This window comes from Cricetulus griseus, chromosome 2 (assembly GCF_003668045.3).
Source record: "Cricetulus griseus strain 17A/GY chromosome 2, alternate assembly CriGri-PICRH-1.0, whole genome shotgun sequence".
In the NCBI taxonomy this organism is placed as follows: Eukaryota; Metazoa; Chordata; class Mammalia; order Rodentia; family Cricetidae; genus Cricetulus; species Cricetulus griseus.
Window position 1 is genome coordinate 23,234,475 of NC_048595.1, and position 142,979 is coordinate 23,377,453.

The 142,979-nt window shown below is 43.9% G+C and overlaps 3 protein-coding genes, 1 long non-coding RNA gene and 1 other non-coding gene across 9 annotated transcripts in view; 3 read left to right on the forward strand and 2 right to left on the reverse strand.

Annotated features, from left to right (window-relative positions):
- Window positions 1–46,510: 46,510 nt before the first annotated feature.
- Window positions 46,511–73,883, forward strand: Khdrbs1 (KH RNA binding domain containing, signal transduction associated 1). Its single transcript, XM_027399403.2, has 9 exons — window positions 46,511–47,042; window positions 59,743–59,867; window positions 61,758–61,874; window positions 63,636–63,782; window positions 66,222–66,355; window positions 67,523–67,724; window positions 68,311–68,378; window positions 69,860–69,918; window positions 72,557–73,883. Exons 1-9 carry the CDS (start codon window positions 46,661–46,663, stop codon window positions 72,652–72,654), a joined length of 1,332 nt encoding a protein of 443 aa, XP_027255204.1. The 5' UTR covers window positions 46,511–46,660; the 3' UTR covers window positions 72,655–73,883.
- Window positions 73,884–75,544: 1,661 nt separating this feature from the next.
- On the reverse strand, window positions 75,545–90,943 carry LOC118238290. Of its 3 annotated transcripts, XR_004768155.1 has the most exons (4): window positions 90,811–90,943; window positions 85,290–85,453; window positions 84,452–84,528; window positions 75,545–75,806 (listed from the first exon to the last, which is right to left on the reverse strand). It is a non-coding gene; the product is annotated as an uncharacterized LOC118238290 (long non-coding RNA). The 3 variants fall into 3 exon arrangements; XR_004768154.1 differs by lacking the exon at window positions 84,452–84,528; XR_004768153.1 differs by having other exon boundaries at window positions 84,452–85,453.
- Window positions 81,849–81,955, reverse strand: LOC113833900. The gene has a single exon (XR_003482090.1). It is a non-coding gene; the product is annotated as a U6 spliceosomal RNA (small nuclear RNA).
- Window positions 90,880–112,374, forward strand: Tmem39b (transmembrane protein 39B). 2 transcript variants are annotated; one of them, XM_027399401.2, is made up of 9 exons: window positions 90,880–91,010; window positions 93,389–93,515; window positions 94,014–94,233; window positions 94,818–94,901; window positions 95,216–95,370; window positions 104,944–105,280; window positions 106,886–107,073; window positions 110,204–110,324; window positions 111,927–112,374. In XM_027399401.2, the coding sequence occupies exons 1-9, from the start codon at window positions 91,007–91,009 to the stop codon at window positions 112,167–112,169; spliced, it is 1,479 nt and encodes a 492-aa protein (XP_027255202.1). In that variant the 5' UTR covers window positions 90,880–91,006; the 3' UTR covers window positions 112,170–112,374. The 2 variants fall into 2 exon arrangements, with proteins under 2 accessions (XP_027255202.1, XP_027255203.1); XM_027399402.2 differs by lacking the exons at window positions 90,880–91,010; window positions 93,389–93,515 and adding an exon at window positions 94,617–94,699 and having other exon boundaries at window positions 94,092–94,233.
- A 3,562-nt stretch (window positions 112,375–115,936) lies between these two features.
- Window positions 115,937–142,979, forward strand: part of Kpna6 (karyopherin subunit alpha 6) — a 36,285-nt gene continuing 9,242 nt past the window's right edge. The window contains exons 1-10 of one of the 2 annotated variants that reach the window (XM_027399400.2): window positions 115,937–116,091; window positions 134,167–134,300; window positions 136,277–136,369; window positions 136,714–136,813; window positions 138,199–138,293; window positions 139,719–139,850; window positions 140,541–140,629; window positions 140,939–141,038; window positions 141,318–141,481; window positions 141,926–142,004. In XM_027399400.2, coding sequence (XP_027255201.1) covers window positions 116,088–116,091; window positions 134,167–134,300; window positions 136,277–136,369; window positions 136,714–136,813; window positions 138,199–138,293; window positions 139,719–139,850; window positions 140,541–140,629; window positions 140,939–141,038; window positions 141,318–141,481; window positions 141,926–142,004 — 990 coding nt within the window. In that variant the 5' untranslated portion in view covers window positions 115,937–116,087. Of the gene's footprint in view, window positions 116,198–134,166; window positions 134,301–136,276; window positions 136,370–136,713; window positions 136,814–138,198; window positions 138,294–139,718; window positions 139,851–140,540; window positions 140,630–140,938; window positions 141,039–141,317; window positions 141,482–141,925; window positions 142,005–142,979 lie in introns of both variants that reach the window. The other variant, XM_027399399.1, reaches the window with a different exon arrangement.

Below are 142,979 nucleotides of genomic sequence, written 5' to 3' on the forward strand. Positions count from 1 at the left end.
ATACCAAACAACCTCCTCCTGCTCATTTACATTCCAGCCCACACAGTCTCATGGACCACCTGCCTGGCAAAGCATTGGTCTTCTCTGCCTGTGAGGTTACTTGAGTAGAACAAAAAAAACAAAGAAGCATTTATGTAAGCACCTGGCCTGAGGCTTCCAATGCTAAAGATATTGACAAGGATAGATACCCACAGCATTCTCCAAGTGAAAAACCAGGTTTCAAAAATATTACCAAATCCATGAGTGTTGCATGTCTTAGGTCACAAACAGCACATCAGGAGATCTTTCTATTATTCTATGTATTTTCATAGGTCATAGAAGTTTCTATAATATGCATGAAAAACAACACTAAGCTATTTTCATGGAGGCAATACACCTTGAGTTTACTCTCTCCTGTATTGTCCTCAGATCACATTCAACTAGATTTCCTCCAACATATCATCACCCCTCTGGAATAGGAGGGTTTCTCAGGTTGCCTAGTCTTCTGTGAGGTTGCTTCAGGCAGGAGCCTGTTTTCAGGGAAGAGGCGCTTTCTTGAGCCTGGTGGAAACGCTAGATGGCTCACTCGTGCCCTCTAGTGGACATAACAGATCAATGTCTGTTCTAGCTAAATAACTCAATGTCTCACAATAGCCAAGGTCAGAGGCTGATTTGTTACTGTTATCATTGCAGTTTGTGTGTTTGATGCTGGGAGTTCAAAACCTGGCTCCCACACAGGTCATGATCTTGGCTGATCTAGGCCGCAAGCTGATGTGAACAATACTATCTGCTACAAGTCAGAAGCTCCTCAATTGTTGGGGCCCAAAATGGGCGGCTTTCCTGAACTGTAAAGAGGACTGGTGGCCAAGGATGGGGTGGGAACAGTAGAAGGCAGGTTGCAAGGAGAAGACACACTCATCCTAATCATAAAAGCTTTATCTTTGTGGGGGCTGGAGAGTTGCCTCAGCTATTTTTCCAGAGGATCTGGGTTCAATCCTCAATACCCACAGTTAGCTCAGGATCATCCATAATTTCAGCTCCAGCGGATCTGATGCCGTCTACTGGCCTTTACAGCCACTAGGTATGCACATAGTACACCAAAGCACTTATATTCAAAAAACTTAATTTTTTGTTGTTCGTTTTTTGAGACAGGGTCTTTCTATTACATGGCTCTGGCTTTCCTGGAGCCAGAGCTGTCCTGTCTAAACTCACAGAGACCCATCTGCCTCTGCCTCCTGCGTACTGGGATTAAAGTCCCAACAATAAAATTGTGGTGTTTCAATAAGAATGTCTTTCATAGGCTCATTTAGTCACCAGGGAGTGTCTGTACTTGAGAGAATTAGAAGGATTAGGAGATGTGGGCCTTGTTGGAAGAAGTATGTCACTGGGGATGGTCTTTGAGGTCTCAAAAGCCCGTGTCAAGCCCAGTTTCTCTATTTGCCTATGGATCAGGATGTAGAACTCTTAGTATTGTTTGTCAAAGCTGGGCATGGTGGCACACACCTTTAATCCATGCCCGGATGTGACATACAATACTTTGTAAAATATAATTTTTCCTTCCCCAAGATCTCAGATTAATAAACATCACAAATATAAAACATATTATGAACTTAAAAAATCCTATAGTCCTTACCAATTTAAACAGTTTAAAAGTTCAGATTCTATAAAAATCCAAAGTCTCTTATAAAGCCCAAAATTTCTCTCAACTGTAGCCTCCTATAAAATAAAGAATAAGTTAAATAATTTCTTACTTCAAGAGGGAAGAACCATGCCAGGCAATGGTAGCACAAGTCTTTAATCCCAGCCAGTTGAGAGGCAGAGGCAGGCAGATGCCTGTGAGTTCAAGGCCAGAACAGTCTACAAACAAGTTCGAGGACAGCCAGGGCTGTTACAGAGAGAAACTCTGTCTGGAGAAACAAACAAAAATCAAAACAAGAAAAAAAAAAAAAAAAGAGGGAAGAACTAGGGCATAGTCACAGACTGAATAAAGCAAAACCACATTGCAACCATGTAAATAATTCAATGTCCAATATCTAGGATTCACGATGGGCTCCTCCAAGGGCTTGGGTCACTTCTCCAGCTCTGCCCACTGTAGCACACACAACTTGTCTTCTAGGCTCTGGCTGGCTCCACTCCGCTGCTGTTGCTATTCTTGATGGTCATCCCATGGAACTGGCGTCTCCAAACTGCTGGTGTCTTCTGCTCCAACTGGGCTGCACTTTCACCATTAGCCTCTCCTGGGCTCTCTTCATGGTGCAAAACCTCAACTTTCCTCCATGACCTTTTGAGTCCTAGGGCTTCCGTGGCTACTGTGGCTGCACTTCCACCAATGGCCTCTTGTGCCCTCTCACAGGGCCAAGCCTCAGCTACTTCTTCATGACCCCTTCATGCCTTCAAAACCAGTACCACCGACAGGCAGTGGTGGCTCACACCTTTAATCCCAGCACTCAGGAGGCAGAGGCTGGAGGATCTCTGTGAGTTCGAGACCAGCCTGGTCTACAAGAGCTAGTTCCAGGACAGCCTCCATAGCCACAGAGAAACCTTGTCTCCAAAAACCAAAAACCAAAAACCAAAAACAAAAAAAAAAAAAAAAAAAAAAAAAGATTTCAGACCTGTACCACTGGGAGAAAAAGCAAATCAAGAGAGCCTAGAGTCAAAGGATGGACAGTCTGTGGCCTACAAGCTTGTTTCTAAACTTGTTGAGGCTTGCCTCAACTCTTGTATAGTCTCATCTAAAGTTTATGCCTCAAGTTTCAGGTACAGGAAGTATATATATAGTGGTGTGGTGTGTGTGTGTGTGTGTGAGAGAGAGAGAGAAAGAGAGAGAGAGAGCGCGTGCACATATACATATATATTTCTCTCTCTCCCTCTCCTTTTCTTCCTCCCTAACAACCAAAGGAATCCTTATTTGGCAAATGTATCTATCAGTCAGGGTCCCAACTGAAAACAGATGGAGCACTCAAATTACAACAATTTCAAGAGGGTTTATTCACAACAGTATGGACCGGTGTGGGGGACTCACAAAGGATGGTGTGGGGACCTGAAGCTAGTAACAGCTGAGGGCTTGTCACTACCCTAAGGCCTTAGGGGGACTGGAGATTGTTATCCAATCCCAGAAAGAGAGAGGCCTGCTTGTGAAGACCAGTGACTGTTAGTCAAGGCTCATGCCAACCTGAGATGGAGGAACAACAAACATCTCCATCTCCTTGACTGAGCACAGCAAGGAGCCAGAAGGCAAAGGGCCCATTGATGATGTGTCCAGACCAAATCAGACTAGAACCAGGCCAAGAAGAGCCAAGTGTGGATCTGGAGGAGTACACAGCAGATGGCTAGCTTTTTCTTTATACAGAAAAGGGACAGCTACCCTGGATTGCTCTCACAGCCCTACATGCTGGTCATTTGGAACCTCACAACAAATGTTTGGTTTTAATTTTTTTTTTTTTTTTTTTTTTTGGTTTTTCAAGACAGGGTTTCTCTGTGTAACTTTGGAGCCTATCCTGGCACTGGCTCTGGAGACCAGGCTGGCCTCTAACTCACAGAGATCCGCCTGCCTCTGCCTCCCGAGTGCTGGGATTAAAGTCGTATGCCACCAGCACCCGGCTGGTTTTAATTTTTTGTAGTGCTGGGGATTGAGACCCATGGCATGTTAGGCTCTCTACCACGTTTTAGGGGGCTGACTGTTTTGGTTTTGTTTTCCTGGTTGGCTTGGAATTCAGTATGCTGGCCAGACTGGACCTGATCTTGACTGCTCTTGTCTCTGTGTCCCCTCATGCTGGGATGACAGGCGTGAGCCACCACAACTCACTTCAGACTTGAGTTCTGGAAGTGACATAGCTTCCTGTGGTCTTTAGAGATGACCCCATTGGAGGGCACATTCTAGATTCTGAGTATCTAGGGAGAGGCCTCTTAACCAGCCTTGCTGGCTTTGCAGGGACAAGGAGGTCACCAGCCCAGTTTCCCCCTTGTCCAGAGAGCCCCGTGCTACCTTCAGGCTGTTGTTCTGCCAGCCCCAATGCACCCTCAGAAATCTGTCCTCAGGCCAGGGTGGCCCCAATTGCCAGAACCCCGAGATAGCAGCTTCATGACTTCTCTTTCTCTTCATAGGAGATGTCTGCTTCCTTTTGCAGCTAGCCAGAGAAGCTTCTGGGGTTCCCCAATTCTGGCAGGGGCCCAGCGCTGCTCTGAGGATAGGGTTGAACTGGGTCCAACAGTCCCATTTGGTCACACAGACCCTTGTCCTTTCATCTCTCTCCAAATGCTCATCCTACTTACTGCCAAAGTGAATTCTGACATCTCTAAGAGAATGACCCTCATCCCCTTCAAGGTCAACAGCATTCCTTCCTTTTCAGTGCTAAGGTTCGAACTCAGAGACTTACAAGCAAGTGCTTCTTTGAGCTACGTCTCACAACTCCTCCTCACCTTTCAGATCCAGCTTAGTTGGACCTTGGCATCTTCCCCGGAAGGCCTTCCTCATTATCTGACAGAAGTACCTCTGCATGCAAAACACCTAATAATAGCAGCTGGTGTTTACTGAGTGCTCTATAGCTGCCCAGCTGAGCTAGCTTCCATAAGGGAGCCATCTCCCTCCTCGAAGGAGCTTCGTGAAGTAGGCACAATCAATGGACAGGGTGTGCTGTGATTGGCACCCCAACACACAAATACACTGTGCCATGAGGTAACTCTGGGAGCCACTCCTTTATCCATCTCTAAGAGCAAGAAAACTAGTTTCAAAAGAATGGAGAGATGGCTCAATGGTTAAGAGCACTGGCTGTACTTCCAGAGGACCCGGGTTCAATTCCCAGCACCCACATGGCAGCTCACAATTGTCTGTAACTCCAGTTCCAGGGGATCTTATACCTTCACATAGGCACATAAGGTTAAATAATTAAAAAAAAAAAAATGAGCCAGGCGTTGGTGACGAACACCTTTAATCCCAGCACTAAGGAAGCAGAGGCAGGTGGATCTCAGAGGCAGGCAGATCTCTGTGAGTTGGAGACCAGCCTGGTCTATAAGAGCTAGTTCCAGGACAGCCTCCAAAGCCACAGAGAAACCCTGTCAAAAAAAAAAAAAAAAAAAAAAAAAAAAAAAAAAGAATGCCTTACTTAAGTCCACATAAGCAATCAAAAGGCAGTGATGGGACCCGAACTCTGACAAAGCCCCAGTCCATGTTCTTGGGCCTATACTGTTTCACTGTGACCAGGGCGTTTGCCACCCCACAGTAATACAGTAGTTGGAGGAGTTCCTGAATGGACTCTATAATACAGTTACACACGCACACACGCTGGCATCACAGTGAGGCTAATTCCCCACATAAAGTACCTTGTGTGTGGTCAACAATGCTCTCAGTCAGGTTTTTCACAGCAAACATCAACATCATCCTTTTGTAGCTAAAACTCATTTGGTGGCCATTGTGGCTCTGGAGCCCCAGAGAGATGCCAAACACTTGAAAAGGAATCCCATTAATGATATCAGTGTGAGATTAAGAATACATGACCAACAAAATGCAGAAACCAAAATAACTCACTGCAAGTTTCTGGTTAGATGCAGACTATTAAAGGCTGCAGTCCCCACTTCAAGCAAAGCTGTCTTTAGTCACCCGGAGACCTGGCCAAATCCTCACTTCCTTTGTTAAATGTTCCATGTGACATACACCCTAACCCTAGTGTCAACAAATCTTTTTGTTTGTTCGTTTGTTTTTGTTTTTTCGAGGCAGGGTTTCTCATGGAGCTAGCTCTTGTAGACCAGGCTGGTCTTGAACTCACAGAGATCCGCCTGCCTCTGCCTCCCAAGTGCTGGGATTAAAGGTGTGTGCCACCAACGCCCATTTTTTTTTGTTTGTTTGTTTTTTTGTTTTTTTTTTGGTAAATCTTTTTACATTAACTAGTGCACTTAGTTCTCACAGCAGTGGGTAGTATTATCATTTCCATTTAAGTGAGGAAACTGAGACAAAAAATTAAGTCATTTGTTCTATGTCATATAGCTGGTAGGTAGTGGTGCTATGGTTTGTACCTGTGTATCAGCTTTCAATACATGTACTTTTTAAAAAATATATTATTATTATTATGTATATATACAGTGTTCTGCCTGAATGCCAGAAGAGGGCATCAGATCTCATTATAGATGATTATGAGCCACCATGTGGTTGCTGGGAATTGAACTCAGAACCTCTGGAAGAGCAACCAATGCTCTTAACCTCTGAGCCATCTCTCCAGCCCAAGACATGTGCTTTTAACAACTGCTACACTGTAGTTTAACAGCAAAGTCAAGTGAAGCTAATTAGGGATTGAAGGTAGCATTAGACATGTAAACGGGCTGCAGAGAGCCACCATGCCCAGTTCTGTCTATTTATTATAGCATCTGTGTGCTCTGTCATGTGGAAGACCAATCCGTGCCCCCTCCCCCAAAGTATGTGGGAATTAGGATTATGCCTCGGCACTAGAGCCTGTGCCTAGCATGACTGAGGTCCTGAATTCAATCTCTAAACCCCCCTCCTCACCAAAAGAACATAGACTCACTCTGAGTCCCTCTCCAGTCCTAAATAGCCTGTCAGTAACTCCATGGGGGACAGGGGATGATTTTTTGCCATTTGTTCCAGCAAAATTCTAAGACTGGCTCTGATCAATCACCTGGGTCCAATGCTTAACACTGACCCTGTAATGAGGGTAAAGATGGGTGTGCTGGCCAGCCAGGACTTCGTCATACACACACTGCTGCAACTCCGAGGAGTGAGAAGGGATGGTGGTTCCCTAGAAACCCGAACTGACAAGAAGACAGGGAGTGAATGCTGAGTAGGCAAAATGACAGATGTCCGGTCCAGAGACTCAGGCAATGACACTGGTAATTACAACCCACGGTGATGAATGGAATGACGGGAAGAAAGTGGCACCGGGAGAGAGTGTACAAAACATCTAACCCCTAGGAAGTGACTGATAAGCTAAGACCCCTGGAGGAGACATCTAGGGTAAAGAGAGAATGATGTAGGGAAGAAAAATAGGGCAGGCAAATTTCTTTAAGTGTGTGGGATTATGGGCTGAACCCTGACAAGGGGCAGTGAGAATGAAGATGAAGGAAAACATGCCCAGCACCTTGAATTGTGCCTGAACAAAAATGGGGGTGGGGGGTGCAGGGAAGATGGATTTGGAGCTGAAAAGAGTTGGAAGATTTCAGCTTGGAATGCTTATTTTTGAAAGGTAGAGGGATTCTCTTTTTGGAACTACCAAAGGGCGGGTTATGAGTGTGGAGTTTAGGATTACAGTCTCCGGACAGAGATCTCAGAGTGATGAGCACAGAGATGACCAATAGTGAACCCTAAGTGGTCCTTGAGTGGAGAAGCGGTAGTCCTGGGTGAAAGGGGCGTGTACAAGCACTTCAAACAGCATGTCCAGAACTGGGCATGGTGGCTCACATCTGTAATCCCAGAACTCCCAGAGTCTTTAGCTGGAATTTAAAGGCTTGAAATCAAAAGACAAAAGGACTGAAATTAAAAGGCAAACAAAGCCATAAATTAGTACATCCACCTTGGAAGACCTGCAATATCACTAATGTTAAAACTGAGTACCCCTGATGATTGAGCAATTCCACTCAAATATACAGCCGAGAGAAACAAGTGCTCAGTGTACCAAAAGTGTTCCTAAGATCAGAACTCACAATAGCCGATAGCTGCAAACAAACCAAATATCCACTGTCCTTGGTCCTCAGAAATGAGCCCATAAAGTATACTGTTTGGACTTTAAACTGAGCCCCTTGGGAACAGCACAAGCAGGGAGAGGCTTTCTGTAATGTCTTCTACCTACCTTCCAGGCTGGGATCTCAGAAGCCCCTGGGTTATGGTGAACCCTGCCACACTCTACACATCTCAGGGGGCTGACCTAACTGGGGTGACAGGAAGGAAGGAAGTATAGGAACACAGATATCGAGAGAGAGAGAGAGAGAGAGAGAGAGAGAGAGAGAGAGAGAGAGAGAGAGAGAGAGAAGCTGGGATCCAGTGGGCTCTGCCATTCCCATGGGTCTGAGGCATGGGGGGTGGTCCTTGCTATGGCTGTGCTCATATCAACGACACACAATCACAGAACTCTTTTCCTAGATTTCTCACTAATGCAGGAAGATTGAAACTGACCATAGGAAGACCAGAGTTGGTTCCGTACTCAGAGCCTAGCCAGTCTGTCTCCACTTGCTCTCCGTACTCAGGGCCTAGCCAGTCTCTGTCTCCACCTGCTCTCTGTTCTTGAGCTGCATCCATCTCCCCTGGAAAACAATTCACTCTTCTTTTCAAATTACCTGTAGCCTCATTCCCCTCCCCTTGTGAAGTGGTTCCAGGCTTCTAAATCACACTAACTTATTGAGTTCTTCCTTCTTTGTGATATACTCATGCACAGGAGAAACTTTATGCTTGGTCTGTTAATCAGTTTATTTCAGCAGATTTAATTAGTGAGCCTTCAGATGGCAGAAGGAAGCTTCTTTTGCCCATACATGTGTTCAAAAGAATAGCAACCCCCCTACACACACACCCACACACCACCTTCCAGAGAATTAGTACTTAACATGAATGAATCTTTATTGAATAAAAGAAGCCTGATCAAATTATACATATCATAAGATCTGCTGGAAACTGCCTGTAACCCTAGCACCCAGAAGGCAGAGGTAGGAGGACCAGAAGTTCAAAGTCACCCTTAGCCACATAGCAAGGCTGAGGCCACTTTACACTACATAAGACCGTGTCTCAAAAGGCAGAGGACCAGCAAATTGACTCAGGTGGGTAAGGGCACTTGTCTCCAAGCCTGATGACCTGAGCTTGATCTCAGAGACCCACGTGGCTGAGGGAGAGGATCAAGTCCCAAAGCTTGTCCCCTGACCTCCATTCACATACTGTAGCACTAGCAAGCACACACACACTACACAAAATAAGAAACAAAATGTAATTCTAAAAATAAAAATAAGACAGGCAGTGGTGGCACACACCATTAATCCCAGCACTTGGGAAGCAGAGGCAGGCAGATTGTGCGATCCAGGCCAAACTGGTAATCCAGGGCTACACACAGGAACCCTGTCTGGAAACAAAACAAAACAAAACAAAACAAAAATTTCAAAATGGGGACCGGGCGGTGGTGGTGCACACCTTTAATGCCAGAATTTGGGAGGCAGAGGCAGGCAGATCTCTGTGAGTTCGAGACCAACCTGGTATACAAGAGCTAGTTCCAGGACAGCCTCCAAAGTCACAGAGAAACCCTGTCTCGAAAAACAAAACAAAACAATTCAAAATGGGTATTACTAACTAGCAGCAATGGAGGTCAGCATGATACTTTCTACAGTAGGAAGAGTTACATCTAGAAGGGACCTTCTGGAGTGCTATAAATATTCCTCGTCTTGACCTGGGCAGTAGTTATTGAGGTGTAAATGTGTAAAAGTCTACCTAGTTGTTTGTTTGTTTGGTTGGTTGGTTGGATTTGGTTTTTAAGACATGATTTATCTGTATAGCCCTGGCTGTCCTGGGACTCACTCTGTAGACCAGGCTGGCCTTGAACTCAGAGATCTGCTTGTCTCTGCCTCCCAAGTGCTGGGTTTAAAGGCCTGTGCCACCACCTCCTGGCCTAGTTGTTCATTTAAGATTTGTACTGGGGGCTGGAGAGATGGCTCAGTACTCACACAAATCCACACACAAGCACACAATTAAAAAGAAAATGAATTTTTTAAGAAATGTTTACCAGCCGGGCATTGGTGGCACATGCCTTTAATCCCAGCACTCGGGAGGCAGAGGCAGGTGGATCTCTGTGAGTTTGAGGCCAACCTGGTCTCCAGAGCCAAGCCACACAGAGAAACCCTGTCTCGAAAAACCAAAAAAAAAAAAAAAAAAAAAAAGAAAGAAAGAAATGTTTACCATGGGGCTTGAGAGATAGCTCAGCAGTAAAGAACTGCAGAATACTGGCTGCTCTTCCAGAGGACCCAGCTTCAATTCCTGGCACCCACATGGCAGCTCACACCTGTCTGTAACTCCAGTTCCAGGGGATCTGACATCTTCACACCAATGCACAAAAAATGAAGTTGAATAAATTATTCAAAAAATGTATAGCAGCTGGGTGTATACTTGTAGCCCCAGCACTTAGCAGGCTGAGGCAGGAGGATTGGTTATAAGACCAGGGAGCCAGGTGGTGGTTGCACATGCCTTTAATCCCAGGACTAAGGAGGCAGAGGCAGGTGGATCTCTGTGAGTTCCAGGCCAGTCTGATCTACAGAGTAAGTTCTAGGACAGGCTCCAAAGCTACAGAGAGACCCTGTCTCAAAACAAAACAAAACAAAACAAATAATAAGACCTGGGGCTGGTGAAATGGCTCAGTGGTTAAAGAGCACTGGCTGATCTTTCAGATGACCTGGGTTCGGTTCCCAGTACCAACACGGTTACCACAACAGTCTGTAACTACAGTTCCAGGGGATCTGACACCTTCATATAGACACGCATGCAAGCAAAACACCAAAGCACATAAAATAAGAATAAACAAATCATTAAAAATGTTTAAAAATAAGATAAGACCAACCTTCATTGTATTTCAGAAAGATCTTGTTTCAAAAAAACAAAGGTTTTTCCCTACTTTGGACTAGAGAGATGATGGCTCAGCGGTTAAAGAGCACTGACTGCTCTCCCAGAGGACTGGGGTTCAATTCCCAGCACCCACATGGCAGCTCACAACTGTCTGTAACTCCAGTTCAGGGGACCTGACGCCCATGGCAAAACACTAGTTTATATAAAACTAAATAAGTTTAAAAAATAAAAAACAAAAATTTTTGCATCTAGCTGGGAGTATACCTGTGGTTCAGGGCTTGCCTAGCATGCATAAGGCCTTGAGTTTTATCATTAGCACCACCACAAAAATATATTTGAGCCCTCAATCTGCATGTAAAGGCACTTGACGTACAAGCCCATGTACATGTGAGTGCACAAATCTTAAATGAACAACTAGATAGACTTTTACACACGTTTACATCTCAATAACCTCAATGACCCACATAAAGGTGGAAGAAAAGACCCAACTTCACAGTGTTGTCCTCTGACCTCCACATGTGGGCAACGGCACACATCCATACATGTCACACGCACCATAGAATAAAATTTTTCCTAGTACATGTTAATGTATCTATTTTGTCCTTTGAGGGCTTATTTTCTCTCCCTCAAGGACAGTGCAGAGCTAGGGACTGTGGGTGTTTTATAGTTTATATCTTGAAATAACAGATTCCTGAATGGAATCTAGCTTGATGATGAAGAACCCAAGGCCAGAGGCTCTCTTTAATTTCCCTTCTGCTGTGTGAAGTATTCACTTAGTGGCTCAGATCAGAGCAGGCCCACAGCACCTGTGAGCCAACTAGAAGAGGCCATGTCAACACACTCTCAGCGTGTATGCTCTATGCCAGGCCTTGTGCTGAGAGACCTGGGACACAAAAATAAGACATCATCCCTGTACTTTTTTTTCAAGACTTAAAAAAAAATGTATATGTTATGTGTGAGAGTATGGCACACGCATGTGGGTACCCTCAGAGGCCAGAAGAGGGTGTTAGATCCTAGATTCCCCTGGAGCTGGAGTTATAGGTGGCAGTAAGCTACCCAGTGTGGGTTGGGAGAATCAAACTCCAGTCCTCTGGAAGAGCAGCAAGTGCTCTTAACCACTGAGCTGTCTCTCCAACCTCTCATCTTTTGTTTTGCTGCTTTTTGTTTTTTGAGACAAGGTTTCTCTGGCTGTCCTGGAACTTGCTCTGTAGACCAGGCTGGCCTCAAACTCAGAGATCTACCTGCCTCTGCCTCCTGGGTGCTGGGATTAAAGGGGTGAGCCACCACATGTGGCTATCCCTCATCATTTTGAAAACAGCCAAGAAAGAGGCAGGAGCTAGGGTTTGGGGGGGGGTCAATAGTAGAGTATGTAGCCTATGTGAGGCCCAAGGTTTGATCCCCTGAACCACGATGTAAAAGCAGGCTTTTGTTTGTTTGAAATGCTAGGGGTTGAACTCAGAGTCTTTGACACTGCTTCACAAGCCTGCAACCCTGGCACTAGGGGTCATGGAAAGGTGGATCCTGAGAGCTCACTGGCCCGTCAGCCCAGCACTCTACCCCTGAGTCACACCCTCAGCCCTTGGTTGTTTGAAACAAGTTTTCACTAGGTAACTCAGTTCAAATTCTCTACCATCCTGCCACCTCCGTCCTGGGGTTACAGTCTTGAGTGCCATCGTGAAAGATGGGCAGCCTGAAAGAAGAATGGATTCCTCAAGAGGGAGGCAGGCTCTTTGCAGCAGCCAATGCTACCAGAAACCCACGGAAAATAATCATGGAGACAAACAGCCCCTTTATGAACTGCCAGGTGCTTTATGCATGCAACAGATTTTTTTTTTAATTGCTATTTAAAACCACAACTGCCTGCAGCTACTTTTGTCTGTTCTGGGAGTGGCATAATTTTTCTCCGGGTAGATGGCTCTTTGTTTAGGAAAACACTTAATAAGTTGCTTTGGCATAAAGAATGAAGCTCCCCAGGGCTAGAGCAAGACAAAGAGGACTGCAAAGCCCTGAAAATTAGAGTGGGAAAAATTGGCAATGGGAAAGGCAGAGGGGGCTAAAACTGGAGGGGGGGTTGCACAGTTAGCAGGGTCCCTGTTGCTGCTGCTTTCCCAGGCCCCTTTCTTTAGAGAACCACCCTTTGGCCTGACTAATCTCCCTCATCCTTCAGGTTTCACTTCCATCTATCTTCCTTCCTTCAACAAGGAGGAAACGCTCCCAGTTGCTGTGTAAAAGACACTGGCTATATTGTGAAGTCAGGGGCAGGGAGCAACTGAAGACTAGGTGCATTATATATCCCTTAAAAAAGGTTCTCTTGGCTGAAGACAGTCCTCTAGTTACCGCCCAGTCTGCTGCCCTCCCCTTTCAGTGCATTCCATAAACTACTCTTCTTTTAAAAATATCTATCTATTGGGACTGGGAAGATGGCTCAGTTGGACAAGAGTGTTTGCCCTGCAAGTGTGAAGGCCGGAGTGTGAATCGATAGCACACACATAGAAAAACCAGACTTGATTTCCCAGCACTGAGGGACAGAGACAGGCAGATCCTAAGAGCTCATTCCTGCCACTTAGCTAATAGGCGAGCTTCCAGTTCTCAATGAGAAATCTGCTTCAAGGCAACAAGGCAGACGGCAGTGAGCAATAGAAGACACCTGCTTTGGCTTCTGAATGCTGTGGATGCATTCATGTGTGCGCAGTGCTCGCACTCAGGTGTGTCCGCACACACTCACACACCCACTCACACTCACAACCACTCACACCCACACACTCACACTTACACACTCACAGTCACACACAAAGAAGAGTACTACTGTTTTTGAGACAGGGTCATGTGTAGCCCAGGCTGTCTTTGAATTCCTGATCCTCATGTCTCCACCTTCCCATTTCTTGGATTACAAGTATGTGCCATTTGTTACTTATTTATCATTAATTATTAGTATTGTGTGTGTGTGTGTGTGTGTGTGTGTGTGTGGTGCATGGTGTGTAGAGAACATCACTGTGGATCTGGTCCTCTCCTTCTACCTTTATGTGGTATCCAGGGATAGAACTCAGGCCATCAGGCATGCATGGCAAGTGCTTTACCTTTTGAGCCATCTTGTCGACCTCACGGCTTATTTATTTATTTATTTATTTATTTAAAACTATTTTATTTATTTTATGTGCATTGTTGTTTTTGCCTGTATGTCTGTGTGAGGGTGTCAGATCTTGGAGTTAGACAGTTGTGAGCTGCTATGTGGGTCCTGGGAATTGAACCCAGGTCCTTTGGAAGAGCAGCCAGTGTTCTTAACCACTGAGCCATCTCTCCAGCCCTGGCTTATTTATTTTTAAGACAAAGTCTCAATCTTGACACTCTAGAACTCTCAGAAATCTTCTTTACTCTTGAGTGATGGGATTACATGTTTTTACCACCATGCTATAATCGCATGGTTATAATCACAATTTTTTGGATTTGTTTTATATTATGTGTATGAATATTTTGCCTGCATGTATGGATGTGCTAGGTACCAACAGACATCAGAAGAGGACATTGGATCCACTGAAACTGGAATTACAGGGGGTTATAAATCACCTTGTGGGTGCTGGGAATTGAATCTGAGTCCTCTGCAAGAGCAACAAATGCTCTTAACCACTGAGCAGTTTCTCTGGCTCCTATAATCCCATTTTTAAAAGGGGGGGGGTCGGCTGGAGAAATGGCTCAGCAGTTAATAGCACTGGCTATTCTTCCAGAAGTCCTGAGTTCAAGTCACAGAAACCACATGGTCACTCACAATCATTTGTAATGAGATCTGGTGCCCTCTTCTGGCATGCAGGCATACGTGCAGGCAGAACATTATACATAATAAATAAATCTTTAAAAAAAGGGGGGGGGGTAGGGCCTGGAGAGCTGGCTGGGCTCAGCAATTAAGAGCACTAGCTGCTTTTCCAGAGGACTCCGGTTCAATTCCCTAAAATTACAGGGTGGCTCACAACTAACCGTAACTAATCCTAGAGGATCTAATGCCCTTTTGACCTCTGGGTATTGCACACACATAAAAACAAATGTTTAACTTTAAAAACATAAATAAAAAGGAGACTATACAGCTGAGCATGATGACACATGTCTTTAATCCCAGCACTCATGAAGGAGAGTCAGAAAACTCTGTGATTTCAAGGCCAAGCTGGTCTACATAGTGAGTTCTTGGCCAGCCAGGGCTACAAAACCAAAACAAACAAAACCACCACCAACAAAATACTACATAGATATAAATGTACACCAGGATGCATTATGGTAAATTCCTAGAAAAGTACCTAAAACTACACCAGCAGCTATTCCAACTCCAGAGGCTGGGAGCATTAGGAGTATCTGTTTTCCGTTCAGCCTACTGATTTTCTTTTTCTTTTTTGGTTTTTCGAGACATGGTTTCTTTTCTCTGTGTAGCTTTGGAGCCTATCCTGGCACTTGCTCTGGAGACCAGGCTGGCCTTGAACTCACAGAGATACACCTGCCTCTGGAGTGCTGGGATTAAAGGTGTGCGCCACCAACGCCCAGCTCCAGCCTACTGATTTTCAAGCATTTACTGTGAGATTTTCATCCTCCTTTTGAAGTGTTTCCCTCCCTCTGGCCTGTCCTTACTTCTGTGGTAGACCGGGATTTCCTTGGCATCCTGCCCTTCTCCTTTGAGACTCCCCACACTCCTGTAAATGGCCGTTGTACCGCCATTCTCTTCCCCTCAACTCTGCACCCACCCTGCTGCTCCCTTCTGTTCCTGGACCACAAGGACCAGGACCTCCTGACAAAGCATGCCACATTAACTGACTGAATGAGTGAATTCCTTCACCTTCCAGAGTGTTCTCCTGCCTAGAGAACATCTGTGCACCACCTGTGTGTGCTGCCCAGGCCCAGCTCACAGCATTCCTGCTAATTCCCCCGCTGGGGGCTGGGTGAGCTGCCTTTTCTTGTTCTGGCGACAAGTGGAAAAACAGCTGCCCTTACCCTCCACTGCCTCAGCCCTGAGGGACACCAAGAACCTGAGAGGAGGTGTGAGCAGGTGGCAAACCGATTGAACCAATTACTGCAGCCGCCCAAGCACCCCGGCTGACCTTGGCAGGCCAAGGCTGTTTGCTTTCCATCTTTTCTTCTAGCGGCCTGGGAAGTAGGGGAATGAAAGCCTAATTGCTTTCACCTTGAGAAAAATCTGCTGCTGACCGCGTGCACAGAAAATGGCTCAGTTATCCAGCAGGGGTTTGAAATTATATCAGATTGGGATGGCTGACATTTTCCCTGAGGCTCTCCGACTAACAACCCAGGAGAAGAGAGGCATTTGGCCTGACGCCCCTCCTCGCTCTGCCCTACCAATCACGCAGTGTCTGCAAGCTCACTCTCTTATTTCTGTCCAGAACCCCACAGGGAACTCTGCCAGTCTCCTCCCTACCCAGGCTGCTGTCGCTAAGATCATGCCTTTACTAGGTCTTGCCCAAGCCAAAGCTAAGGCTGCTGGGAGAGAACTGGAGCTGTCACACAGGCCCCCGACTGTCAGGTGGACGCTTCTGCTGACTGAGTCAGCCTCTCCCTGCCGAGTTCAGACGAGAAAAGTGATACCAGCCATGGGAACTACCAGGGAGAGACACTGGCCAGCCACATGTCCCTGATTCTGCCTGGACACTCTGACAATTAAGGCAGTGGATGAACTCTCACCATCCCCGATGAAAAGGAAGCTTAAAAGGCCCACAGTCTCTTCTAACCCCTGGGGCGAAGCCAGGACTGTGCTAAAGAGGAAGCTATGTAATTCAATAGAGCAGACTTGAATGGTACTGATGCTAGCGGAGCCTACCACCAGAAGCTCAGCATCCTAGCCACTGGGAACCACCCACGCAGGGCACCTGTAACACTGGTCTAAAGATTGATGACTTAGAAAACTTCCGGGCACTCGCTAGTTATCTCCTGGGTCTCACATACAAAATGTCCTTTAAGAAATCTTGGGGCAGCAGTCAGGTACTTGGGAAACTGAGGCAAGAAGATGATGAATTAAAACGTTCAAGGGTATCAGGCATACTATGGCATGATTTTAATCCCAGAATTCAGGAGGCAGAGGCAGAGGCAGAGGCAGAGGCAGAGGCAGAGGCAGAGGCAGGTGGATCTCTGTGAGTTTGAGGCCAGCCTGGTCTACATGGTGATTTTTCAGGACAGGTAGGACTACATAGAGAGACCCTGTCTTTAAAAAAAAGGGGGGGAATAAAAAAATAAAAAATAAAAAAGGGGGAGGGGACTGGAGAGATGGCTCAAAGGTTAAGAGCACTGACTGCTCTTCCAGAGGTCCTGAGTTCAATTCCCAGTAACCACATGGTGGCTCACAACCACCTTGAATGAGATCTGGTGCCCTCTGCTGGCATGCAGGCGGAAGAATGTATACATAATAAATAAATAAAAATCTTTAAAAAAAAAAAAGTGTTTAAGGGCAATTTGGGACACATTGTGTCAAAAAGATTCTGTGTCAAAAAACAGAAACAGGAACCAGGGAATGGTGGCTCATGCTTTTAATTCCAGCATTCAGGAGGCAGAGGCAGGCAGATGTGAGTTTGAGGCCACCCTGGTCTACAGAGTGAGTTCCAAGACAGCCAGAGCTACATAGAGAAACCCGGTCTCAAACAAAAACAAAAACAGGGATTTGGTGTTGGAGAGTTCAATCAGTGGTTAAGAGCACTTGTTGCTCTTACAGAGAACCCAGGTTTGGTTCCCAGCACCCACGTGTCAGCTCACAACTATCTGTAACTCCAGTTTGGGGGTATCCAACACCCTCTTCTGATTTCCCTAGGCACTAGGCATATATGTGGGTGCACATACATACATGCAGACAAACACACACCACCACCCAGCAGATTTTCAGATTTTATTAAAGATGTTTTCATATAGGCTTTAAGTATGAGGATTGGGAGAAAAGAGGCACTCACAAAGAAAGTAAGGCATATCCAAGAACGGATACGGGGTCTTCAAGGGAGAGTTGAAATTAATTATCTTAATATTAATGGGAGAAACCATTTCCGTGGCTTTCAAGTTACATCTCCAAAGTGTGTTAAGAGAGAGGAAACGGGCTCAGGAAGACCCACCCACCCCTGACCAAGAAGCCCATGGCAATTCATGGCTGTTGGTGATGCAAGAGTCTTATTATCTTCAGAGATGTGACCTGAGAAGGTACACACACTGTAGATCAGTGGCTCTCAACCTGTGCGTCACAACCCCTTTAGAAGTCGAGGGACCTTTTCACAGGGGTTGCCTAAGACCATTAGAAAACACAGATGTTACATTACAACTCATAACAGTACCAAAATTACAGTTATGAAGTAGCAACTAAAATAATTTTATGTGGGGTCTCACCACAACACGAAGAACTGTATTAAAGGGTTGCAGAGTTGGGAAGACTGAGAACCACTGCTGTAGATGGCCCTGCAGCCATGCATAGACAGGCAAGTATTCAGTGGCCTCTGTGGGTAAAAACTAAGCACATGAATTTGGGAGGGAAAAGTGGGGAGACAGGGGAGAAGCTGGAAGGGAGGGTGTGGGAGGTGATTTGATAAAGACACGTTATGTGCATGTATGATGGTCTCAAATGTAAAAGAATTAATGTAGAAAAAGAACAGGGTAAAGGTTGCCAAGAATTTTTTTCTCCTTTTCTCTCTCTTTTCATAAGTGAAATTACAGGGCAGTTCCAGCAATGTCTTAGATGGAATTATGATCTAATAAGGTGAAACTGTGAGTCACTTGGGCTGCACATTGGGGTTTACTGCATGTTTTTTTTTTTCCTGCAAATGTGGTTCCTGATGAGATTCCTTGAAAATTGCAGGTTTGTAGCTATGAAGGGAGAATGGCCTTGAGAAGTAGTTGTGTTGACAATTTTGCTTCTCTGCCTGTTTTAGCTGGATTTCTGTATGAGAAACATCCCTCCTTAAAAAGAAAAGACAAATTCAACACCCCTTCATGATAAAGGTCTTAGAGAGAATAGGGATACAAGGAACATACCTAAACATAATAAAGGCAATATATAGTAACCCAACATCAAACTAAATGGAGAGAAACTCAAGCGATCCCACTGAAATCAGAAACAAGACAAGGCTGTCCACTCTCTCTACAGCTATTCAATATAGCACTCTAAGTTCTAGCTTGAGCAGTAAGACAATAAAAGGAGATCAAGGGGATACAAATTGGAAAAGAAGAAGTTAAACTCTTGCTATTTGCTGATGATACAATAGTTTACATAAGTGACCCCAAAAATTCTACCAAGGAACTCTTACATTACCTTCAGTAATGTAGCAGGATACAAGATTAACTCAAAAAAAAAATCAATAGCCCTCCTATATACAGATGATGAACTGGCTGAGAAAGAAATCAGAGAAACATCACCCTTTGCAATAGCCATAAATAACATAAAGTATCTTGGGCTAACTCTAATCAAGCCAGTGAAAGACCTGTATGACAAGAACTTTAATTTCTTTAAGAAATTAAAGAGGATATCAGAAAATGGAAAGATCTTCCATGCTCTTGGATAATTAGGATCAACATAGTAAAAATGGCAATCCTACCAAAAGTAATCTATAGTTTCAATGCAATCCCCTTCAAAATCCTAGCACAATTCTTCACAGACCTGGAAAGAATAATACTCAACTTCATATGGAAAAACAAAAAACCCAGGATAGCCAAAACCACCCTGTACAATAAAGGATCATCCCTGTCTTCAAGCTCTACTATAGAGGTATAGTAATGAAAACAGCTTGGTATTGGCATAAAAACAGGCAGGTGGACCAAAGGGATTGAATCAAAGACCCTGATATCAACCCACACACCTATGAATACCCAATGGTTGACAAAGAGGCTAAAAATATAAAATGGAAAAAAGAAAGCATATTCAGTGAATGATGCTGGTATAAAACTAGTTGTTGTCATGTAGAACAATGCAAATAGATGCTTATCTATCACCATGCACAAAACTCAAGTCCAAATGGACCAAAGACCTCAATATAGATTCATCCACACTGAACCTCATAGAAGAGAAAGTGGAAAGTACATTTGAATGCATAGGCACAGGAGACCACTTCCTACACAACCAACCCCATATCTGACAGAGAGCTGATCTTCAAAATATACAAAGAACTCAAGAAACTAGACATCAAACTACCAAATAATCCAGCTGAAGCCAGCCTAAGCTACAAAGTGAGTTCCAGGCCAGCCAGGGTTATAGAGTGAGACTCTGTCTATAAATAAATAAATTAATAAATAAGTAACCAAATAATCCAATTAAAAATGGGATACAGATCCAAACAGAGAATTCTCAACAGAACAATCTAATGATGGAAAGACACTTAAGGAAACGCTCAACATCCCTAGTCATCAGGGAAATGCAAATCAACAACTCTGAGATCTTACACCGATCAGAATGGCTAAGATAAAAAATACGAATGACAGCTTATGCTGGAGAGGATGTGGAATAAGGGGAACACTCCTCCATTGCTGGTTCGAGTGCCAACTTGTACAGCCACTGTGGATATCAGCATGGAGATTTCTCAGAAAATTAGGAATCAACCTACCTCAAGACCCTGAAATACCATTTTTTGGCATATACCCAAAGGAGGCACACTCACACCACAAGGTCATTTGCTCAACTGTGTTCATAGAAACATTATTCATAATAGCCAGAACTTGGAAACAACCTAGATGCCCCTCAACCAAAGAACGGATAAAGAAAATGTGGTACGTTTACACAGTGGAGTACTACTCAGTGGTAAGAAACAATGACATCCTAAATTTTTGTTTTGTTTTGTTTTTTCGAGACAGGGTTTCTCTGTGTAGCTTTGGAGCCTATCCTGGCACTCGCTCTGGAGACCAGGCTGGCCTCGAACTCACAGAGATCCACCTGCCTCTGCCTCCCAAGTGCTGGGATTAAAGGCGTGTGCCACCAACGCCCGGCGACATCCTAAAATTTGCAGGCAAATGGACAGAAATAGATAAAAACATCCTGAGTGAGATAACCCAGACCCAGAAAGACAAATATAGTTTGTACTCATTCATAAGTGGATACAAGACATAAAGCAAAAGATATACAGCCTAGGGGCTGGAGAGATAGATGGCTCAGAGGTTAAGAACACTGCTCTTCCAGAGGTCCTGAGTTCAATTCCCAGCAACCACATGGTGGCTCACAACCATCCGTTATGAGATCTGGTGCCCTCTTCTGGTGTGCAGATATACATGGAAGCAGAATGTTGTATACATAATAAATAAATAAAATCTTAAAAAAAAAAAAAAAAAAGACCACGATGGGGAAACCCACAGAATCAGCTGACCCGAGTCACTGATAGTGAGAGATCACTGACTCCAGTATGACAATTGGGGAACCTGAGTAAACTCCCTTAATATAGATGTCAGTGGTGCCGCTGGGACAATATATGAGGCCACTGGCAGTGGGTCCAAGATCTAACTCTAATGCACAACTGACTTAGTGAAGCCCATCTGTATGGAGAGATACCTTGGCCAGCCTAGACGGGGAGGGAGGGCGCAGAAGGTGTACCTTGGTCCTGTCTTAATGAGATGAAGGGACAGACTTAGGCTTCCTAGGGGAAGTCTTACCCTTTCCAAGGAGCAGATGGGAGGAGGGGGAGTGGGATGGAATGTAAAAAGTAAATAAAATATTTATTTATAAAAATATAAAATAAAATATAAATTATATAAAATTATTTATTTTATTATAAATAAAAATATTTTTAAAGATATATTGCCAGTTGATGGTAGTACACACTTTAATTTCCAGCACTCAGGAGGCAGAGGCAGGAGGATCTCTATGAGTTCAAGGATAGCCAGGGCTACACAGAGAAACCATGCCTCGAAAAGCCAAAAAGAAAAAAGTTTATATTTTTTAAATAATATTTTTATTTATTCTTATTTTATGTATATTGGTGTTTTGCCTGCATTTATGTCTATGTGAGGATTAGGATCTTAGAGTCACAGACAGTTGTGAACTGCCATGTGGGTGCTGGGACTTGAAGCCGGGTCTTCTGGAAGAGCAGCCAGTGCTCTTAAACTCAGCCATCTCTAGCCCCCAAGACTTATATTTTTAAAATTTACATGGAGTGTAAGTATGGGAGCCTGTATTGAGTATATATAGCACCACATGCATGCAGAAGCCCATGAAGGCCAGGTTGGGTGGGGGGGGTTAGATCTCCTGGAACTGGAGTTCCAGGAGGCTGTGAGCTGCCATGTGGGTGCTGGGACCCAAACTCAATTACTTTTCAAGAGCAATCAGCGCTTTTAACCACTGAACCATCTATTCAGCCTTCCCTCTCTCTTTTGCGCCAGTAATTTTCTAGGTCTTTCAATCCTACGTCAAGTTAACCTCTCTGAACTTCAATTTTTCTCTCTGTAAAATGGATTAATAAAAATAATAATGGGACCAATAAAGGATGGTCATAAGAATGACCTCAATATAGGGGCTGAGAATATGGCTCAGTAAGTAGAGTGCTTGTGAAAATAGCATGAATAATTGAGTTTGATCCCTAGTACCCATGTGAGAATATGAACCTGATCTCTTTTCTTTCCTCTCTTTCTGAATCTATCAGTGGACAAACATCTTTGGTTTGCTCTTCAAAACAGTCCCTATTTTCATTTACTTTGTGTAGATGCAAATACATGTTCACCTGTATACCTGTTTGTCTGTAGGGTTATTCATGTGTGCATGTATGTGTGCTCATGTGTGCATATGTGTAACACACAAGTGTGTGGGGTATGTGCATAGTGCTTGTGTGTGCATATGTGGTGTGTGTGTGTGTGTGTGTGTGTGTGTGTGTGTGTGTGTGCATGTTTGTGTTTGTGTGTGCACAGGTGTGTGCTTGTGTGTGTGCACTTATATGTGTGTGTGCTTATGTGTATACATGTGTATGTTTGTGCATGGTGCCTGTATGTGTGCTTTTGTGCGTGCCTGTGTGTGCTTGTGCATGTGTGTATGCTTGTGTGTGCGTGTGTGTGTGCGTGTGTGTGTGTGTGTGTGTGTGTGTGTGCGTGCATGCGTGCGTGTGTGAGTGGGCCAGAGATTGACAACAGGTGCCTTCCTTCACACTCAATCACTCTCCATCTTTTTTTTTTTTTATGTTTATAATGTTCTGCCTGGATATATGCCTGCAAGCCAGAGGAGGGTGCCAGATCTCATTAGGAAAGGTTGTGAGCCACCATGTGGTTGCTGGGAACTGAACTCAGGACCTCTGGAAGAGCAGTCAGTGCTCTTAACCTTTGAGCCATCTCTCCAGCCCCTCACTCTCCATCTTATTGAAAAATTTTAAATTATATTTACGTATTTATTTGGAGAGGTGTTAGTGTACAGATCACTATGAAGACCACACTAATTGCCCAGGACATTTTCCTTCATCTACCCTCTCATCTCCACGCAAATACTGTTAAACTTCTTTCCTTCTTACAGTAGACTCAACATTGAAGACCTTCTCTCGCTTTGATTTTTTTTTTTTTCTATCAGGTTCCATCCATGGTCTCCAATCCTATCTACATTCAATTTCTGTTCTTTTCCATGTCTGCTTGAAGTACTTACTAGCTACCTCTTGCCCATTTCCTCACCCATTCAAAGCCATCCTTCAAAGCCTGGCTTAGGCCATCCTTCCTCGAGCCTTCTCTGACCACTCCAGGTGACAGCACCCACTTTCTCTGAGTTCACTCTGCGGGTGCAGAGATAAACAGTACTTGGCCCTATGAAGTCAATGTCTGTTTGGCACATGTGCGGTGGCCTTCCACTTATACCTGGTGGCAGAGACAGTATCGTCCACTTCCTCCTGGCTGACAGAGCATGGTGATCTAAAGACAAACGCTTGGTTCCTAGCTGTCACTCTTACTGGTTGTGAGGCCTTGCCCACTTCTCCAAGTCTCATTTTTCCTGACGTGGAAAACGGGTACTAAAGGTCTCAGAGAGCTTCGGAGATCAAATGATGACACGTGCAAGCTGCATCACACCACGCCACGCCTGGCACATTGTCTGTGTTCAATAAAAGGCAGAGATTATCATAGGCCCCACCACTCTTTCTGCAGCCGCACTCGTCTGCACAGCCAAGCAGTAATTTACATAGACTGTTATAGCTCACTCTATCTGCTTCCAAAACAGCTCTCGTCTCCAACTTTCCATTTTTATAAATGATATCACTGTTCCAAGGCTCCCAGGCAAAAAACTTGGCAAAATACTCCATTTTTTTATTTTATTTTTTTCTCCTGTTCTCTCACTGGCCAAACCCATTGGCACTTACCCATGGGCTGTCTCCAACTGTCCTGGGGATGTCTTAACTCCCCACTGGGACTGTAAACACCCGATGCTGCCTTGGAGTCTATTACTTTAGTGCAGAACAGTGTCTGTTTTCTGAGAAGATTTCATCAACAGATTTACAGGGACAAGTGTGAAGAGGTGGGACAAGGTGAAGAAAGGACGTGATACACTGTTCTTGTCCCTTTCTCTCCTGTGTGACCCTCCTGCTCACCCTGAAGTCAGGGTAGCATTACTTCCTGCCTTCATTTGAACTACCCATGTGTTTGCAGAGGGATTCACCATAGCTCCTCCACTGAACGCTGAAAAGAAATGTAAATAATGTAGAAATGCCTAACACAATGAGTTTTTCCTTATATTCCCACTTCTCAGAGGTAACAGCTTCACACAGGTTTGTAGGCTTCTCTACAGACCTTTTTCTGTTGTTCGGGGAATTGCCTTACGTGAAGAATGAATATGAAAATAATCTTTTTTAAAAGAGAGAATAATCCTTTTAAAATAATTGTTTCTCAAAGATTTTATGTGCCCCTAAATGGCCATCGGGTGGAGGGTTGACTACAATAAATCCAAACTGTGAAATGACTAAAACGTTGATAACTCTGAGTACTTAGCACCCTGTGTGGTTTCTCTACACATCTCTCAGAGCTAGCTTGTACTCCAGGCAAAAGCTGACATTAATTTGTATATTCCCAAACCGAACTTGCACATGAGTAAATAATCAACAAACGTTGAGTACAACTTAACTTTCATCCCATATGGTTTATGAAATTCCTTTTGAAAATTTTACAACCCACCTTGTTTTGGGATTTGTTTGTTTGAAACAGAGTATCTCTATGTAGCCCTGGCTGGCCTAGAATTCACTGTGTAGACCAGACTGTCCTCAAACTCATGAAGACTTGCCAAACTCTGCTTGCCAAGTGCTGGGATGAAAGGCTTGTATCATCTCACTAGGCTGGTTGGGAGACTTTTTTTTTTTAAGATAGGGCTTTACTTTGCAGTCCAGGATGTCTTTAAACTCATGGTAGTCCTTCTGCCCCAAGTCTGAAGTCCTAGGATTATATATGTGAGACACCACTTCTGGCAAAAATCACCTTTATATTTTTCATTTTATTTATTTTTTATTTTAAAAATGTATTTATTTGGTACTAGAAAATGGCTCAGTTGTTAACAACACTTTATTGCTTAAAGGGGATCGGGATTCAGTTCCCAGCATCCACAGAGTGGTTTACAACCATCTGTAACTCCAGTTCTAGGGGATCTGATGCCCTCTTCTAGCCTCTGCAGGCACCAGGCACACATGTTGTATAAACATATATGCAGTCAAAACAGTCATATACATATAATAAAGAAATCTAGCTGGGTGGTGGTGGCACACACTTCTAATCCCAGAACTTGGGAGGCAGAAGTAGGCAGATTTCTGTGAGTTCAAGGCCAGTCTGGTCTGCAGAGCGAGTTCCAGGACAGGCTCCAAAGCCACAGAGAAACCCTGTCTGGAAAAACAAAACAAAAAAATGTGCAACTTGAAAAAGGAAAAGAAGGAGCTGACGATGGCTCAGCAGTGAAGAGCCATATGATGACCAACAAACAGAATTTCAGAGAATTCTGACTCCCTCCAGCACTGTATGCATGTGGTACCCACACCCGTGAAATAAAAGTAAATATTATAAAAAAAAAGAAGGAAAAGATGTGTGAGTTGTTGGCTCTAGTATTCAAAAAGAAACACACAGCTCCATGTGAAAGGAAGTGAGGTAGGTACCTAAAGCTGTGTGCAATGACAACCGACCTTTAAATAACTGACCAGGATGTCAACAGGACATGGGGTGAACCTCAGAGAAACTTTAATGTCGGGACTGTTCAAGAGGCATAGGCAGAATAAAAAGAGCCAAAATGTGTTACTGGATTTCCCGCCCCGTTCCACAGCCACCTTGCCCCAAACGAACACATAGACACTATATTAGTTATAAAACTGTTGGCTGGTAGCTAGGGCTTCTTATTGGCTAGCTCTGTCTTAATTATTAACCCATTTCTATCAATCTATGTATTGCCATGAGGCTGTGGCTTACCCAGTAATGCCCTGACATGTTGTTCCTCCTTTGGCAGCATTGAGACCGCGTAGGGGGCTCTGTCTGCCTTCCTCTCTCAGCGTTCTCCTCCTAGTCCTGCCTATCTCCTGCCTTATTGGCCAACAGTGTTGTATTCATCAACTAATAAGAGAAACATATACATCAGGGCATCCCCCTTCAAAAATGAGACGTTGCAGGGGGTGGAAGCCGGCAATATCAGGAAGCCATTGCCAGGCCTGCTTGAGAAGGCAAGGTGTGTAGGGGTGAGGCCAAGGGAGTGGAGGTGCAGTGTCCTGAACAACCAATAGGTGATGTCTTGGGAAGAAATAGCCACTACAAGGAAAGTTAAAGAAAGCTCAGAACAAGGTAAACCATAACCTCTCACTTTTCTTGCATGCCAGTATACTGGCACCTCTCATTGGCCAAATCCAGGAATTAAAGCCCTTGAAGGCTATGTTCCTGGGGCAGGAGACTTACAAGGTCAGGAAATGGTGGGGGGTTGCAGGTTGGGGGAGATGGTAACAAAGGGAGGACACAAAGTGCTGGGCTACCAACTATCAACTACATCAAAGCCACGAGCTTTTGGGATACTTACTCTTCTGCTTGGAATAGTGGAAAAATTAGCCATAACCAGTGTTCTTCATCTTGGACGGCAGGGAAACTGTGGGGAAAGAAAAACAAAAAAGAAGGAAGTTAATATGTTGTCCATAGAACTGCCAAATCTTGTGATCCCAGTATACAGGAAGCTGAGGCAGGAGGATTAAGAGTCCAAAGACAACCTGGGCAACGTACTAAAACCCATCTCTAAATAAATACTTACATACATACCAGAAATGAAAAGCCAAACAATTAAAAGATATCTACAGAACTGTCCCCCTGCCTCAGCGAGTGGTAATGATGTTGAAATGATTCTTATTTTTGTCTTCTTCAAATATCCAGCCCATGTTCCCTTTACCACTGCCAACACATTGCTATAGGTGATCTTAGCTTGGTTAAGGTGACCTGACCTTCATTTCCACATTATTCAAGCTCTTAGTAGTCCCTTCTTTATTGCTTCTCTACAGTTTTGCACCAACAGTTATTAGAAACAGGAACACTAAGAGGCTCCCTGGTGGAGCCACTGGAAACAGACAGTTCTCTTTGTCTCTTTTAATAGTGGCAATCTAACTTCCGCATAATGATGAGGACCAATCACTCTAGCCAATGCTACAAACTACTTTTCTTCCAACCACTCAGTAGTATGAGGAGCCCAAGTTAATAGGGGAAGTCTGAGCTTGTAAAACAGACAGAACCAATTTAGCAGGCTCTCCGAACCCACTGAATAGAAAGTTGCAAGGACAGAAACCAAAATTAGGGAGTTATTAAGTACAAATGTGAAAAAGATCATTACACTTTCCACCCTGGAACCTTGCATTCTGACATGCTCAAGAGAGCACCCTATATCAGTACCTTTCTTTTTGCGGGGGGGGGGGGAGGGAGAGGGGGGGCGGCGCAAATAGTGAGACAGGATCTTACTATGTAGCCCTGGCTGTACTGGAACTCACTCTATAGACCAGGCTGGCCTTGAACTCAGAGATTTGCCTGCCTCTGCCTCCCGAGTGCTGGGGTTAAAGGTGTGTGCCACCATGCCCAGCTCCAAATAATTTTTAACTTAATTACTTTATTATTTATGTGTGTATTTGTTAGTGTGTGTATGTGCTCTGGAAGAATGGTAAGTGCCCTTATTGGCTGAGCTCTCTCCAGCCCCTTTTAAGCATATTTAAAGTCTCTGTGAAAATTGCCAAAATAGGTAAGGTAGACACATTGTACACTGTATTGGGCAAAGCAAAGAGGAGAAATATGAATGATAGTGGCACCCCCAAATAACTTGGAGAAACCCAAATACTCTGTCCAAGACCAGGGCTTGCCTATATAACCTAAAGAAAATTACACATGGCGTTCTTGATTTGGGTAATGAAAATGCAAGATAGGGGTTAGAAAGATGGTTCAGGGGGCTGGAGAGATGGCTCAGAGGTTAAGAGCACTGCTGCTCTTTCAGAGGTCCTGAGTTCAATTCCCAGCAACCATATGATGGCTCACAACCATCTGTAGTGAGACCTGGTGCCCTCTTCTGGCCTGCAGGAAGAATACTGTATATTGTCTACATCATAGAGATAGATAGATAGATAGATAGATAGATAGATAGATAGATAGATAGATAGACAGACAGACAGACAGATAATCTTTCAGCCTGGCCCAGCACTTGGGAGGTAGAGGTAAGTGAAGTTCAAGCCCAGTCTGGTCTACAAAGCAAGTTCCAGGACAGCTAGGAGTGTAAGAGAAACCATGTCTTGCAAGAAACAAAAACAAAACAAAACAAAAGATTTCAGAAACTCATAAAAGGGAAATCTAACTACAGGAAAAAGACTGCAAATTGTTTTTTGGTGTCTGTTTGCCTATGGGGGTGGTCCAGGCTGGCCTGGAACTCACTATTGCTGACCTTGAATTCCTGTTTCCTCTGTGTCCACCCTTTTAGTGCTAGCTGGGCTACAGACCTTTGCCACCACACTTGGCTTTTACATTTTCTTTAGTTTGTTTTGTTTTGTTGGGAAGAGGGCTTTTTTTGTGTTTTTTGTTTGTTTGGTTTGGTTTGGTTTTGAGAGTCAGGGTTTCTCTGTATTGATTTGGTGCCTGTCCTGGAACTCTGTAGACCAGGCTGGCCTGAAACTCACAAAGATCTGCCTACCTCTGCCTCCTGAGTGCTGGGATTAAAGGTGTGTGCCACCATGATCAGCCAAGAAAGGAGTCTTAATTGCTTGATTTAAGCTTTAGCATAGTAATTCAATAGTTTCATAATTAACCAGTTCATTAAGGCTGACTAAAGCTTTTATGAATTGTAGGTATAGTTTGTAGGCTATTGAAAGTGTTATATAAAGAAATCATGGTATAAAAAAGAAAAGCATACCAAATTTTACAGTAGGAGCCAGAATGTACCAATTCATATAATTGTAGGGGGGCCTTGCTAAATATTGGATTTTAAATCCCTAAACTGGTCACATAGGGGTTAAAATATTGTCCTCAAGTCAGAAAGTAGATAAAGGATAAGACAGAAAAAAAATGATTTTCAGAGCCACCACATTACAATATTCAAATATCCATTTTTAAAACTCCACAAAAACCATCCAGCTGTGGTGGTGTATTTCTTTAATCCCAACACAGGAGCCACAGAGGCAGGTAGGTATCTATGAGTTCTGGCCTGGTCTGGTCTACATAGCTAGTTACACAGTGAGACCCTGCTCAAAGTCAACTACCCAGTATCTCAGAAACGAGCACCAGACTGGGGGACCCCAGCTGAGATTGCTGCAAACCCGCGTGACTCCACAGAGCCCCTCAGGGAAATCCTGCCCACGATGAGTGTGGACTCGAGTACAGATGAGAACTCTGCTGCCTCAGTAATCACTCTGGACCACACCCAAAGGCTGTGGGGGCTGCTGGTACTCTCGGCATGTTTGAAGCCACAATTCCCAGCTTCCTCGGCTTCACATGGTGCTGGAAGAGGGCATGAGGGAGCTGGACTGGATCTTTTTTTGGGGGGGGGTGTTAGAGAGACAGGGTTTCTCTGTGTAGCTTTGGAGCCTGTCCTGGCACTCACTCACAATTAAAAGATATCTACAGAACTGTCCCCCTGCCTCAGCGAGTGGTAATGATGTTGAAATGATTCTTATTTTTGTCTTCTTCAAATATCCAGCCCATGTTCCCTTTACCACTGCCAAATGATATGAGCCAGGGATGTTGGGGGTGGGGGTGGGGTCTGTGATCTTGGGGAGGCTTCAGCTCATCATCCCTCCCTTCCGTGGCCCGTAGATCTAGTTTTCCAGTCAGATAATAAAACAGGATCAACAGTTTGTGGGGGGTGGAAGGAACATGTACCTCAGAATCACAAGTATACTGATGAGCTTGTGTTGGTAAAATGTCTGCTTGCAAAGGCAGTGGACCACTATCCCAAGAAACACAAATCATACTGATAAGCTAACCTGAGTGAGTGCATGTGAGTCCCTGGAGGTGAATGCAAGGAGTCAGCTTATTGGGATAGAATTGGCCAACTGGTCCCATCATTTGACAAACCGGAGTTTTTGAAAGTCCATTTAAAATTCTCCAGAGCTGGCAAGATGGGCAGGCGCCCTTGTTGGAATCTAAATGCTGGGAGGAACAATCACCTCTTACAAGGCAGCCTCCGGCCTCCACATACAGACACATGTGACACAGTGTGTGTGTGTGTGTGTGTGTGTGTGTGTGTGTGTGTGTGTGCAGAAAAAATGCCATAGTATGTGTGTGTGCAGAAAAAAAGCCATAGTGTGTGTGTGTGTGTGTTGTGTGTGTGTGTGTGTAGAAAAAAAGCCAGTGTGTGTGTGTGTGTGTGTGTGTGTGTGTGCAGAAAAAAAGCCATAGTGTGTGCGTGTGTGTGTGTGTGTGTGTGTGTGTGTGTACAGAAAAAAATGTTTTTTTTTTCTTTTTCTTTTTTGATAAAGCTTTCCCACACCATCTCCTGGCACTGTGGCTCTGAATCTTCAGCAGCTCCAGGCAGGCCATTTCCAACATTGAGAGCAGTAATGTCTTCATTTCCCGTCCTGCATTCGACTTCATCATATTAGGGAGAATGGAAGTGTTCAACCAGCGTGTTTTGCTTTTTTTACACACTGAGTCTGGTATTAGGCTAGAGGCTCTGGCAGGAGGGGCAGTTATTACGACTGACTTGAGGAGATTAGGGAGAAGCAACCGAGAGCTGGGCAGGCCCTGAACCATCATTCCGCTGCCGAGAAACCTTTGAATGCCTTTCCTGTGCACTCAAGAGGCTTATAAAAAGAAAATAAAATCAACTTAAACGGATTTGCTTTTAAATAGAAGGGATATTTCTCAGATCCAGACATGCTAAACTGCTCACGAGTCCCTCTCACTTGCCCACTTGCTGGGTTCTGTCTTCCCTTCAAGCCCTGTCCTTTTTCGTTTCTTCCTCCCCGCCCCCCTCAGTACTGGGAATGAAACCCACAGCCTCACACACGCTACCACTACCACTGAGTACATTCTCAGGCCATTTTATTCCAGTTTGTGCTTGTCTGCCTGTGTTTCTACATGCATGTTCGTGTCCATACATACGTACTGTGTCCATGTGCCAGTGTGTGAATGTGTGGGAGTGGGTGTGCACACGGCTGTGGAGACTAGAGGTCAACACTGAGTATCTTCCTCTTTAGACAGGTTCTGCGAGTGAACCTGAGGCTCACAGATCTGCACAGACCAGTTGGCCAGCAAGCCCCTGCTGGCCCCAAAAGATCCCCCTACCCTGCTTCCCCCGTGCTGTGGTTGCTGGGGCTTGAACTCAGGTCCTCATGCTTACAGAGAAAACACTACTGACTGAGCCATCTCCAGCACCTCTCACTTTTTTGTTTTGTTTTGTTTTGTTTTTCGAGACAGGGTTTCTCTGTGGCTTTGGAGGCTGTCTTAGAACTAGCTCTTGTAGACCAGGCTGGTCTCGAACTCACAGAGATCCACCTGCCTCTGCCTCCCGAGTGCTGCCACCAACGCCCGGCTCGAACCTCTGACTTTTAAAAACATTTCAATTACATTTTATTTAGTGTGTATTTGTGTGGGCTCGTGAGCGTTATCACAGGCATGTGGAGGCCAGAAGATGACTTGTGGGAGTCAGTTCTATCCCTCTACCAAGTGGGTCCTGAGGATTAAAATCAGGGTGTCCAGCTGGAGGGCCAGAGCTTTCTTTGGTGGAGCCATCTTACCAGCTCCTACTGTTTGTTTTCAACACAAGTTGCTTGGGCTGGTACCCAACTCCATATGTAGTACAGGCGAGCCTTGAACTCAGTACCCTTATGCCTCTGCATCCCAAGTACTGTGCTTCCAAGCTTTCTCCTGAGTCCCCTCACGCTCCTCTTGACTGACATGTTCTCCAGGAAGCATTTCTGGATGCTGAAGACCAAGTTGGGCAATTCTCCTCTATATTGCTGAAATACCCGTACTTTAGCAACAACCCCACCTTTTTTTTTCCCCCTTGAGACATATGTAGCCCTGGCTCCCTGGAATTCTTTCTGAAGACCAAGCTGGCCTCAAACTCACAGAGATATGCCTGTATCTTCCTACCAAGTGTTAGACTTAAAGGCATGTGTCACCACCACCTGGCACAGGCTCCACTTTTTTTTTTAAATAATGTCTAGCCTGGGGTGTTTTTTTTTAATTTATTTTATTGTTATATTTTATTGTTTATAAAATTTAATTTATTTAATTTATTTTATTTATTTTATTGCATTGGTGTGAAGGTGTCCAATCCCCTGAAACTAGAGTTATAGACAGTTATGAGCTGCCATGTGGATGCTGGGAATTGAACCCGGGTCCTCTGGAAGAGCAGCCAGTGCTCTTAACCGCTGAGCCATCTCTCCAGCCCCCAGGCCCCACTTTTTAAAGACTTTTTTTTTTTTTTTTTTTTTTTTTTAATGAGGGTTCGAGTGTATGTAGGAGCACTGCATGTATACAGTACCTGTGGCAGCCAGAAGAGGGGGCAGCTGATCCGGGGAACTAGAGTTTCAGATGGTTGGAAGCAATCATTTGGAAGCTAGGAACTCAACTTGGGTCCTCTGCAAGAACATTAAGTGTTCCTAAGAGTTGAGCCTTTGTCCAGAGCCCTGCCTTACTCTTAACCACATTTACCACACTAATGGATTCACAGTTTTCTTATCTGCGGCCCCATTGCCATCAGTAAGCTGAGAACAACATCACACATAGTATTTAACATCACCATTGTATTTGTAGCGTCGAACACACTTCCTGGCACATATTATATGCTCAATAATAGCCTACTAGTTGATCTTCATGATTCAGTTTCTTCTCCACAGCCAAGGGTAACTCTTCCACACAGCCTACCAGGCCACACAGATTTTGACTCTTAGTATCTGTCTCATCTGTTTTGTTTTGGTTTGGTTTGGTTTTTTGTTTTGTTTTGTTTTGTTTTTCGAGACAGGGTTTCTCTGTATTGCTTTGGAGGCTGTCCTGGAACTCGCTCTGTAGACCAGGCTGGCTTTGAACTCACAGAGATCTGCCTGCCTCTGCCTCCCGAATGTTGGGATTAAAGGCATGCACCACTAATGCCCAGCTATCTGTCTCATCTACCCCTTTGCTGTCACTACCCTTGTGCTCACTGAATTCTCAACTACATGTTTTCTCAACTTCTTTTTCTTTCTCTTTCTATGTATGTTTTACTTGCATCTATATACTATGGTCATGCCTGGTACCTACAGAGGCCAGAAGAGGCATCAAATGAACTGGATTACTTTACCAACTATAACTGGAGTTTCAGATGATTGAGACCCACTGGGAATTGAACCTAGGTCCTCTGAAGGAGCAGCCAGTGTTCTTAGCCACCTCTCCAGTCCTTATATTTTTCCTATTTCTGATCCACTCAACCAGTCCTGCTTCAGAGCTCTTGCATACACGATTCCCTTTCTTTAGTATGTCCTTCCTGTACCCGTGATGACTGGAAGCTTCTCCATCAGGACCCCTCGGAGACTTTCCTGGACCATCCTACCTAGTCCAATCCCATCTCATCTCAGTCACTCTATCATGGTTCCCGGCTTTATTGTCTTCCTAAAATTTCTTTTTTCTTTTTTTTTTTTTTTTTTGGCGGGTGGGAGGGGTCGAGGGTGGGTTTTCGAGACAGGGTTTCTCTGTGGCTTTGGAGGCTGGCCTGGAACTAGCTCTGTAGACCAGGCTGGTCTCGAATCCACAGAGATCCACCTGCCTCTGTCTCCCGAGTGCTGGGACTAAAGGTGTGTGCCACCACTGCCCTGCTTCTTCCTAAAGTTTCTACCCCATTTGTTTACTTGGTGTTTGTTTTCCCTGCAGAGAAGACAGCACAGTTCTCCGAAATATTCAGGACAGTGTCCGGCACCTGTTTGGGAAACTGTGCAAGGAACATGTATTGAAGAGATGTGTGTGCAGGTGGGCAAGGGGGAAACAAGTGCTGTCTTGAAGCAGTCCCGGTGGGCAGGTGCGTCCAGCTTTGTCCTGACAGTGTCATCATTGCTCTAAAGTACTTTGGAATCTCATCCTTTAGAATGGACTTCCGGGCTGGAGAGATGGCTCAGCCGTTAAAGGCTAGGCTCACAACCAAAAATAGAATGGACTTCCATGCCACATTTGCAACCCCAGCACTTTGGTGGCTGAGATTGGAGAATCCAGAGTACACAATGAGTTTGAGGCTATTCTGTCAGCTCTATGAAGTAGACCTTGTCCATCAGTCTTCTTCATGTCTGTATCCCCAGTTCTCAGCAGTGTCTGCCACATAGTGTTTAAAATAATATTTCCCCACTGAAGACATGGCTCAGAGTACTGACAACTTTTCTGGAGGACCCAGGTTCAATTCCCAGCACCTACATGTCTGTAACTGCAGGATTCAACACCCTCACACAGACATACAGGAAAAACATCAATGCACATAAAAAAACAATTTTTCCAGGTAGTGGTGATGCACACCTCTAATCTCAACACTCAAGAGGCAGAGGCAGGAGGGATCTCTGTGAGCTCAAGGCCAGCCTGGTCTACAGAGCGAGTTCCAAGACTGCTAGGGCTACAGAGAAACCCTGTGTGGAAAAACCAATCAATAATATTTCCTGCTTTAAGTACTACATATATATTTTTTTCCTCCCTTACTTTGCCTAAATTATGTAAATGACCTCCTTGCTCCAACCTCTGTGTGAATGTTCATACTTGTAATCCCAGAATTTAAGGCTCAGCCTGGTCTACCAAGCAAGTTCCAGATCAGCCAGGGATACACAGAGAGACCCTCTCTCAAACAAAAATATATGCCCAGACTGTTCATTTCATGTGTAGAAAAGACAACAGTCTCATCTTTATCCCTCTTTCCATAATGGAAAGTTCAGAAGTGGGCCCAGACCAGAAGGTATTTCCTTTTTGAAATTCCAGTTGGTTCTTGGATCAATCAGCAGTGGCTGATTTCCTATTTTGTTTTTCTTCTCATGGAGCCCAAATAAAAGCTCTGATGGCAGAAGATGGATCCTATCTCCTGAAGACTAAACTATTCCTCTCCCTGACCCTAAGGCTGGCTAACTGAGCCCAGGCTGAATAAACCTGAAGTAGTGTTTCTTGGGTCTAGGTGTCTTCAACTTGAATATCAACTCCTTTTTTTCTTCCTAGGTGCTTCTGACTGCCATTGCCTTCAGCTTGCACCCTACTTCAGTCTCTTTTCTAATCCCACAGCTAGAATGAGCCCTCTAGAACAGGGTCACTAGTTCATGTGATCATGTGATTACCTGGGGAACTGAAGGCAGTGGTCATTTACAGGCCAAAGGTTTGAGGTGTATGGTAGGCCCCAGTGTTTCTTAATCTTCAACAAAAACTACTAGGGGGCAGAGAGATGGCTCAGCGGTTAAGAGCACTGGTGGCTCTTCTAGAGGCCCTGAGTTCAGTTCCCAGCAATCACATGGTGGCTCACAACCATCTGTAATAAGATCTGGCACCCTCTTCTGGCCTGCAGGCACACGTGCAGACAGAAGACTGAATAAATAAATAAATAAATAAATAAATAAATAAATAAATAAATCTTTAAAAGAAGAAGAAAGAGAAAAACTACTAGACTTCGTTAAGAAGAGGGGGTTCAGTGGGAGTGGATAAGAGAGGATAAGAGGGGTACATATAATCAAAATGCATTATAAACATGAAGTTGTCAAAGAATTTAAAATGAGAATGTAGGTCTTTGGTGGAGAGCTTGCTTAGCACATGGCAGAGCTATGCGCACATATAGCAGTGTGAGCTGAGCTGACCTGCCCTTGGATGTGTGAAAACTCCTCCTGGAGAAGAGGCATGTGGATATGTCCAAGAGATAGAAAACAGGTACCAGAAAAAAAAAAAAAAAAAAAAGAAAGAAAGAAAGAAAGAAAAGAGGTACCAGGGCAAAGTTGATCTGGGTGGGGGAAGGGAGCAGTGGCTGAGTTTTAGGCTAAGTACAACATGTGTACAGTCTGAGGCAGGCAGGAGTCTGGTTTGATTAAGGAACTGAAAAAAAAGCCAGGGTTGCTGCCCACAGGATTTGAGACCCTAACTAGCAGGAAGTAAGCAAGCTAGGGAGGGCAGCCATGCTGGCACAACCACATCGAACATGTTATAAGTGTTCTGCTCTTTATGCCCTGAAAAGGTTAAATTACGTGTGTGTGTGTGTGTGTGTGTGTGTGTGTGTGTGTGTGTGTGTGTGTGTGTGTGTGTCTTTGAGACAGGGTTTCTCTGTGTAGCTCTGGCTGTCCTGGAACTCAGTATATAGACCAGGGTGGCCTTGAACTCACAGAGATCTGCCTGTTTCTGCCTCCTCAATGCTGGGATTAATTTGTTTTAAACCAAGGTTCTACTCTGGAATTTAAATTTAAGTTAACCCTCCTGTCACAGCTTCCCCACCCCCCCCCACCCCCGTGTTAGGATTACATGTATGAGCTAACAGGCCTGACTCCCAGACTTGCATTTTGAAAACTGTGTGCTAAATTCTGGGTTGAGAATAATGAACAAAGTGTAAGGGTGGGATATTGTTAGAGATTTAAAGGCCTCAATGATGACTCCTCAGATAGGGTCAGAGGCAGTGAAGGCAGAGAAATTTCAGTGGGATTTGTGATACCATGGGGTAAACAATAAGATTTAAGACTATGGGGGAGAGGGGGCTGGAGAGATGGCTCAGAGGTTAAGAGCACTGGTTGCTCTTCCAGAGGTCCTGAGTTCAATTCCCAGCAACCACAATGCCAGTACACTGTATATATAATAAATACACCTCAGAGAGGGAACTGGGATTGACATGTAAAACAATCTTGTTTCTAATTTAAATAAAAAAACAGAAAATAAATAAATCTCTTGCTGGGCAGTGGTGGTGCACACCTTAAAAAATCCCAGCACTTGGGAGGCAGAGGCAGGTGGATCTCTGTGAGTTCGAGACCAGCCTGGTCTATAAGAACTAGTTCCAGGACAGCCTCCAAAGTCACAGAGAATCCCTGTCTCAAAAGACCAAAAAAAAAAAAAGAGAGATGGGGGGGGGGAATAGGGCTGAGCAAGGTGGCTTCTGTCTCTGATTCTGCACTTTTTTCAAGACGGTTTCTCTGTGTAGCTGTCCTGGATCTTGCTCTGTATACCAGCCTTATGTGCCCGGGAACAGCACTGCTAGTCACTGTAGTTGTGTAGCTAGAGTCCTCCTGGGGATGCTGAGTGTCCTGGGGAACTGGAGTCCTCCTGGGGACGAAGAAGGCCTTCTAAAATGCCCGATGATAGGGATGCAATCAGCTCTCTGAGTTTGGAATTCAGAAGTTTGAGCTAGAGATTTAAATTCCAGAGCTGAGAATTCCAGAAGGGAATACTGGCACAGGACCAAGCTCTGCTGGAGGCAAAACACGGAACTGTCCTGCCCCCATCCTATCTGACAACTTCCCAAACACCCCACTTCCCCAACTCCTAGAGGGTGGGTCCCTTCTCCCTGCGCACTCCCCCAGCTCTTCATGCACTCTGTCAGTCGGGCCCCCTACCTCTACTCTGCAGCAGTGCTCAGAAGGAACTCAGGTCTTGAACATAGTAGGCAAACCTTCTGTCCCTCACCTATCTCCCCAACCCTTTTTGTAATTTGTTTGAGACATTTTTGCTATATAGCACAGGCTAGCCAGCAACACACTGTGTAAACTTAACTGTCCTCAAACCTTCAAAGCCCCTGCCTCAGCCTCCCGAGTGCTGGGATTAAAGGTGTGGTCCACCGGCCAGGCATTAGTGGCACAGTCTGGTCTTCAAAGAGAGTTCTAGGACAGTCTCCAAACCTACAGAGAAACCCGGTCTCAAAACAAACAAACAAAACAAAAAAAGGTGTGGTCCACCATCATCACCACCACCACCCAGCAGAACCTGGCTGGCTGTCTCTGTCGTGTGTGTGTGTGTGTGTGTGTGTGTGTGTGTGTGTGTGTGTGTGTGTGTGTGTGTCTGTCCTAAAATTAGCTCTGTAGATCAGGCTGGCCTTGAACTAACTGAGATCTGCCTGCCTCTGCTTCCGGAATGCAGAACTAAAGGTGTGCGCCACCACCACCCAGCGGAACAGGGCTTCTCTTAACAGACTTTCTATGTCTGCTGCCTTCCTTCTCTTACCACAGATGTCGCACCACAGTTCATTCAAGGTTGAACAGAGGAACTACTTGTTTGGGGGAGAAACTCTCCTACCAGAGCCTTTTCAGCCTCAGGAACTTGCTGAAATGAAGGGGAAGCAGCAGGGTACACAGATGCCACCACCACACACACACACACACACACACACACACACACACACACACACACACACTCACACACACACACACTCACACACACACACACACACACACACACACACACACACACACACCAGGAAGATCACAGAGGTCCATCAGTCACAGGCAAAGAGCAAAGCTTCAACCTCACATTAGGATCCAAGAGAAAGGGAAGTCTGCAAGAAGGCACTAACTAGATAAATGTTTGTAGTAGTACTAAGCATGGCTACTATCCCCTGTGAAACACCTGCTGATGCCCTGCCCCCACCCCCAGCCCATGTTAAGTTCTTTACTGTCACTATCTCTTTGAACACGGGTATCCCTGAGATGGGTATCATTAGTCCCTCTGATAAAGAGGAGGGGACTGAAGAAAGTTAATGTGCAAATTCACACAGCAGGTAAATAGCAGGCCTTAATCCATCTGAAACCCTGTGCTTTCTATTTTCTATCTCATCCTACCTCTGAGAAGCTTCATCAAGGGCAGAAATAGAGTAGGAAAAAACAAACAACAAAAACTGGCTCTTTGGAACTTCCCCGACATGCAAAACAAAGTCTAGCTAAAAGCCAGTGAAAAGGATAGAGACCAGAGAGCAGGCCTTTCAGAGCCACAGCACCACGAGCTCTCCCCACCCCCACCCTGTCCAAATCTTCATTAGGCACTAAGAGTGTGGCCATAGCATTGGTTGTTTTTCTATGGCTGTGATAAAACACCATGACCAAGGCAACTTATAGGAAGAAGAGTTTATTTAGGCTCAGGGTTCCAGTGGGCTTCATGGTGAGGAAGCATTTGAGGCAGGCACGATGACAGGAATGGCTGAGAGCTCACGTCCTAAATGACAGGCACAAGGCAAAGAGAGAACTAGAAAAGAAATGAGCCTTTAAACTCTCAAAGCACCCCTCCAGTGACGTGCTTCCTCCAACAAGGCTCGCCTCTTAATCCTCTCCAAACAGCTCCACCAACTGGGGACCATGCATTCAAAGATCTGAGCCTACAGGGAGGGTTTATTCAAACCACCACAGCTGGGTTTGCATTTGTTTGTCTTGCTCCACAGTCAGTCTTTCATGAGTCTGTTTCCCTCTGCTGAAGCTGGGGAAATCCAGACCTCTAGGCTTCAGGGGATGAGATTTTCTTCCCTCACCCCAGGGACACCCTCCATTTTAGCTCCCACCTCACATATCTAAGTGGCTGGTATAAGAGAAGCCCCCCTCAACCAGGGTTCTCCTAGATTAAAGTTAGTGTTCTCACTAGGAAAATGACCTCTGTGGCCCCCTCAATTCTACTCTCAAAGCATATAAAGAAGTAAAGACAAGGCACAAAGCTGGGTTGCTTCTCAGTTTTTCTTTTAACTGTATATATATTAAAATGTATTACTAGTGATGCCAGTCTTGAAAAACCCACATCCAGCACCACCCAGCTCCTTCCCGGCCATGTCTTTATCAAAGTTTTATCAGCCTCAGCTCAAGGTTCCTATCTGGGCATCTCATTACAGAGCAAGGACACGCCAACCATCTGTAACAACACTACCCAGGATTTTCATGGGCGGAAGCACACAGGAATTGCAAGGGACCCATAAATCCTCCTCTCCCGCTCCCCTCCTCTTGGATTTGCTCTCTCCACCTATTTACCTATTCTGCTCTGAAATTGGATTGCTTCCACTCCCTGACAGCAGCTCTCACATTTCATTTCTGCTCATTTATTCACACTTCCTCTCTCCTGGAACTTATTCTCCCGATTAAAATCTACCTCTGCTTTGAACTTCAGTAGCACTTAATTTTCACCTATGTTTTAGCACCTGTCCCATTACATTCTTTGTACAATCATCAGATCTATTCTTTTATAAGGGAACACTCACTCTATTTTATGGAATAAGGTGTTGTCTCACTCTAGGACCACAAATAAAAGCCAATTAAGAGACTTACATTTTCCAAAGGCAACTCATATATGCGCATAATTAAATTTAAAAGATAGATCTTAGGGGCTGGAGAGATGGCTCAGCCATTAACAGCACATACTGTTCTTGCAGAAGACCCAAGTTCAAGTCCTGGAATCCATATAGGGTACCTTACAATTCCTGTAACTCTAGCTCTAGGGGCTCCACACCCTCTTCTGGCTCTTCTGGCCTCTGTGGGCACTGAACTATGTGCACAAAACTATATATGCACACACAATTAAAAACAAAAATAAGATATTTAAGCTGCATGTAGTAGCACACACCTTTAGTTCCAGCACCCAAGACAGGCTGATCTCTGTGAGTTCTAGACCAATCTGGTCTACATTGCAAGTTCCAGGCCAGGTAGGGCTACAGAGTAAGGCCCTGTCTAAAAAAAGCAGCAGTCAAGACAGAAACATGAACATTACAGGGTCTCACAGAGAAATATTTAGTTGTTTGGCTAGCTAACTAGTCAAGATAGAAACTGACAATAAATGGAAAGGAAGAGGGTGTGGATTCTGGGGTGTGTGTGTGTGTGTGTGTGTGTGTGTGTGTGTGTGTGTGTACACTAGGGATAGAATCCAGGACCTCACACATTCAAGCATTCTATCACTGAGCTGTCTTTCCATCCCCTCTTTATTTCATTTTCCTAGGGGAAAAGTTATTGGCTAGATGGTCAAGGAGGTCTCAGAGAACCAAAGCTACAGCTTGCCTAGTGAGTACAGGTCAGACATTAGGATGTATTAGAGTGCTCAAGCTCAATGGCAAATCTTCCATGAAAGAATGAACCAGCTGGTCATGGAATAGGATACTTACCATAGGTCATCCATCAGAGATGACTGAAAATGTTCATGGGGTTGCAGAGATGTCTCAGTGGTTAAAGAGCACTTGCTGCTCTATCGGAGGACAGGAGCTCAGGTCCCATCACCCACCTTGGGTGGCTCACAAATGCTGTGACTGCAGATCCAGGGACTCAAACACCCCTTCTGAACTCTATAGACAGACACCTGTGCATATACATGTGCACACATATACACAATAAAATACATATTTTTGAGACAGGGTCTATAAAGCCTTGTCTGGCTTGGAACTCACCATTGTAGACCAGTTCGGCTTCAAATTCATAGAGATCTGTTTGCCTCTTACCTCTGGAGTGCTGGGATTAAGGGTGTGTATCACCAACCCCAGCTAAAAAGTTGTTTTTTTGTTTTGTTTGTTTTGTTTTATTTTTCGAGACAGGGCTTCTCTGTGGCTTTGGAGGCTGTCCTGGAACTAGCTCTTATAGACCAGGCTGGCCTCGAACTCACAGAGATCCATCTGCCTCTGCCTCCCAAGTGCTGGGATTAAAGACATGCACCACAAAGCCCGGCTTAAAAAGTTTTAAAAAGAAAAAAAGTTCGGGCTGGAGAGATGGCTCAGTGGTTAAGAACACCAGCTGCTTCCAGAGGACCCAGGTTCAATTCCCAGCTCCACACGGTGGCTCACAACTGTCTGTAATTCTAGTTCCAGGGGATCTAACACCCTCACACAGGCATACATGTGGACAAAACACCAATGCACTACAAATAAATTATAAAAAAATTCATACAAAACTTAGTATACTGGGGGAAATACACAACACAATTCTATGGTGTTTTCCTTTTAGGCTTTGATTAGCTCTAAAGGACTCAAGTTTTAATATAGAAATGAATTGGACCAATAAACAAGACAAGAGTAAGGGTCCCTTGGCTTATACCATGCTGGAGTGATGTGATGGCTTGAATAGGGAAGGCCCCTGTAGACATGTGTTTGAATGCTTGGTCACCAGGATGTGTGGCCTTGTTGGAGTAAGTCTGGCATTTTAGGAAAAAGTGTGTCACTGGGGGCAGGCTTTGAAGTCTCAGAGCTCAAGCCAGGCCTATTATCACTCTCTCTTCCTGATGCCTGCAGATCCAGATGTAGAACTCTCAGCTACCTCTCCAACACCATGTCTGTCTGTGTGCTGACATACTTCCTGTCATGACAATATGGCCTAAACCTCTGAAACTGTAAGCCAGCCCAAAAACTAAATGTTTTCCTTTATAAGAGTTGCTGTGGTCATGATGTCTCTTCACAGCACAGAACACTGACTAAAACAAGTAGCTGTGATGGTTAGAGGATGAAGAGATATCTTCAGAGTAAATGATTTGGGAGGAAGAATTTGGGGGTGCCTAGAAGAGTAGGTAAAAGGCCATGGGGATGACTCATGGCTATAACCCCAGTACTCAAGAAATAGAGGCGGGAAGGTCACTGAAAGTTCATGGCAAGGGTGATCTTGAATTAAGTTTCTGTCTCAAAAAACAAAACAGGAATTGGAGGTATGGCTCAGTGGTATAGAGTACTTCCAGAAAACATAAGGTCCATTCCTAGGCTGCACTCTGGGCAGGTCACAGTCTGCATAACTCCAGCTCCAGGGGGCAAGATGCTGAACTCTTCTAGTTTCATTGGGACCTGCACACATGTGGTGTACATTCAGACACACACACACACACACACACACACACACACACACACACACACACACACACACACACACACACAGAGAGAGAGAGAGAGAGGGGGGGGGAAGAGAGGGGAGGAGAATAAATCTCAAAAATTCAGCTCAGGCTGGAGATTTGGCTCAGTGGTTAAGAGTAGTTACTCCTCTTCCAGAGGACCCAGGTTCAATTCCCAGCACCCATATGGCAGCTCACACTGTTTATACCTCCACTTCCAGGAGATCCAATACCCTCACTCAGACACACATGCAGGCAAAACACCAATGCACATAGAATATTTTAAAAATTTCAGCTGCGTACTCGGGAGGAAGAGGCAGGAGGATCTCTGTGAGTTTGAGACCAGCCTGGTCTACAAGAGCTAGTTCCAGGACAGCCTCCAAAGCCACAGAGAAACCCTGCCTCGAAAAACAACAACAAAAAAACCAAAAAAAAATTTTTTTTTCAGCTGCACAGAAAACAAAACTAAATGGTATTTTTGTAGACTTTTCGTCTCATTTTGCTTTGCTTGGGCTTTTTTTTTTTTTTCTAATTGTGTTTTAGTTTGTTTCTGTTGGGGTTTGTGTTTTTAAGATTTTTATTATGTATATAGTGCTCTGCCTATGTTTGCCTTAGGCCAGAAGAGGGCACCAGATCTCATTATACATGGTTGTGAGCCACCATGTAGCTGCTGGGAATTGAAATCAGGACCTCTGCTCTTAGCCTCTGAGCCATTTCTCCAGCCCTTGTGTTTCTTTTTTAAAAATATCTTTATTTTATGCATGTGGGTATTTTGCCTGCATGTATATCTGTGCAATGTCAATAAAGGCCAGAAGAAGACATCAGATCCCCTAGGGCTGGAGTTACAGATGGCTATGAGCTGACATGTGGATTCTGGGACTCAAACCCAGGTCCTCTGCAAGAGCAATTACTGCTCTTAACCACTGAGCCATCTTTACAGCTGTATGCTGGAACTGGAGTTACAGACAGTTGTGAGCTGCCATGTGGGTGCCAGGTCTTCTAGAAGAGCAGCCAGTTCTCTTAACCGCTGAGCCATCTCTCCAGCCCTGCCCTTTTGTTTTTTAAAGAGAGAGAAAAATAGAATATAAGTCTGGGTGTGTAGGAAGATGGGGAGGATCTAGCAGGAATTGAGGGAGGGAAGAATATGATAAAAATAGTATGAAAAAATTGTAGCTTTTAAAAAGATTTATTTACTCCTATTTTATGTGTGAGTGCTCTGCATGTATATCTTCAGGCCAGAGAGAGCATCCGATCCTGTTATGGTTGCTTGTGAGCCATCATGTGGTTGCTGGAAATCCAACTCAGGACCTTTGGAACAATAGCCAGTGCTCTTAACCGTTGAGCCATCTCTCCTGCCCCATGAAAAAAAATTTTTTTCAATTAAAAATACTGCATTATAAAAATAAAACATTACTCTCCTAAGGTCCAGGGCATGGTCAGCAGAACTGGTTATTATATAAATTACTATATAAGTTTGCTTAGAACATAGCTCAGGTTAGTTGACTGCTTGCCTTGTTAGCATACACAAAGCCCAAAGTTAAATTCCTAATACCACAAAAACAGGGTGTGGCCATGCAAGACTGTAATCTCAGCTAATGAGATGGAGACATGAAATCGAGGCAAAATCATCCTTGACTACATAGTGCATTTGAGACTAGCCTGGGACAAATGAGTCCCTGACCGGAGAACAAAAAGTGTGTAACAATTTGTAACAGTCTGTCTCTGTGATGGGAAGTCTTCCCTTCCTGTGATAAAAGTTGCTGGTAGGACTCTCTGAGGAGAGAATCCAGGAGTGAGTTCTTATTGAAGCCTCTGGAAAGATAAGGGAAATTCAGAAAGCCTTAACAGGATTATTTATCGGTAACCAATATACCAAAGCAAAATATTTTGGGGTGGCTTTTCCTGAATGCTTTCAGTGTCTAGCGTTAAGGATCGACTCGGAAAAAAATGCTAGAGACACATGGCTAGGTGACCTTATTAAGTGGGATGAACATTTATGAATTAACATCTTACAAGTCTTTCCAAGTGGCTGTGGTGGCACATGCCTTTAATCCTAGCACTCCAGAGGCAGAGGCAGGTGGACTTCTGTGAGTTTGAGGCTGGCCTGGTCTACAAATCACATTCCAGGTTAGCCAGGGTTACATACAAAGACCCTGCTTCAAAAACAGTAGCAAAACAAAATAAAATCCAAAAATGAAAAAGACAAAAATAAAAAAAAACCTCAACCTTTTTAGTAACACTTAAAGCTGTGTTAATAGATATCCATGAAATTTGTAAGTTTTGTTTAGATCTTAATTTTTGTGTGTGTGTGCTCTCCTGTCACAGTACACCTGTCGACTAGAAAACAACTTTGAGAGTCAGTTTCTCTTCCCACTATGTGGTCTTGGGGATTGAACTCAGATAATCAGGCCTGACAATAAGCTAACAAGTGAAACCACCTTGATATCTCCGACTCAGATTTTTAATGGGAGAGATCTGGGCTCCATCTACACATAGCATTCCAGGATGAGGGGACTACCTTAGAGACTATTCATCCTGGTCTTTAAAGCAGTATTGAGTAACTGTCTTATGGTGATTTATTCTGTTATTCCAGAATTCTGAAGATTAAAGAAAAATAAGTAAAAAGTTTCTGTTCTTTTACGAATGTAGTACGATCTGTTGTGAAGGAACCAACAAAGGCAGGACCAGCATTCATACCAGCAGTAGGAGCACAAGAGAACTATACAGCCAACACGGATTAAGGACTGGGCCTGTGGTCACCTTTTTACAGAATAAAACAGAAGGCAACAAAATGTATAAGCTAAAGGGCCTCAGTCTCACCATTGCTAGGACCACAGGTGTGCCATCTCCCTAATCTATCTAAAATGTTTCTTGGTTTGTTTTGGGGGACTAAGCGTCCATTAGATACCCTAAGTCGCCAGGAGCTCCTAATGGAGATCAGACTTGTCTCAAACTTTCGTTAAGTCTCCTGAGTTTCTCCCTCCTCAGCGCAGGTGTACACTACAATGGTGCATCTTAATCCGCCCTCCTCCATGGGGGGGGGGGGAAGACACATTGAATGCCACTGAGTGTAGAGGTCAGAGGACAACTTGTGAGAGCCGGTTTTCTCCTCCCACCATTTAGGGCCTGGGGATAGAACTCAGGAGACAAGCAGAGTTACCTGCTGATCCGACCCCAGATGCGTCTTTCCACAAGAATTCTCTCGCCAATTTTGAGCCTGCTATAATGGAAAGCTTAGTATCCGACTTCTTGGATGCCCTGTTTGGGTCTGGAGCCCCTTTCTCCCGGCCTTTGCGTCTCTGATCGACCCTTCTGAGTTGCACACTGGCAATAAGTGGCTTTTAGTCTTCTATCTCTCCCTCCAGGCTTCCCTTTCCACACCCAACGCTTACTCCTCGGGTCAGCCTCTCCCAGCGCTCCCAGCGTCCCATCCCGTTGGGGCAGTCTTTCCCTCTCTTCCGGCCTCACACTGCTCTAACCCTCCTCTTCCCCTCTCCGGGTCCCCAGAAGCGTTCTTTCCATTTCCTGGCTGGAGGGACGGCACCAGATGCTCCTCAGAAGCACATCTCTCTAGGGACCTTGCGAGGCTCGGCCGTTGGAGGAGGCGTGGCCCTCGAATAAGTCCTCCGCTGCCCCACTCTCGGCGGGCCCGCGCGCAGACAAAGACATTCCAGAGCCCCCGCCCCCTCCGCCTGAGTGGGGGGGGGAGACACGTGAACCGCTAGCACCGAGTCACGTGGAAAACAAAAAAAAAGAAACGAACGAAGGAGGCTGGCGCCCGCGCAGGCGCGATAGACCCGAAGCCCGAGCGGGGAGACGACGTCTTTAGTCGGCGCAGGCGCCGTGGCCAGACTGGGGACTTTGTTCTCCGCGGAGAAACTCAAGGGCGGTGCCGGTAGACGTCTGCGCACGCGCGCCGCCTCATTTCCGGTGCTCTCTCGCTGGGTCGCTCGGGTCGGCTTCGGTCGCTGTCGCTCCCGCTCTTCCACCCCCGCCAACCGCCGCTCGGGCCTCGGCTGCCGCCGCGTCGCTTCCTCGCTCGCTCGCCACACATCCTCCCCGATGCAGCGCCGGGACGACCCTGCCGCGCGCCTGACTCGGTCCTCGGGCCGCAGCGGCTCCATGGACCCCTCAGGTGTCCACCCCTCGGTGCGTCAGACCCCGACTCGGCCGTCACCGCTGCCTCACCGGTCCCGGGGAGGCGGAGGTGGGCCCAGAGGGGGCGTCCGGGCCTCGCCCGCCACGCAGCCGCCGCCGCTGCTGCCTCCCTCGGCCACGGGTCCCGACGCGACTGTGGTCGGATCGGCGCCGACCCCGCTGCTGCCCCCGTCAGCCACAGCCGCGGCCAAGATGGAGCCGGAGAATAAGTACCTGCCCGAACTCATGGCTGAGAAGGACTCCCTCGACCCGTCTTTCACTCACGCCATGCAGCTGTTGTCCGTAGGTAAGCGGGTCTTGGCGCACCCTCGGCTTTCCCGGTCCTGGCGGTGGGTGGCCGCCGCTTTGTTCCTCTTGCTCCCGCCCCCTCGGAGCCCGGGCATCGGGAGTTCCCTTCTCGACCCTGGCCTTCAAGATCCTGGACCCACAAGTCCCACCCCTGCTCAGGGTGTGAGGGGAGATTTCTGAGCCTCGGAGGAGTCTCCGTGCGTGCGCGCAGAGCTTGATGGATAGTACTGTGCTCCCGCCCCCCTTCCCGACCCTGTCTCCTCCTCTAGTAGTTGCCCCGCGCGCCGACGACCAGATCTTTCCAGAAATGAACCTTCTTTGCCCCGCTTTCCCAAAGGGGGGAGGGGAATTTGCCTTTTGATCGCGCGTGGTGGAGAGCGCCTTGACCCGGGGTGTAGGGAGGAAAGACGGTCGGAACCGGGAGGGAGGCAGGGCCGGGATGCCGGGCCGGCGCCGGCGCCGTCACCGTCTACCGAGCCGTGCGGGATTTAGCGGGAACTCGGATTTAAGTTACTCAGAGGCTGGAGCGACGAGAGAACCGGAGCTTGAGATTTTTCTCGAGTTCAGTTTTCCACATCGGCCTGTCGAATAAGAATTGCTGCAGACCCGGACGGTTTTTCTCCTTTATTTTAAAATGTGTCTTGACAATCACGCAGAAGTAGAGCGAGTAACTAAGGAGACTCTGGGAAGAAATGATAAAGGGAGGTAAGGGACTGCAGGTTCTTTATCGTGAGATGAACGAGAGAAATTGGTCTTGTTTTAGTTTGGGCTTGAGAAGAGATAGTTTAGGAAAGGTAGCCTTTGTTCTTTGCTTGCAGACGGCGAGCTCTCTTGACTTCATGACTTAGTTTTCTTATTCAGACCATCTGCTTGACCCTCATTTATAGTTAAGGCATGGTTTTTAATAAGTATTTCTTACGACATCTAAATATTATTTAGCATATAAAACCCTTAGTCCGTCTCACTAAATGAGTAGTTGGACTCTGGCCAAAATGATACCGTGGACAGTTCATTGTGAAAATACCATTATCTGATGGAGAGAGATGGAACAGCGGTTAAGAGCACTTTCTGCTCTTCCACAGGGGTTCGGTTCCCAGCACCCACATCACGTGGCTCACAAACACTTGTAAAATTAGCACCAGGGGAGGGGGATCAGATACTCTTTTTGAACTACAGGCACTCAGGTACGAATCTGAAGTGAAATAAAGGGAAAATACCATTTTCCTCCATTTGTTCTCTGTTTCCTAGGATTGGTGAAGGGACTTTACTATTTTTGCAATAAAAAAGAAGATTTAAGGATGTGATTTTCTTTACAGACAGGTATGAAAACAGCAATTAAGGGTTTTGTTTTGTTTTGTTTTGGTTTTGGTTTTTCAAGACAGGGTTTCTCTGTGGCTTTGGAGGCTGTCCTGGAACTAGCTCTTGTAGACCAGGCTGGTCTCGAACTCACAGAGATCCACCTGCCTCTGCCTCCCGAGTGCTGGGATTAAAGGCGTGCGCCACCAACGTCTGGCTAAATTAAGGGTCTTACAAGTGCAGTAAAACAAAAAGCTGGGTCAGTAAATACAAACGTTTAGATCAGTTGGTTGCATTTCAACTTAGTGCCCCTATTCTGCTCTTTGTTGGTTTTTCCAGATAAGGTTTCTCTGTGTTTTCCTGGCTGGCCTGGAACTTGCTGTGTACACCAAGCTGACCTCAAACTCACAGAGATTGGCTTGCCTCTGCCTCCCAAATGCTGGGATTAAAGATGTGTGTCACCACTGCCTGGCTAGGTTCTTATGTTTCATGACAAGTTACTTACTGGTAAGAATTTTCTTTTTTTTTTCTTTTTTAAGGTCTCAAGTAACTGAGACTGGTTGGCGCTCACTTTCTAACCAAGGATGATTTGAACTTATGTTCCTTCTGCCTCTATTTCCAGAGTTTGGGAGGTATGAAGTGCCTAGGATAAAACTCAGAACTTTATGCACGATAGGCACTCTACACATTCAGGCCATCTTTCATTTTATTTATTTATTTATTTTCATACTGGCTTGCAAATAACAAACACCAGTGTTTGGTTGACTGAGAACAAGTGCCTGCAAGAAAATCACTATGATTAAGGTCGACTTAGTATTCTTATTTTTAGTTCCTCAAATCTTTATAACCTGACAGGTTAATTGCTGGAGAATTAAGTGGTTTTAAGAAGTTAACTTTGGAAACTGATCCTTAACTAGCTAATCTTGAGAAATTTACTCAAATGCTGGGTTTGAGGACTAAGTTATATGTAAAATCGGCCAGTTTGTTGTGATCTACACTCACTAGACAAAATGTCACCAGTTTTCTTTTGGTTATAAATTCCTGCATATGCAAGGTATAGTTTGGCCTTTTTGACCTTAAGTGCTGGTGGTCATCCTCTTTTAAAAGGTGGTTTCCTGGGTTCACCCAAAGGGGGGAAAAATTGATTTTTAAACGTTACTTTTAACTTTGCAGTCACAGGTCTGGTGGTGGTGGTGCATGCCTTTAGTCTCAGCACTTGGGAGGCAGAGGCAGGCGGATCTCTGTGAGTTCGAGACCAGCCTGGTCTACAAGAGCTAGTTCCAGGACAGCCTCCAAAGCCACAGAGAAACCCTGTCTCGAAAAACCAAAAAAAAAAAAAAAAAAAAAAAAAGAAGAAGAAGAAGAAGAAGAAGAAGAAGAAGAAGAAGAAGAAGAAGAAGAAGAAGAAAACAGCTAATATTTACTGTGCTAGGTGGTGAGTGTAGTATAAACTTTTTTAAAATTTATTTTTATTTAGTTGTGTGTATGCCACCTATATATGGGTGCTTCTTGGAAGCCAGAAAACAGCATCAGATTCTCTGGAGCTACAGTTACAGGCATTGTGAACTGCCTGATTTAGGGGCTAGGAATTGTCTTCTGGAAGAGCAGTAAGTGCTCTTGACTAGGGAGCCATTTCTCTATCCTATATTTAACTTTCATAAGGACTATGAGAAAATAATCTTTATGTCTAGGAAGGGTTTCTCTGTCAAGTCCTGGCTGTCCTGGAACTTGATTTGTAGACCAGGCTGGCCTCAAACTCAGATCTACCTGCCTCTGCCTCCTGAGTGGTGGGACTAAAGTCACATGCCAATGTAGCTGGGATGATAATCATTTTTTTTTTTTTTTTTTTGGTTTTTCGAGGCAGGGTTTCTCTGTGGCTTTGGAGGCTGTCCTGGAACTAGCTCTTGTAGATCAGGCTGGTCTCGAACTCACAGAGACCCGCCTGCCTCTGCCTCCCGAGTGCTGGGATTAAAGGTGTGCACCACCAATGCCCGGCCCAGGGATGATAATCTTATTACCATTAAAGATAATAGTTGGCTAAACGAAAGTAGCAGCACAAACGGATTTACAATCTGTCTACACCTAAAAGTTTTTTCCTGACTCCCTCATTATATACTACCTACTCCAAATGGAGCTTTAAACAGTAAGCTCTAATTGGGTGAAATAAGAAAGGTATGGGAAAGTGTAGAGTGCCGGGAGGGAAGTGAGGATGGAAAAGCCGAGATAAAGAACACTAGAGAGCAGAGCCCAGCACTTAAGACAGCCTTTTTAGGTGTCTGTCCTTTCCCTATAAAGACCACCATTCCTGTTACCGCCATACAGCCCTCCCTGACCCTTGCCCAGTTTATTTTGCACTTACTAGCTTCTGGTGCATTACAGAGTATATAAAATGTACATGTATACTGTGTAATATATGGGTGCAGGGTCTTTCTACATAGTGCTGGCTGTCCTGGAATTCAATCTGTAGACCAGGCTGGCGTCAAAACTCACAGGACTACCTGTCTGCCTCTGCCTCCTGAGTGGGATTAGCCACCAATCCCAGCTGTAATTATGTATTTGTTGAACATCCCCATTTGCAATGATCTTTTGTCACCTTTTCCACCTCTTTCCCCTGTGTCTTGGCAGGGAGCTGTCCATAGTGGCCTCATACTCCGCTATAAATTACCTTGATGGGAAAATACTGACAATTCTGAGGAGTGTGTAGAACATAGACAAGACTTACTGCTGCTGCTGCTGCTGCTGCTGCTGTAGGCCCAAATCACTGTTGAGCTGTTATGATAGATACAATGCAGATATGCAAAGATTCAGTCACCTATCCATGCTAGACTTTTTCTTTCTTCTTTTGTCTTTTGAGATAGGGTTCCTGTGTGTATCCTGGAACTCACTCTGCAGACTAGGCTTGCCTCTGAGATCCACTTGCCTCTTCCTCCTGAGTGCTGGGAGTAAAGACCTGTGCCACCACTGCCCGGCTAGACATAGTTTTGAGTCAGGAAAAACGACATAAAAATTCTAGTCTGTTAGTGTTCTTTACTGTTAGGAAAGTAGACATTAAAATGACTGAAATAGTGGAATAAGAGTCATCAGAAGATCTTTATTTGAATCAGCCATGTCCCTGGAGAGGAGGGAAATTAAAGTATAGAGAAGACTAATTTTTATTAACTTGTTTTTTGCATTTTGTAATCTGATTCCAACTAGATTTAGTTTCCTATGTCAAAGACCTAGAATATAGTTCTGTGGTAGAGTACTTGTTTGGCATGTGCAAGGTCCTATGTTTGAAGTTCAGCACAGCAAGGGATTTTGGAAAATTGTGGGGGGGGAGAAAAAAATTTTTTGCCTTGATTAGATTATAAATATAAAGTGGCTAAGAGTAAATGAAGTTTAGGTTAAAAGTCTTTAGAGACAGGAAGAAATTGAAGATGTGATTGATACCTGGACAAGTTTAAGACTAAGAAATGGGCTGAGACCTTGAGTTAGAAGGAGTTTGCACACACTGCTGGTAATTGGCACAACTCTGGATAGCAGTTTGACATTTCATTTGAAAACAGAATACTCAAATTCCTTAAAAGCTCAGCAACAGAACTGGGCCTGCTGGTACAGGCCTGTAATCCCAGCTGTTCCAGAGGCCAAGGCAAATCAATCTCAAATTCAAGACATGCTAGAGCAACAGGGTTCAGGGCTCTGCTGGGAATTTAGTGAGACCTTGTCTCAAAATGAAAATGTAAAAAAAGCTAGGTAAAATGCTTGCCTAGCATGTGTAAAGAAAGCCCTTGCATTTTCTTTGTGGCTGGGTCTCACAGTGGAGCCCTGGCTAGCCTCGAGCTAACTAAACCAGTCTGTTCTCATATTCACAGAGATCCCCTTACCTCTGCCTCTGAGTGCTGGGATTAAAAGCTGTGAGCTACCATACCCTGCTAATTCGACATTTTCTTTGAGAAAAGATCTTGCAATTTAGCTTGGGCTGGCCTTGAACTTGTGAATTGAATGTTCTCAGTCTCTTGAGCACTACTACACTTGACTCAAGCATTCTTGAAAAAAAACATTAAGAATGGAAAACAGATTGGTGGTTACTGATGTTTAGGGAAGAAAGTGATGATGAAGCCTATAAACAAGGTAGCGTGGGCTTAGAAAGATGGCTCAACATTTAAGAGTACTTCCTGATTTTATACATGACCTTAGTTTTGTTTGCAGCATCCACATTTTAGCATGTAATTGCCTGTAACTAGTTCTGAAGGATCTGATTGATTCCTTCTTTTGATATCTGAATACCAGGCATGCAGAGGCTATGCATTCAGGCAAAGCACCATACATGTAAAATGAAACATTATTTAAAAGGGGTGCATATAGTTTTTTTCTTTAGAAATTTTTTAACTTAGCCAGTCAGTGGTGGTGCATGGCAGAGGCAGGCAGATCTCTGTGAGCTTGACGCCAGCCTGGTCTACAAGTCCCAGGACAGGCTCCAAAGCTACACAGAGAAACCCCTTAATTTAAAAAGAAAAATCCCTTACAGGCAAAGGTGGTACATACCTTTAATCCTGGCACTTGGGAGGCAGAGGCAGGTGGATCTCTTTAAGTTTGAGGTCAGCCTGTTCTACAGAGAGAATTCCAGGACAACCTGGGGATACACAGAGAAACCTTGTCTCGAAAAGCCAAAAACAAAAAAAGAAAGAAAGAAAAGAGGAAAATTCCTACCCTTTAAAGTCGTTTCCTAAGGAAAGAATTTGGGAAGCCATGATAAATATGCTATAATTGGGCTTTACCTACAAGAATTGAGCTCCTAGATGGGTGGTGGTAGCATATGCCTTAAAAATCCCAATACTCACGAAGCAGAGGCAGGTGGATCTCTGTGAGTTCCAGGACAGTCTGCAAACCTACAGAGACATCCTGTCTCGAAAAACCAAAAAGAAAGAAAGAAAGAAAGAAAGAAAGAAAGAAAGAAAGAAAGAAAGAAAGAAAGAACTGAGCTCCTATAACGGATTCCAAACTCAGACTTGGGGGGGTGGGGGGAAAACCCACATTTTCTCTATTCCTGTTTTTGGGGATGGTGGGGGGTTTGTTTCTAGGCAGGATTTCTAGCCAGGTGTTGCCCTGGCTGACCTGGAACTCACTTTTGTAGACCAGGTTGGCCTTGAATTTGGAGATCCACCTGACTCTGCCGATCAAGTGCTGCTATTAACAGCATGGGCCACCACTTTGCCATCACTGCCAGGCCATTTTCTCCATTCTTGGCCAATATTGTATGTAATATATTGTGACTTGGTATATTTGTGGGTCGGGGAGCTAGCTTGCATCTATTAAGTTTTTTTTTTTTTTTAAGATTTATTTATTATGTATGCAGTGTTCTGCCTGCAGGTCAGAAGAGGGCACCAGATCTCATTATAGATGGTTGTGAGCCACTATGTGGTTGCTGGGAATTGAACTCTGGAAGAGCAGTCAGTGCTCTTAATCTCTGAGCCATCTCTCTAGCCCTTCTCCCTTTAAATTCTTAAAGGGGCATATGACTTCCTCACCCTGTCATCAAAAGATTAGGAACCTAATATGCTAGCTGTTCTTGCTTGAAACAATTTGGTAAATAAAAATTTTGGTCTAGGGTTTATGTTTTCAAAAAAAATGGCATTGACAGAAAAAGTTTTAAAGGCTGGATATAATACATGAATGAGGGAAGTTGGGAGGTTTCTTTTTTGATTTTTCGAGACAGGGTTTCCCTGTGTAGTTTTCGAGGCTGTCCTGGAACTAGCTCTTGTAGACCAAGCTGGTCTTGAACTCACAGAGATCCTCCTGCTTCTGCCTCCTGAGTGCTGGGATTAAAGGCGTGCGCCAACAACGCCCGGCGGAGGTTTCTTTCAGTAAGTGTTTACATGTGTGTCATCCCAGCATTGTACTAAGAATTGCAGGTACTTAGTTTGATGATTGTAGAATTCCAGAAGTTGTTAATAGAAGGGTGCTGTGCTCCTGGAGTCTAGAGGATGACACATTCTTTGGAGCAGGTTTGCTAAGCCAGTCTTGACACCTTAGTGAAAAAGAAGAATCTTGACTGTTGTCTTGTTCTGTATGCAGCTTGGGGGGCGGGGCATGGTTCGAGGCTTTGGAGGTTATCCTGGAACTAGCTCTTGTAGACCAGGCTGGTCTTGAACTCACAGAGATCCACCTGCTTCTGCCTCCTGTGTGCTGTGATTAATGGTGTGTGCCACCAATGCCTGGCCTATATGCAGCTCTTATCAGATGTTAAGATTATTAATATAATGTACATGGTAGTCTCTTTACTCCGTGAAGTTTATGAAATTTGTTTTGGTGGTACGGAGAGTTGAACCCAATGTCTTTGTATGTAGCATGCTAAGCAAGTGTTGTGCCATTGAACTCTTAATACTTTTTGGTTTTTCAAGATAGGTTTTCTCTGTGTAGTCCTGGCTGTCCTGGAACTTGCTCTGTAGACCAGGCTGGCCTCAAACTCAGAGATCTGCAAAAGGTGTGTGCCACCACTGCTCTTTTTACGTTTTATTTTGAGACCAAATCTCACTAAGTTTTTCAGATTTGACCTTGACGCCTTCCTTCTCAGGTCTTTTCTGAGTAGCTGATATGGCAGGCCTGAACCACTAAATCCAATCTGTTTTATTTATTTTTTTCAGGCTTTTTGTGTGCTTTTTTTTTTTTTTTTTGCCCTCTTTGTTTTTGGGGGGTGTAGTTTGAGGCAGGGTCTCATAACCCAAGCTGGCTTTCTTCTACTTCCCAAGTGCCTGGGTTATAGGCATGGGTTGACGTAGCATATGTTTGGCTTATCCTATTTAAAAAGTAAGGCCATGCTTTATAGATGAAGCAGAGCCAGGGTTCGCCTCAGTTTTGTCTATCCCTCAAAATGTATCTTCTAGCTGGGTAAGCATGATAGCATACATCTATAATCCTTGGCCCCCTGGAGGTGGCAGGAAGGGTGTTTTGCCTACATGAAATCCCCTTTAAACAAACTCTGCTCTTCACTCCAAGATGCATTACAGAATCCTAAATATTGAAAGCTTGCAGGGGGACAAAAGGGAGGAAAAACTTGTAATCTACTATGGCAAAAACAATGACTTGGTGCAAGTGTTCTGTGACTAGTTTGGTGGCAAATTTCATAACACTTCTGCATTCAGGTTTCTTTGCCTATTAAATGGGGATAGTGTTGGTTATGATGAGTAATTCAAAACTCCTGACACATCAAAGACAATGGATAAGATAATAAATTATGATTGCCAGGCCAACAAACAGATGGGCCACATCTTTGTGTTGTTTATCTCCTTAGCTTTTCTTTCTTTGGCTCTTGGGACATTTAAGATCTCCAGAGGCCCAGGCAAACACATTTGAGGGAGTCAGCTTTAGACATGTTGTCTAGAAAGTGCTTTTGCCTGAGGGTAAGATACCCTTTTAGTTGATGTTCTTTCTTTTTTCTTTTCTTTTTTAGACAAGCTCTTGATGTAGCTCAGGCTGGCTTTGAACTCACAGAAGTCCTCTTGAGTGCTGGGATCATAGGCATGTGCTATCATATTTGGTTTAGAGTAAGCCACGAGAAGCCTCCTTTTCAAATGATTTTGTGGGATCTCATTGTATGCATAGCGGTCTGGAACTCTCTAGTAGACAGCCTACCTCTGTCTCCCAAGTGCTGGGATTAAGGCTGTGTGCCATTGCTTAAAGTATCCTGTGTTCTCTTAGTGGAGGATGTAAGATTTGAATTTAGAAAATGCCTGGTGTTTTTATTTTGCTTTGTTTTATTTTTTAAGATTTATTTTTATTTTGTGTATGATTGGTTTGCCTGTGTGTGTATGTGTATATACCATGTGTTTACCTGGTGCTCATGGAGGCCAAAAGTTCAGTTCCAAGTATCCACAAGACAGCTTACAACCATCTGGTTCCAGAGGACTCAAGGGAACTGAACCAGTGTCCTGTATAAGAGCAACGAATGCTCGTAACCACCGAGTTGTATCTCCAGACCCAAGCCTAGGTTTGTCTGCTGATAATTTAGCAGCTTTGTGACTTACAAGTGACTAATTTGCAGCTTTTGATAACTTAGTTATGAAATGGGAATATACACCCACAACTATTACAGAGGTTTTGTTTTTGTGATTTGATTTATTTATTATGAATACAGTATTCTGCCTGCATGTATCCCTGCAGGCCAGAAGGGGGCACCAGATCTCATTACAGATGGTTGTGAGCCACCATGTGGTTGCTGGGAATTGAACTCAGGACCTCTGGAAGAGTAGGCAGTGCTTCTAACCTCGGAGCCATCTCTCCAGTCCCCTATTAGAGAGGTTTTGTGAGGGGAAATATTTGTTAGGTATTGAATAAATGTTCAGTTCTTCTACTTCTAAATATGGAAGCTGACCCTTGTTGAAGGCTCAGGTTATTTATTACTCTTGCTTCCTAGGCTGTTCTGACTCCTTTGCATGTATGTGTGGAACCAGTTCAATGTCTTGTGTCTTTCTCAGTGCTTCTTTATCTTATTTTTTTTATTGTACTTGCTACTTGTTTAATCCCCCCCCCCCCCCAGGGTTTCTCTGTGGCTTTGGAGGCTGTCTAGAACTAGCTCTTGTAGACTAGGCTGGTCACAGAGATCCGCCTGCCTCTGCCTCCAGAGTGCTGGGATTTAAGGCATGCGCCACCACTGCCCAGCTGTTGCTACTTATTTTTTAAGATAATCTCACTGAACCTGGAGCTCACTGTTTTAGGTTGGTGGCCAGCAAGCCCAGGGATTCCCCATTCTCCTGTCTTCATATCCTCAGATCTGGGATTACAGGAACATGTCACCTCATCCAGGGGTGGGTGTGTGTGGGTGTGTGTGTGTGGGTGGTTAAATTCCTATTATCATTTTTTTTGTGCATCAAGCATAAATGACTAACACATCTCCCCAGCCCTACGTCAACTTGAAGTTTTATTGATCATTCTGTGAATTCTCTAAAATGCTTTATTTTCTTTAAAAAATTGTGGAAAAATAGGAAAAGGATTCTAAGATCCAGTAATAGTTCAGAATATATCAAAGTAATTCTGTGTCATTGGGAGGCCCTAAATTTATAGAGTATGTTACATTGCATTTAGACAAACTTTCCTACCATCAGTCCAGCTTTTGAGTCTTCTTGTCCTGGTTAAATAAGGTTTCTGCAAAGTGGCACAAGCTACAACTGAAGGGCCTAATTACATCTCAGTAGTTAAGAATGACAGAGGAGCCCTGTACTTAGGGGGGATGCAAGCAAGAGGAGCCCTGTACTTGGGGATGCAAGCAGAGCCAAGAGTTCCCATCTTAATGAAGCTGCAAATTCAGAGTACCTTTGTTCCGATTATGTCTGTGGCCTTGGTGGTTATGATGGTTTTAGGGTGTGTGTTTATCTCTAGACTTCTTGTGGTATATACTATGAACAGCATTTTTGTTTCAGTCTTCCAGTGAGTTTTTCTTTTAAATTCTTGTGTATGAGTATTTTTCCTGCATATGTGTATTTAGCCAAGGAGGCCAGAAGAGGGCATTGGATCTCCTCAAACTGGAGTTACTGGTGGTTGTGAACTGCCATGTGGGTTCTGGGAAATGAACCCGTTGGGTGCTTTAAAGAGCAGCAAGTGAGCCATCACTCCAGCCCTTCTGTTGTTTTTAAATTTTTTGTATTTTCTTGTTTTGGATATTGAGTTTGGTCTAGATAATAACTATATTATTCACATACTAAGGAATAAACTTTGATCTTGTCTTTTTTAGTTGGCTTTTTAAATTTTTCTTTTTTATTTTAGGAAAGGTCTCATTTACCTTGGCTGTCCTCAAACTTTGAAGTGATCCTCCTGGTTGGCTCCTGAGTTCGGGGACCACAGGCAGGCACAGCATACTGCATTGTCACTGTCCTTATAGGTTGATTTTGCCTGTATTATTTTTTTATTTAAAAGATTTTATTATTATGTATACAACATTCTGCTTCCATGTATATCTGCACACCAGAAGAGGGCACCAGATCTTATAACGGATGGTTGTGAGCCACCATGTGGTTGCTGGGAATTGAACTCAGGACCTCTGGAAGAGCAGTCAGCGCTCTTAACCGCTGAGCCATCTCTCCAGCCCCCAATTTTGCCTGTATTTTATAGATGAGAAAGCAAATATGCAGGGCAGTTAAGTAACTTGACAGCTATTGTGTGACAGAGAAAGAGCAGGGTCTTTCAAACAAAATAGAAAACAACTATTATTGCTATAGTGGAATGGTAATGGAGTTGTCTGTTATTATATTTAAATACTAGTTTTTGGTTTTTTTTGGGGGGGGGAGGTCGAGACAGGGTTTCTTTATTGCTTTGGAACCTGTCCTGGAACTCACTCTGTAGACCAGGCTGACCTCAAACTCACAGAGATCGCCTGCCTTTGCCTCCTGATTTCTGGGACTAAAGGCGTGCGCCACCACTGCCCGGCTAGTCTTTATTTCTTTATTGGGAAACTTCTTTCTCTTAACTGGTCAAGTGAAACTTTGGGACTGAAGAAGGAAGAAAGGTCTGTAATTTGTTGTGGTCAATTAGCTGGAAACAGCCACCGTGCCCAGACTTTATATATGTATATGTGTGTGTGTGTGGGGTATGTATTTATTTAGTTTTAGCTTTAATTTTTATTTGTGAGTGTCAGTGCTCATGCAGTCCAAAAGGCTGCTTTGGATCCTTGGATCTTTAGAGGCGGTTGAGATTCACTCTGCCATGGGTGCTAAACTCAAGATTTCTGAAGAGCAGTGTGTACCCTATTAGCTGAGGCATCTCTCCAGTTACCTCTTTCTCTCTCTCTCTCTCTCTCTCTCTCTCTCTCTCTCTCTCTCTCTCTCTCTCTTTCCTCATCTCTCTGTATTAATTTAGATAAATGCATACTCTTTTGTTTTATTTATTTATTTATGGACAGGATTTCTCTGTGTAGCCCTGGCTGTCCTGGAACTTACTTTGTAGACCATGTTGGCCTTGAACTCAGAGATCTACTTGCTTCTATCTCCTAAATTCTGGTACTCCTGGCTAATGCATGTATTCTAGTTTGTTTGTTTGTTTGGTGTTATTAGTTTTTTGAGACAGGTTTTCTCTGTGTAGCCCTGGCTATGCTGGAACTCACTCTGTAGACCAGGCTGGCCTCTAACTCACTGACCTCCTAACTGTTGGGATTAAAGGTGTGCTCCTCCACTGCCCAGCATGCGTGTGCTCTCATCAAGAAACATGTGACTGGAGGGCACAGACACTTCAGGAGAGGAGGGTGGAAAGCAGGATTCGGGTCCCCCAGTCAGTTTCATAAAGCTTTGGGTGTCTCATCCAGTCTGCCTAAAATTAGCACATTCTTCTGAACTGTTTGGTTTTTTTACACAGCACTTCATAATACTGTTTTAAGCAGTCTTGCCAGGTACCTTTATTTACAAGTACAAAAATTAAGTTCTGCTTTTCTTATTCAGAAATTGAGAAGATTCAGAAGGGTGAGTCAAAAAAAGATGACGAGGAGAATTACTTGGATTTGTTTTCTCATAAGAACATGAAGCTGAAAGAACGGGTACTGATACCTGTCAAGCAGTATCCAAAGGTAAGTGTCAAAGCGGCTCACTTGTGTGAGTTAACTTCTAGGCTGGTGATGAAGATATGGGCTCGCCATGTTATCCCACCTGTAAAGCTCCTCTGTGCTTGAAGTACCTGTTTCTGGAAGTTAAGATATCAAAGTCCATAACTAATAGCATAATTGTAGTTAACAAGGAAACAATTACTTTTAGTAATCAAAAGTAATTTCTTTTTCATATGTTTGTTCAGGCTCTAAGACCAAAGTAACATTCTGGATCCTTAAAGCACTGCCCTTTGTCAAAAGATTTACTGTAGTTGGTTTTTTACTCTTTGGGGGCTGGCCACTCAGCTCCCAAACAAAAACACAGAGGCTCATAAGCCTTGGCTTGGCCTGTTTCTAGCCAGCTTTTCTAACTCAAATTATCCTGGCTGGGTGGCTGCCTCTGGCATCCTCCTCTCCTCCTTTTCTCACTCCTCCCTCTCTTCCCTAGATTTCTCCTCCTGTTTATTCTCTCTGCATGCCAGTCTATCCTTTCTCTTGCCTAGCTATTGGCCATTCAGCTCTTTATTAGGCCAATCAGGTGTTTCAGGCAGGCAAAGTAAACACAGCTTTACAAAAGTAAAAAATGAAACATAAAAGAATACAAAACATTTTTTGCATCATTAAACAAATATTCCACAGTATTATCAAATATAACAATCTTAAACTAACATCCCACAACAATTGACCTAGAATTTATTTTATGTGTATGTTTAAGTGCCTGCATATACATTATATGTGTACCATATACGTGCCTTGTGCTTAAGGAAGCCAAAAGAGGGTAACATATTCCCCTAGAATTGAAACTACCATGAGCCATTTCTCTGCCCCAACTTAGACTTTAAATCAAATATAACTAATCTCAGCACTCTTGAGTTCGAGGCCAGCTTGGTTCTACATAGTCAGTTCCAGGACAGCCAGGGCTAATGGAAACGGACTCAGAAAAACAAACAAACAAAAAACAAGTGGTGTTCTGGGCTCACAAGATGGTTCGGTGGATAAAGAACCAACTTCCCCAAGTTGTCCTGACTAATGTGAAGTGGGGCTAACTGGTGCTCTCGTGTGTACTGGTGTACACACTTGCTCTTTCTCTATACTAATAAATATAAATTTTTAAAAAGAAATGCTTTATCTCCCCCCTTTTTTATTCTTTATTATTTATTTTTGAGGCAGGGTTTCATTGTGTAGTATTGGCTGTCTTGGAACTCTGTAGACTAGGTTGTCCTAGAACTCAGATTGGCCTGCCCCTGTCTCTGAAGTGCTGAGATTAAAGGCATGTACTACTACCTCCCAGTAGTTAATTATTATTCAGCTTACCATACAAGCTACCAAGAGGTACAGCATTTGTTCTTTTCTACCTCAGACATAGGGTGCCTACTTGAGAGTTATGTGCAATGTCTTGAGTCTGGTCATTAATAAAAGTTTGTTCATGATGCTGGGTGGTGGTAGTGTCCACCTTTATTATTTTCAGCACTCGGGAGGCAGGGGCAGGGGGGTCTCTGTGGAGGTAGAGGCTATCCTGGTGGACAAAGCAAGTTCCAGGACAGCCAGGGCTACACACAGAAACCCTGTCTTGTAAACAAACAAAAGTTTATGCGTGTTAAAATGTTTATGTTACAGTATTAGAGTTGCAGTAAGTTGCAGAAAGAGTGCTGAATTTTATCAGGAAATCCAAATTCTGGTCTAGGAACATAACTGAAAGCTAGGCACTAATGATACAGCTGCAATATATCTTGACCAAAGTGGGGATTATATATGTATATATATTTATAAATAAAGCTTCTTTATAGGTCTGCTGAAGATCAGATGTCATGTTGTATGTTTAAATTTTTGTAGAAGTGTGTGTATTTAGGATTCTGCTTTTTAATTTTCTCTCAGTTCAATTTTGTGGGGAAGATTCTTGGACCACAAGGAAATACAATCAAAAGACTTCAAGAAGAGACTGGTGCAAAGATCTCTGTCTTGGGGAAGGGTTCAATGAGAGACAAAGCCAAGGTAAATTCATAGTAGTGAGCAAAATAAAACCCTAGTGCCTTCTAGATGCACGGTATCTGATATGGATGCTTTACTCAAGCAAACATTTTGGAATTTGTTAAGGATTTGGAGGTGCTGAAACTGTTTGTCTTCAGTTGGCCTGCAACTTGCTATGTAGACCAGGTTGGTCTCAAAGGTCCACCTGCCTCTGATTCCCTTGTGCTGGGACTAAAGACATGCACCACTGTCTTTAATTATGTGCCCTCCTACACATCAAATATGACTGCTGTAAGTTTTCGTTGCATATAAGTACTCATTTGAGAAGAGCCTAGATACGTCCTAATGATTTTTGTTTTGTTTTTAAGACAGGGTTTCTCTGTGAAACAGTTCTGGCTGTCCTGGACCTCACTCTGTAGACCTGGCTAGCCTAGAAATCATAGAGATTGCTTGTCTCTGCCTCTTGCGTGCTGGGATTAGAGGTGTGCACTACCACCGCCCGGCGATCCTAATGTGTTTTTTAAAGATGTGTTTATTTTATGTATATGAATGTTTTGTCTGCATGTACATCTGCACATCAGGGGGCATGGATCTCTTGGGACTACAGTTGTAGACAGTTGTGAGCCACCATGTGGGTGCTGAGAATTGAACTCAGGACCTCTGTAAGAGCAGCCAGTACTCTTAACCTGTAAGCTATCTCTCCAGCCTGGTTCTCCCCACCACACCACACCCCTCTTTGGCTGCAATACAATTGCTGTGATACAATTAAGTAGCATTGTTACATTTGGTAAATTATCTCTAAAAACTTGAAATGAGAACTGGGTACACTAAAATTAACAGGGTTGAAGATACAAAAATGTGAATAGCCCATCCCCATTTTCCAAATACTGGAAATAATGAGACCAGTGGTGTTAAGTGCTGGTGTGCTTGTAGTTAGATCATTTGTGATTTCTAGCCAATTAGAATGTTCCAAAAGTAAACATGAGTTATCCTGACAAAGAGAACCGACCTAAGGTTTCTTTTCCCTTTCCATCCACAGCTAAACAGTAAACTCTGTTAGTTGACAAGAAACTTCCTACTACACATAATGTTCTTCTCTTCTAGGGTCAGCTTTTTAGATGAGGGCCTATAACTTGTTTTGTGTGCATTGATGTTTTGCCTACCAATGTTTCATGTGAGGGTGTCAGATCTTGGAATTACAGACATTTGTGAGCTGCCATGTGGGTACTGCAAATTGAACCTGGGTCCTCTGGACTCTGGAAGAGCAGTCAATGAATGCTCTTTCTTAACTGCTGAGCCATGTCTCCAGCCGGAGGGCCTAACTTTTAGGTAGTTGTTTTTTTTTTTTTTTTTTTCCCCCTTTGTCCTTTAAGATCGATTGCTAGATACACAGAATGAGTATGTTATTTTAGTTGATGAGGTTTCTAAGAGATTCTCTTCTCTTCCTTGAACTCCTAGACAGTAAAAACACTTAAGCAGGACTGATGGTGATAAAGAGTTCTAAATACCGAACAAAACTATTATCTGAGTAGATTCTAAAATTAAGCTTTAGCTTGTTGTTCTTCAGATTTACTGCATTGAATGCTCCAATGTTTAAAGAAACAGTTAACCAAGTATAGTTTTAGCAGGTAATGTAAGTTCCAGTTTCTAGGACTTGCTTTACTTCTTTCTTAGGAGTTCAGGTGTTTTACATATTAAATTATTTCTGTCTCCCTTTGGCCTAGAGATAAAGGTGTTTTCTTTTAGTCTGTATATGATTTGATATTTCTTTGCATTTTTCCATAGGAGGAAGAACTTCGAAAGGGTGGAGACCCTAAATATGCCCATTTAAATATGGATCTCCACGTCTTCATTGAAGTCTTTGGACCCCCTTGTGAAGCTTATGCTCTTATGGCCCATGCTATGGAGGAAGTCAAGAAATTTCTAGTACCAGTAAGGAAATGCATATTCTTTATTTTCTGAGCAAGGAAGAAGCTAGGATCATACTGTTGAGAAGGCCAGGGTTCTTGACCTAGGGTCTGTACTTTTGTTCATCTTACTGAAGTTTTCCCACTACTTACACCTCATTCTCAAAGCACTGTACTCCAAAGCATACTTGTTTAATAGGACTTCATTAATACGTACTGGTATTTGTTGTCAATATTTTGGGTCCCTGAGGTGTTAACAATCTGTTTAACAAAGATTTAATAAGGGCTTCATTCAGTTCAGTAGGAAAATGATTTAAGGTAAATCTGCACTTTTATGTGCTATATTCTTGAATCTAGAGTTGATAACAGGAAGCTTAGAGCATCTAGTATTCTCATGAGATACACTGAAGGGTTTTTATGGTGGAGTTTTTATTCAAAGTCTGATTTAAAAGAGGTATATGTTACACACATGACTATTGATGGTATGTAATTTTTCTTTAATTGTTTGAGTCAGGGTCTCACTATGTATCCCTCTGCCTGGCCTGGAACTAACTTACTTTGTAGTCTAGGCTGGTCTCCAGCTTGCAGAGATCTACCTGCCTCTGCCTACCAAGTGCTGGGATTAAAGATATGTTCCACCATACCTAGAAAATGGTGTATAATAGTGTCACCTGATTATGGTAGAAGTTTGGGAATTCCCTGCCCGCCCGATTTTGGGATTTTTCCAATATATAATAAGGTATCTTGAGGATGGGACTCTAGTGTAAACAAAACACTGGTTTTTGTTTGTTTTGTTGAGAACCTCTCATGTTGCCCAGCCTGGCCTTGAGTTTGCTATGTAGCTGAGGGTACCCTTGAATTCACTGGTCTTCCATGCCCCTCATTTGCTATTATTAATAGCATGCACTGCCACACCTGATTTTTGTGTGTTGTTAGGGATCCAACCCAAGGCTTGTTCGTGTATGTTAGGGATGCACTCCACCAACTGAACTCTGTCTCCAGGTCTCCCAAATTTATTTATATTTACTAAATACTTTATACTAGACTGAAATTTCTTTTTTGTTTTGTTTTGGAGGCAGGGTTTCTCTGTGTAGCTTTGGAGCCTGTTCTGGCACTTGCTGTGTAGACCAGGTTGGCCTTGAACTCACAGAGATCCGCCTACATTGCCACCACCGCCTGACCTAAAATTTATCCTAATTGACAAATGTGACAGTAGAAGATACCTGAACAGTGAGCAGACATTGGTACTTGACCCTATCTACTCTTAAGTAGCAATGGTGTATAAGGTCAAGGAAAGTAGAGAGTTGCAAAAGACATTGCTCTACTATTTTATTTATTTATTTATTTATTTATTTATTTATTTATTTATTATGTATTTGGTTTCCGGCACAGGGTTTCTCTGTATAGCTCTGGCTGTCCTGGAACTCACTATGTAGATTACGCTGGCCTCAAACTCACAGGTCTGCCTGCCTCTGCCTCCCAAGTACTGGGATTAATGATATGTGCCACCACATTTGGCTTTTCTTGGGTAACCTTTAATTCCACTTTTCCAAGCCATGAGCTCCTTTGTTCACCCCAAACGTTAAGTAGTGTTAAATAGTAGTAGATGAATAACAAAATTGTGCTTGGGTCTAAAGATACAAAATGGCTCTTGAGGCTGGGGAGATAAACTCCATTCATAAAATACTTTCGATCAGTTTTACAAGACTGGGTTGGTTCTCCCAGCACCAACAAACATAAAAGTTTGGCATGGTAGTGCATACCTTTAGTCACATTGCTGGGGATACAGGAAGATCTGTGGGGCTTGCTGTATAGACAGTCTAGCCCAGTGAGTGGCAGCATTAGGGATTTTACTCAGGGCTTTGTATGTACTCTAGGCATACCTTCTACCGCTTAGCTATACCTTTAATATGTCTTGTAAGGGTCAGAGTTCCCAATTATACTGTGAGGAGATCTTGATGTGTCCCCTCATTTTGACAGAGAGAGCTTCATTAATGGTAGTGGCTTCTGTTATTCTAGGAAAAGTAACTTTAAAAATAATGTATTTGTGCAAATATTCCTGGCTATAGCTTATTTGGCTGGACTTGAGAAAGTTTTGTCTATAGAGAGAAGAGTGATGGGGAGAGCTAAGCAGGTACTTAACTATTTTATGAAGAACCTCCTCTATTAGTAAGGGCTGTCAAGACTTTCCTCAAAGAGGTGACAGTATAATATTGTTTGTTTTTGTTTTGAAACAGGGTTTCTCTGTGTAGCTCTGGCTGTCCTGGAACTCACTTTGTAGACCAGGCTGGTCCGGAACTCACAGAGATACGCCTGCCTTTGTCTCTGCCTCCTGAGTGAGTGTTGGGATTTAAGGCATGCACCACTATTCCCAGCTTCAAGGCTGTTCTTAAGCTCCAAGGCTCATGTGAGCCACATGATTTTTAGGAGATGTTACACATTCTTTGTTATCTTTAATTCCCAGGATATGATGGATGATATCTGCCAGGAGCAATTTCTAGAATTGTCCTACTTGAATGGAGTTCCTGAACCCTCTCGTGGTCGTGGGGTACCAGTGAGAGGAAGAGGAGCTGCCCCTCCTCCTCCACCTGTTCCCAGGTAAAAAAAAAAAAAAAGTTGAAAAGGAAATATAAATTAGACTGCTGATAGGCTTCTTACCTCTAGCTCAGGAGGAGTCATGGTTTAAATGGTATGTCAAGTGTAGAATTCTAGATCTTAGCAGTTTGTCCATAGACAAGTGTACAGTCCTACTCAAACTTTGGGGCTTCTAACTTTGGACAGTCCTAGCATTAAAAAAATTTTTTTATTGTATTTATTTAGTTGTGAGCTTTGGTGGGGGATATATATATGGGTGTGGAGGTTAGTCCTATCCTGTGGGTCTTAGGGATTGAACTCAGGTTGTCAGGCTTAACCAGCTGTTTGTTTACCCACTAAGCCATCTCACTGGCCCCCTAGTTGTCTTTTTCAATATGTAGCCCTGACTGACCCGGCGCTTGCTATTTTATAAACCAGTTTTCTAACTCTGAAGTGCTGTGACTAAAGTCTTAAGTCACCAAACCTGACTATCTAGTATGACTTTGGAATTTTACCTTTTCAGTTTAAAATTTATGCAATGTTCAGACAATTTAGAATTGTCTTGAGGTGGTATGATCCACTGTTGAGCCCAGAGAATCTTCTAGTTTAGGTACTCTTATGTGTGCATTATTCTGTGTTTTAATGTCTATTTTAGGGTTGGATATATGCCTCATTGGTAGAGAATGCTTGCCTAGCATGTGAAAATTTCTGGGTTTGATCCCTAACACTTTACAAACAGGGTATGGTGACACACAGTTGTAATTCCAGCACTTGGGAAGTAAAGGCTAGAAGTGAAAAGTCATCTTCAGCTACATAGTGAGTTCAAGACCATACTGGGTAAATATGAACCCTGTCTCAAAAACAAAGGGAAAGGTTAAAAAAAGGGTGGGGGGGCCAATCGAGAGATACAGGTTCTGACTTAACCAAGAGTCTACCTTTAAGAAATTTAAATTAGCTGGGTGTTGTGGCAATATACCTTTAATCCCAACACTCTAGCATTGGCAGTTGGATTTGTATGAGTTCTAGGCTAGCCAGAGCAACTCAGGCAGACATTGTCTCAAATAAGTGAGCAAGTAGGTAAAAAATATAAAATCTTTGTAGCTCCAGTATTTATGAACAACCCTGAGCATGAATATGATTTAGTTATTTAAAACTCAAATTAATATATTATTTATTTATTTATTTTTGTAGGGGTCGTGGTGTTGGACCACCTCGAGGAGCTTTGGTCCGTGGAACCCCAGTAAGAGGCTCCATCACCAGAGGTGCCACTGTGACTCGAGGAGTGCCACCCCCACCCACCGTGAGAGGTGCTCCAACACCCAGAGCTCGGACAGCAGGCATCCAGAGAATACCTTTACCTCCACCTCCTGCACCAGAGACATATGAAGACTATGTAAGAATGTTTTCAACAATGGACCATTTCCTTCATACCTAGGTTGCCAGGGAAAGTTAAATAACAAGAGTCGTTATCCCTGTCTGTAGGTAGAAAACACTACTTTAAGATTTGAGATCTGCCGGGCGTTGGTGGCGCACGCCTTTAATCCCAGCTCTCGGGAGGCAGAGGCAGGTGGATCTCTGTGAGTTCGAGGCCAGCCTGGTCTACAGAGCGAGTGCCAGAATAGGCTCCAAAGCTACACAGAGAAACCCTGTCTCGAAAAACAAACAAAAAAAGATTTGGAATCGGCTTTCTTGTTCCGTTGATTTTGAACTATGAGGTGATTTTTCTTCTATTTTAGGCATTATATAAGTTAAATGAGAAGTTGTGGTTTGCCATACAGAATTTTACTGAGAAATTGATGTTGATAATACTAAATCTTTTTTGTTTTATCTTTTTTTATTTTTCTACCGTGGGTATTAATATTTTTGAGAACATTTTCATGGCCTGTTCATTCAGAAGCCTTTGGTCATCCCCTGCGCGCCTCCCCCCTTGTAGTTTCTTCTCTGTTATATGCAATTCTGACCTAATTTATTTGTTCTAGGGATATGACGATACATATGCAGACCAGAGTTATGAAGGATATGAAGGCTATTACAGCCAGAGCCAAGGGTGAGTCAGGCAATAGTAATGTACTGTATAGTGTTTTAAATAGATGGTGGATGGAGTTAGGGGAACTAAGTATTTGGGCAAACACCAAACTATGAAATAGTCTGACTTCAATATTTTAAAGGTATATCCTCTGCTTTTGATGACTTGAAGGCATATAGGTAGGCCTACAAATTTGGATTACATAATAATTTAGGATTTGAAGCTAATTGATAAAAAAAGTCCCAAGAAAAGTACTATTACTATTAAGAATACCACACTTGCCGGGCGTTGGTGGCACATACCTTTAATCCCAGCACTCGGGAGGCAGAGGCAGGTGGATCTCTGTGAGTTCAAGGCCAGCCTGGTCTCCACAGCAAGTGCCAGGATAGGCTCTAAAGCTACACAGAGAAACCCTGTCTCGATAAAAACCAAAAAAAAAGAAAAAAAAAAAATACCACATTCAGCTGGGCTGTGGTGATGCATGCCTTAATCCTAGCACTTGGGAGGTAGTGGCAGTGGGAACTCTGTGAGTTCAAGGCCATCCTGGTCTACAGAGCTAGTTCCAGACCAGCTAGAGCAACACAGAGAAACTGTCTAGAATAACCGGTGGGTGGGGGACACATGTTCTGGTTTGGGAGGAAGTAGCTCAGTTGGTAGAATGCCAGTCTAGCATTGGATCTCAGCATGGGATATAGGAAGCTTCGTCTCATAAAATCAACTCACCCCACCTACATTGGAGATGCCTTTATTTTAAGAACAAGCTAGAGCCTGGGAGTGATGGTGCATGCCTTCTATCCCAGCACTGAGAGGCAGAGGCAGGCAGATCTCTGAGTTCCAAAGCCCAGCCTGGTATACAGAGCAAGTTCCAGGACAGTCTCTAAAGCTACTGAGTAAACCCTGTCTCAAGGGAAAACAACAACAATAAAAAGAACAAGCTAGAAACATAACCTAGGTGTTTTGTTTTTAATTTCTTTTAAACACAGCTCTGAATAAATGTACCTTGTCTATAATTTGAACAAAATGAGCTTTTTCCTGCTTGTGTTCTTCCAGTGAGTTAAATGAATACATACATGATGCTTTTTTTTTTTTTTTTTTTTTTTAACATCCCACCCACCTACCTACTTACCCACACAGTGTTTCTCTGTAACTTTTGGAACCTGTCCTGGAACTCTGTAGGCCATGCTGGCTTTTAAATCTCAGAGATCTGCCTGCCTCTGCCTCCCAAGTTCTGGCATCAAAAGAGTGTGCCACTACCATTCTGCATGATCAATATATTCTAAGAATCTGATTTAGATTATAGTTTTCTACATTAAATTGTATGATATCTGTTTGTTTTTCTTGCTACACTTAACTAGACTTTTTGGTTTATATATGTTTTGTAACTATTGGAGTGGTTAAAGATGGGACAGAACATGCATGATAATAATAAAATGCCGAAGATATGAATACTTGAAAGAATGCTAAAACTAAAGTTTTTTAATGTTCTGTTTTTGGCTTTCCAGGGAGTCAGAATATTATGACTATGGACATGGGGAGGTTCAAGATTCTTATGAAGCTTATGGTATGTTTTCTGTGGGGGGTTAAAATGAATAAGCGTCTATAAACATACTGGTTGATGAATTTTCAGGAGCCAGGCAGTTATACCTAAGGAGCAGTAGTAACGTTGGTAGTCCTCCTCTTAAGTTTCATGGTGCTGTGTGTCTTGGGCTCACATCTAGCTTATCTGGATTGGTACACTTCTCAGGGGATGCTGATTGGTTTCTGTTAGGTAGGACATGCCCTAACCCAAAGCTGGTTTTAGACCTTGGTCATATTGAAAGATAGAAGAACTTACATGTGTAGCTCCACTCTCCTGTCCCTCCCTCATTTAAAGAAGAATTAAAAAAAAAAAAAAAATGAACTTTCTGAAAATAACACCAGTGCAGAAGAAAGCAGAAAGCTAATCATAGCCGATTAGAAGGCACCTGTTAGCAAATCAGAGGCTTGGTAAGTCACATCAGTAGTAGGACCGTAAGCTTTTTCCTAGTTGGGAGACATCTGAAGTCAGATTTCTTTCTCTTAAAAAATTTTTAATTTTGTCTCCCAGCAATTGGGAGACAGAGACAGGTTGATCTCTGAGTTTGAAGCCAGCCTGGTCTACAGAGGGAGTTCCAGGACAGGTTCCAAAGCTACAGGGAAACCCTGTCTTATTTTTATTTATTTTATCTCAAATTCTTCAGGTTCTGAATTATGCAGCTGATGCTTGGCCTTGATTTTTTGATTCCTTTCCTGGGATTGCAGCATGTGCTACCCTGTCTGGTTTTACGTGGTGTCTAGGGATTGAACTCAGGACTTCTTGTGTGCTAGACAAGCACTCTATCACCTGAGCTTCATCCCCAGTCCTCAACTCAGTTACTGATCCCATAAAGGAGTACAGGCTGGGAAGGTAGCAAAACCCAAACTGCCTTCCCTGAGGTTTGGTTGGAAACACATTGCTCAGTTGTGTCCTGAAGAGCTAATTACGGCTTTTCATTAATGGGTCTCTCAGGATATTTGTATGCAGTGAGAGCAGGCTTTATAAACATAGGTCTTCTGCATCCCTGAGGAATTCCTTGCAAAGGGGCTTAGCTGCTAACAGTTCATCTTAAGATACTCTGCAGAGAGTTAGTGGGTCCTCCCTTAAGACACTAAGCTTAACTTACTGGCACGATATCGCATAACAAATCACATCCTGACCCCAATCCTAAAACAGTTTTTACCAGGTTTAACTAAATTGTACTGCATTGTTGATATAGTAACATTGCAGCATTCCATTCATGTGTCACTGTTTAGAAGGTGGAATGATTGTAGCTCAGTATTTCCCTCCATCAGTGAGGCAATTCAAGAGTTTGTATATGTGTTTGGCAATACTGCATTTCTATTTTGCTGGAGAAAAGACTGAATTAAAGAGGCTGAAACCCAGCATAGTGGCACATGCCTGTAATCTTAGCAGTGGGAAGGAGGTAGAGGTAGGACGATCAGAAACTCAAGGTCATCATCCACACAATGTACCAAATTTGAAAGCAACATGAGCTAAATCAGATCCTGGTTCAAAATAGTGGTGCGGACTGTATCACAGGCACTGGAGACTAAGGCAGTAGGACTGTGAGTTTGAAACCAGGTTAAGCTACAGACTAACTTCAAGTCTATCCTAAGATGAGATGCATAATGAGACCCTGTCTCTAAAAATAAAGAGGCATGCTGTTATTCTTGTGTTTCTGTATGCTGTTGTAATCATCAATGTGTACTGGTATCTGCCTTTCTAAAGAATTAGAAACAAAATTTTTTGTTGGTACCCAGGAGCATCTTGCAGAGTGGATGGGCCTTGCATATTATACCAGGAGCATAGGTAGAATTCTATGCAATTTTTGATTCATACAGAAAAGTAAGTCCTGTGGTAGTGGTAGCTAGTATTTACATGTAGGCATGACTTGGTGTGGCAAAAGATGAGGGAATTAGTGGGAAGAGGAAATAAGAGGTCATCTGTAAAAGTAAGTGATCTTGTCAGGCTCCTGTCACAAAAACCTTTTGAGAATGTTGACGCTTGATAGGGCTGTCGGCATGAGAAAAGAACTAAGAAATTCTCAACAGTTTTATAATGCAGTATTTCATTATACTTTTTATGTCCTGTAATACCATGTTGTGGTGGAGGGTCTCATTTATTGTGGCCGTTGTTTGCTTCTATAGAACCAGAGTACGTTTTTCCAGTTAAATCTGACTTGTTCTTTTATTGAAAGGAGCTATCTGAAAAGTGAAAAACTTTTGAGATGTTTTGCTATCCTGAGGATGAGTGCCAAATGGCTTGGGGAACAGGAATGGCTATTGCAGCCTCTCTGGGATTAATGACTCCTTTACTGCCTTAAGTGGTGTGTTGCATTTATCCAGGTTTTCGGGCAGAGTATCATTCATGTTGCTGCTCAAGAGAACTGTACAGTAAAGGCTAGCATTTTCTGAATTGTTCCCTTTTGTCATCTTCTCAAAATGATGAAAGATTATCCATGGTGACAAGGAGGGCCAAGTAAAGAGGGGAGAGCAAGGAACACCGGTAATGTGTCAAGACACTAGAAGAAAAACAGCATTGTTGGTGATACATACCTGATGTTGACTTACCCTGGTTATGCAAAAAAAAAAAAAAAAAAAAAAGGCCCATGGTTTATAAACTGTTTCTGCTTTTTCCACAGGACAAGATGACTGGAATGGGACCAGGCCATCACTGAAGGCCCCCCCAGCTAGGCCAGTGAAGGGATCATACAGAGAGCACCCATATGGACGTTATTAAAAACAAACAGGAGGGGAAAATATCAGTTATGAGCAAAGTTGTTACTGATTTCTTGTATCCCAGGATTCCTGTTGCTTTACCCACAACAGACAAGTAATTGTCTAAGTGTTTTTCTTCGTGGTCCCTTTCTTTTCCCAACCTTCCTCCATTCTTAACTCTGCATTCTGGCTTCTGTATGTAGTATTTTAAAATGAGTTAAAATAGATTTAGGATATCGAATTAATTTTTTAAGTGTGTAGATGCTTTTTTCTTTGTTGTTTAAATATAAACAGTGTACCTTTTATAATAAAAGAAGTTGAGTAAAAAAAACAAACAAACATGTTAGTTTCAAAAGTGGCATTGCTTGCTTAAAGGTTCTGAAGTAAAGGCTTGTTAACTTTTTCTTAGTTTTGATTTGAGGCACCCCGTAAAGTCATAGTTGCAGAATCCCAAACTAGGCTACATTTCAAAATTCAGGGCTGCTTAAGATGTAAAATCACAATGTTAACGGCAGTAGGTGCCACCATGTAAAAGTGAGCTCAGACGTCTCTAAAAACATTTCCTTTAAAAGCACATGGCGGTTGAATCTTAAGGTTAAATTTTAATATGAAAGATCCTCATGAATTAAATAGTTGATGCAATTTTTAACGTTAATTGACTTAAAACAACAACAAAATTAGGTTTGTAAAACTGAGTTTTTCATTATGTGGGTTTTGAAATCTAGCCCCAGACATACAGTGTTGAGAGATACTTAGTGGGGTGGGAGGGGGGGAGGGTTTGAATAAGATTGAAGGGGAGAGGAGCTGGTCACCCAAATGGGATTTGGTGGAGTACTTTTTAGCCACGATCTTTTCAGTAACAGTACTGATAATCAAATTTTCAGTATTTAAATGTCAGAGTATTTTGTCCATCTGAGATTCTGCACTCCATGAAAAACTCACTTGGACACTGGGGCCAAAAGCTGATGATGTTCAATAAATTGACCATTGTCAATTTTGAGCTGTTCCCAAGGTAGTCAAGTATGTCTCAACACTAGCATGATATAAAAAGGGACACTGCAGCTGAAGGAGAAAGGAATCAAAATCCACTTTGTACATAAGTTAAAGTCCTAATGGATTTGTACCGTCCTCCCATTTTGTTCTCGGAAGATTAAATGCTACATGTGTAAGTCTGCCTAAATAGGTAGCTTAAACCTATGTCAAAATGTCTGCAGCAGTTTGTCAATAAAGTTTAGTCCTTTTTTAATCAAAGTAAATGTGATGAATTGTCATTTTTGGGGGTGGACAATAAAATAGTTTTCTCTTTCATATAAACTTAAATTAACTCTAAAGTTAATGGGCTTGTTAAAAGTTGGAGACATTTTTAAAAGTGGTGGTGGGGATTTTATTTTAAGTTTACCAAAAAAAAAAGTTTATGAGTTGTTAAGTTTTAGTTTAAAAAGAATCAAAGCTTTTTCACCCCCTGGAAGTTGTTGAAAGCAGTTTTATACACCCCTATCAAAAATTTAATTTTTAGAGAGAAAAATGCAACCGACTGAGAGAGATTGGTTTTCATGTGAATGGTTAGGTGCTTTAAGTGCCTGCCACTCTAACTTTCACCTTCTGCAGAACCCTGAAGTGGCCCCAAAGAGTGACACCAATTTCACCTGCATTGAGATACCACAATTTAGCAAAACCTGGGTGCCCTTGAGGGTGTCCCCTCCAATCCTAGAGATGCTGTTGACAATTCAGCTGGCTTGGGGCAGGTGCTGGCATGGTAGGCTGGCCCTGAACTCCCTCCCATAAGACTATGTGTAAGAAAATGGAATTGGTTGGCCCTGTTTTCACTCTTAATTCCCAAGAACCTCATTCCTTCCCTAAGAGCCACATAAACTGCTCGGGGGTGAAAAATCCTCTTGTGTGAAGTGCCAAGCTGCCTGTAGCAGTGCATGATGGGCATTTTTTTCTTTTTAAAACACACCAACAAAAAAAAATGTATTTATAGATTGTGATAAAGTGTAAATAACTGAATTTTCAACCATGGTTTGAAGTCAGCTTTCAGGGCATTATGTCTTGTTTTGATGAAAAGAGATCACTCTATACCCCCCTTTTTAAAGGAAAATTATCGCAAGAGAATCAGGATGTGTAAAGCTAACATGCATCGCAAAAAACCAAAGGTAACCTAAATGTCTGATTTTAATAGCACATATTTCTCTTTTATATAAACTGTGACAGCAACTTGCATAAACAATTCTTTAGTTGTTAATTTTAATGTTAAAACTTTGCAAAAATTGTTTAATAAAAATAGCTGTAAAAAGAAAAACCATATGCTGCCGCATAAATTCTCCATAACTCTTAATAATCCTGCCCATCACAAGTGAACTGTAATGTTACCTGGGCACAAAGTCTGACATCTTAAAGGACACATTGTAAAATTTCAATGACTGTAGATGAGAAGACCTGCTGCACCCTAGAGTAAAGCTTTCTGCTGAGCTGTTTTAAAATGTGCAAGGATGAGCCCCCTAAGACCATATTGATATTCACAGTGCAATGTTATTTGAATTTTCTGAAAAGTTGCATGTTTCTTTCCTGTAATGTGTAAATTGCATGCAGGATCTCTCTCTATTTTATTTTGTATGTCTTTAAAGCTTCTTCTAAGAACTCATCCCTAATTTCTCAATTTTCAGGTGACTGAAAATTCCTGGGGCTTTTCCTGGAATAGAATGGGTATCGAAGACCCATGTCAGGTATGTTAAGGTGGTTTTCACTGAGGATGGTAGATGTGTCCTGATGGCGAAGCAGCAGGGCTAAGAGGTGGTTAACAGGCCAGGCTTTCCTAAACTCACTTTTACCACGGTACTCACACTTTTATGTCAGTTTACAGAACATAATGAGTATGTGTAATAGTTAAGACCAGGCAGTGTCCACTTCCATCTTTTGAATTCTGCTTTATTCTGCCAGTGATCCCCTGAAGCAGTGTTTATTTGGAGTGTGTTTGCAAACAACAAAGTGGCTGATGGAAAGAAAAGGGAACTTCCTGGATATCAGGGAAGCATAGGTTTTGGAGGAAATCTAACTTGGGAACCATAGTGGATGCAGAAGAGTGGAACATGCAGGGGTCTTTGAAGCACTGCTTGGTCAGGTAAGCTCTGACCTGTGTTTGGTTTCTTTCCTCTTCTACTGAACATGCAGGTTCTGTAGAAGAAATAGCAAACAGTCATCTGCCCTTACTTTAGCAGTCTTCTAAGAAAGAACTAATTCCTCAAAAAGGAAATTGAATCTGGTGTGGTTATTCAGAATATCATCTCAGCCCTCAAGAGTCCAAAGCAGTGGGCAGTGGTGGCACACGTCTTTAATCCCAGCATTCGGGAAGCAGAGGCAGTGGATCTCTGTAAGTTCGAGGCCAGCCTGGTCTACAAAGTGAGTTCCGGGACAGTCAGGGCTGTTACTCAGAGAAACCCTGCCTTGAAAACCAAGAAGACAATTTAAAAAAATATGTAATGTAAGCCATTCTGTAGCTTTAACCCCCAACACTTGGGAGGCAGAGAGAGATCTTGAGTTCAAAGCCATTCTTGACTAGAGAGTTAGTTCCAGGACAGGGAGGGATACATAGAGACCCTATCTCAACAAAATATCAAAAAAAAGTAATATATGTTTATGTGTCTATTACCTTTCACATATGTACTAAAATAGTAGGTTAATATTAGCTGATGGGTTATTTAGTGTCATTGAGCACTTTTATATGATACAGCTATTAGATGCTAGGTAGGTAATTTTAAAGCAAGGTGATTAAAGTCCTGTGAACTACATTGTGTTCTGCTAAAGTAAGGAAGCTGTTCTGATTGCCTTGTGTTGCTCTATCTAGAAATTCAGAGGTTAAGCTCTAACCTGCCCATTTACTGTTTACATACATGGAACTTACAGGGACTTTTGGCAATGACAAACAATACTAGAACACACCTTTCCTTGTCTAGGAGTGTAGGAATTAACCAGAGTTCGAGTTTATTCAGTTTTGCACTCTGTCCCTCAATTGCTATCCACTGTTCAAGTAAGAATGAATTTAGGGAGTGAGTTCCAGAACAGCCAGGGCTCCACAGAGAAACCCTGGGAGGTGGGGGAGGGGAGCTGCAAAGAAACAATTGCTGCTAAGTAACAGGATAGTCCCTTTTTTTATATCAGATACAACATTCTGTAGTGAGGCTTTAGTGAACTCTGTACTGGTCTTTCGAGTGAAGTAGATACCATCCCTTTAATAAGTTAGGTGTGTGAATGCATGTGTATGGAGGCCTTAGGACAACATTGTATAGTTGGTTTTCCCTCCCACCTTTAAGTGAGTGGGTTCATGGGATTCAACTCAAGTCACCAGACTTGCACTGCAGACACCTTTACCCACTGAGCTATCTCACTGGCTCCATAATTATTTATACATAATGAAAACTTCAACTTCAGAAAATACCAGTTACATGGCCAAAGTCACACAGCTGTTAACATAGCACAGGTGAGATTTTTAGGCAGTATGTATGATTTCTGAGTCTGATCATTCTAAAGTATATACTGCATTTAGAAGGACCTTTACCTGCCAGCTAAAGCCATTTTGGAGAACCCAAGTCATCATTCATTTTCCTGGAAGGAGTTTTCCTCTGCCAGGACATTATCACAGATTTTTGCTGAACATGTGAGCCTTTAAAATTGCTGTGCTGAATCATAGGCCTTTATCTTTTTATCATCCCTGCCTTAAAGAAACTCATGTGACTGGAGAGGTAAGGTCTATATAATTATGGTATTCTGCTGCTACACACAGTATTAGGAAGCCTGGAGTTGCTGAGAAGCCTCAGGAGTGCCAGAGGGGAGGGGGAAACTTAAGTTCGTTAAAGGATGACTAAGAATTTACCATGTTAAGAAAGAAAATGTAATACCTTGTTATGGCTTTAAACGGATGAGTTTTAAATTATGCTATTTCCATAGTACGTTTTTAGAACTCTAGTCCAGGTCTCCATTTTACTGATAGTTGCTCACTTCTCAGCATTATTGTAACTGAATGAGCAAATGTGTATAAAACGGTGGCGGGGGGGGGGGGGGGGGGCAGGAGCTGGCTAGTGATACAGCTCAGTTGGTAGAGTGAGTGGCTGGCATACATGAAGCCATTGATCCTTAGCACCACATAAATTGGACGTGGTGATAATAAATACTAAGACTAGGTTAGGGCTGAGTTTGAAAAGTTGGGACTTTAGAGTCACACCTATGTTTGTCAATGGTACTAGCCAGGTAGGGGAAAGGAGAAGCCTTAACATGCTACCACATCTTTGCTGGAGAATAAAAGGGATGATCCTCTCCCACATCTTGTCTTCCTTTTGCCTGAAGTCATTCTTGGTTCCTGTATTTGTGCTGGGTAAGGATGGGATGTTTGCACTTGGCCATGTTTATAGTAGTGTTCTGTGTTTCTATTTACTCTGTTCTCATGTATCCCAGGCTAACCCTGAATTTCTGATCCTCCTACCTCAACCTCCTAAGTGCTAGGTATTTGTTGCTGGTGCTTGAACTCAGGGCTTCTAACAACCGAACTACATCCTCACCTTTTTAAAACTCTCTAAGGACTGAAGGTTGTGATGACCATCTTATTTTTTTGTTTACTATTTAGCCATACTGGCCTCATTCATAGTGATTTGCCTGCCTCTGTCTTCCAAGTGCTGGGCTTACAGGTGTGTTTTATCACACAAGGCACTTATGCCAGAATTCTTGAGTCTCATCTGATACAAACTCTCAAAGGGTTATTAATCAAAGTTTTGTTCAACTACCTCCTGAGTAGAAGAGTTTTCTGCATTATTATTATTATTAGTTTTGGTTGTTTTTGTTGTTGTTGTTGTTTTGGTTTTTTTTCGAGAAAGGGTTTCTCTGTGTAGCTTTGGAGCCCAGGCTGGCCTGGAACTCATAGAGATCTACCTGCCTCTGCCTCCCGAGTGCTGGGATTAAAGGCGTGTGCCACCAATGCCTGGCTTAATTTTGGTTTTTTTGAGGTAAGGTGTAGGGGAAGCTGTAGCCACGCCTTCTTAGGGGCTGGCTACAGGAGTACCTGAGGGCTTGTGAGGGCGTGGTCAGAGTGAGTAGGGGGACTGCGTTTTCGGTTTCGGTTTCTCTTTGCTTCTTGCTGTACAGACTACCACCGGCTGGCTGGTTCGCTCTGTAAGTAAGGCTTTTCCCTATTAAATACCCTTATATTTCTACCTGACTCCGTATTGGTAATTTCATACTATAGTAAGGTCTCACTATGTAGCCCTGGTGGTATATAGACCAGGGTAGCCTCACCTGAGATCCACCTGAGTAATGGGATTAAAGTCATGTGTCACTAGGCCTGGCTTTTGCCTCCCTTTTAAATTCTCAATTCTATGGTCATTGCTGGGAGTATCATACCAGCATCCGATTTAGTTCTCACAATTAACCATGTGAGGCTAGCATTGTTGCTGGTATATAGCATGCCATGCTATATGCTAGTCCAGGATTCTTCCAGTGTATAGTGTTTTAGAGGATGACAGCATTGAAAAGCTAAAATCCAAACCTAAGTCTTAGACTCCTACGTTACTGTTGCACTCTGGACTTCTGTAATTTGAGTAACCACAAGATCAGTCAGTTCACTGGAAGATGCTCCCAACCTTGGTGTTTAGAATTCACACTTTTGACTTTGCTTCTAGATTCCTTAAGTCAAAAGATTTGAATTCTTACCAATTTACAACCTCTTTAGACTCACATGTACATGCCAGATTAATAGTCATTGCATGTTTAAAGCTAGCACACATCTGATGAATATTTAATAGCATCTAACAGGCTTGGAAACAGCTGTGTGAGACAGCAGCTGTTTGGGGGAGGGGAGGAAGTACACTACACTGCCTAATTACCCATTCTTTTGTTTCCAGGCCTAGAGAAAGGCCTGTCTTTTCTAGGCCTTTTAGCAGCAAAATTTTATGGTGGTAAGCACTGCTTCCTGGACCAATTGGGGCCAGTTAACAATTTTCCATGCCCTGGGCTGATGTATTTCTTGTTTAATATTTAGGATCAAGTATACATTCTCATTGAGTGCTTTGCTAACTGCATCTCTCCTACAGGAGAAAGGCTTTGTGTGTTGTCTCACAGCCGTAATCCCTAGCGCTCAGCAGACAGAAGCAAGAGATAAAAGGCCAGCATTTACTTCATAGCAAGACCCTGACTATAGACAGATAAACTGACAGACTTGTGTCTGGCAGGGACTTGAATTTTATAGGAAGAGTGTATAATACATGGACTGCATAAATAAATAGCTAGGCATGGTGGTACATGCCTGTGATCCCAGCACTCAAAGTAGAGGCAATTAATCAAAACAAACATTCAAGGGTAGCCTTCATTTATATAGCTAGTTTAAGTTCAGCCTAGACTGCAGAATGAGACCTTATTTTTAAACAAATTTCCCCTGAAAAAATTCCATAGCCTTAGCTTCTTGTCCTTCCATTTTCTTTTTCTGTTGTTTCTGTGTTTTCTTTTGTGATAGGGTCTAGCTGTGTTTCAATGACTGACCTCAAACTTAGAGACATAACCTGCCTTTGCCTCCCAAGTGCTGGAATTAAAGGCACATGCTACCATGCCCAGCCTTTTTTTGGGTGGAGGTTATTTTCTGTGTATGAGTGTTTTACATACATGTAGGCTTGTGTACCATGTGTGGCTGTCTGGTATCTGTGGAGGTCAGAAAAGGGTGTGGAATATCCTGGGACTAGTAGGACTGTCGTTTACAGATGGTTGTAAGCCACCTTGTAGGTGTTGGGAATAAAACCCTGGTTCTGGGGAAGAGCAGCCAGTGCTTTTAACCACTGAACCAGATCTCCAGTCACCTATTTGGCATTTCTTGACCACAGATGCAGCATCTCCCCCTTACCATTCCCAGGCTATGATGTAGTGATGGCCTGTGGTTGTACTCCAAGCATGATATGGATGTTACACAGCCAGGCCCCTCCTCCACCTAGATTTAAGGCTTAAATCTAGGTGTTTAAGAAGGCCCTGTGAAAGTTGTGGTTCACCTGAAAAGTCAGATCCTTTGAGGTTTTTCTGGACAGTGAGGCATAGGCTAGCAGAAAAGATGGGTTAGTAATTGAGACATAGGACCAGAAATTGGAGTGTGATTGAAATTTAATGCTGTATTAAGATGTCTGTATTGGCTCCCTCCCCCCCTTTTTTAAAGATCTTATTTATTATGTATACAGTTATCTGCATGCATGCTTGCACACCCGAAGAGGACACCAGATCTCATTACAGATGGTTGTGAGCCACCATGTGGTTGCTGGGAATTGAACTTAGGACCTCTGGAAGAGCAGTCAGTGCTCTTAACCACTGGGTCATCTCTCCAGCCCCTTGGCTGCCCTTTGGAGCTTGGCTTGTCAGCCAGGGGTATGCCCACTCTTCACCAAATAATATGGTTAGTTATGTGAGACTTGAAACAGACAGGATTGGAATCAGGTGTAAGCTGAGCATGTCCCATCTCCCAGCTCCTTGAAGTTGGATTGTGGGAGGCAACACACGTGCCTTTGAGAAAGAAATGAATAAGCTCAGTGGTACTGGGTAGGTTATGTAAGGCCCTGGGTTCCATTCTAGCAATGAGGGGAAGGGAATAGACTCTACTCTGATATAGCCTTCCTTTGTTTTTATTTTTGGTTTTTTGAGACAGGCTTTCTCTGCATTGCTTTTGGAGGTGGTCCTGGAACTTGCTCTGTAACCAGGGTGGACTTGAACTCACAGAGATCCATCTGCCTCTGCCTCCCAAGTGCTGGGATTAAAGGCATAGGCCACCAACGCCTCCCTTTTTAATTTTTTAAGCAGTCTTGTGCAACATAGGCTATCCTTGAACTGCCTGTGTAATTAGGGTGACATTAACCTTTTGATCCTCCTGCCTCCACCTCTGAGTGCTAAGATTATAAATGTATAGCACCAAATAAAATAAAATAAAAATAAATGTACAGCACCACACCATAATTTCATGCAATTGAAACTGAGGCTTTGTATATATTATGTAAGTATTCTTCTAACAGCCACATCTAGCCCTTGATAAGATTAGGTTTTTGTTTGATTTTCAAGACAGGGTTTCTCTAAGTTCCAGGACAGTACTTTGTAGACCAGTCTAGCCTCAAACTCCTAGAGATCTGCCTGTCTCTGCCTCCTGAGTGCTGGGATTTAAGGCTTGCACAATCACTGCCTGGTCTTTAAGAGGATTTTTTTTTTTTTTTAAATATGGAATGCTTCACGAATTTTCATGTCATCCTTGCACAGGGACCATGCTAATCTTCTCTATATTGTTCCAGTTTTAGTATATGTGCTGCTGAAGTGAGCACCCTAATAGGATTATTAATAAACTTCTTTCTAGAAACTGGTACAAATGATTCTTTTAATCCTTTTTTATATATTGACTTACAAGGTAGAACATCTGCTGTATGTTAGTCACAAGAGATTGAGTGATCAGTAGTAAATGTAAGTCCCTCACTTCAGGGAGCTCACAGACTATTTTGAGAAATGAACACTACACTGAAAACTCATTAACCACATAATTTCAATTATGAGATGTCCTTCCTTGGAACTCTTTCCTCTCCGAGGAGTTAGTTCCTTCATATTTTCTTTAATGTGTTTATATTACTAAAAAATAGTAATTTATATTTTGATAAGTTCTAAAAGGAAAATCAGTCCATTGAGAGTATGTACTACCTGGATTTTCTTTTTTCTTTTTTAGATTTTATGTATTTATTATGTGTATACAGTCTTCTGCCTGCAGGCCAGCAGAGGGCACCAGATTTCATTCAAGGTGGTTGTGAGCCACCATGTGGTTGCTGGGAATTGAACTCAGGACCTCTGGAAGAACAGTCAGTGCTCTTAACTGCTGAGTCATCTCTCTTTTCTTAAGAAAAGAGCAATTACCATCTAAAAGAATACTTGGCTGAGCCCTGGGGGTTTGGGAGATGGTTTTGGGATAGGATACTGAACACTGAGCTAAGCAAAAGATAAGACTGAGACAGATTCAAGGTCAGATAGAATCTAGACCTTACGTGAGTGTGCCATTCACACTTCATAGGGGCTTGTGTGGTATGCAAGCCCTTTTACAGAGCCATACCCCAACCCATGTTTCTGATTTTAAAACTTGTTTATACATGGAGAGCCTGTTTGGAAGACTTGATAGTCCAGTCCAAAGCTGAGTGAGGTCTTTAGCAGTATTGGGATGTATCTCAGTAGTACCCAGTACTGTGTGCTTGTAGGCAGCAAGTCCCCCACGTGTATGGAGGTCAGAGGACAGCTCTGTGGAGTTGGTCCTCTCCTACCTGTATGTGGGTAGAGAATTGTACTCTGGTTTCCAGGATTGCAACATGGAGCAGCTACATCTTTGTGCACTGAGCTATCTTGTTGGCTCAACCCATTCATTTTTTAATTGAGAAGAGGGTCTCACTATGTATCCCCTGGCTGGTCTGGAATTAGCTATATAAACCAGGCTGGTTTTAACTCAGATCCTCTGTCTCTGCCTCCTGATTCCTGGGATTAAAGGTGTGTGCAAGCATATAACCTACTATTTTTTAAAAAGGGAGGGGACACTAGAAAATCTTTAAGTGAAAATATAGAGAACTAGGTGGGCACAAAAGTCCCTAGTACATAATTTCATAAGAGATTATGGGTTGAAACAACTGTAGGCATGGTGTTACATAGCCACGGGGCTCTGGAGGAAGACTCAGGTGGGTCTGTGAGTTCCAGGACAGCCTGGTCTTCAGAGTGAGTTCCAGGACAGCCAGGGCTACACAGAGAAACCCTGTCAAAAAAGAAAAGAAAAAGATGGTGGCATCTGGGCTAGAGAGGTAGCTCAGCTTTGGTTTCCAGCACTTGTGTCCACCAATGCACAACCACCTATAACTCTGGAGGAGTCAACACCTCTGACCTCCAAAAGCACCTGTACTACCTAGGAGCACATGCACCCTCACATATACACATAATTTTAAATGTCTTTTCAATAGTGGATACAATCACTTCTGAGGGCCTTTTTCTATCATCAGTTTCCTATGCCCAAGCATAAAATGTGTCCTCTGTGGATTAACCTGGGTATGAGGGTCCAGGGATGAACTCCTTTATAAGAACTCAAGCCTTTTCAAGTCTGGGAGAACCAATGCATATTCCTATTTAGAAAGCTGGAGGTGTTGGAGTATGGTGGAGCACACCTTAAATCTCAGCACAGTGGAGGTAGAAATAAACATGTCTCTGAATTCAAGGCCAAGGCTGTTCTACATAGTGTGGTCCCAGTTGGGGCTAAATAGTAACTAATACTCAGCTGGGCTTTGGTGGCGCACACCTTTAATCCCAGCACTCGGGAGGCAGAGGCAGGCAGACCTCTGTGAGTTTGAGGCCAGCCTGGTCTCCAGAGCGAGTGCCAGGATAGGCTCCAAAGCTACACAGAGAAACCCTGTCTGGAAAAACCAAAAAAAAAAAAAAAAATAATAATAATAATAATAATAAAATTGTAATGCTCTATTTCAAACAATAAGAAGTAAAAATAAAACCTGGAAGCAAGGTTAAAGCGTCAGAGGTTTAATTTGTTTTTCCCCAAATCACTCTGCTCTATCATAGTCAAAGGATCAGAGGTTTATGACATTACCAGACTGGCTGGGGGGATACCTCACCAGTTAAGACCACTGGCTGCTCGTCCCAGAGGTCCTGAGTTCAATTCCCAGCAACCACATGGCAGCTCACAACCATTTATAACTATAGTCCTGTGGGATCTGATGCCCTCTTCTCATGTGCAAATGTACATGCAGGCAAAACACACATACATAAATCAATATTAAAGAAAGAGAGCTCACATGGCCTGTGTACTTGTGTCTTCTGCCCATCTGTGTACGTAGGAACCTCCCTGCTGAATGCAGCAACTGGACTTGAGCTATGGAAAGGCAGAGTTGTAAGGGACAAAGCCAGACCAGATGAAGGCTGAGAGGCCCCTCAAACTCAAGCCTCAAGTGTCTTACTTTTCCACTTTGTGTCTTTGCAGCTGTCAGAGGACCCTGAATACCAGGAGCTACCTGCTGTATAGAGGCTGGCCTGGGGCATTTGCTGCAACATAGAAACCCGAGAGGAGATCAACAATTCTGTTTCACCCTACCTCTTGATCTTGATCCTGAAAGCCAGCCAGGATCTTAGGAGTCTTTAGTCCCAGGATGGAGTACTCAGGGCTTCCAGAGACTCATTGCTAACTGTTCCACCTACTCAAACCACTTTAGTGGGAGGGGCACCTTTTCCATCACCTCACAAACAAAAAAACATTTTTAAACAACTTTAAAGACTTGAGAGGGAGCTGGGCATGGTGGCACACATCCTTAATTCCCAAATTCAGGAGGCAGAAGCAGGCAGATCCCTGAGTTCTAGGCCAGCCTAGTCTGCAGAGCAAGTTCCAGGACAGCCAGGACTATACAGAAACCCTGTCTCGAGGAGGGGGGATAGGACTAAATGCCTGACACGGCTGTCCAGGTCAGAACATACTCAGCTCCTGTGCCACTGTCAGTATCTTGTTTCCCCTTAGTTTCTATAGAATGTGTTGGAACACTCTACTGCACGTGCTCACCCCAACCTCCACCATACCTTTGTTGGGACCTTCAGCCTTCAAGCCCTTAGACATTTCTAGAGGACTCTAAGGAAGATACTCACCTTGTATGTAAGGTGCTAAGGAAAGTCAAGAATCATTACTTTGGGCAAGCTGTTTGAAGTTCTGAGCCTGTTCTCATCTTTGTTGTTAACATTTGTCCAAAAAGTTCTTGAAGGATGAGGCTGTTCCTGCTTCACCTGTGTATCACACAAGTATCTACCTGCCCCTGCATGAGGAGTTCAATAAAGGTTTGGTCAAGTGATGAATGGTGAATGGTTCTACTCTAATAGATTCTATCAGCTTTGGGAGACAGCCCAGCCCAGCCCAGCCCAGCCCCTCCCTCCCCCAAGCTATATTGGGCAAGCGTTTTGTCCTAACATTTTCTCTCAAGATAGCCACTTGAAAGTCACAGAATGTTTTGGGAAGGTTCAGAACTGAAGTCAGACGTCTGGATTCAAATTTCAGCTAACTTGTGTATTTTTCAAGGCCTGTTCATTCCGTATGTAATTCTTCCCTGCTTAATGGGAATTGAGAAACAACTGTATTTTAAAGCCCAGTACTCGATCTGTACAGAATACTGCTCAGTATTTAAGTTTCTGTTTTCCACAGCTTCCACCTTTCAACAGTTACTACTTAGAGGCCTAGGGATTTTTGCTTTGACAACTGACTGATTAGGCTGTTTGGCCCAGCCACCCAGCTACCATGCTTGTCAGTCACCTGCAAGCTGAGAAGGATGACATCAGCTTTCCCCAAGCCTCTGGATACTCTGGGCCTTTCTCTAGCTGTTGCCAGGGCAATGGACTCTCAAGGGACTGGGGTGGGAGTGTGGAGGCAGGAATGGCTCTAGAAGGATGGTTGTGAGGCCTGGCCAGCAGCCAGAATGAGGCTCCAAAGGCTCTTGTTCTGCCAGCCCGCTTTCCTTTCTTGGATCCTTTAGTTGTTCCCTTGCTTCCAGGCCCTTCTCTGGTAGTGGGAGATCTCCATCTATCTTAGTGCAGGTAAGTTGAAAATAAAAGTATTCTAAGTCTGTAATGCTGTGGGTTTTTGTTTGTTTTGTTTTGTTTTTGAGACAGGGTTTCTCTAGCTCTGAAGCCTGTCCTGAAACTCATTCTGAAGACCAGGCTGGCCTCAAACTCAGAGATCTGCCTGCCTCTGCCTGCCCAGTGCTGGAATTAAAGGTGTGCTTCAAGCCCAGCTGTAATGCTGGGCTTCGATAGTGGAGAAACTAGACCCCCTGCTGCTTTCTGATTAGTGTCCTGGGGAAGGGAGGCCGAGGTCTCACTATTCCAGTCTGGCTTCATACTTGCCTCGGCCTCCTAAGTGCTGTAATTGCAGGCATACACTGCAATTACATACCTGTCCCCCACTGCCTTCATTGATACTGCTCCCACACAATGACGTTTCTTCTCTCCCCTTCACATAGTAACATTAGCTTTTGTGTGTGTGTTTTGTTGAGACAGGGTTAAATCAGGCTGGCCTTGAATCTTGGTTCTGGCTGCAGCACTTTACTTACTAACAGTATTTATTATTTTGAGTAGGGTCTCCTTATGTAGCCCTGTCCTGAGCTTTTTCTAAGGGTCTCGGGTCTAGCTGGACTGGATGGCACAGGGTAGCTTAGTTGTGCCTAGTAATTTACAAGCCCGGTTCATGGGTGTTGGGTCCTAAGATACAAAAATCGACCCCTCTCCCACCTACCCTTTGGCTTCTACATCTTACATCTTTACTGGTTGATACTGTTAAATCTGCAGCATTCCCTAATCCTTCTCAGCACTTGTGGGAGAAGAAAGCAAGACAGCATTTAGGTCCCAGCTCCTGCTTTTCTTCCCTGGTGCTTTTCAAACTTCTAATTCTTTGTATGTTGCTCCCTCTGTTGCGATGTTCATGGGGAAATAAGATCAGACCATTCTGAAGGGAGTTACTGTAGAGGGTGCGGGGTGGGGGGTGGGGGGACTGCTTACCGACAGCTATCCTGCTTCTCATATAGTATGTCTCTGCTATCTACTCCCATTCAAACTCATAAGTGACTGGGAATTAACCCTAATTTTCCAATTAGACGGGTTTGTCGACATGGACTCAAACTGAAATTCCTTGCAGCACTTAGGAGCCTCCAGTCATCCTATCAACCTGTTTTTCTAGCTTCAATTGTCTTTTGTTTTCCACTGCTGTAGTAAAACATCATGACAAGCAACTTGGGAGGGAACAGCTCTATTTATCAGTACCAGATTGCAGGCCATTGGGAAGTCCAGGCATCAGGAAGCTAAAGCAGCTGGTTATAACCACAGTCAAGGGCAGAGAGCATGGGTGCTCAAACTCATCATCTCTTCATCCAGGATTCCAAACCCAGGGACCAGTCCTTCCACTTGAGTTAACATAGAGAATATAATCACTACAGGCCAAATCATTGAGACTCTTCCCCAAGTTATTGTGTGTCAAGTTGACAAAAACAAATCACAAATATTCTCAAGCCTCACAGAGACTTTTCTGGGACAAAGCCTAACTAACCCTGACCTTTTCTGCCTTCCCTCTTCAGAGTACAGGCCTATCAAAACAAAACAAGTGTTTTTAACCCTGGCAGAGGCAGGTGGATCTAAATTTTCATTCTGGTAGACAAATCACTTGGATGTTGGGGTGGCTGCAAGTCTTCTCTTTGATCAGTTGCCACAAACGGGGGAGGGTCTCAAGTTTATTTCTTGATAGTTGTAACATACACTATGTAACTATCTCAGCCTGGCAGTAGTGGCACACACCTTTAATCCCGGCACTCAGGAGGCAGAGGCAGGCTTGATCTACACAATGAGTTCCAGGACAGGCTATAAAGCTGCACAGAGAAACACTGTCTCAGGGAAAAAAAAAGAAAAATTCTAATTTTACCTGACTAGGTTCACTAATTGCCTCTCTCAACTCAAGCCAGTCACTTTGCTTAAGTAGCAATGATGTTGAAATGCTCTGATTTGCCTATCATTTGCCCACTGGAACTGAAAGGAAACTGATTCAAGCACAAATGGACAGAGTGAGGAAGGCTAATTCCTCGAGAATTGGTTTTCTTGTTGGAAGAAGGAATGGATGTGGAAAAGGCAAAGTCATACAAACTGCATTGGAACTGAGTTGCCCTTGCTCTCCTACACTGAGTTGTATGTATGCCAAGCCAATTCAGTAAATAATCTGAGATTTCACTTCTGCAAGGTCTAGTATCTACATAATAGATTCATAGGTATTTCCCTGCCAGCTCCACAGGCAGTTACCAGATTCAAGTGATTGTTTCATCCCTATATGATACAAGCACACTTTAAAAACAAAAAAAATGGTAGTGCTAGATATTAACCTTAGAGTCCATGTACAACAAGACAGGCACTGGACCATTGAACAAAACCCCCCAAGTTATAGCACACCTATTCATCTCTCAGATGCCAGGTCTGACCCCTCTTTGAATTAGTTTCATACTATCCTCTGCCTACCTCTGGATTTGGTATAGTTCAATAATAAATTATTCTGTTTCTCCATTAAAGAGTAGCAAATTGTCATCTTTGTGTCCCCAGATGTTGCCAGGTGTCTTCCCCCACATTCCCAGATATGGCCTGGTTTCGGTGCATGCCTGGGGCTCACAGAGACCAGAGGACAGCACTAGATCCTCTAGAACTGCAGTACAGACAATTGGGAGCTGCCATGTGGGTACTGGGAGTTGAGTATGGGTCCTCTAGAATAGCAGGTTGTGCTATCCAGCGGGCCATCTCTCTGGCTCCTCTCTTTAATAAAAGTTTAATTTTGTGAATGTCTGTGACTGTGAGGTGTATGTGTGTGAGTGTATGTACATGAGTGCTGGTACCCTCGGAGACCAGAGACAGGATCTCTGTGTCCTAATTAGGTTTTTATTGCAATGATAAGCACCATGAGCAAAAGTGTGGTGAGTTATTTTAGCTGACTGTTGTGGTCCATCAGGAAGGGAAGTGAGGGCAGGAACTGAAGTAGAGGCCATGGCTTGACCAGCTTGCTTTCTTATATATCCCAGGACCACCTGCCCAGGGTAATAGTACCCACAGTGGGCTGGGTCTTCCCACATCAATCATTAATCAAGAAAATATTTGCCTATGGGCCAATCTGACAGATGCAATTATTCCCTCATTATAGATGACCCTGGTGTGTGTCAAATTGACAAGTGTACACTGGGATGCTGGAGTTACCGAGTCTTCTGTAAAAGCAAAATGCACTCTTACCCACTGAGCCATCTCTCCATCCCCCTCCTTTCTTTTTGTTGTTTTCAAGACCTCTGGAAGAGCAGCCAGTGCCCTTAACAGCTGAGTCATCTCTCCAGCCCCCTTGTTACTTCTTAAACACAACAGCTGAGTGCCTTCACTCTATCTAGAATCGCCCAGATACTTGATGATTAACATTTCAGTGAAGTCTGCTTTGCCCATTCTATTTAAACTTGCACACCAACACTCTTTCCTGTTCTTCTGACATTACCTTCCAACATACTACAGAATTTACTAACTTTATGTCTGTCTGCCCCCATAATTTAAGCTGTAGAAATCTATGTATATCTTCTAATTTGTTTAGTTAATATGTACCAAGCACTGTGATAGGCAATGAAGTCACAAGATGATTGTTTATGAGGCTGGGCATATAGCTCAGTGGTAGGTAGAACACTTGCCTAGCATGTGTGAGGCCCTAGTTTCAATCGCCATCACTCCACCCCCATAGATTGCTTATCGAGCTTGCAAGGGAAGAAATCACAGTAGCAGTAGCTCCTTTATAGACTTCCTTACTCTGTTAAGTGTTCGACAAACATAATGATGGCTAACACTGATTAAAACAGGTACTACATGGATTATTTCATGTAATCTTCAACACCTGCTAGGTAAGTTGTGCTTTCGTTAGATTTGATTTGCAGCTCAGCATAAACTTGTTATAGTCTGGAGGAAAGGGAGGAGGAAGAGGATCAGAAATTCAGAGTCATCTTTCAATGCATAGCAAATTCAAGGCCAGCCTGAGCTACCAAAAGCCCTGTCTCAAAATCAAATGTTCTTACCAGAAAGCCCAACCACCTTAAGTTGATCCCGGGGTACCTACATGGGAAAGAAGGAAACTCGTACAAGTTGTCCTCCAACCTCCACTGCTACACGAAGCCCCCGCATGCCAAATTTTAAAATGTCGAAAAAATGAAAAACCCAAAACCTAATAGGTAATTATTATCGATACCCAAGAATAGAATTTCAAAGCTTGAAAATGGCAGATGGCGGCAGTGAACAGTGGAAGAAACAGGATGCTAGGAGCTTAGGGTCAGCAAGACTAGGTCAAAGACTGGATGTAGGGTTTTGGAGGAAAAGGGAAGTGACTCCTAGATTTTGACTGGAGTTGACCAAAGTAGAGTAAAACGAGAGCAAGGAAAGCCCAGTTTGATACGCGCTGATCCTTGCTGCGTAAGTATAGGATTTCAGCAGCGGCGGAAGGCCGCTCTAGTGTCCTCCACCAGCCTGAACAGAAACGGGGAGAACCTCTGAAAGTGGGTCCGTCGCCTCCAGATTCTCTTCAGTGGTCGTTTCAGGAAAGGCATGAGCAAGCCCAGACAAAGAGCGCAAGCCCTACCTGTGATCAGACGGTCCCTTTAAGAAGCGCGCTCCCGGCTACCAGCCCGCCTACTATGCAAATTGAGCAGCTGGCGGGAGCGCGCGGCTGATACCCGGTCTGGGCTGCGGCGGTTAGTCCTCTCCCGGCCGCCGTCGCCTCCGACATATTGCCCGCAGGAGCTGCGGCGGCGAGCGGAGAGCGCCGGGGGAAGGAGATGGGTGAGCAGAGCTGACTGGGCTCGTCGGGGCCGCGGGATAGGGGCGGCTCGGCTGCTAACCGTCGCCCCACGCGGACCGGAGCCGCGGGGAGGGGGAGGGGAAGGGACGCGGCGCAGACGGGACCCCGCCCCTCCGGTCCTGAGGGGGCGGGCCGCTGCGTGGTGGGTGGAGCTTCCAAAACAGAGAAGGCCCGGAGGGGCTTGGGCTTCGGTCGGGGGTGGGGTGGGGGCGGCACACACTCTTCTCCCGGCTGGAAATGGGGGCAGGGCCCCCTGGTGGCTGGGCTGCGAGCCCAGGGTCTGGCTCCTGGGCGCCCGTGTGGCCGAGAACCTTCTGGACTCTAGGGGCTTACACTGAGGGCGATGGGGCAGGAGGGAGACTCCTCCCCACCCCCAGGGAAGCCAAGCTTCTAGTCCTAGAGAGTTTTGACTGTCCTTGGGGTGACAGTTGTGTGTGGTCGCAGTTTCTGGGCTGAGGGCTCTGTGTGGGTGCAGAGCTTGAAGAGTGGGCGTGGGCAGAGTTCCTGGGCTGTGGGGTTTTCCAAGCCAAATATAACAGTATATGAACAAAGCTTCCGGTCTGGGGGCTTGGTGAGGTCAGAGCTTCGGACATGCACATTTTGAAGACCTGTCAGAAAACCCTCAGAGCTAGGGAAGCCTGGCCACACTGTATGAATGGAGGCTACCGTGTTGCCATGAGGAAGATGAACAAGTCATAACTTCGATTAAGGGCTTGGAAATGTGCAGGATGCTTAGTCTGGCATCTTGGGCTAGACCACTAAGCTTAGGGATATAGCTTTGTAAAATCTTAAGTTTTGGATTTGCAACTACAGCTCTGTCTCAGAGGCCATCCTGTAGTTAAGCAAGGCATTGAGTTAGATCTCAAAGTCCTGGAGGAAAAGCTTGTCTCAAAGCTGACTAGGTTGTTAATTTGTGGAGACCCATATCAGATGAAATGCAGCAAATATCAGAGCTGAGCAGCTCGTGACTCAGAGTCTCCTACTTGCATGTCTCTTGTATCCTGTAAATTCAGTTTACTAATCTGAAAATACTACCTCACTGGTCCTATTCACTTACCAGTGTATACCCCAGTGAGCTGGAGTAAGGAAAACAGCAGGGACAAAGACATAGTGTCTGGTAGCACGTGCCTGTAGTCCTGCCACTTGGGAGGCTCAGGCAGGTGGGTTATGAGTTTGAGACTACCCTGAGCTATGCAGCAAGTTGCTTTAAAAAAAATAATAATTGGCCTTCCATTTCAGTAGGAGACACAATAACCATGTTAACAAATAAGATAATTTCAGAAGTACTGGAGAAATTGCTCAGCATTTGTTACTCTTGCTGAGGGCCTAAGTTAATTTCCTGTTTGTTACTCTTTGCAAAGATCCTCGGTTCAATTCCTAGTACCCACATTGTGACTCATAGCCATCCCTAGTTCCAGCTCCAGGGATCTGAAGCCCTCTTCTGACTTCTGCACTCACTGGGCAGACATGTGGTGCACATACATACATGTAGTCAAAACATTCATGCACATAAAATAAATTTTTAAAACATGTTTTTTAAAAAAGACAATTTTAGAGAGTGGATGGTGGAAAAAAATAGAAATAAGAAAGAGTCATGGGAGCAGCCATTTCAAAACTGGCAGTAAGGGGCCTAGGGAGAAGGCTCAGTTTATGAAATGCTCGCTCTGCTAGCCTGCGGACCAGAGTTGGTTCCCAACACCCATCTAAAGTTGGCTGGGCAGGTGTGGCTACACACCTGTAATCAGTCCCAGCACTCTGGCAGGAGGCAATGGATCCTTGGGGCAAACTGGTTAGTGAAATGATGAGCTCTGAGTTCAGCAGGAGACCCTGTCTTAGTAAACAATGTGGGCACAATCAAAAAAAGACACTGGTTGGGCAGTGGTGGCTAGCACTTTTGATCCCAGGGCTTGGGAGGAGACACAGGTGAATCTCTGAGTTTGAGGCCAGCCTGGTCTACAGAGTTCCAGGGTAGCCAGGGCTACACAGAGAAGCAATAAAAAAAGAAGTTGAGTGTGGTGACATGAGTCTGTAATCCCAGCTCTGTGGTAGAGAACTGTGCAGACCTGCTGACCTAAGTTCAATCCCAGGGGTCTGGAGAGATGGCTCAGCAGTGTAGAGCACTGGCTGCTCTTCCAGAGGTCCTGAGTTCAATTCCCAGCAACCACATGATGGCTCACAACCATCTGTAATGAGATCTGGTGCCCTCTTCTGGCCTGCATGCATTCATGCAGGCAGGACACTGTATACATAATAAATTAATAAATCTTTAAAAAAAAAAAATCAAATGGACAGAAGGAAGAAAATGAAATACCAGTTAACCAAGATAGTGTTGTTGTCATCCTTGATATATGCCCTCCAGGAGGACGAAGAGGTCCCAACAGGACATCTTACTGTCGAAATCCACTCTGTGAGCCAGGATCTTCGGGGGCCTCTGGTGGAGGCCATACTTCCAGTGCATCTGTGACCAGTGTTCGTTCTCGAACCAGGTAAGCTACCTAAACTACCTCTGTGTCTCATTTCTTCCTTTGGCAGTGTGGATGCCAGTGTGGCTTACTGGATGTTAGGATGTACTCTCCTACATGCCAGGTGGAGTTAGAGGGGACTGAGCAGCTGCAAAAACCAGAGCTCTGAGGGTATTCACTTAGAGAGGTGCCATGCGATTGGGTAGAGCAAACCACAGCCCCTGGTCCCAATTGGGTTCTAGTCTTGATTTGTTGATGGCTTGCACAGGTTGCCATCTGCCTCTGGACCTCCCTTTCCTAATCTGTAAAGCAAACCTAATAATTCCCTCCTGGGAAGTGTAGGGACCTGGATAAAAACCAGGAGAAGAAAGGCTCTTTTCTTGTGCTCCTTTTGTCTACCAGACAAGCTAAGGAAGACTCCATCCATTCCTGTGAGCTGATGGAATCCACAGTCCTGTGCTCCATCTGGAAGATTTTCCCAGTCAGGTTTTCAGCTTAGCTCCTGACGTTATTGTTTTCCAGGACCAGCTCTGGCACAGGCCTCTCCAGCCCTCCACTGGCCACCCAGACAGTTGTGCCTCTGCAGCACTGCAAGATCCCAGAGCTGCCAGTCCAGGCCAGCATTCTGTTTGAGCTCCAGCTCTTCTTCTGCCAGCTCATAGCCTTGTTCGTGCACTACATCAACATCTATAAGACAGTTTGGTGGTACCCACCCTCACACCCGCCCTCCCACACCTCCCTGGTAGGTGCTTAATCAGGATCGTGTGTGTGTGTGTGTGTGTGTGTGTGTGTGTGTGTGTGTGTTTTGCTTGGTTTAAATTTAGCACAGCTTACCAAGCACCACTATATGCCCACTGTATACCTGGCTCCATTCTGGGCATGATGGATGTAGAGGGAACATAACTGATGGCTCTTAACTATTTGTGGTGTGCTTGGGACTATACTGGGCATTGTAAGGGTAGCAGAGTTGAATCAGACGCAGACTGGATCCTAAGGCCTGTCTGACAGATGAGTTGTGGGAATGTATGAATGTTCCAGGGGTGGAAAGAACTCTGGACAGAAGAGGAGGCTCACGGACATGGGTGTTAGAGCGAGAGTGCTCATACACCACTCTCTTATCCCCAGGGACTGTCCCACTACCCTTCTCTGGGTCCTGTTCCACTCCTCTAGGTAATTTCCTGGCCTGAGTCAGCTGGAGGCCAATGAAGGTCAGAGAATGGGGACAGTCTCTGTGGAAAGGACTGGGCAGTGGGAGGTAGTGGGTATAAGAAAAGCCTACGTATGGAGAAGGGGCCCGTGTGACTCCCAGGCCTCTGCCCCTGACAGAACTTCCACCTGATCGACTTCAACTTGCTGATGGTGACCACCATTGTGCTGGGCCGCCGCTTCATTGGGTCCATCGTGAAGGAGGTGATTTGGTCCTGGAGGCTGGCCAGGGACTTTGGGACTCCCCCTTCCTATGGGATGCCAAAAAGTACACACCCAACCCTTAACCCTAAGGCTTTTCCTTTGAGCTCCTTGTGGACTTATTTGGAGAACAATAATGGTGTCTGTTGGATCTCCCAACCCACTGGGCATCAGAAAGCCTGTCCTTACCAGGCTCTTCCCAGCCTGCTGTGCACCGTTCCCTGGGTGGGATTATAGGCCATGGTGGGTGGGGTTTGGGCATAGCTCCTGTGGCCTCCATCCAAGGCCCCGTCCTGTCGTATCTCATCCCGACCCAGGCTTCTCAGAGGGGGAAGGTTTCCCTCTTTCGCTCCATCCTGCTGTTCCTCACCCGCTTCACCGTTCTCACGGCAACAGGCTGGAGTCTGTGCCGGTCCCTCATCCACCTCTTCAGGACCTACTCCTTCCTGAACCTCCTGTTCCTCTGCTATCCGTGAGTACCCCTCATCTCAGCCCTCAGTGCCTAGTACCAGATGCTCGACTCTGTGCTTTGTCTGGAATACTCACAGACAGGCAGCAGCAGCAGCAGCTTCTCACAGTGTCTGGTGACGTCTCCTGAGGTCAGGGTGATTAGCCTTTTTTTCTGCAGAAGAAATTGAAGTAATGTAAGCTGCTTCATGTTTTTGATGGGAGGTTGGAATGGGATTCAGATCTTTTGAATGCCCAAGGAAACATTTGCTAATGGGGATGCATGGGCTTTCTTTGTCTCTCTGTCTTCCTTTCCGTTCTCTCTGGCTTATGTGTTTGTTTGTTTGTTTGTTTTTGAGTTCCTGTTCGCTCTGTGTCCCTCCTCACCTCCTCTCCCTTCACCTTTTCTCCTTCACTCTCAATGTTTATGAAATCTCTTGGTGCTTTTCAGTGTCTTTGTTACATGTCTCTATGAGTGTCTGTGTGTGAAACATGCCTGTGTGTATGTGTGTCTTCACATGTATGGTTGTCTCAGTGTCTGCTTAGCTCACTTGCCTGGCCCACCAGAAAGTCAATTGTTGAAGATGGAGAGATGGCCTCTGGGAAGAGCCCAGAGCTTCCCACTCTGGTCCAGAGTCAAACAGTCTTCTGGCTTCCTGGGCATTAACAGTTACTTCCTAACAGACATTGTTGGCGCACACCTTTAATCCCAGCATTCAAGAGGCAGAAGCAGATGGATCTCTGTGAGTTTGAGGCCAGCCTGATCTACAGAGTGAGATCCAGGACAGCCAGGGCAACACAGAGAAACCCTATCTCAAAAAACAAAACAACACAATAACAACAACAAAACAAACAACAAAACCAGTTACTTCCTGTGAATGGGCAGTTCTGGCTCTTGAAATGCTTTGGAGCTCGGTCCTCTACTTCCTTACCCTGCAGGACTAAAAGCATGCTAGTATGTGTAGTTGGAAGCTTTTATGTGTTCTTCCTGGTCAGGTCTCTGGAGCCACTTGCAAAATAATCACTCAGAGGCAAATATATTAAATATAATTTTGGCCAATGATTCAGGCTTCTTACTGACTACCTCTACCTATAAGTTAAGTAAGTTAACCCATTTCTTTTTTTTTTTTAAGTTTTTATTTATTATGTATACAGTCTTCTGCCTGTATGCCAGCAAAGGGTATTCAAGGTGGTTGTGAGCTACCATGTGGTTGCCAGGATTTGAACTCAGGACCTCTGGAAGAACAGTTAGTGCTCTTAACCATTGAGCCTTCTCTCCAGCCTTTTTTTTTTTTTTTTTTTTTTTTTGGTTTTTTCGAGACAGGGTTTCTCTTGGAGGCTGTCCTGCAACAGGTCTTATAGACCAGGCTGGTCTCGAACTCACAGAGATCCGCCTGCCTCTGCCTCCCGAGTGCTGAGATTAAAGGTATATGCCACCACCACCCCCGGCAAGTTTACCCATTTCTAATATTCTATATTTTACCATGAGGCTCATGCTTGTTACTTCACATTTTCTTTTCCTAGTGCGGCTACATGGTATGTCCCGGTGGTGTTGTGTCCCGTGTGTCTGAGCCCCCCCCCTTCCTTCTTTCAGCATCTTTGGGTTCCCACTAGCTATATTTTTCCTGGCCGTTGGCTGAAACAGCTTTATCCAAATACCAATAAAAGCATTGCATATTTGCAGAAGGATATTCCTTGTCATCTCCCCTTTTCTATCTAAATAAAAAGGAAGATTTTAATTTTAATATAACAAGTTATCAGGCAAGAATTAAAGTTACAGCTGGGCTTTGGTGGCTTTGGTGTGAGCGAGATCCAAGATAACCTCTAAAGCATTACAGAGAAACCCTGTCTCGAAAAACTAAAAAAAAAAAAGAATTACAGTTACGATGTTTAGTCTATTTGCATTTGATAAATTAAAGAAAATACTCTAGCATCTATTTTTGTGAGTCTAAAGTTTCATATATAATTTATCTTTTATTATAACCAAGGAAAACTATAACTATCTGTCTTCAACTCCATCAGAGACCCCAGAAGGATATAATCTTACCTAAGTAAACAGGAAATGCATTGTAAGCAACTTCCAAAGCTCTAGAAATGACAGAGATAACAGTCACCCAGAGTTCTTTAATGTTGGGGTATCCATCCTCAGCCTATAGGCCCATAGTATTTTGCAGACTTTTTTTTTAACTCATAAAAATGCATTAATTTGTTGGACCAAGATCTTGGCAATATCTGAGGGCTCCTGGAGAGTATGGGGATTCCTGTACACATACAGATGCAGCCGCACAAGGATATAGGATGCAAACTGCCCCCTAACAGCAGGCAGGTGAGTGAGAACAGAAACACCAGGGAGGTGGCCCTCTGCACATGGGCCTAAACCATATTTTGGCAAACTTTTCAATGAAGCAGGAACCCTGAAGGACTGTCCACCTTGTTTTGGCAAGTTTAGCAGTCACTTTCCTGTGGTTCCTGCTGGTGTAGGAACCTGTCACACCTGCTATATTATAAGTAGGGTTTTGGTTTTATTTATTTATTTATTTATTTATTTATTTATTTATTTATATTTGTGTGTGTCTGTGTGTGTGTGTGTGTGTGTGTGTGTGTGTGTGTGTGTGTGTGTGTGTGTGTGAGTTTAAAAGGTGTTTATAACCTGGGTGTTGGTGGTACAGGTCTTTAATCCCAGCACTTGGGAAGCAGGCAGATCTCTATGAGTTTGAGGCTATTCTTATCTACTAGTTCAAGGACAGCCAGAACTACATAATGAGACCCTGTCTTAAAAAGGGGGGGGTGGAGCTGGAGAGGTGGCTCAACATTTAAGAGTGCTGACTGGTCTTCCAGATGACCCAGGTTCAATTCCCAGCACCCAGATAGAGGCTCACAACTATCTCTAACTCCAGTTCTAGGGGACTTGATACCCTCACAAAGATATACGTAGGCAAAGCACCAATGCACATAAAATGAAAATAAATAGTTTTTAAAAAGCTGTGCAGTGGTGGTGCACACTTTTAATCTCAGCATTCTGAGGGCAGAAGCAAGCAGATCTCTGAGTTCAATGACAGCCTGGTCTACAGAGTAAGTTCTGGAACAGTCAGGGATGCACAGAGAGACCCTGTCTCGAAAAACAACAGTCAAACAAACAATCTCTTTTACTTACAGTTTTAAGTGTTTTTTGTTTTTTGTTTTTTTAGTTTTATGCCTTTTTTTTTATTTATTTGAGACAGGGTCTCACTGTATAACCTAGCTAGCCCAGAACTCATTGTGTAGCCCAAGTTGGCATGAAACACACAGTGCTCCACCTGCCTCTGCCTCTCTCATGGGACTAAAGACGTGTTCCTCCACGTTTTAACTACTTATAGTATTGTAGCTAGACCTTTGATTAGCACTTAAAACTTTTAGTTAGTAATTTTATAATTACCTAATACATTCATATAATTAAAGTTTTTTGTTTTATTTTGGTTGGGGTTTTGTTTTTGGTTTGGTTTTGGTTTTTTGTTTGTTTTGTTTTTTTTTCAAAACAGGGTTTCTCTGTGTAGCTCTGGCTGTCCTGGCATTCGCTCTGTAGACCAGGGTGGCCTTGAACTCAGAGATCTGCCTGCTTCTGCCTCCCAAGTGCTGGGATTAAAGCTGTGCACCACCACTACCTGGCTTGTTTGTTGTTGTTGTTATTTTGTGGGGGTTGAGACAGGATCTCCCTATGCAGCCAGTTAAGAGCTCTTGCTGCTTTTCCAGAGGTCCTGGGCTCCATTCTCAGCACTCACCTGATGGCTGACAACCGCAGCTTCAGTTGCAGACGATCCACGGCACGAATGTTTATAGTGCACAGGCACACATGTAGGCAGAATACTCACAAAAGTAAAGGAATTTTTTTTAAGTCAAAAAAATGAGCCAGGCAGTGGTGGCGCACGCCTTTAATCCCAGCACTGGGGAGCCAGAGGTAGGTGGATCTCTGAGTTCGAGGCCAGCCTGGTCTCCAGAGCGAGTGCCAGGATAGGCTCCAAAGCTACACAGAGAAACCCTGTCTCGAAAAACAAAAACAAAAAAAATGTAAAAAAAATAAATTGAAAAAGTCTACCCTTGACTTCGGCTGCCTCCCAGCCATCTTGTTGAGTAATCAGCACTGTTTCTGGCTTCTTCTTCTTCTTCTTCTTCTTCTTCTTCTTCTTCTTCTTTTCTTTTCTTTTCTTTTCTTTTCTTTTTTTTTTTTAAGACAGGGTTTCTCTGTGAAGCTTTGGAGCCTGTCCTGGAACTAACTCTTGTAGACCAGGCTGGTCTTGAATTCACAGCGATCAGCCTAACTCTGCCTCCCAAGTGTTGGTATTAAAGATGTTCGCCATTACCGTCCAGCCTTGTTTCTGTTTTTTATTTTGTTTTGTTTTGTTTTGTTTTTCTTTTTGGTTTTTCGAGGCAGGGTTTCTCTGTGGCTTTAGAGGCTGTCCTGGAACTAGCTCGGCTTGTTTCTGGTTTCTTGTATAACCTGGATGTATATAGCACATATATAAGCATACCACACACAACATGCAAGCTTATACACACTGATTCCCTACAATGGTAGATGGATGTAGCTCACCCTCTCATCTCCCCACTTTTCCAATGGTTCCAGTATTTGAGAGCTTTTTTTCCCTCCGTTTGGTTATCTTTGTCACTAATATATTTTGCAGCCAGGTGGTGGTGTCACACACCTTTAATCGCAGCATGTGGGAGGCAGAGGTAGACAGATCTCTTTGAGTTTGAGGCCAACCTGGTCTAACAGAGTGAGTTCCAGGACAGTCAGGACTACACAGAGAAACCCTATCATGAAAAAACAAATCAAAATAAAATAAATAAATAAATAAATATTTTTTGTTTTGTGGTACAACTCTTGATTAGCATGTGCATAACTGATTTCCATATCAAGACATTGCAAAACAGTATCTTTTAGTCGTCAGCAATACTGTTTTGAATCAGAATACTGTGACCCCTTTGGGGCTGCAAAGATAGCTCTCAGTGGTTAATAGTACATATTCCTCTTCCTGAGGACAGGAGTTAAGTTCCCAGCACTCATGTATGTGATTCTAGCTCCTGGGGACATAACTCACTTTTCTGGACTCTGGGAGTACCTGCAGTCACATATGCACATATTCACATAACTATACGCATATAATTTTTTTTAAATTTAAAGAAAAATAATTAGGAATCTACCTATTGCCTCTTCTTTTCCTTTCCTCCTCTCCTTCCTGGCAACTGTAGTCACTTACATTGTCAAGGCCGATATCCACATTCTCTTACATAACCACATTTCAGCTTTCCATCCTTTCCTGAAGCTAGTTATAAAAATTAAATACTACTAAGTAGTGTAGTCTTAGTAAGTGTACAAAAATACCACTCATTGTTTTAGTTTCTAGGTTATGGTCTTTGGCCTCATGAAAAGACTCTTGCTAGTGTCAGAGTCAAATAGTTTCTCTTGAATTCTGTTTCTTAAACTCATGCCATATTTTAGTGTGCTTCATATTTAAATAATAACACTCTTAAATGGAGTTTGTAATCGCCTTTCTTTTTTCTTGTTGACAAACGAAAAGATGGCCTGTTATCATCTCCTCATGTTTATCCAGCCCATCAAACATGCTGTCTGTTACCTGAAGTCCGTTCCTTTCACCATCAGAGATTACCCCCCCCCCAGGACCCCCATCCTCCTGTTCCAGAATGAAGTGGCTGCTCTGTAGGCTGCTATATAGCTCAGCCTGGGACATCCCTTGCTGCCCTTCTGACTTGGCATGCTTTCTTGGGTCCCATGCCTTCTCTGGTTTCTCCCTTGTTTTGCTAAGTACATTATCAGGTAATTGCCCTAGCAATGACTGTTTGGGAGTGTGTGCATTTTATGTCTTTGCATGTCCAAAATGTCTTTATTCTACCTTTACCCTTTTTTTTAATCCTTTTTGTTTTGTTTTCTCCATTTATTTATATGTATGTATGTGAGCCTATGAATTTATGTGTTCAAGAGCCTGCAGAGACCAGAAGAGAACATCACCTGGGGCTTGATGTACTGGTGACTGTGAGCTACCACGTAGGTCCTGAGAACTCAACCTGGTCCTCTGCAAGAACAATAAGCACTCTTAACTGCTGAGCTATCGCTCCAGCTCTCTCTACCCCAATTCTTGATTGATGGTTTGCTAAATACAGATTTCCAAGTTGAGATTCATATTTTCCCTTGCTTCTAGTATACAGTGTGGCTTGTGAGAAGTCTGATGCCAATTTCATTCCAGGTTCTAAGAGTTTTTGGGAATAGTCTATCTTTTAATTACTTGAGATTTTACGAGTGTCTGATGTAGAGTTTTCATTATTCACCTGTCAGAATTCTGTAATTCTTCATTCTGGGAAATGTTCTATTTTGCTTTTTTTTTTTCCTCTGGAACTTGTATTTGTTAGATAGCAAATCTCATGGTTTAAATATGTTTCTCTTATATTTTCTCTCATGTTTTTTATATCTGCCTCCCTGCTTCTCTTTTTGCTTCTAGAGAGATATCCTAAAATTTGTCTTACAGCAATTTGAGATCTCTGCATCCCTAGAAATCATGTTTTTCATCTCTGACACTTCTTTATTGATTTCTGATTGTGTGTGTGTGTGTGTGTGTGTGTGTGTGTGTGTGTATGTGTGTTTCTCTGCTGGAACTCACCTTGTCAGCCAGGGTGGCCTCGAACCCAATGAAATCCACCTACCTCTGCCTCCCGAGCTGGGATTAAAGGTGTGTGCCTCCACACCTGGCCCTTAAATTTTTTTAAATTATGTTTATTTGTATAAGTGCATGTGTGAGCCGGCGTTGGTGGCGCCAGGATAGGCTCCAAAGCTACACAGAGAAACCCTGTCTCGAAACACAAACAAAAAAAAGTGGATGTGTGTGCATTCTATGGTACACATGTGGAGATCAAAAGATATTTACAGGAGTTGGTTTTCTCCTCCACCACATGGGTTCCAGGTGACTAAGTCAAGTTGTCAATCTTGGTGACAAGTACCTTTACTCACTCGGCCATCTCTCTGGCCCTTACTGGTGATATTTTGTTTGTGATCTAACAAATAAAGCTTGCCTGAAAGCTGGGTGGTGGTGGCGCATGGCATGCCTTTAATCCCAGCACTTGGGAGGCAGAGGCAGGCGGATCTCTGTGATTTTGAGACTAGCCTGGTCTACAAGAGCTAGTTCCAGGACAGCCTCCAAAGCCACAGAGAAACCCTGTCTCGAAAAACAAAAAAACAAACAAAAAAAAAGAGACTTTCCTGAAGATCAGAGTGTGGAGCTAAGCCACTAGTTAGCCATAGAGGCCAGGCAGTGGTAGCACACACCTGTAATCCCAGTACTCGGGAGACAGAGGCAAATGATCTCTGTGAGTTCAAGGCTACTTTGGACTACAGTAGATCCATTCTCAAAGAGAAACAGAGCTCACACCTTTTATCTCAACACTAGGGAGGTGGAGACAGGAGTGATATGGCCGGATGGAGAGAGGGAATATAAGGGGGAGGAGACAGGAGCTCAGGGCATTCAGTCTGAGGATTCCTAAAGACATGATTACTGATTGGGTTTGAAGATTCGGTAGAGGTGAGAAGTCTCTCTAGTGGCTGGATTTTTTTACTTCTCTGGTTTTTTAGCATATACCCAGATATCTGACTCCGGGTTTTTATGATTAAGTACTACTAGAACTCGTGTGACGTTACCCCCTTGTCATCCCTTTGGATTCTGTCCAGTTCATCCTACAGATGTCCAAATCTAAGATGTTCAAGTCCTGTTTGACAGGCAGTTACATACATCTTCCTGTATACCTCATTATCTAGATTACCTTTAATACCTAATTATTAGGTATTAATAGCATCAATGTAAATGCTATGTAAAAAGTTTCCAATTCAAATAAAGTTGATAACTATTGTTTAAAGATGCATGCCAAAGGGAAAACTATACATGTTCAGTACAGAAACAGGCAACAACTGTGATAGGCTTAGGCTTGTGTATATAGCACACATCATCAAGAATGTAACATTTCTTCCAACGTAGTGGCAAATGCCTATAGTCTGAGCATTGAGGATGTCGAGACAGGAGGATCTTAATTTGGAGAATTGCCTAGTCTACCTAACAAGTTAAGGATAAAGCTAAGGCTGGGTTACATAGTAACACTCTGTCTCCAAAATAATTTTAGTGAGGCTAGTTAAAGCTGTAGTTGTACTCTTTCTGGTTATGGGTCCTGTATAGTTTGTCCTTATAGTCCCAGCCACACGCTCCAATAACCCTTGACAAATTCTTCCTATCCTTGCTCGGGTACTGCTTAGGGGACATATGTGTGCCGTTCAAGTGTCCGTTTCAGCACCTGGCACATAATAGACACAGGATAAGTATTTGTTTCTGTACATTCTCCCCTGCAAAGTGAAGAGCATTCTCTTATATATATGCATCCATTTATGCAACCTAGAGCTGTTTTGTGGCATTGTGTTATATTTTGCTTTTTTGAGTGTGGTCTCGATGTATAGCTCAGGCTAGCCTGGAACCCATGATCTTTTTGCCTCAGCATCCCAGGTTCTGAAATTACTGGCACATGCCACCATTGTCCATCTTATGCCTTTTTTGTTTCCTTGTTTTTGTTTTTTGAGACAGAATCTCTGAAGGTGGTCCTGGTTGTCCTGGCACTCACTCTGTAGATCAGGCTGGCCCCAAACTCAGAGAACCGCCTGCCTCTGCCTCCCGAGTAGTGAGATTAAAATAAAGACACACCCTGCCTGCTCCCCGTCTTATGCTTTTAATTGATTGGAGGTGGGTTATTTTGGGGTTTTTTTGCTTTGTTTTTCTTAATTTATTTAGTCCCTGACACTTCTAGGTCTAAACCTTGGTTCTCTTTCTTCCTTACTAATTGTATAACCTTTGAGAACTTAACACTGCTGTGACCCACAGCTTCCTTGAGAAAAGGATTAAATCATAGCACCTAACACCTGTTATTCTTATAAGAAAGAAGGGGTTGGAGAGATGGTTCAGTGGTTAAGAGCACTGACTGTTGTTCCGGAGGACCTGGGTTCAATTCCCAGCACTGCATGGCAGCTAACAACTGTTTGTAACTACAAGTCTGACATCCTCACACAGGCATAGATGCCCGAAAAACACCAATGCAAATAAATAAATTCTTTAAGAAAGAAACAAAGAAAAAGAAAGAAAAGGGTACATGTAGAATACTTAGCCTGAGCCAGGTGGTGGTGGAGCATGTCTTTAATCCCAGTATTCAGGAGGCAGAGGCGATTCATTCTCTGAGTTTGAGACCAGCCTGGTCTACAGAGTCAGTTCCAGGACAGCTGTAAACTAGGGCTACTATGCCCAATGAGTGTGGGTTGCCATGGTGATTGTTAGTTATCACCTTGCAGGAAAGAACTTGCTTCCTACTGTATGCTCAGTTCCAGCGTGTACTTGATACTAAGACACGTTTTTGAACTATTGACTTGGATGGAGGGATGGCAGGATAGGAGAATGAGTAAGCTTTCCTCTCAGAGTATCCTCCAGGCCCGAGGCCTCGCGAGAGAAGCGGAGCCCTTCCTGGGCTGAGGGTCGGGACCCCGGCCTTTGGACAGGGCTGGCCTCACCACTGTCTTGTACGGCAGGTTTGGGATGTACATTCCGTTCCTGCAGCTGAACTACGATCTTCGCAAGACAAACCTCTTCAGCCATGTGGCTTCCATGGGGCCCCGAGAAGCAGTCAGTGGCCTGGCAAGGAGTCGGGACTACTTGCTGACCCTGCGGGAGACGTGGAAGCAGCACACTCGGCAGCTGTATGGCCCAGAAGCCATGCCCACCCATGCCTGCTGCTTGTCACCCAGCCTCATCCGCAACGAAGTAGAGTTCCTCAAAATGGACTTCAACTGGCGCATGAAGGAGGTGCTTGTCAGCGCCATGCTGAGCGCCTACTACGTGGCCTTCGTGCCTGTCTGGTTCGTCAAGGTACACAGCTCAGCACAGGAAAAGTGTGTGTGTGTGTGTGTGTGTGTGTGTGTGTGTGTGTGTGTGTGTGTGTACATAAAGGTGGAAGCCAGAGATTGTAATTGGGTGTCTTCCTCAGTTGTTCTCCACCTTATTTGTTTCTTTTTTTTAGATTTTATTTATTTATTACGTATACAACATTCTGCTTCCATGTATATCTGCACACCAGAAGAGGGCAGCAGATCTCATAATGATGGCTGTGAGCCACCATGTGGTTGCTGGGAATTGAACTTAGGACCTCTGGAAAAGCAGTCAGTGCTCTTAACCTCTGAGCCGTCTCTCCAGCCCCTCCACCTTATTTCTTGAGATGGTCTGTTATTGAATCTGGAGCTTATGATTTGTCTAGACCAGGAGATATTCCTGTCTCTGCTTTCCTGGTGCTGAATATGCAGACACTGAGCCACCATACCCAGCTTTTTTACATAGATTCCGAGGACTAGAACTCGGGTCCTCTTGCTTTACCAGCTAAGTCATCCTCCCAGCCTCATCTCTGCCACTTTTGGTTGAATTTCCCCTCTGGAATCAGTAATAAAAAGAACAAGGGTTCTTGTAAGGGAGTGACCTATCTAAGAACTCCTGATCAATGGAAGAATCTTCATAAGTCAGTGACTGCTTTGGCACAGGTCTGTGAGTGTCCTGTTTTGCCATAGAATAAAGAAACCAGGAGCTAGGGCAGGAGATAATGGCTCAGCAATTAAGACTATTGCTGCTCCTACAGAGGACCAGGATTCGGTTCCCAGTGTGCCCACATGGTGCCTCACAATTTTCTTTTTGTTGGTTTGCTTGTTTTTTGAAACGGTTTCTCTGCGTAACAGCCCTGGTTGTCCTGGAACTAGCTCTGTAGACCAGGCTGGCCTGGAACTCACAGAGCTCCATCTATTTCTGCCTCCCACAGACATACTGGCAAAATACTCATACACATTACATAAAATATTTTTTTTCTTTAGTTATTGTGTATGAGTATTTTTTGCCTATGTATATAGGTCTATACACCACTTATGTGCCTGGTGTCCTCAGAGGCCAGAAGAGGGTATTAGAGTCCCTGGAATTGGAGTTAGAGATAGTTATGAGTCACCATGTTGGTGCCAGGAATTGAACCCAGATCCTGTGGAAAAGCAGCAGCCAGTGCTGTTAACTATTGAGACACATCCCTGTCACCACATGAAATGTTTTAAAATTGGATGTTAAGAAGACTCTGTCTGCAGAGAACTTTGATATATATAAAATCTCTAATGCCTGGATTGTTTGTGGTTCCCGTTACCCTCATCTAATTAATGAGGAAAGGAAAGCATAGACAAGTTAAATTGTTTGCTAGAAGTCAGTTACAGTTAATCTTTTGGATCCCGGAGCTCTGACCCCAGTGGGCAGTAGAGCAATATTCCGTCATAGGAAATGGGCTGCTAGAGGTAGACTCTAAGCTGCCCTTCTGAGGTTTGTAATTGTTGGATTCAGGCCATCCTGAAATCCCCATGGTACTGCCCTGGCTTCAAGGTAGAATCAGGGAAGGGAGAGGGAGTGAGGCCGTTGTGGATATCCTGAGCCTGACCCGCGTCCTGCTCTCCTCAGAATACCCATTACTATGACAAGCGTTGGTCCTGCGAGCTCTTCCTGCTGGTGTCCATCAGCACCTCTGTGATCCTCATGCAGCACCTGCTTCCTGCCAGCTACTGTGACCTGCTGCATAAGGCTGCTGCCCATCTAGGCTGCTGGCAAAAGGTGGACCCAGCTCTTTGCTCCAACGTGCTGCAGCACCCGTGAGTTGCCCCACCCTGCCCTGCCCAACAACCCCAGTTCCCCTGGTCAGGGTATGGAGTCACTCCCTATCTTCTCACTAACTCAGTTGGCCAGCAAATAGTTATGAAGCTGGTCTTATATATTAGGACTTGTTTCTAGAGTATTGTGGGGCCCCAGATAGACCTGTTCTTTGTCCTTGAGTAGCTCGCAGGTATACTGCGCATGGGAGGGGCACAGGTGGAACTCACTGGACCTACTGACTTTCTCATTTACTGTCCCATTTGTTCACTCACTCACTGACTTACTGCTCATGCATGCAGTTATTCTTCACTTCTGTCCCTGCCCACTGATTCCCTCCACTAGTACATGGCCTCCTTCTTCAGCAGTCATCCCCAGCCTGGGGCTCTGTATCAGGCAGAGGAGCTTGGTCTTTGACCTATAAGTGAGGGGAGCTATGTGTTCTTTTCAAAACCTCAGTCAAGACAAAATGAGGTTCTCTGTTAGCTTGTGGTAAACCCTATCTAGGGATAAAACAACAGATGAAATCTTTAACAAATTCACACACTGATGAAGGAAGATAACCACATAAAAATGAGTTAAGATGAGTGAGCAAAAGACCTAGCTGCAGGCTAACACTGTTCCCAGAACAGAAGTTCACATCTTCCTGCACAGCAGCCCTGGGATGCTGAGCTAACCTTTACCCTCCTCATTCTTCACTGGTGCCTAATACTTGCACAGCCCTTCATCTGAGCCCCTGTCCTGATTATACTAATCATCACTCATCGAAAGTTCTCATACCTGAGTCTGAAGCCAGCCAAGAGGAAGCATCTAGGACAGCTTTTTAGCTGGAGGTAATTAGAGTAAAAGCACAAACAGAGAGGCCAAGGGCCTTGTGTTAGTGCTCCTGTCAATCAGGATCCTTTGCCTGCTCGGTTTAGGAGGTCCAGAGAGAAGCAACCTTCCTGAATTCACCACAAGAGGGCTTGGCTTCACCTGCTATGCTGGAGAGAAGGAAGTAGTAGGCTAATATAGCTGGATGTAATGGCTGATGTCTTTAATCCCAGCACCTGGGAGGCAGAGGCAACTTCTGACTTCAAGGTCAGCCTGGTGTACAGAGTGAGTTCCAGGACAACCAGGGTTATACAGAGAAACCCTGTATTGAAAAACCAAAAAAAGAAAAGAGACAGAAAGAAAGCAAGCTGCCTGTCTGTATCACACTCAGGTGTTTGACTAAGGTCGAGACCCTTTGCACAGGTTCCAGGCTGATTGGCTGGGGCCGATGAGCCCTTCGTATTTTTCCTACATCCTAACACACACGTTGCTTCTGGCCAGACCAAACCTCTTTGGGTTCTGATATACTTCATGCACTTCCACATCCAGCTTGTCCCCATGATGTGTCTTTTGCTTGGAATGTTCTTTCTGTCCTGCCTTCTTTCCTGACTGCCTAGAAGATCCAGGTGTCCTCCTCAGTAAAGGACCTCTCTCTCCTTTCAGTGCCTTCCACCATACTCCCTCCAGGTGCTATGTTCTATTCCTTTGTCTCCTGCCACTCATTCCAGGACTGAAAGCCTCTAGAAACCATGCCTCTTGTCTGTGTAGCACACAGCTATCCTCTCTCTCTTATTTCAGTGTCTTGCTAGGTTTTGTATGTGTTTGTGTTTTTATTATTTAAATTGATTTGTTTTAATTTATGGATATGAATGCTTTGCCTGCATTTCTGGTGACCACAGAGGTCAGAAGAGGGTGTCACATTGCCTGGAACTGAAATTACAGATGGTTGTGAGCCACCACATGGGTGCTGGAAATTTAACCAGTGCTGTTAACTGCTGCTGAGCCATTGCTCTAGATCTATCTTTTTTATTTATTTATTTTTTTAGGTAAAATTTACATAGAGTGAAGCATACTATACAAACTACAAATTCTACAATTAGTTGACTTTGTTTTGTTTGTTTTTGTTTTTGAGACAGGGTTTTCTCTGTAGCCCTGGCTTTTCTGGAACTTGATAAAGAGACAAGGCTGGCCTCAGACTAAGAAATCTGCCTGCCTCTGCCTCCCAAATGCTGGAGTAAAGGCGTGCAACACCACCGCCTTGGCCTCAGTAGTCACTCCTGTGGCCAGCTTCTTTCATTCAGTGTTATATCTTGGGGCCGTGTGTTTTTAAGTGAATGAATCAATGAGGGTGGAATACTGGTTACACGAGAGCTCCTGATAGCTATATCCAGGACCCTAGATTCCCCCAAATCTCATAGGAATTGGAAGGAAACTCCCTGCTTTCATTTGGCTTCTCAGGGACAAGATTTTATTGCATTCTCTGAGGACCCAGCATGAAATAGATGCTGTCTACTTCCTAAAGAGATGATACAGACTAGGAGACAAATGGCAAACACTGGGGGGTGTGGACCAGTCAGTGAGCAGCAAGATCTTCAAGGAATAATAGAAGATCCCCGAGGAGCAGATAGGAAGTGGGGGGAGTAGAGGGAGAGGAGAAAGGCGGACCTGGGAATGTAAAAAATAAGATGATGATGATGATGATGATGATGATGATGATGATGATGATGATGATAATAATAAATACACCACTGTGAGAATAAAAAGAAAGAGCAAAAATAAAAAGAATAGACAATACTCATTTCTGTAAAGAGCTTGAGAAAGGCTTTCTGGAGGACCTTAGATTTAGAAAGATTAGAAAGAGCCTTTCAGGATAAGGCATGGGAAGGTCGGTCTGTTTGGAGGGAGTGACTGATGCAAGAATATGAGCATTGCAGTGGAAGTCAAGGGTTGCTATGTAGGATCTCAGGAAGCCGTGTCAGATCTATGGAATGCTGCAAAGCCTTCAGCACATTTTAAACAGAGCAGTCACATTTACCCCTGGTCCACCGAGGTAGCCGTGTGGTGGACCCTTACAATCGAGGCAAATTGAAAGGAAAGAGTTTTTCTTCATAACCCCTCACCCCTAGACATCTAAGTGCAGTGAATTACTTGTGATTGTTACCCCACTTTATAGAGGAGGCAGCTGAGACCCAGAAGAGTCACAGTGTCAGAATGGTAGAAATGGAAGTAGAGCCCAGTGACCACCCTGTGCCCAGTCCTCTAGTACCCATTTTCATGGATGACCTGGGGACGAAATGTATGCTTGGACTGTGCCTCCAGGTGGACAGAAGAATGCATGTGGCCCCAGGGCGTGCTGGTGAAGCACAGCAAGAGCGTCTACAAAGCCGTGGGCCACTACAATGTTGCCATCCCCTCTGACGTCTCCCACTTCCGGTTCCACGTGAGTGCTCCTTTCTGGGCAGGAGAATGGGTGGGGCCTCATCTTCAAGGCAGGGCGTGGGTGGGCTTAGCAGGATGATAATAGCTGTTCTCACTATTTCCAAAACCCAGAGGACAGTGCACACATGCAGTCCAGGGATGTCCAGAGCACTGAAGATGGTACAATAAAAGGAAGGGTTCTGCAGGTTCTATGGCTCATGCCTTTAAACCTAGCACTGAAGGAGAGAGAGAAGGGCGAGGAGGTACAGACTGATAGACGGAGGCAGAGAGATCTTAGCAGTGGACATAATACTGATGAATCCATTTGCTGTGTCCCATGCATTTTTAACTTACTCAAGGGTACCTTATTGAGAAACTTAGGAACTCATGCAAATGGCCTGAGTCAGCACAGGGAAAAGGCTTGCTTGCCTTGACTCAGCAAGGCTGTTGGCCTCCAATCCCTTTTCCAACCGAGACTCCATGGCACTGCTATATCTGAAGGAGCTGAAATTACCTTACTTCCTAGTAACCTCTGCTGGAGCTGGGGGACCCTGTGGAGCCAGGACACTAGGATCACAGTTTGGGAGATTATTAATCTGGGAAGTTATTTTATTGTTTTCCCTTTTTTGGTTTTTTGAGACAGGGTTTCTCTGTAACTTTGGAGATGTCCTGACATTGGCTCTGTAGACCAGGCTGGCCTTGAACTCACAGAGATCTGCCTGCCTCTGCCTGCCTCCTGCGTGCTGGGATTAAAGGGGTACTCCACCACTGCCCAGCCAGCAGTTATCTTCATTTCACTGAGAGAGAGGAGTCTTGCTTCTAGACTCACAGCCCAGGCCTGAGCCCAGCATCCTGTCTCTTCAGCTCCCTCACCCCGCTACAAGTTTGGGGTTCTTTTCCTCGCAGACTGAAATCCATAGACATTGGTGCTCTTGAGCTTAGCGGAAAATGTTTTGAGTTCTACATTTCATTTTCCTTCATGACATACTGTAAGACTGAGAGTGTTGCCATGACCCCTTATGCTTCCAGAGGTAGAAATGCTTCAGAGGAAGCAGTAAGAACTGTAGTACATTCTCAGACTTCCCATACATTTGATGCCCAGCAACTAAAAATAAATAAATGGTTTTCCATGCTGATGATACAAGATTTGCTGAGCTAAAGTTTGTTGTACATATGAAGCCTGGATTCAGTCCCTAGCACTGTAAAAAAAAAAAAAAAAGCGGGGTGGGGGGATTCTGATTTGTTCAGGCCCAACAATACCACAGGACAGCCTCCAAAGCCATAGAGAAACCCTGTCTCAAAAAACCAAAAAAAAAAAAAAAAAAAAAAAAAAAAGGTTAAGTGGGCTGGGCGGTGGTGGTGCATGCCTTTGATCCCCAGGACTTGGGAGGCAGAGTTAGGCTGATCTCTGAGTTCGAGGCCAGCCTGGTAACAAATAGCAGAAGTATTTTTAACAGCTTATGTGGAAGTAGCAGAACACTACAAGCAAAGACAGATAGGTGGCAGCGTTCACCCCTGATCTTACACAGTCTTCCCCCACCCAAGTCCACATGGGCCCCCAAGAGATTGTTCCCTTTACCATGTGTCAAGACCCTTCTGGCCTCTGCCTACCCGCCCTGGGTAGTTCTTTTTCAGCAACCCCCTGAGGATCCTTAACATCCTCTTGCTGCTGGAGGGCGCCGTCATTGTCTACCAGCTGTACTCCTTAATGTCCTCGGAAAAGTGGCACCAGACCGTTTCCCTGGCCCTCATCCTCTTCAGCAACTACTATGCCTTCTTCAAGCTGCTCCGGGACCGCCTGGTACTGGGCAAAGCCTACTCGTACTCAGCCAGTTCCCAGAGAGGCCTGGACCACCGGCCCTCCTGAGCTCCAGGGCGATGCTCAACACAGCATCCAGGCTGCACCCAAGGGCCTCCTGGCCAAGGGCTGTTGGGTTGTGTTGGGGGGGAGGGGCAAAAAAACAAAAAACCCAAAAAAATCCACCAGAGCTTTGTATTTTTGTTACGTATGTTTCTTTCTTTGATAATTGATGTGATAAGAAGAAAAAGTCTTATTTTTATACTCCCAATAAGCCTGTGTCCTGTGGTTCTTTCTCTGTGGAGTCAGAGGTGTGAGCTTCCAAACTGGGATGCTCCTTGTCTGGCTTCTCTGGATCCCAGAGGCTATGATAGCTGTGATTGCTGATACTAACTGAAGGCCAGTTGTGTACAAAAGCTTCTGTGTGTACTACTTCAGGCCTTGTCATCCTCATTTTGACAACCCTAGGGAGTTATGTGCTGCCACTCCCATAGGTGAACTGAAACTCACAGCTCTAATGACTTGCCATGGTAACAGGTCTATGGAATGGTTAGCTGGGTATAAAAATCTTCTGAAAGGCGGTGATACTGCTGTCCTAGTAGAATATATCTTGATTCTCCCAGCAAGCAGTCACCACAACCCTGTCTTGTGCCAGGTGCCAAGCCAGGACACTGCTTTATGGTGGGGAGAGAATGCTGGTAAGGTGGTTTAGAGGGTCAAGGCACTTTGCACAAACCCTGACAACCAGAGTTCAATCCCTGGGCTCAATATGGTGGAAGGAGAGAACTGACCCCTGTTAGTCATGCTCTATCCTCTACACACACATCAAATAAATGTAATTTTTAGTTATTTTTAGATTTATGTATATGAATGATTAGTCTGTATGTATGTTTGTGTGTGTGTGTATGTTCCACATGTGTGCCTAGTGCCCTTGGAGGTTAGAAGAGGGCATTGAAACCCCTGAGAACAGGTGGTTTGGGAGCTACCAAATATTTTCTGGTAATCAAACCCTGGTCCTTGTGGGAGCAGCAATGGTGAGGTGAGCTAACTCTCCAGCTCAATCAGTGTAATTTTTTTTTTTTTTTCCGCTGAGACAGGGTTCCTCCTCTGTGTACCTTTGGAGCCTGCCCTGGAACTCACAGAGATACACCTGCATCTGCCTCCCGAGTGTTGGGATTAAAGGCGTGCACCACCACACCTGGCATAACACAAATTTTAAAATCACATTTATTGGAAGCCAGCTCGTGGTGATGCATGCCTTTAATCCCAGCACTCAGGAACCAGAGGCAGGTGGATCTCTCTGAGTTTGAGGACAGCCTGGGCTACATAGTGAGACCCTGTCTCGAAAAAAAGTGTTTTCTGAAAAGAAAAGAATAAAACAAACAGCACAAAAGGGAGGCAGTAGTGATTGCTCTGGCCACTCGGTGAGCATGAAGAGGAAAGCTTCCCACTGAGAGCACAGGAGAGGAGGTTTGTGGTGGTGGGGAGAGTGAGACAGAAATGTGTCCAATCACATGAAAAAGTGAGAGATCTCCGGGAAGGTCAGATCCTGACTGAGGGGGACTGTCCTAGAATGGAAACAAAGCTATGTGAAGGGTCCCCTGGCTCCTCCAGGCATAGTTTAGGGTGCTCCAAGGAGAAGGGCTGCACTCACCTCAGCCTCTCTACTCTTGGCCACAGGGTATGCAGATGAGCTGTGGTGGAGGGGACACAGACTTGACCAGTTTGGTGCCTCTGTTTATCAGGCACTGTGCCTGAAGTTGGGGTAACACAGATGAGGAAGATCTCTTCCTTTCCTTAGATGATAGGGAGATGTGAATATACCTTGGGAGTAAATCACTGTGAAATGTTAAAGCAGAATACAGCTGTAGGAGCAGAGAGGACCCAGAAGACAGGCTTCTCGGAAGAAGTGATAAGGGAATTGGATCTTGAATGGTTGATCAATGGTCAAACAAGGGCAGGGATGGTACCAGGGTCCAAGCCCAGGGGACTGCATAAGCAGATGCAGAGAAGATGGAGTCTGCTTGGGGAAAAGGGTTCCTCAGCTATGCTGGGAATCTAAGCTTCCTTTGGTGAATGGTCCAAGAACCAGCCTGTGTGCCAGATTGAGATGTTTGGGCATTCCTGAGAAGGGGCAGCAGCAGAAAATAGCTAGGCAAAAAAGTGACACTAATGTAGTTCCCTTTCTTTTGTTTTCTTATGTTGGTCTTTTTCATATATATTTTTTCATATATTTTTTTCCGTATATACCCCCCCCAGCCTAAAACAGGGTCCTGTACTTGCTAGGCCAGTACTCTTACTCTACCACTGAGCTAAATCTCTAACCCAAACACTAATATTTTTTGTTTTTGTTTTTAATTAGTTGTGTATGTGTATGCACAAGCAGGTATTTTTGTGTCACAGAACGTGTGTAGAGACAATGTACAAGTTTCAAGGGTTGGAAACCCCTGTGTACCAGAAAGTCCAGGGCCCAGCTCTGGTGGGTCATCAGGCTTGTGCAGTAAGTACTTTTACCTGCTGCCATTTCTCTGGTACTTAATGTCTATGGTTTTAAAGCAGATGGGGCGGGGGGGGGGGGACAATTGGGCCTGGAGATGTGTGAGGTAAGGAGTCAAGTTAGCATGATACATTTTACTTGAGTATTTCTTTTCCTCCTGTTGAGTTTTTTCCCTTCATTGGCCAGGCATTTGGGTAGACTTGGCAATTTGTGATAGGCCCTAAGGTCCAGATACAAGAGTCTTCTTTCTCCTTACAAAAGATGGAGACTAAAGATTGGCCATAACCCCAGCTCTGTGTGTGGCACTAGGTATCAGCCCAGCATTCCTTGATTCAGAAGGCAAAAGCTTTAATTTCCTCATCGCTAGGAAAGGGAGCTCACTAACTTGTGAATTTCTTTTTTCTTTATTCATTCAGTAGTCATAACCCAGGTGGTGGCCATGGTGTTAAGCAATACAGAACTGACCCTTACTCTAACTCGTGAGGTTAGTGTACTCTGCCAAACACACACACACACACACACACACACACCCTCTCGCTGGAGAATCTTTTAAACTCCTCTTGGTGCGATAGTGCACACCTGTGAGCTCAACACTGGGAGGTGGAAGCAGGAGATCTGGAGTTCAAAGTCATCCTTATCTACTTATCAGAGGACAGCCTGGGACACCCCCAACCCTGTCTCACACAAACAAAATAAAATAAAGGTCTGGAGCCTTTCATCCCAGTGCTTGAGAGGCACAGGTAGGTGACTCTGAGTCTGCTGTCTGCCTGGTCTATAGAGAGGTACAGGTCACCCAGAGGCATATAGTGAAACCCTGTCTCCAGTGAACAAAAATGAGAAACAAACTCCAGTCTAATCTTGACTCCTTTTCCTTATCTCCATAGCCTTGAACAAGTCACTTCCCCTCTCTAGACGATCCTTATTCAGTTCTATATGGCCTTAATTATAAAAAGAAGGGGTGTCTTTCTGGGAAAGGAGGCCTCACCATAAAGAAGAAATAAAAACAGGAAAAGTTGAGAACTTGGTACATTGTTCAGTATATATTCTTTGTAGTCCCCTTAAGCCTGTCTATTCCTTCCCTGATTGACACCTGGAGTGGCTGCCTTCTGGGGCCTTATTTTAGGTTTTTTGTTTTTTTGTTGTTTGTTTTTTTTCCTTGGTTTTTCGAGACAGGATTTCTCTGTCTTTGGAGGCTGTCCTGGAACTCTCTATAGACAAGGCTGGCCTCGAATTCACAGAGATCCACCTGCCTCTGCCTCCCGAGTGCTGGGATTAAACCACCAACGCCCAGCTGCCTTCTTCTTTAAACGCCTGCTCACCCTGTCATCTCCAGGAGGGAAAGGGGCGTGAGGGTTGAGAACGCGTTTAGTACGGTATAAAATGTTTGTCCCTGTCAGGCCGCCGTCCTGCAGGTCCGCCATATTGTCTGCCGAAGCTGCCGCTGAAGCCACAGCTGCGGCCGCCGCCAAGTCTGAGCGAGCGGAGCCGCGATGGGTGAGTGAGGCAGCTCGCAGATGGGTGCTCGGGCTGAGGTCTTGGGGATCGGGGTCTGCGAGGGCCTGTCTCTCGTCTGAAGGAGATGTCGGAAGCGTCCCGATAGGTACGGGAGGAGAAATCGGGTCGGGAGTGCCCCTCAGGCCAGTGCAGGGCCGGCGCAGGGCCGCACGGGGAGCCGCTCCCGGGGCTGGTTCCGGATGCCCGGCGCCCCCGGTGTCCCCACGTGGTGGCCTCGGGCCCGAGCTCGCGCGTCCGCGGGGGAAGGCAGGGCCCTGCCCTCGCCCTGCGCCAGCCTGCCTGCCTGCCTGCCTGCCTGCCGGGGAGCTGGGAGCGGGCTCGGGCGGCAGGCCCGGCCGCCGCCACGGGGAGCCCGTCCCCGCGGGCACTGGGCCGACGCGCTCCGGAGCGAGGTGAAGCCCTACCTGCCCACGTAGCGGGGAGAGCCCCTGGAGAGGAGGCGCGGGGCAGGCCGGCTCCCGACCGGTAACCAAGGGCAGGCCGGGTCCAGCGCAGCCCGGGCCTTGGAAGGCCGGGAAAATGCCCCAGTTCGGCTTGCCTCGGTGACAGGCTTCGTAGTGTTTAGAGAGCCCAACGCCAAGACTTCTTGGCATAGGCAGGCCAGAGATTGGAGGTTTCTGGACCAACTCTGGTTGGTTAGCAGGAAAAGAGAGACCTGTTGATCTTTTTTTAAAAAAGAGGACTCTGGATACGAAGGCCCCTGCCCAAAAGAGTACGATGGTGAAGTCTTTGAATTCAGAAACAAAACCAGCACTGGTAATTTATTGCCATCAGTAAAGTAAGAACTTTGCTAATCTGTATGTGCAGACATTGTTGTCAGCGCTTAATGTGTCTTGTTTAGCCTAATTCCAACCTAGTGGAGTGGTTGCTGTTGTTGTTCCTATTTTACAGATGGGGACACTGAGGCTTAGAGTGGTAAAGTAACTTATCCAAGGTCACACAGTGATTAAAACAGGGTGATCACTCCTGAGCTCTAGGATTTAACTGCTTTTTATGCTTTGGCCCCCTAGTGGTGGGCTGAAGGAAGGAAGGGACCGTTTTAACCCTACATAAAGTTGTGAAGGTATTTTGTTAGGGGTCCAGTTTGAAACCTTTAGTCTGAATGAAACTCAAAGGGTTCAGGGTGAATTGCTGACCCCCACCAACTTTAAGAGAAGCACCTCAATGCACTTCTGAAATTTCTTATGATTCCTGATCCTAAGGGAACACAAATTATTTTCCCTGCCTGTGATTTTCAAATCTGAACTGGCCTGACACTTCTCACACCTCATCCTCTTACTTAATTTACAAACAGAATTGCATAGAGAAGGTGTCTAGCACAGTGTACAACAGAACAGTATCCCTCCGTTTCTGAGCTTTCTCATCTCTAGAAAGGGAGTGTGCAGAGCCTAGCCAGCTCTATAAATAACGTGGCATTCTTCCCCACCTTCAGTAATAGCCGTTCTTTCCCCTCCAGAACCTTGTAGAAAGTTTAAGAAAGATCTAGGAGCAACTGGAGCCCTGGAAGGCAAGAGGTAATCTAGATTCATTTTTACAGATTGAGAACAATCTCAAAGAAGATAACATAGCTAATAAACAGCCTCCAGGAATGAGATTCTTCCACATTTTACTGCATATCAGCCTCTAAAATTTAAGGTGGAGCCGGGAGGTGGTAGCACACACTGTCACTTCAGAGGCAGGAGGATCTCTGAGTTCAAGGCCAGCCTGGTCTACAGAGTGAGTTCCAGGACAGCCAGGGCTACATAGAGAAACCCTGTATTGAGAAAAACAAAAGGGGGGGGGTGTTAAGTGAGGTATCTTTTTTTTTTTTTTTTTTTTCTTGTTAGAATGTGAAAGTTCTTCAGCACAAGAGCAAGACCTGACCAAAGTCCCAGAAAGAATTTTTAGTATATCAAGCCAGGTGACTTCCCGCTTAACTTCAGTGATCAAACTAAAGTAAGGATATATTTAATCACAGTGTGTAATCCTAGGTAGTTTGGGTAATCTCCATTACAACAGTGAATTGGTGCTTTGAGAAGATTAGGTAACTAGTGCAAGGCTAGTAATCGAGGCCCATTGGGTACTGGTTATCATATAGCCGGTCTTTACCCAGAGTCTGCTCTTTTGCCTCTTTACATATACTCTCCCAGGGCCTATATGTTATACTTCACTACTCACTTAATAGACCTTTGTTAGTGATTCCACTGTCTGTGTTGGTGAGGAAACTATAGATGTTCCTTTGCTCTTGATTTCTAGCAAAGACCTCAACCATTTGAATTCTAGTGGGTGCTGGCTATCTAATCACCATTCCCACCATCCTGCTAACGGGAATTTGTCATTCTCTTCCAAAATCCAGGGTGGATCTTGATTAATATAAACTCTCAACAGGTCTTTGTAGTTCTGTTGTCCTAGGCAGTGGTTGATTAGGCTGCTTAGATGTGAAGGGAAGTATGGGGAACTTGTGGAAGAAACTTTCTTATTTAAAGCTGCCTTTCTGGCTTTTTAAAGATTATTTGCTACCAGAAGTTGATGGTACACACTTTAATACCATTACTTGGGAGGCAGGGGCAATCAGATCTCTGTGAGTTTGAGGACAGTCTGTCTGGTCTACAGAATGAGTTGCCAGGACTATTTCACAAAGAAACTCTGTCTCGAAAAATAAACAAACAAAAAGATTTACCAGTTTACTAGTTTACTAGTTTTACCAAAGTGAGAGTTTCAGACAAGACAGCTGGAGGAAAGCTATGATAGAAATAGCTGATGCATCTATATGATCAGCACTCTTCTACGAACTCTTCAGTTTAATGCATTTCCTTCTCTGGTTCTCCTGTTTTAGTTGAAGAAACTGAAGCATAGGAACTCTACTGCTGAGCTCTGCTCCCACACTCACCAGACCTAGTGTGTATGTCTGTTACCTTTGTTTTTTTTCTTTTTGAAGGGGGGTGTGTTCTGTTTTTTATTTTTGTTCTCTTGTTCTTTGGTAGTCTGGGTATTGAGCCCAAACGGAATCCACTTGTCTAGAGAACATATAACTGTCGAAGCTTTTTTCGATGATCTTAATGACTTCTTTAAAAGTTTGAAGTCATGCCGCGCGTTGGTGGCACTCGCCTTTAATCCCAGCACTAGGGAGGCAGAGGCAGGCGGATTTCTGTGAGTTTGCGGCCAGCCTGGTCTACAGAGTGAGTTCCAGGACAGCCTCCAAAGCAATACAGAGAAACCTTGTCTCAAAAAAAAAAAGTTTGGAGTCATTACGATGGTGTGGTGGCTTGCACCATTTGTCCCAGCTACTCAGAAGGCTGAAACAGGAATTGCTTGAGCCCAACAATTGAAGGAGCCTGGACAATATTATAACAAGACCCTGTCTCAAAGAAGTTAGAGCTGGGTGGGTGAAATGCCTTAAAAGTCAAAGACTATTGTTGCCAAGCCTAATGTCTTGAATTTAATCCCTGGAACCCACAAATTGTCTCTTTCCACCATGCATGCACACACTTCCCTCTTGGTGAACATAGAATAAATAAATAAGAATTGGACTGGAGATATGGCTTAGTAGTTTAGAGCACCAGCTGCTCTGTGTTCAATTCTCAGCATCCACATGACAGCTCACAACTGTAACTCCCATTCTAGGGCATCCTCACACAGACATAGATGCACACAAAATAAAAATGAATAAATATTAAAAAAAAAAAAAGACTGGGGTTTGATTGCCAGCACCCACATGGCAGCTCAAAGTACAATGTAAACCCATATGGCAGTTTACAACTCTTTAGAGCCAGGAAATCCCAGGGAAGCCCAGACAGAATTCCCACACACATAAAAATAAATGCATCAATAAATAAACAACTGGCTGGGCGTTGGTGGCGCACACCTGTAATCCCAGCACTCGGGAGGCAGAGGCAGAGGCAGAGGGATCTCTGTGAGTTCGAGGCCAGCCTGGTCCACAATAGGCTCCAAAGCCACAGAGAAACCTTGTCTTGAAAAACCAAAAAATAAATAAATAAACAACTAAAGATGCAATAAAGTTTAGGTAGGTATGGCAGCACTGGCCTGTAATATCCTAGCATGTGAGAGTGTGTTTGGGATAGCCTATACTATATATAACAAGAGTTATCTCAAAACAAAACAAAAAACTAAGGAAATCGTATATGGTTGCTAGGAATGTACTGGACTCAGAGATCTCTCCTGCCTCTGCCTCCTGAGTGATGGGATTAAAGACACGAACCACCAGGCCAGGTTTATCTTGGGTTTTTTGTTTTGAGATAAAGCCTTACTCTTTATCACAAGGTAGCCTGGAACTCACAGTTTCCTACTTTAGCTTCCCTTGTGCTGGAGTTACAGGCAAGCTCCACCATACTTGTCTGAAAAAACATTTTAGGAGCTAGAGAGATGACTCGATGGTCATTCCTTTTCTTTCTTTTTTTCTTTTTTATGTTTTTGGAGACAGGCTTTGGAGGCTATCCTGGAACTAGCTCTTGTAGACCAGGCTGGTCTTGAACTCACAGAGATCGGCCTGCCTCTGCCTCCATAGTGCTGAGACTAAAGGCATGTGCCACCACCGCCCCCAGCAAAGTGCTTTGTTTTGTTTTTCGAGACAGGGTTTCTCTGTATGGCTTTGGAGCCTGTCCTGGAAATTCTCCATAGACCAGGCTGGCCTCGAACTCACAGAGATCCACCTGCCCTTGCCTTCTAGGTGCTGGTATTAAAGGTGTGCCCTGAACCCAGTTCTGTTTTTGTTTTTTTGTTTTGTTTTGTTTGGTTGGTTTTTGAGACAGGGCTTCTCTGTATAACAGTCCTCGAGCTCGCTTTGTAGACCAGGCTGGCCTCACAGAGATTCACCTGCCTCTACTGGGATTAAAGACTGCCTGCTCAGTGGTTATTCTTATCCAGGATCCAAATTCATTTCCCAGCACACACATAAGGCAGTTCACAACTACTTGTAACTACATCTATGGGCATCTGTCGTCACCCACACACAAGTACAGATGTGGACACACAAAAAATTAAAATTTCTAAAAGTTTTTGTTTTTTGTTTGTTTTTTAACTCACAAATCCAGTATTTAGAGACTGAAGAAGGATTACCATGAGTTGAAGACTGGCCTAGATTATACAGTAAGACCATGTCTCAAAAGAGAAAGTGAAGCCTTAAAGAAAACATTTTTATACAATTGTATACTGTGCATTTTAAGCTACTAATGCAAACCAGTAAAAATTGCCGCTAACAGTGCCTAGATTATGAGGCATAATTTGTAAAAAGTAGGTAGTTTTAAAAGTGGAGAGTAGATGGGGCTGGAGAGATGCTCAGTGGTTAAGAGCACTGGCTGCTCTTCAATTCCCAGCAACCACATGGCAGCTCACAACTCTCTGTAACTCCTGTTCCAGGGGATCCGATGCCCTCATGCAGGCATACTTGCAGGCAGAACACCAATACACATAAGATAAACAAATTTTTTTTAAAGTGGAGACTAGAGCCAGCAAGATAGCTGAACAGATAAAGGTGTTTGCTGCCAGGTTAAAGAACTGAGTTTGATCCCTGGACACGCTTGGAGGATAGAGATAACCAAGTCCTACAGATTGTGTTTGACCTCTACACATATATCCCAGACTACATACATATAAATTAATATTTTTTTCTTGAGTATAGAGCCCCTTACTTAGCAAAATGTTTGCCTTGAATGTACAAAGACCTGAGATAGTCCACATAACTTCATAGGCCAGACATGTTGGCAAATACCTATTATATTCCCAGCACTGTGTAGGTAGAGGCAGGAAGATCAGAACCTCAAGGGCAGCCTAGGCTAAGTAAGACCGATAATTAGCTATAGAGGACCAATGTAGACAAGCTCTCCCCATGTTTTGAACTGCCAAAATAGCCAGCTTTTTAAATATGTTATCTGTCTGGGTGTTTTGCTTGCATATATTTGTTCGTCACTTGTGTTTGGTATCCAAAAAGGCCAGAAGAGGTTATCAGATCCCCTGGGACTGGAGTTAACATGTGGTTGTGAGCTTCCATGTGGGTGCTAAGGATTGAACCTGTAGCCTTTGAAGTAAAGCTAGAGCTCAACTGATAATGCTTCTAGTCAGGTAATAGCTATTTATTTTGCTTTTCTATATTGTAGTTGGACACTGCATGATGCTGTCACTCCAGTCTCTCCTGAGTTACTTTGTGTAGATTTTTCTTAAAGCATAGTCACACCTATAGTGATGGTGCACACCTTTATTCCCAGCACTCCTGAGGCAGAGGCAGGCAGATCTCTCTGTGAGTTCGAGGCCAGCCTGGTCTACAAAGCTATACAGAGAAGCCCTGTCTTAACCCCCCCCCCAGCCAAAATAAAAAATAGTAAGGATATCCTACAACACCATTTAATCTCCCTAAGTCTCAGGTTCTTTAAAATGATATACAAGGAATACCTTTTTTTTTGAGATAGGGTTTCACTTTGTAGCCCTAACTGGCCAGCTTCAAATTCATTACATAAACCAGGCTGGCCTCAAACTCAAATAGATCCAGCTGCTTCTGCCTCCCCATTACTGGAATTAAAAGCATATGCCAACATATTCAACCAATAATACTATTTTTAAGGTTTTTAGTGAAGATTCAGTGAAATACTGGATTTGAGAAAATAATTTGTGAGCAGGGTATAATGGTATATGCCTGAATTCCTAGCCCTGAAGAGACTGAGCAGGCTGGTTGGTGGTGGTGCATGTCTTTAATCCCAACAGAGGCAGGTGGATCTCTGTGGGTTCCAGGACAGCCAGAGCTACATAATGAGACCCTGTCTCTGAATGAATGAATGAAATAGAGAGTCTGAGCAGAGAAGGATCATGAGTTAGAGGCCAGCCTGGACCATATACTGGTACTCTTTGTCTCAAAATAAAAACGCACTTTGTAAACCATAGAGGTTTTAGTGCTTTAAAAGCTCTTAAGTTGGTATCGTCTGTGGCCTCCCCTTTCTTTGTCAGGTGTGCTGTGTCAGTGTTCCTAAAACATACCTTGTCTTGTCAGTGCTCTATCTCAGGGACTCCATCCACTTCTAAAACCCTAATCAAAAGATCAGTGTGCAAGATTATCCTTTTTTTTTTTTTTATGTGTGTATAGTGCTCGGCTTGCATGTATGCCTGTAGGCCAGAAGAGGGCACCAAATATCATTACAGATGGTCATGAGCCACCATGTGGTTGCTGGGAATTGAACTCAGGACCTTTGAAAGAGCAGGCAGTGCTCTTGACCGCTGAGCCATCTCTCCAGCCCTGTCTATAAATCCTGCATTCCACTAATTTCTTCCTTTGTATGTAGCATTTCAGGTGGAGTGTAATAACATTCTGGAAATTCTTACATTTACTTATGGGTGTGAGTGTGGGTGTGCCATGGCACACCTGTAGAGGTCAGAAAGACAGCTTACAATAGAGTTTGTTCTCCCTTCCACTGTGTAGGTTCTTTGGGATTGAACTGAACTTTGGAATGTCAGGCTTGGTTGTAAGTACCTTGACCTGTGCTCTGACTGGCCTGTCTAGGAGATTGTCTAGGTACTATAGTAGTCCTTGAAAGAGATGATGATAGCGGCGACTGGGATGGCAATAGTAACAAAAGTTAAGAATCTGAGTCATCGGTCTTGGTGTTTTGTTTCATGTGGTGGCTGAAGCTGAGTGGGATTGAGGATCAGGTGTTACTCCTGGGCCTGTTGACTTGAGCAGCAGAATGGATGGTAATACTGAGATGTGTTTAAATTTAGACAATTTGGGATATCTCTGATTTCGGAGGGAAGGCATCCAGAAGACAAATGAATATAGAAGCAAAGAGCCCTGAGGGTGAAGTCTGAAGGGAATGAGGTTTCATTATCTGTTTATCTCTATATATCTAGTAACCATAGAAATAACAAATAGAACACGAATCTGCAGAAATTAGGCTAAAAAGAAAGAATAGGATCTGGGCATAGTGGTTCAGTCCTTTAATCCCAGTAGGGGAAAAGACTGGTGAACTCTTGAGTTCAAGGTCAGACTGGCCTACCAAGTTCCAGGACAGCCAGAACTACTCAGAAAGACCCTATCTCAAAAGGGTGTGTGGGGGGAGGCTAGGAGTACAGCACTATGGTTAGAGCATTTGTTTGACTTGTACAGATCTCTGGGTTTAAGCCCAGCACCAGAAACAAAGGAGAAGCTCAAGGCAAATGAGGTTAACGTGGAGGAACAAAAGAAGCAGTAGCCAGAATTAGAGAAAAGCAGTAGTGGATAGCTAAAAGACAAAACGAAAGCAAACAGAGTGGTAAGATAGGGTAAAAGAAAAAGAAAATGTTTGTTGAATTTAGCATTATGTGCTTGATCAATGGCCTTTACAAAAATTTTGATGTGAGAGCAAATAGGAGAGAGTTAAAAATAAACCAGACTGTTTTCAGAAATTAAAGGAGCGCTGGAAAGCTCAGCAATTAAGTGCACTTGCTGCTCTTCCAGAGGACCTGGGTTTGGCTCCCAGCACCCAAATGGTGGCTCACAGCTCTTTTTAACTCAAGTTCCAGGGAATTTTACACTCCCTTCTGGCCACCAGGCACACCTGTGCACATACATACATGCAAGCAAATGCCCACAGGCATGAAATAAATACATCTTGCTGATTGGTGTTGGTCCACACCTTTAATCCCAGCACCCAGGCACTCAGGAGACAGAGGCAGAGTTCCAGATATCTGAGTTCTAGGCCAGCCTAGTCTACAGAGCGAGTTCCAGGATGGTCAGAGCTACACACAGAGAAACCCTGTCTCAAAAAAACAAAAAACCTAAAAGAAAGAAAGAAAAAGAAACACACACAGGCAGACAGACAGATCGATTTTTAAGGGGTAGGGGGAATCTTGGATATGGTAATGCAAGCTGATCCCAGCACTAAACTCTGAATCTGAAGTCTGAATCCAGGCTGGTCTACATAGTGAATTCTAGGCCAGCCATAGTTATCAAGACTCTGTCGTCGTCCCTTTCAAAAAAAAAAGAAAGAAAAGAAATTTGGGTTTTGGGTGATAGGCCAGTTGAAGAATGCCTGCATGGGAGCAGCGGTATAGGAATGGAGAAAGAGACTGGAATCTGAGGATGGTCATAACTGAATTGACGTTGCCAAAGATGTTATTCAACTTTCTGGTCTGAAAAGCTAAGACCATATCAACACAGATTCCTAAACACCTTCAGTGTTTCTCTTCTTTTTGCTCTTGATGTTTGCTGGAGATGGTACCCAGAGACCTCGCATATGCTGGTCACATATCCCCAGCCTTTTCCTGATGTCCTAATTAATGGTTATTGTATCTGTGGATCGAAGTCAGAGAACAGCTTCGTGGAGTAGGCTCTCTTCTGCCCTTATATGGGTTCTGGGGATCAAACTCTGAGGTCATCAGGCTTGTGAGACCTGGAAAAAATGTCTGCCACACCATTCTAGTTAAAACAGTTACTAAACTGTTAAAAACAGCCGGTTTCTGTGCACTGTCCTATGTGGGTTAGTACTTGACCCTGTAATGAAAAGGTTTTTCTTCTTTGAACAGAAGAAAAAAGGAACAAGTTTCTTCTTTCAGGAATGAACTCTGATGTATGAGGTGTGAGTTTTGCCAGAAGACCCTGCCATGTGTGTTGTTCTATCTATCTCTCTGCTTTATCTGGTATGGGTTTCATAGTGTCTAGTGAGTATGAATGTTGAAGAGACGATGTCTGTCATTACATTTGTAAAGTTTCTCTTCTGTAGGGATTAATGTGTCACTACTAAATTTACACCAGAAGATTTTTCACACTTAGATTTTCGAGGTTTTTGTCTGGTACCAGTTCTTTGAATCCTGATGTCACTTTAATTTTAGGCCTTCCTATATCTAATACAGGTTTCTTTTCCCGTAATCGACAAGCAGATAGTATATCTTTAAAATTACTTGTATTTATTTTAAGTGTATGTTTATACGTTGGTGCCTGTGTGACATTATGTGTATCACGTGCATGCAGGTGCCTGTGAGAGCTTGAATGTGTTGGGATCCTCCGGAACTGTAGTTACAGTTAGGAACTAAACCAGGGTTCTGTACAAAAGTGTTTTGCCTACATGTATGTCTTCACACCATGCCAGGTGCCTGTGGAGACTAGCTTAAGAGCCTGCCAAATTCCCCGTGACTGGAGGGTTGTAAGCCACCATGTGGGTACTGGGAATTAAACCTGACCCCTCTGTTAGAATAGCCAGTGCTTTTAACCACTTAGCCATCTCTCCAGTCCCTGAGCATATCTTTTTTTAAATGTTATTTAGTGTGTGTGTTCATGTGACAACTCCCCCACACACACCTTTTAAGCTTTTATTGATAATAATTACCAAAACCCTAGAAACCTGTAAAGAATGACAAAGCCAGGTGGTGGTATCGTAGTCCTAGCACTCCAGAGGCTGAGACAGGTGGATCTCTGAGTTTGAGGCCAGCCTGGTCTCCCGAGTGAGTTCCAGGACAGCCAGGGCTATGAAGAGAAATCCTATCTTGAAAAAACAAAAAAGAAAAACTAAGCCAGGCGGTGGTGGTTCCCCTGACACACATGGTACACACACTTGCCTACATACACACAGATACAATCACAATCATTTTTTTTTTTTAAAGGAAGATAGTACTAAAAACTAAAATTTGGATCTCTGTGAGTATGAGGACAGCAAAGGCTACACAGAGAAAGCGTCTTGAAAATCACAAAAAAGAAAGGAAGAAAATTTGGCTGTGTAAGATTGAGCTTTGATGGGGCTAGAGAGATGGCTTATCAGCTAAGAGCGATTGTTATTCTTTCCAAGGATCCACGTTTGGTTTCTAGCATCTACATGGCGCCTAACAACCATCTGTAATTCCATTTCCAGATCTGTCACCGATTCCAGGCATGGTATATGGACACACATTCAGGGAAAACACCCATACACTTAAAATAATAGTAAAATAAAACTTTAAAATAAAATGAAGTTTTACATGAGCTTGAGTTAGTAAGTAATTAGCAGTCAAATGTAAATTTTCAATCAGAACACCTCTTTGAAGAGATTAGAGATTAGAAATCTGTGTGGTGTTAGAGAGTGTGATCCCAGGACTTCAAAGGGTAGAAACTAGAAAACCAGGAACTTTTAAGTTTTTGCTAGCTTATGCTACATAAGACCTTGTCTCAAGCAGGGCATTGGTGGCGAACGACTTTAATCCCAGCACTTGGGAGGCAGGGACAGGCGGATCTCTGTGAGTTGGAAGCTATCCTGGTCTACAAAGTAAGTTCCAGGGCAGGCTCCAGAGCCATACAGAGAAACCCTGTCTCGAAACCCCCCCCAAAAAAAAAAAAAAAAAAAAAAAACCCTGTCTCAAACAAAAACAAAAGAAAGCCAGGAAGTGTGGTGCACACATTTAATCTCTGCACTTGGGAGGCAGAGGCAGGCAGATCTCATCTCTCTCTCTCTCTCTCTCTCTCTCTCTCTCTCTCTCTCTCTCTCTCTCTCTCTCTCTCTCTCTCTCTCTCTCTCTCTCTCTCTCTCTTTCTCTCTCTGCATGTGTGAGTTCCAGGACTGTTACACAGAGAAGCCCTGTGTCAAAAAAAAAAAAAAAACAAAACCCAAAAGATAGAAGTTGATTTGGAGAAGAAGATGTAAAAGATTTTATGGGTGTTTTGCCTACATGGGTATAAATGCATCACCTGCACACAGTGCCAGTAGAGGCCAAAGAGGGCCTCTTGGAACTGAAGATACAAATGGTTAAGAGCTGCCTTTTGTGAGTGTTGGCAACAAACTCAGGGCCTGTGCAAGAGCAGTATGTGCTCTGAGCCAAATCCATCTCTCCAGGTACTAAAAGACTTTCTAAATGGAGGTGTTGAGTTTCAGTCTGGATTTAGTAGATGAGTCTTGTTCACTATGTTTAGAGACCTTGGAAATCATTTTGGACTGAACTAGAGAAGACTGTTTCATCAGCTGTGAGTAGGGGTAGGTAGTACCTTCACACATGCATCATGAGCCTTCCATGCCATGGTGCCGGACAAGAGTACCTCCTAGCAGGATTTGAAAGTGACTCAGCATAAGAAAGTAACTTGTTATATAGTGCAGGCTAATACACTGACCACATCTTTTTTTTTGGGGGGGGGGTTCCGAGACAGGGTTTCTCTGTGGCTTTGGGGACTGTCCTGGAACTAGCTCTTATAGACCAGGCTGGTCTCAACTCACAGAGATCTGCCTGCCTCTGCCTCCCGAGTGCTGGGATTAAAGGCGTGCACCACCACCGCCCAGCACTGATGCATCTTAACTAAAGATAAGTTTGTTGGGAAAGGGCTTGTGTGTTATACACCTGTAATCACAGTACTTGGGAGGCTAATGCAGGGGGATGGCAAGTTTTGTTTTTGTTTGCTTTATTTTTTGAGTTCTTTGAGACAGGGTCTTGTAGCCCTGGCCTGTCCTGAAACTTTGTGTTGACCAGATTATCTCTGCTTCCTAAGTGCTGGATGGTGAGTTTGAAGCCTACCTGGGCTACATGTTCGAGATGTTTAGTGTCTCAGGTTAATGAAACAAATGGTAATAGACATCCAGGTATACACACCCACTAACTAGCATAAATCAAACATACAAGACAACAACAAAAACACAGATATAGATTAGACCTAATTAAAATTTAAAACTTCCATGTTTCAAAGGACACATAAAGGGGCTGGAGAGATGGCTCAGAGGTTAAGAGCACTGTCTGCTCTTCCAGAGGTCCTGAGTTCGATTTCCAGCAACCACATGGTGGCTCACAACCATCCGTTATGAGATCTGGTGCCCTCTTCTGGTGTGCAGATATACATGGAAGCAGAATGTTGTGTACATGATAAATAAATAAAATCTTTAAAAAAAAAAAAAAAGGACACATAAAGAATGTGAATGGGAACTGGGCAGTGGTGCCACACACCATTAATCTCAGCACTCAGGAGGCAAGTACAGGGGAATCTCTGAGTTCAAGACTTGAATCAGGCTGGAGAGATGGCTCAGAGGTTAACAGCATTAGCTGCTCTTCCAAAGGACCAGAGTTCAATTCCCAGCACCTGCATGGCAGCTCACAACTGTCTGTAACTCCAGTTCTGGGGATCTGGATCTGGGGATCACACCAACACACATTAAAAAAAAAAGACCAGCTTGGCCTACAGAGTGAATTCCAGGACAGCAAGGGCATCTTGCAACTTTACTGAATATGTGTTACCATTCTAACCATTTTTTGGTGGAATCTATGTTTCCTATCTTTTACATCAGTCATGCCATCTACAAAGGGATAACCCCTTTCCAATTTGGATGACCTTTTCAAAGATTTTTTAGTACATTCATTTTTGTGTGCGGGGGCCACATGAGTGTGGGCTTTGGAACATATGTGGGAGTCAGAGGACAACCTGTGCAAGTCAGTTCTCTCCTTTCACTATGAACACCTCTACCCAGCTGAGCCATCTTACTAGTCTTAGATGGCTTTTGTTCCTTCCTTTTGCCTAATTGCTCTTGCTGGTGTAAGTGGTGAAAGTGAACGTTCTTGTCTCATTCTAGATTTACAGGGAACGCTTTCAGCTTTTCCCCATTCCATAGGATATTAGCTGTGGTTTTGTTGTGCACTGCTTTTACTATGTCTCTCCCCTCTGTATTTGTCAGGGTTCTCTAGAGGAACGGTCAGTAGAAAGTGCATATACCAGGAAGCTCAGTGAGATTTCTTTTGTGTGATAAAACTTTTCCTGGGGAGATGAAAAACACACATCTACAAGCCAAAGTACGGATACCACCAAAGTCCAACTTGGTTAGCCAGTGAGTTTTAAGGTTACTTACATGAGTGTGGGTGAAGAGTTAACTCACAGGAGCAGAAATGACTCAGAGACAGCTGCATCACTAAAACCCACCCAAACATAGGTGACAGCTCACAAAGCTGGGAACCTGGAACACACTGCACAGCCTGCAAGCAGCTCAACTAGCTGGTGATTCTGATCTAAACTTCTTCTGGGCAGTTCAGCTGGTGTCTGTTTCTTCCAGGCAGCTTAGTCTTCTTTGAAGCTGTTTCCCTAGTCTCAGAGGACTCTCAGCTTTTATAGTGCAGGAACCTAGTAAATCCCATCAGTTTCTGGATTTCCTGAAGCTGGTTTGCATTGTCCTTTACCTTCCAGTTTAAAGAGCTTCCCAGCAGGATAGGATTTTCAATCTCACATCCACAGCGCTTTACACAGTAGGCGCTAGGTAGCCACCAGTTGATATCTGCACAGCGGAAAGGCTGAAAACCCAGTAGCTGCACACAAAGCTGGATGCCAGTGGGGCTAGTGAGATGATTCAGCAGTTAAGAGTACCTACTCCTTGAGAACTGGGTTCCCAGCATCCACATCAGGCAGCTCCCAACCACCTATAATTCTAGTACCGAGGAATTTAACACCCTCTTCTGGCCTTTGGGGCACAGCATTCATGTCCAGATACCCATATTCAGACACATACATATCCACATAATTTCATTTTTTTTTAATTAAAAGAAAAGTTCTTAAAGGGGAAAAAAACAAAGATAGATGCCTTGGCTGGCCCAGCCTAGTGCTAAAGGCTTGCAGTGAAGGCCCGGAATACCTAGGGACGGAGTCACTGGTTTGAGTCCACATTAGAAGGTTAAAGAAACTGAAGTCATCTGATGTCAGTGAAGGATAACAGCAACAGTACCAACAGGGATAAGTGTGTTCAAAGCAATGGATGAATGCAGCAGGCAAGCAACACTTTTTTCATCTGAGCCATCTTTTGGAAGCTGCTACCTCCCTCAGTTCATCATCTCTGGAAATGGGCTCAGAGGCGATATCTATCTCTTAGTTGATTCCAGATGCAGTCAAGTTGACTTTGAGATTAACCATCACATCATCACATTCTCTATATCTACTTTGTTGAATTTTTACCTTGAAGTGATGTATAATGTATAGGTGTTTGTTCTTTATTCTGTTAGTATGGTATCACTTATAGGTTTGCATAAGTTGAACCATCCTGTGGTGATATATTATTTATGATTTATTAAAGCTTGTCTGGGGATTTAGAAAGTAAAGTCAGCCTCCAGTTATAGAGATCAGGCAGTGAGGATATGCACCTTTAATCCCAACAGCCAAAAACTAGGAAGTAGCAGTATATACGTTTTATCTTGGGACTCAGGATTAACAGGTAAATGGATCTGTGCATCCCAGGCCACCCAGATCTACACAATATTAATCCAGTCCTAAAGAGAAACAGCTCACACAAAGGTGATCTCAGCACATGGGATCACATGGCTTTAATCACAGCACTAGAGGGTTATAAAAGATAGGAGCAGGGTCTTTAGTAGTCAGTATCAAGGATTCATTCTCCAGCCACGTTGGGGAAAGGCAGTAGTCTGAGGCAGAGGCAGCAAGCAGTCTGAGGCAGAGTGAGAGCTAGTGCCCCTCTGCTTTGCTTTTCTGATCTTCAGCTTGAAGCTTGAACCCCAGTGTCTATCTCTGGGTCATTTATCATGCAACACCACCCTTGCATCTTTGAGGTAGAATTTGATTGTGGTGTATATTTCTTCAGGGTTGCTGGCTTTGACTTGATGGAATTTTCTTGGGAATTTTTACATCTGTGTTCATTATACATATTGGTGTTTGGTTAGTTTTTTGTTTGTTTTCTGAATATCCTTTAGAAAAGATGGCCTTCAATCACTTTGTAGCAGAGGGTGGCCTTGAATCATTGATTCTCCTGCTTCCCTTTCTAATTGCTGGGATTATAGAAGTGAGCCATCATGCCTGGCTCGGTCTGTAGGTTTCGTTTTGGTGTCAGAATAACTTTATAGAATGAGTTTGGAAGGATTTTCTTCCTTTTTGTTTTTGTTTTGTTTTTCAAGATGGGGTTTCTCTGTAGCTTTGGAAGCTATCCTGGAACTAACTCAGTAGATCGCCTGTCTCTGCCTCCTGAGTCCTGGGATTAAAGGCGTGTACCATAACACCTAGCTTATTTTTTCAACACTGTATTATTTTCTTTGATCTTTGATGTAATCTCTATTCCTACACGTCCATTAATTTGAAATGGAGTGTGTTGTTTTCCTAAGTCTTTAATGCATTATTAAGTTATTTGAAATATTGAACTCTAACAGCCCCTCCTCTCCTCCTCCTCCACCCTCTTCTCCTCCTCAAAGGTCTCTTGCTATATGGCCCTGGCTGATCTGGAGCTATGTAGAACAAACTAGACTTAAGTTTACATTCTCCTGCTTTAACACCTATGTGATTACAGGTTGTACTCCTACACCCACAAATTAGGTTTTTGTTTGTTTTTGAGACATCATCTAACTGTGTATCCCTGGTTTGCCTGGAGTATCACAGAGATCCTCCTGCTTTCTGAGTGCTGGGATTAAAAGCATGCACACTCACTCACCAGACAGAAGACACAAATCTTTGGTTTTTCAAGACAGGGCTTCTCCATGTAACAGCCCTGGGCCTCACTTTGTAGACCAGGTTGGCCTTCAACTCACAGAGATCCACCTGCCTCTGCCTCCGGAGCACTGGGATTAAAGGTGTGTGCCACCACTGGCAGAAGACACAATTTAAGCTATGGTATCATCCTACCCTTCAAGTCCTTTGTTTGTTTTTTTGAGACAGGGTTTTTCTGTAGCCCTGGCTGTCCTGGAACTCACTTTGTAGATCAGGCTGGTCTTGAACTCAGAGATCCACCTGCCTCTGCCTCCCAAGTGCTGGGATTAAAGAGTCATGCATCACCACCGCCCAGCTTCAAGTCCTAGTATTACGGCTAATTTTGTTCTTCAAGGATTTTTTTTATTTGATTATTCTGGTGTTACAGGTGTTGGCTCACATATTATCTTTAGATTTGCTGTTGCTTGGACTCTTGGTCTAGAGAGAGAAATCACTGTAAAAGAAAATTTTGTAATGTGAACATGGGTTTCTAAAAATCTGGTATGACTGGTAAAGTGGAACTCTTAAGTAAGAGGGGACAAATAAAGTATCCTCTTTGAGGTAAAAACATCTTTGTAGCAGAAGTTTCCTCATGTGTCTCTGTGGATGTTCATCCTTCTATTCTTTCTTGCCTGCTTCTCCAGTGAAGTCATAAGTAGATATTTGTGATAGTTACTTATCACCATGGTAACTAAAGAAGCAATGTGGTTCCTATTTCAGTTTAACTGTCAACTGTGCTCAAAGGAGAGGACAGCCTCTGGGACAGCACAGGCTCAATCATGAAACACTATGTGTCAGGTAATAGAGGACAGCATTCCACAGGGGCTTGCCTTTAGTAGTCTTGCCTCTACCTGTTCAGGGATCCAGGAGCAGCCACTGAAGGTCCTTGTAACTTTCATATGTTGGGGGTAGGGGGAGGTACATATGGCATAGTGTGTGTGTGTGTGGAGGTCAGAAGACAGGTGTTGATTCCCTCCTTCAAGTGTGTGGATCCTGATGATGGAACTTAGGTCATCAGGCTTCATGGCAAATAACAAGCATTACCTCCTGAGCCATCTTGATGGCTTGCTACTGTTTATTTTTTTATTTTTAATGTCTTTATACCTGATGCCCCACATGTGTGCAGGGGCCTGGAGAGGTCAGAAGAGGTGTCAGATCCCCTGTAACCGGAGTTTCAGATAGTTATTAGCCACTGTGGGGGTGCTAGGAACTGAATCTGAATCTGGCTCTACCACAAGAGCAGCACATACTCTTAACCACTGAATTGTCTCCCCTAATTCCTCGTTTGGGGGGTTTTTTCTTGTTTTTTTTATGATTTATTAGTTTTATTTTATGTGTATGAGTGTTTTGCCTATATGTGTGCCTGGTACATACAGATAACACTGAATCCCCAGGACCTGGAGCTACAGATGGTTGTAACCATTGAGCCATCTCTCCAGGGCTGCTTCACCCTGTGCGTGCGCCCCCCCACGCCCCCTTAAGATAATAAATCTGTGTGGAATTTGCCAAGTAGATTTCTGAAGCATTCCTAGTTTCTGGAGGTTCCCTAAGTTATTTTCAAGAATAACCAGACACACTCTGCCTCTTCATTTCATCTTTTCAGGTCCAGACTTGCTTGCCATCTTCTTATATTCTCTTTACTGATAGTTTGTTCATGTATGAAAAGGAAATGCTATTGTCTCACAACTACAAAAATATCTTCCTTCTAGAGACCATGGCAAGCCCAGGGAAAGACAATTACCGAATGAAGAGCTATAAGAACAATGCCTTAAACCCTGAGGAAATGAGACGAAGGAGGGAGGAAGAGGGCATTCAGCTTCGGAAACAGAAGCGGGAACAACAAGTAAGTTAACTGGAGTGTTCTCAAACATACCTATCAGGGAAACTAGCCAGGTTCTGTAGTTGGCCTTCATCTTTCTGCCTCATACAGTGATTCTCAACCTTCCTAATTAATAACCCTTTAATAAGTTCCTCATGTGATGACCCCCAGCCATAAAACTTTGGATGCTACCTCGTAACTAATGTTGCTACTGTTATGAATCATAAGGTAAATAAATGTCTGGTTTTTTTTGTTTGTTTTATTTTTATTTTATGTGTATTGGTGTTTTGCCTGCATTTATGTTTGTGTGAGGGTGTCGGATCCCCTGGAACAGTTGTGAGCTGCCATATGGGTGCTGGGAATTGAACCTGGGTCCTTTGGAAGAGCAGCCAGCGCTCTTAACCACTGAGCCATCTCTCCAGCCCATGTCTGTGTTTTCAGTGGTCATAGGCAGCCCCTGTGGAAGGGTCATTCAACCCCCAAAGGGGTTGTGACCCACAATTGGGAACCACTGGCCTAGGGAAATGTAGCTTATCTAATTAGCAGGCTATCTATTCAGTTTGTTTTGTCAGGTGGGTATGATTGTGTGTAAAAGTGTGTGTGTGTGTGTGTGTGTGTGCGTGTGTGTGTGCGTGTGCATCTGCATCTGCATCTGCATCTGCATTTGCATTTGCATATCGTGGCCAGAGATAGATGTTTCAGTCCCAGTTGCTGCTGTCCATCTTAACTTTTTTAGTCAAGATCCGTCACTGAACATGGAACCCACTGATTGGCTTGACTAGCCAGTGAGCTCCAGAGATCCTGCCTCCTAAGTGCTGGGTTATAGGTGTGCACTGCTACACCTAACTATTGGGTGCTGGGGTCTGAACTCAGGTTCTCATGTTTGCTTTGCCCACACTTAACTGATTTACCCATTTCTCCACTAGCTCTTATAATTTAAATCATTTTACTCTACATTCTGTCATTTGGCTCGTTACCTCATCTCTCTGGACTGTTCATTCTGCTTTCTCTGCATCTGGCTGGAGACCTACATTTCCCATCTTCTTTGTCCCCAGAAGAACCACCTAACCTCTTCCTGCTTAGCTATTGTGCTGGTATTAAAGGCATGTGTCACCACTGCCTGGCTTCAGCTCTTTATTGAACCAATCACAGTGACACAGCTTCACAAACAGTGTAAAGGAATATTCCCCAATGCCGTGTCTCTAGTCTTCTGCTCTCTTGGGACTTTTTTGTGTTACATTTGCCTTGGACAGAGACTGACATGTCACCATTGCAGTCCCACACTTGCAGGACCAGGTGTATCCTGCTCAGCTCTAGATGCAGTCATGTAACCCGATTTTGCCCATGTTGTTACTCTATAACATTCTTTCTTTTAAAACTTTTCATACCCCTCCCTCATGATTTACATTACTTGCAAAGAAAGCTGTGTGTGTGTGTGTGTGTGTGTGTGTGTGTGTGTGTGTGTGTGTGTGTGTGTGTGTATGCTTGAGCATGCTTTTCCAGGGGCTGGAGAGATGGCTCATTGTTAAGAGCACTGGCTGCTCTTCCATATGACCTAGGTTCAACTCCCAACACCCACTTGCACTGGGCAACTCCAGTTCCAGGACTTCTGACACCCTCATATAGACATACATGCAGACAAAACACCAATGATCATAAAGTTTAAAAAAAAAAAAACTTAGAAAAAGTAAAACAGTTACTGGGTGGTAGTGTCACATGCCTTTGATCCCAGCACTTGGGAGGCAGAGACAGGTGGATCTCTGTGAGTTTGAGGCCAGCCTGGTCTACAGAGTGAGTTCCAGGAAAGCCAGGACTATTTCACAGAGAAACCCTGTCTTGGAAAACAAAAAACGTAAAGCTGTTGAATGTGTGTTATATCTGCTTAAAGTTTGGCCTCATTTTCCTCCTAGTATTTCTTTACCATTATATCCTAATCTAGCTTCAGGCTGTTCTTCAGTTTATGAGTAGCGCTAGCTCTGTCTCCTCACTTTTCTTTTCAGCTTTTTAAACGGAGAAATGTGGAGCTGATTAATGAAGAGGCTGCCATGTTCGACAGTCTGCTGATGGACTCCTATGTGAGCTCTACAACAGGGGTAAGTCCTTCAAGACGTGGTCACAGCTGTTCTCAGAGCAGAAGTTGGGTAGCCATGCCATCTCGTATCTTTGTAATCATGTTATGGTCTTCCTTGCCTTTTGTGGTCAGTCAGCTTAACCACTCAGCAAGGATGCAAAGAATTTGAAAAAAACATTCAAGGACATCATTGGTTACATCACAGATTAGGAATCGCTTTCAAATATTGTATCTTGAAGCAGACTTGGATCTACTATGCCATTCTCTTACTTGAGGCTCTTAAAAAGCAGGAAGCCATGCAGAATGATATGCTTTCATTTGGCTTTATTATTATCCACAAGGTCATCAACCTATTTTATTTTCTAGGAGAGTGTGATCACAAGAGAGATGGTGGAGATGCTCTTTTCTGACGATTCTGACTTACAGTTAGCAACCACACAGAAATTCCGGAAACTCCTCTCCAAAGGTATAAAGCCGGGTCCTTCTCAGAGAGGTGCTGTATGACTTAGCCTCTTGACTCTTTTTACTTAACTACTACCTATTGCTCATTCTACTGTAGCCTTCTTCCTGGCCAGGTTTTCTTTGAAAAAGTCAGGCACATTCCCACATTAACACTTGATATTCCCTCTGCTAATTCTTCTTTTCTCAAAAATTCTATCAGCATTTCTTTCACCTATCCTTTTTTTCCCTAAGAGTTTTTAATTATGTGTGTATGCCACATGAGTATGTGTGCTCACAGAGGCCAGAAGAGGATGTCAGATCCTCTGGAGCTGGAGGTAGAATCTCTTCTGAGTCGCTTGGCATGCATGGATAGGTGCTGAGGACAGAACTCTGCAAAAGCAGTGAGTACTCTAACGCTGAGCTGTGTCTCCAGCCCCCAGTTACACCTTTTTCTATTGTGTTTGTTTTTCCAGAGTGCGTTTCTCTGTGTAGCTCTGGCTGTCTTGGAACTCTCTGTAGACCAGGCTGGCCTTAAACTCTCAAAGATCCACCTGCCTCTGTCTCCCTAGTGCTGGAATTAAAGGCGAGTGTCACCACTGTCCAGCCAGTTACAACTTGTTAATGAAGCCTGTTGTCCTGTTTTCTGACTCTTAAAATGTGTTAGAGAAGAGTATACAGATGAAACTCTTCGTTTTTCTTTCCTCCTTTTCTTTTCCTTCATTTTTTTAAAAGATAGTCTTGTTATTCTTGAATTCAAGATACTCCTGCCTTAACCTCCCCAGTTCTGGTACAGCCAGGTATTGATAGCAAATAACCTTTAATGTCAGCACTGGGGATTCAGAGGCAGGTGGATCTCTGTGAGTTCCAGGCTAGCTTGGGTTTATACAGTGAAACTATGTCTTGATAAAAGTAGAAGACTATCCTTACTACTGCTTTCTAACAGCCCACCTTTCACTGCCACACTAAGTTCTGTGAGTGCAGGGACTTTGGCTTGGTTCATACTCTATCCTTAGTGTCTAGAACTGTCTTACCGAGTTGCTCTATAAAAATTTGATGTATCAGATGTGCAAGGCTCTGCTATTGGTTTTCCGTCCTGAAAACAAGGTATATGATAGCAAAAGAATCTCTTGCTGCTTGAGCATATTAAACATCCCTCCCAAGAAAAAAGCAGTGAAGTAGGATAGGGTTGCGTTCCTTGGACTTTTTTCATTCCTTTTCTGTTATGTTCACATTTAGTAAGCCATAGCTGAGCATATCTAAAATAGGTTTGCCTTTATACTTGTAACATGCAGTTTGTAGATGAGCAAAGACAGTTTTGCAATGTTTGTAAGAGTGGTCAGAAGCATCCAAAACTGTGAATGGATCAGCAAAGCTTCCCTGACTTTTGGTGTCTTTCCTATCTCCCTCTAGAGCCGAGTCCTCCAATAGATGAAGTTATTAACACTCCAGGAGTAGTTGACCGGTTTGTGGAGTTTCTGAAAAGGAGTGAGAATTGTACATTACAGGTAAAAGCGCTCAGGCATGAGACGGTGGGTCAAAGTTCTCAAGAACTCACAGTGGGTTTCTGCAGGCATATCTTTTTTTTTTTTTTAAAGATTTATTTATTACGTATACAGTGTTCTGCCTGCATGTATGCCTGCAGGCCAGAAGAAGGCACCAGATCTCATTACGGATGGTTGTGAGCCACCATGTAGTTGCTGGGAATTGAACTCAGGACCTCTGGAAGAACAACCAGTGCTCTTAATCTCTGAGCCATCTCTCCAGCCCCCTGTAGGCCTATCTTAAGGGAATGGAAAAGTAATATAGAGAAACTATCAATTGAAGTATCTTCCTTAAAATCTGTTTCAGGGCTGGGTGTGGTAGCACAACCTTTGCAACCGAGCAAAGAAAGACAAATCTCTGTTTGAAGCCAGCCAAGTCTGCACTTTGAGTGTCTTTTTTATTTTTTTTAAGAAAAATATCCTGCTGGACAGTGATAGCATACACCTTTAATCTCAGCACTTGGGAGGCAGAGGCAGGCAGATCTCTGTGAGTTCGAGGCTAGGCTGGTCTCCAGAGCGACTGTCAGGATAGGCTCCAAAGCTACACAGAGAAACCCTGTCTCGAAAACCAAAACAAAATAAAACCAAAACAAAACAAAAAAAGATCTCAATAATTATGTGAGGTAATTTGTGAACCTGGCTCAGTTTCCACAATGTATATATACATAAAACATGTTGTACATGATGAAAAAAAAAATATTTGAAGCCAGATGTGGCAGCATACACAAATATTTTCAGCATACAGCAGGCTGGGGCATGAGAACTGCCACAAGTTTGATACCAGCCTGGGCTACATAGCAAGACCATTTCTCAAGAAAGAGAAAGAAAGAAAGCTCATGAAGAAAAGTTTTGATTTCAGAGATCCCAGAATGCGATACACTGATTGTCATTATAAATCAGAGGGCCTATTATACCTCTAACTTGGTGACCTGATGCAGATCAATCATCCTGCCTCTCTGGGTCTCTATTTTCTAGAAACAGATAATGAGCAAGTCCATCAGAAATTTAGACACAGCAGACAGTGGGTTGACAGCCATCTCAACCAGGGACAGTGGATCATGCCTATACTTCTAGCACATAGAGCCCAGAAGCAAAAGCTTAGGCCAGCCTTGGCTACAGAGTAAGACCTTGAAGAAGGGAAGGGGGAGAGAGCACACTGACATAGTTTCTCTGTGTAGCCTTGTAGACAAGACTGACCTCAAACTCTCAGAGATCCGCCTGGCCCCACACTATTACTCTTACCCTTGTTTCAGAGATGAAAAAACTGAAGCGAAGACATGAATTTGGTTTTGGTTTTTTATGTGCTAGAGCTTTGCTGTTTAAGGCAGACGGCAGGCCGGTTGCTGTGCCTAAAAGGACTTCTCATTTGTGGCCTAATCTCACTTTCAGTTTGAAGCTGCTTGGGCTCTGACAAACATTGCCTCCGGAACTTCTCAGCAGACCAAAATTGTCATTGAAGCAGGAGCTGTCCCCATTTTTATAGAGCTGCTTAACTCAGACTTTGAAGATGTACAAGAACAGGTAATGCTCAAGAGTTGATTAAAGTTTTGATGGTACTGACAGTATAGTAATAATTTATATTTAGGACAAGCTCATTGGCACATAATTTTAATCCCAGCACTTGGGAGATACAAGCAGTCAGATGTCTGGAGTTGGAGGACAGCTAAGGATGTATAGAGGGATCCTATCTCAAAAAACAGAAGCAAAAAATAGAAAATGTGTTTGGGGGTTTTGTCCAGTCTTTCAAATGATTTTCTTACAGGTCTTGGAATTTTGTCAGTTGTAAGAGTATCACTTGTTACTTACACAGCCCCATTGGAACCACCTCAGTCTGTATAGTGAAGTTAATCAGAAGGGAACAGCTAGGTAGCCTTTGGATGGGTTTAGTCCCTAGCATGGACAAGCACCGAGTTAGAGGCTAAGAACTTGGACCACACCTCTCTATAACATAGGGGTCTTGCTTTGGAGAGTGGATTATGAAAACACTTGAACAACTGGGCAGAGGTGGTGCATGTCTTTAATCCCAGCACTCAGAAGGCAGAGGCAGGTGGATTTCTGAGTTTGAGGCCAGCTTAGTCTAAAGAGCTAGTTCCAGGACAGCCAGGGTTACACAGAGAAATCCTGTCTCAACAACAACAAAAACAACTAGTAGTCACAGAAGCTACAATCAAACCAAACTCTGTGAGTGACAGTTCCATCCTCCCTTTTCAGGCAGTCTGGGCTCTGGGAAACATAGCTGGAGACAGTTCGGTTTGCAGAGATTACGTCCTGAATTGCTCGATCCTTAATCCTTTGTTAACGTGAGTATTTATGATCATTTGGGCTTGGGGTATCTGTAGGGTAGCTAAGTGGCAGTACATTTTGGAGGCAGCTTGCTTGATTCCTTAAGATAGTAAGGCCCTGGACCAGGCAGTGGTGGCACGTGCCTTTAATCCCAACACAAAAGAAGTAGAAGCAGGCAGATCTCTGAGTTCTGGTACAGCCTGGTTTACAGAGCTAGTTTCAGGCCAGAAGATTCTTAGGTGTCTGGGTTTGCCTCTAGGGTGTATTGGTAACAGCCCTGTGTTAGAACATCAGTGCTCAGACTCTGGCTCTGTTGTTTCCTCCAGACTCCTCACTAAGTCCACACGACTCACAATGACAAGGAATGCAGTCTGGGCCCTGTCAAACCTCTGCCGAGGAAAGAACCCGCCTCCAGAATTTGCAAAGGTGAGAGCTACTTAGTAGCCATAAGTGATACCAGATTCCATTGTAGTAAGTCTTTTAAGTTTTGGGAAGACCCCTGAGAGTCTCAAATCCTGTGAAACTAAAAGGCACTTGTCGGTGTAGTAGGCGATCTTGTGTACCTTGGTAGGAAAGTGAAAGGTGGGCCTGCAGGTTTGATGACATTCCCAGGCTCTAGAATGACATGCTGGGGATGGGTGGCAGTGATAGGGTGATAGCGCTGGTGTAGCCCTATGTCAGTCCTCCTCACTTTGCTTTCAACAGGTCTCTCCTTGTTTGCCTGTGTTGTCTCGCCTGCTCTTCAGTAGTGACTCAGACTTGCTGGCAGATGCTTGCTGGGCCCTCTCTTACCTGTCTGATGGCCCCAATGAGAAGATCCAGGCAGTCATAGACTCTGGAGTCTGCCGGAGATTGGTAGAACTTCTGATGTGAGTTGCTTCAGTTTAAGAGGGTAAAAGTTTCCTTAGCTTCACCAAGTTCAAAGAGCGCCATCCTAAGCTGGGCATGGTGGTGCATGCCTGTAATCCCAACATTTGGAGACAGCTTAGGCTGCAGAGTGAGACCATCTTATAAAACACAATAAGAAGCCGGGCGGTGATTGCGCACGCCTTTAATCCCAGCACTTGGGAGGCAGAGGCAGGCGTATCTCTGTGAGTTCGAGACCAGCCTGGTCTACAAGAGCTAGTTCCAGGACAGTCTCCAAAGCCACGGAGAAACCCTGTCTCAAAAACCAAAAGAAAGAAAAAAAAAAAAAAAACCACAATAAGAAAGCTATGAACCGCAGATTATAATGCTGCCTGCCAGCCTTGGTTTTCAGCAGGGCTGAATATAATGTGTTGCTTCACTAATGATGAGCTGTTCTTCCTCTTTAGGCACAACGATTACAAAGTGGCATCTCCTGCCTTGAGAGCTGTGGGTAACATTGTCACTGGGGATGACATCCAGACCCAGGTAAGACAGAAGAGGGTGGGATAGGATCTTATAACTCAGGCCAGCTGTGGGAAAACAAGTAAGCGTTATCTATAAACAAAAGTCGTCCTCTGTAATGGGAGGCTGCATTGTCTAGCAGAAAAATGGCTTTTAAAAAAATGTAGTTTTAGGGCTGGAGAGATGGCTCAGAGGTTAAGAGCCCCGGCTGCTCTTCCAGAGGTCCTGAGTTCAATTCCCAGCAACCACATGTGGCTCACAACCATCTTATGAGATCTGGTGCCCTCTTCTGGTGTGCAGATATACATGGAAGCAGAATGTTGTATACATAATAAATAAAATCTTTAAAAAAAAAAAAAAAAAAAAGATGTAGTTTTAGAGCTGGGCGGTGGTGGTGCATGCCTTTAGTCCCGGCACTCAGGAGGCATCTCTCTTAGTTTGAGACCAGCCTGGTCTACAAGAGCTAGTTGCAGGACAGCCTCCAAAGCCACAGAAACCCTGTTTGAAACAAAAAACAAAAAAACAAAAATGTAGTTTTAGCACTGTCACTCTCTATATGATCAGAGTTTCTTCTCTTAAATTAGAAACAGTCCAGCTGGTACTTTGGAAAAGAAAGCTAAATGGAAGAATGACTGGATTTACTCAGGCATTATAAGGAGTTTCGTCTGATCTGTGACCCTTTTGAGATACTAGAAAGCTCACCAATACTTTCTAGCCTTTAGAACCCCATAGACATCACTTTGTGTTAACCTCACAGTAACTTTTAAGTCATGTGTGGCAAACACTTGTAATTCTAGCACTTAGAGTTTAGAGGCAGAAGGGTCAGCTAGTTCAAGGCCATCCTCAACTGCATGAAACCCTATTTCAAAAAAGAAAAAATATGGAAAATAATTCCTACCAACAAGCCGCAGGGTGGTGCATCTAATGGGGAGGCTGAAGTGGGAAGGATCACATGAGCTCAGGGGTTTTGAGACCAGCCTGAGCCTGAGCAATACAATA

Coding starts and splice junctions, on each gene's coding strand:
- Khdrbs1 (XM_027399403.2), top strand. CDS start 46,661: ATGCAGCGCCGGGACGACCCTGCCGCGCGCCTGACTCGGTCCTCGGGC. Junction 66,356..67,522: donor CCTCCTCCACCTGTTCCCAG/GTAAAAAAAAAA, acceptor TTATTTTTGTAG/GGGTCGTGGTGTTGGACCAC. Junction 67,725..68,310: donor CAGAGACATATGAAGACTAT/GTAAGAATGTTT, acceptor TATTTGTTCTAG/GGATATGACGATACATATGC.
- Tmem39b (XM_027399401.2), top strand. Junction 94,234..94,817: donor CGCCCTCCCACACCTCCCTG/GTAGGTGCTTAA, acceptor TGCCCCTGACAG/AACTTCCACCTGATCGACTT. Junction 110,325..111,926: donor TCTCCCACTTCCGGTTCCAC/GTGAGTGCTCCT, acceptor CGCCCTGGGTAG/TTCTTTTTCAGCAACCCCCT.